The sequence below is a fragment of the Mesoplodon mirus genome, assembly GCF_964341445.2.
Source record: "Mesoplodon mirus genome assembly, chromosome: 1".
Lineage (NCBI taxonomy): Eukaryota > Metazoa > Chordata > Mammalia > Artiodactyla > Ziphiidae > Mesoplodon > Mesoplodon mirus.
Genome location: NC_138976.1, coordinates 227147806 through 227283064, shown reverse-complemented (window position 1 = coordinate 227283064; position 135259 = coordinate 227147806). Strand labels below are relative to the sequence as shown.

At 47.0% G+C, this 135259-nt stretch overlaps 1 protein-coding gene and 3 long non-coding RNA genes across 11 annotated transcripts; 2 read left to right on the top strand and 2 right to left on the bottom strand.

Moving 5' to 3' along the window:
- The first annotated feature begins 19198 nt into the window (after nt 1-19198).
- On the top strand, nt 19199-25565 carry LOC309805545. 4 transcript variants are annotated; one of them, XR_014294259.1, is made up of 3 exons: nt 19199-20363; nt 20431-20592; nt 20678-25565. It is a non-coding gene; the product is annotated as an uncharacterized lncRNA (long non-coding RNA). The 4 variants fall into 4 exon arrangements; XR_014294260.1 differs by having other exon boundaries at nt 19199-20592; nt 20678-21127; nt 21191-25565; XR_014294261.1 differs by having other exon boundaries at nt 19199-20592; nt 20678-21206; nt 21258-25565.
- A 199-nt stretch (nt 25566-25764) lies between these two features.
- On the bottom strand, nt 25765-91855 carry LOC309799531. 5 transcript variants are annotated; one of them, XR_014293296.1, is made up of 8 exons: nt 91574-91855; nt 91031-91209; nt 89447-89558; nt 79957-80024; nt 78617-78776; nt 64170-64354; nt 34811-34956; nt 25765-28813 (listed from the first exon to the last, which is right to left on the bottom strand). It is a non-coding gene; the product is annotated as an uncharacterized lncRNA (long non-coding RNA). The 5 variants fall into 5 exon arrangements; XR_014293297.1 differs by having other exon boundaries at nt 91046-91209; nt 91603-91850; XR_014293298.1 differs by having other exon boundaries at nt 91046-91209; nt 91574-91849.
- LOC309799539 lies at nt 28823-33650 on the top strand. The gene is made up of 2 exons (XR_014293302.1): nt 28823-31590; nt 31736-33650. It is a non-coding gene; the product is annotated as an uncharacterized lncRNA (long non-coding RNA).
- Nucleotides 91856-116429: 24574 nt separating the features above from the next.
- HAND2 (heart and neural crest derivatives expressed 2) lies at nt 116430-119152 on the bottom strand. Its single transcript, XM_082621134.1, has 2 exons — nt 118564-119152; nt 116430-117227 (listed from the first exon to the last, which is right to left on the bottom strand). Exons 1-2 carry the CDS (start codon nt 119116-119118, stop codon nt 117129-117131), a joined length of 654 nt encoding a protein of 217 aa, XP_082477260.1. The 5' UTR covers nt 119119-119152; the 3' UTR covers nt 116430-117128.
- Nucleotides 119153-135259: the final 16107 nt, after the last annotated feature.

The window sequence follows — 135259 nt, the reverse complement described above, 5'->3', positions numbered from 1 at the left end:
GATCTGGCAAATCTAAAGCATTATCAACAGCTGTGGTTTTCAAAATACTTTGTGAGACTGGAAAAATAAAGCACATGTGCGTTTAGAGTGGGCATTTACACTCCCATTAATTTTTTAAAATATAATTTGCGGTTACTGGTAGTTTCACATGGTTTTATAGTTACAGTCAAGTTCTGATTACATGTGATAATGGCCAGAAGGCAGAAATTGATTGAGTCCCTCATTAATTAATTAATTAAGGATTCATTGAGAGAAATCTCTGTTCACGGACATGTACTTGGTGCTAATTGTAGCAAATCACTTCCCACCCCTCCCCATCCATACTTTTGCCAGAATTGCCATGAGTATAAGTGTTCATTTGAATTTCATCCCATTCCATTTATCACCATCAAAGGACACATCTTTAGAAATAGAAAGGTCAAAAGGAAGGAGAATTGTCGTAGGGAAGGAAAACAGCAATTCTAAATTGTTAAACAGTTGACTTCTATATAGGAGGGTCTGTATTATGGTTCAAAGTATCTGATGTTGAAAACCATTTGAAAAGTGACAAGAAAATTGACATTTTGCTTTACCTAATGACTCGAACTGATAAGGTTTCATCATAAATATCACCGTATATGACACAGATCATTTATCAATATCTTGGCTTTTCATTTTCTATTTTGAAAGTTAAATCCATTGTCACAATTACAACTCTGTACAATCAATTAAAAATTACCTGTCAGAGATTATCTGAAGTCCAGATTATCTGTGTAGGGTCAGAATTTACCCTGTTTTATAAAGAGCAGGCTCAAAGGATCACATTTCACCTTTGTGCCAGTGTTGGTTTTAGCTGCCTTCAAGAAGCCCTGAGTGATCATGGTTTATTTTACTTCACAAAAAATTAAGGGGAAACTACCATGAACCTCATGACATTAGGTTGGTTGGAAAGAAAAAATCATCTGAGTTATTAAAGTACTAATTGTGCACTTTAAAATTGATTTCATTAATTTTAAATATTTTTGATAATATACTTGATAGTCACAAACTTGATTTACTCAACATTGTTGCCTGGTAAAAGTCCTATGAAGATGTAATACAAAGATAAGACTTGATCCAGAATTTGCAAATCTAAGTTCCTATCTGGTCTAGATGTCCAAATCATCATTTTCTTGGAGACCAGTAATCCATTTGGACCCATGCATATTTTTTAATTGAAATGAAATAAAATTCCCAAGAAGAGTTGCTTAACCGTTTCAGTTCCCTGATCAATTTAGCACATTAACTTGTATAGTTGATGAAAAAAATTTTGCTGAAAAAGTTAAATTTTAGGCAATCTGGGGAAATTATATAAATTTGAAATTTAATTCAAATTATTAACAAGAAAACCTTATATTTGTTTTCCCCTTTAATGTGAATAAATGCTTTCACATAGTATAATTCTCTTTATTTCTCTTTTGGTAATATTTTCCTTATAATATTTTGCTGTGGCTATAATCACGCTGATGGGAACTTCACACACAATTAGTTCAAATTAGGGGAGGCTTTAGGGTAAATTGAGCAGATCACCAAAACTTTAGGAATCGGAGGACACCGTGAACGGCTTATTTAGCTGTTCTTGGTGGTGTTTCATACTGTAATCATTTAGCTATTTGGTTGTATGTCTCATTTCTTAACAAGATAAAAATTGTATCTTTTTCTCAGGAAGGCAAAACAGTGATATAAAGAGTTTACAGGGTAACAGTTCCCTCTACTGCAAGTAGGTATCTCCATTTTGTGTCAGCATGTCTCTGAAAAACGACAAATATTCTCAGCTGCTTCTTCTACTAACCCACAGTCGCCTCCTTAAGTAACGTAAACTTGGGATATGTCAGGAGATCAGGAGGTACACGACGGGCACAGAGCGCCCTAAAGAGCAGCTGGTACGGAGCCAGGCTTCTGGACCATCAAACCCAAGGTCACTTTCTGTACACACTGAGCCTAAGAAATGTGTGCAGCTCCTCACTTTGATTTCACAAAGCAGACAAGCTGCTGTAGAAATTGTCAGTCATCATCTGTTTCTGCCCATTTTCCACATTCCTGTGCCAATCATCAGAAAGAAAATTACATATACACTTTATGACTTCTGAACTGACAAAAATTTGCTGCTGTGGAAATACTTGCATGGTTCTGTAACAATGAGTAAACCCAGAAGTAGAAGAATATTTTAAAGAAAAAGAAAAAAAAGGAGTTATCAGTGAGTTGCCAATTGCATGACCACCGCTTTGAGTTAACTTTTTTGGTCCTGGGGCATTCTTTCCATTTTCCAAAAGATTTCTCATTACTCTTTAGCAGGGTTTAGCCAGAAACTCAGAGGGCATAAGCTGTTCAAAAAGATCACAGTATGTTTTTCTTGAGTTTCATTCAGCAGCCAGGAATTTTCTCGTTGTTTTAATTGGTAGCTGGCTTCCCAGTAGTTTTCCAATGCAGTCATACTACTTCACTCCACTTAATTTAAAAGACATCCATTTCTGTGTCTCTCACGCATCTACTGAATCTCTCCTACTTCCCCTAAGGAGTAAGTATGGTGGCCGCCGTGTCTCCAGGCCTCCGTCCCTTGTGCTCTTAGCTCTCTGTGCTCTTTCGTTCCATCGGCCCAAGACCAATGAGATGCACAGAAAGGCTGGATCTGCGGCATTCATTCCTTGAACCAACATGTCTCACCCATCTTTTGTCTTCCTATGTTAGCCCTCCAGTGCCAGTCCACCCCTGGAATAATAAGAATATCTCTTCTCTTGTTGCCTTCTGCCTTCCCCTCCCCACCCCTGCATCTTCTCCTGAGACCGAATGGCTTTCCCAATGGCTATAATAACAATAGGCAGTATTTATTGAGCATTCTCAAGCATTTCCCAGACAATTCAAGAACGTCACACGCAGAGCAGGCCTAGGGATTGACACCTCTGCTGCCACTTCTGTGCCATCACTCCCATGCCATCGGGCTGAGACCCCAAACCAAAAGTTCTCCTGGGGAAGAACTTTTAATTGCCAGACTTAGCAAATAGAATTACAGAAATCCCAGTGAAACTTGAAGTTCAGATAAACAACGGGAAAAAATTTAGTGTCAGCAGGTCCCAAATATTGCATGAGTGGTACTTACACTTGACAGTGATGTATTGTCCATATGTCCTTGCCCATCCCAAACCAGGTCACTGGCTCCACCTCACTCTCGAGCTTTCTGTGATAACTCACGCACAAAAGATGGGGAAGTGAGTCTTCAAAAAGCTCTCCTCGGAATAAACAATATAAAAATTCCTTGATTGTACACTCTAGGTGTGTCCAGGAAGCCCATGTGCAAACATAGGTTTGGAGGCAGCATGTTATAGCAGCAAGCACGCGAGCTTTGGAACAAAACAGATCTGTGTTGCCTGACAGCCCTACCACTACTGCCTGTAGGACTCTGGGTAAAAGGGCTTTAATCCTCCTATGATGCAGTGTCCTCCTTTAGAGTAAAAAGAGAATAAGACTTAAATTGTAAGGTTGTGCATTAGTTTTCTAGGGCTGCTGTAACAAAGTACCACAAGCTGGGTGCCTTAAACAACAGAAATGAGTTGTCTCACAGTCTGGAGGCTGGAAGTTTGGAATCAAGGTGTTGGCAGGACTGCTTCCTCCTGAGGCTGTGAGGGAAGGGTTTGCTCCAGGTCTCTGTCCTCAGATAGTAGACAGCTGCCTTTATATTCACATGGCATTCTTCCTGTGTGTGTCTCTGTGTCCAAATTTCCCTTTTTTTCTAATAAGGATACCAGTCATCTTGGATGAGGGTCTTCCCTGATACATCACCTTGACCTAATTACCTTTGTAAAGACTTTATCTCCAAATAAGGTCCCACTTTGAGGTACTGTGAGTCTGGGCTCCAGTGTGTCTTTTGCGGGGAGCAAAATTCGACTCATAACAGGTTGTGAAAAGAATGGAGTATGGTAACTTACGTGAGGCACCTAACAGAAACTCTGGATTATAATACTTAAGAAATAGCAGCTTTTATCGTTATTATCAACAGTTCTGTGTTCTGTTGTTTTGTAATGATCTTATGAATACACAGTTACTCTCTGGGATTAATGGACACATATATAGAAGGCCTAGGTGGGGAAAATGTGTAAGTATCTGGTAAATGTTAGACATAAAAATCAAATATTGAGGACTTCCCTGGTAGTGCAGTGGTTAAGAATCCGCCTGCCAATGCAGGAGACACAGGTTCAAGCCCTGGTCCGGGAAGATCCCACATACCATGGAGCAACTAAGCTTGTGAGCCACAGCTACTGAGCCTGTGCTCTAAAGCCTGCGAACCACAACTACTGAACCCACGCACATAGAGCCCGTGCTCCGCAACAAGAGAAGCCTCTGCAATGAGAAGACCATGCACAGCAACGAAGAGTAGCCCCTGCTCGCCACAGCTAGAGAAAGCCTGCACGCAGCAACAAAGACCCAACGCGGCCAAAAATAAATAAATTTATTTTAAAAAAAGAATCAAATATTGAGAATAAAGGGCTTTATGTTTCTGTATGTATTTGGGGTAGAGGGGAGAGAAAGAGCAGGGACATAAGATAGATGGTGAATAGAGGTGGTAGGATTTAACTATCTAGACTGACGCATGTTGAATTAACACTCCATTTTACTTCACTTTGAAAACAGAGTCAGAGAGAGACAGAATCAAAGTTTACCCTTGAACAATACGATCTGCCAGAAACAGTCAGAATCATTGTGGTTTTTAGAGCAAAAAAAAAAAGTCATCAGAGAACCAGTCACTCGATTCTGATGACAGAAAAAGTCAGACTGTAATTATTCTACAAACAGCATTACTTGGAAAATGTTTACTAAAGCAACAGTTTCAAGCCTCTGTGGGATTTAAAAGTGGTGCATTTTCTGTGGCACCTTTCATTTCAATGTATTACTTGAAGAGAGATTCTCACTGCTAATAAAACTAGAAAGGAGAAAATTGCATTTGTTAGTTCGTGAAGAGAGACACCCTGTTTGATCTTGGACATTTCCCTCCAGCATACCCTCTGTGCGGCTGGGTTACTCAGACAATGCAGTGGAATGTGTGGCAGGGAGGTTGGGTCTTCAGTACCATGAAGAAGGGTGATTATTTAAGGAGTCTGGCCTCCATTAAGAATAGAACAAGAGGGGGCTTCCCTGGTGGCACAGTGGTTAAGAATCCGCCTGCCAATTCAGGGGACACGGGTTCAAGCCCTGGGCCGGGAAGATCCCAAATGCCGTGGAGCAGCTAAGCCCGTGCATCACAACTACTGAGACTACACTCTAGACCCTGCGAGCCACAACTGCTGAGCCCACGTGCCACAACTACTGAAGCCTGTGCTCCACAACAAGAGAAACCACTGCAATGAGAAACCCGCGCACCGCAACGAAGAGTAGCCCCTGCTCGCCACAACTAGAGAAAGCCCATGTGCAGCAACGAAGACCCAATGCAGCCAAAAATAAATAAATAAATTTTTTAAAAAAGAAAAAGAATAGAACAAGAGGAAATATGTTTGATTTGCAGAAGAAAGGATTTAGGCTGGATCCATATACTCTCTGTATTGGTAAACAGTAAAATAGATGCTCAAGAGAGGCTAAGTAATACCACTCCTAAGAAGATCTATAAAATTATGATAGAAATTGCATTGTTAATAGTATTTGAAAATCATAAGGCCTTATGAATCTTCAATCCAGCATATGAGATTTGCATAGGGTAATGCAGCCTGAGGCTCTCATGTGTTTGCAGATTCTCAGGGTTTTACTTCCCATCTCCTTTCCCCCATAGGTCAGGCTAAACAGAAGAGTTTCCTTTAAGTCTCGCTTTGGGAGGGGATAAATGTTTTCAGTTCTCCCCTTTCACAGATGTATAGTAATTCAAGGGTTCTTTATTTGAGGGTGCTAGGTCCAAATTTCTGCCCCTCGTGGACCCCAAAATTTGCCTCCTGTACTTTAATAGACATTAAAACTCAAACCCATTTTTAAGCCCAGAACAGTCAAAATATCAGTTTCTGGAGTATTATTTCCCGTACTTTCCTATTAGCACTTAAAAGCATACTTGTTATCTTTTTGTCCAGCGCATCTCAGTGATTTGTAGTCAGAGGGTTTTCAGATGATCTAATCAGCACTGTTCCTAGCAGTGACAGCCCTGGGTTGTCTTTCATGTATTTATACTTTGAACATTGCGTTCTTATGGTTTGTCAAGAGTCCTTCGTGTATGTAGTCACTTCTGAATATGAACTTGCTTGATAACCCCTTCGGATCCTATATAGACTTGCACTGAAAATACCTTATTAGGCAAAGTGAAAAGAAGATTTGTGCAAGGTCAGCTTCAGGTTGCCCTCCCTCGGGTTTAAGGTTTGAATTTGGACTGTCTGGAGGGCCTAGATTCCCTAACAAAATAGTTTGAAATGCAGTCTCAGGCAGATAACAATCCTGGAGTCTTCAATAAAAGTTATTAAAAGCCTTCTCTAGAAAGGTGTATTTTCAGCCCTACACAGAATTCCTATAGATAGTCTCACCAAAATGAACTTGCAATTCTAAATTACAAAATACATGAAAGAAACAATCCAGAATCATCAGCAATAACAACCTGTATAATTAGACCTTAAGAACTTCAGGAAAAATATTTTAAGTACATTTAAAATTGTTAAAGAGAAAAAGCAAACGTTGCTGAAATATTTACAAGGAGTAGTTTTTCAAGCCTACAAAGGGGTTAACTTGTAGTCTCTCCCATAGGTCATTTTACTTATGAAGTAACTCAGGGCCAGAGTTCCGCTTATGGGCAGGAGGGCACTCGGTTATTTTCAGGCCACCCTCTGCACGTGCTAGGGTTCAGTGAGCAGAACTAAACTTGGGAAAGGGAGCCACTGCTGGCCTTCAAGTCATGGGCCACTGAGCAAAGGGAAATTTAAATCTGTATTCCAGCTGACGTCAAGTTTGGAAAGCAAACGGATTAATTCCAAAAGGGTAGAAAGAATGAGAATCAAGCGAACGAGAAGCAGGACAAAAGCCAGTGAATTTAGGAGGTGGACAAGGTGCTGTTCCTTCAGGCAAAAGCAGACAAGTGGGAGCAACCTTCATAGGTCACCTTCCCGGGAGGCTATGGTTGGGAACTAGCATGGGGGATGTTCAAAAGTGTTGTTTTGACGGTGAAGTGAGGCCAGACATGCTGAAAGAAGTCTAATTGCAGAAAGGGGCTGTGTCTGCTAGGGTGTTAATAGGAGATTCTAATCCCTGGGACTATACATATTTACTTGGGCTTGGTTTCTCCTGCCTCTGCCCCAGGAACTTCTGTCCTTTGTTATGTGGGTGTTGGACACAAAGCTACCAGAGACTGTCTCAACTGATCAGCTTCCAGATGAATGGGACAGAAATGTTTCTCAGAACTAGAATTGGGCCAGAATGTTTTAATATGAATCTAGTGCCACGTCAGGTCTGTAGATAGCAAGTCATGATGAAAAGAAATAGGCTGGGGCTTCCCTGGTGGCGCAGTGGTTGAGAGTCCACCTGCCGATGCAGGGGACATGGGTTCGTGCCCCGGTCCGGGAAGATCCCACATGCCGCGGAGCGGCTGGGCCCGTGAGCCATGGCTGCTGAGCCTGTGCGTCCGGAGCCTGTGCTCCGCAACGGGAGAGGCCACAACAGTGAGAGGCCTGCGTACCGCAAAAAAAAAAAAAGAAAGAAAGAAAGAAAGAAATAGGCTGAAGTCATGTGATAGCTATTTGCCTCCACATTTAAGTGTTTGGAATTTTTGGTACCTGTTTTTAGGGCACAGAATGGAATAAATAGGATACAGTTAAATAAGTAAAATCAATTCAAACTGCTTTTGCCTAAGAAGTTTCCAGAGAGGAAAGAGCTGTCTTCATGAATGAAATCCAGCTCAAAGGTAAAAGCCAGATTAGCATCACTTAATGTGTGTGGGATATGTCTATGAGTTGGAAACGTTCTAGTTGAACAGGGGTAATTTAGAGCCAGTTTCCAGGGCGTCTAGAAGATCACCAAGCAGCTGTTTTTTCTTCCTTCCTTCCACCCTCCTCCCCTCCCCCTCCTCCCCTCTCCCCGCTCTCCGTTTTCACCGTCTCCTCCCCCCCTCTCCGTCCTGGTTGCTCCTTTTCTCTCAGCATCTGCCTCTGCAGACAACCTCTCAACCCCGACGTCTGCATCTGCCACAGAGAGTTTTGCTGCCCTGCTCCCTCTGTTTCCGGGTCAGCCTGTGTCGGGGGTCAAATCAGATGCCTCTTCCAGCCTGAGGCAGGGGTGGAGGAGGTCGAAATGATCGGAGTCCTAAAAGTGATGGAAAGGTAGAGAGTGGAGCTGCCTTTTACGGCCTTGAATGAAAGTGGGGCTGCCCTTAGCCCCATGGGGTAACTGTCAGGCCACTCTGCGTGTTTAAGGGCAGGGGGCACCCAGGCCTCTCTGTGATGCTCTGTGCAGCTCCATGGAGCACTTCCCCGTTTCTCTCAGATTATGTCGAGGCTGGTGGTCTTTGGTTAGTGGTGCTCACGGTTAGTGATTCTTCTGGAGGTGGAGTGAGGAATTCTCTTCCTCACAGTATGGTGAAGGGCGGGGGGGATGTCCCCTCTACAGATAAGAGGGACCGTGGAAGTGAAATAGACTCAGTACTTTGCAGGTAGGATTCTGTTTTTCTTCCTATTTCACTTCTATATGTTATTTTTTTCCAGCTCCAGAAGCTAACAGATAAAAAAGCAGTTTGGGCTGAGGTAGTGCCTTTTTTAGAATGGCATTTACAACACAGTTTGCGTGCTCTGAGGAATATTATATCCAAGAAAATAAGGAATTCATACTAAATAAATTTGAGAAATAATTAACAAAGTAAAGCAGGATCCTTTACTGTAGGACTTCTCAGATCCTTCAATATGCTAATGGCGTTGGTTTTCCCAAATTTATTTGACCATCAGAAAAGCAGCCTCAGGGACTTCACTGGTGGTCTGGTGGTTAAGACTCCATGCTTCCAGTGCAGGGGGCGCGGGTTCAATCCCTGGTCAGGGCGCTAAGAGCCCACATGCTGTAGTTTGCGGCCAAAAAAAAGTAAAAAAAAAAGCAGCCGCAGAAACAAAAGCTTTTAACCTTGTTTCTGCCAATGCAATTTTCCCTACTCTCTTGACCCAAAGGTTCATCTGATGCTGTGCTTGACCAAGACACTGCCCCCCACCCCCTGCTCCAGACCTTCCCTTCTCTACTCTGTTTTGTGACACAGGGGCCAAGACTCTGGAGACCATCCTTTGTGCTGGTCAGCTGGCTTCCTACTGATGCACCCAAGAGGGAGACTGGGCAGCGGAAGGGAGCGGGGTTTTCCTTCTTCCCTTTTGTTTGCTGTTTCTGGGTGTCAGCCTGTCAATGGCTCTTCACCAGGCAGCAGTGGCTGGTTGCTGTCTTCAGCCTCTCTCCATGGTCCCAGAACCTCACTGCAATCCATCTGAGGTAGCAGTGGTCCCAGGGAGTCGGAGCCCCAGATCCAAGAGGCCTCTCCTCCCACCTCCTGAGGTACCAGTGTTACTGAACTCAGGTTCGGCTGCTCACTGCTCAAAAGCCAATCATTGGAGAGGCGAGTGTCCGTAGAGGGGAAAGGTGCTTTAATCAGAAAAGCTGGCAATCTGGGGAGAAGGTGTACTCGTGTCCAGAGACCAGCTCTGAAGATTCTGCTCAGCCATGACAGTCTTTAAAGGGAAACGTGTGGGGAGGAGGAGAATCTCAGGGAATCATCAAGGCAGGAGGTTGGGTTCTGCATCTCCATTGCGTGCAGACTGGCTGACTCTCTCTTCAGATGTCATCTTGCCTGCGTGATCTGCCAGCAGGATTGCTAAGGGGGCTACTGGGGGTAGAGAGCTAGTCTTTAACTACTTCAGTCTTCCTTCTTCTTTTTATCTAGGGAAAGAATCAACAGGTCAGGCAAATCATGGTGTGCATTCAGGAGAGCATAAGTCAGGGTGTAGTTTCTATTGGTTAGTGACCTCATTCCTATAATTCGGTTTTTAAGGTTAAAGAGGGACAGAAATGAGTAAACAGGAAAGGGGCAAAAGAGCTGCTTTCAGTCCCCCACGGTTAAACATCATCCCATTTCTGTGAGATTAGGGGCGAATGTCCATCTTCTGTAACTGCTTCATGCTGACATTGGGCGCCTTCTCAGAGTGGAACTTGTCAACATGGGTCTGTAGCATCTCTTTGCTGACAATTCTAGTTGTCATGTAGGGGCAGAGCAAGCTATAATTATTTTGATGTCACAAAGGTACAGATTATTATGAGCAATAATATTAATCCCATTCTCTTGAGGCCAGTTCTTGGAATTGTGCTAGCCATGGAGTCAGTGCTGCTCAGGATGGAGCAGCTTGTGTCGTGCCCTCTGGTGGCTGTTACAGTATCTGTAAAACAGCTCAGGAATGCCCATCAGACACTGAGTCTGTGACTCTGTTGTCCTAATCATTAACTACTTGAGCCTACGCTTTTGTGACTCAGGAAGGCCTGGGAGACGAGCTTTTCCACAAACAAGAGGCAGGGGACATGGGGGGCGTTTGTACTTGTGGGGACGGGGCTGCGGGGTTCGCTGCATTCCACCAGCAGTGGCTCAGCCGGGCCCTACCCTGAGACCTGGGTCCCAGCCCTGTGTGGCCCTCAATCAACTTCCAGGTCTGGTGATTCCAACTCTTCCCCAAGAATGGAAGCTGCTTCCTACCTATCTCTGTATCCTAGCGTCCTGTTTTGCCTTTTTCGTCTTCTAACGTCTGTAACAGACTTCCTGTATCAAATCCCCTCTGTTGCAATACCTAGTGTGGTGTCTGTCTGCCTGATTGGACCTCGATGGAAAAAGAATGCACATGAGACCTTCCCCTGCAGAGGAGTGTCTTTGGAGATGGAAGGAGGGTGGGAGGGTGGGTAGAGGGGGCGGGGGGAAACTCCTGGAATTCTTCCCTTGAATGTAAAGCAGTGTTCTCCAAACCTTACAGGTGTAAGTGAACTCAAATGAATTTAATCTAGGAAATTTCACAGCATGCCTTGAGATAGTAGGAGACATTCTGGGGTGCTATTAAAATAGAATTATGAATTGGTTTCTCATCTCTTAGGTTACTCAGCAATTTTAGTAAAAGTGGAATGAAATGTCTCTTTCTGCACGACTGTATCTGCCACACCTATAAACCGCGGATTAGTTATTCCAAGACAGTGGAAGAAGACACTTAGTAGAGGGTTGGAAATGGGAGTAAAACACAAGCAGTACCTTCCAAATGGAACCTCCAAAGATACATTTTTAAATATTTGGTTTTTAAAAATAACTAAACTAGGGCTTCTCTGGTTGCGCAGTGGTTAAGAATCCGCCTGCCAATGCAGGGGACACAGGTTCAATCCCTGGTCCGGGAAGATCCCACATGCCGCGGAGCAACTAAGCCCGTGGGCCACAACAACTGAGCCTGTGCTCTAGAGCCCACGAGCCACAACTACTGAAGCCCACATGCCTAGAGCCCATGCTCTGCAACAAGAGAAGCCACCGCAATGAGAAGCATGCACACCGCAAACGAAGAGTAACCCCCGCTCGCCACAACTAGAGAAAGCCAGCATGCAGCAACGAAGACCCAACGCAGCCAAAAGTAAATAAATAAAAAACAAAACAAAACAAAAAACACTAAACTAAGTTCTAGTTCTCAAATATGGATGATCATTAGAATCATCTGGGGGAGAATTAAAAATACAGAGTGCAGAAACTGACCCCATGACCAGGATTCAGACTCTCCCAGTTTGGGGCCCCAGAACTGGTATTTTTTGAAACCTCATGTGAACAAGGGGTTCTGATAATCAACAGGTTTAGGATGCATTATTATATAGAATTTTAAATTTTCTATTTTTTTTTCTAACACTTAGATTCAGAATTCAGTCTTTTGGGTTTTTTTCCACTAAGGTCTGAGTGAGGAGCCGAGCTGACGTTCTCTGTCCTGGCGGGGCAGCTGGAGGGGACAAAAGGCAGCGGAGCGCCGCTCTGAGACTGGCTTTTGAAGGGCTTCTGATCACCTCCACCCCCTGCCAGAGCCAATCTCGGATGTCAGAGCCCAGGCAGCTGTGGCAGCTCAGTTTCCATGGCAACACCGCCTCTGTCAGGAAGCTGGGCTTCCCTGATCCCTGGGCCTTTCCCGCATCAGCGCTGAGCTTTTCCCAGCTGTGGGATCCTAAGGATGACCAGGCATCTGGCTCCTTCAAGAAACAGCCCCAAATGTCCATAGATCCTGCCAGGAGCTTATCAAGTCCCTGGAAAAGGAAGTAAAGGAAAGAACGTAGCCAGGGTCAGCGGCGAGAAGGAGTCTCATTTAGCTGTAGCCGGGTCAGTTTTCTTTTTTTTTTTTTTTTTTTTTTTTTTGCGGTACGCGGGCCTCTCACTGTTGTGGCCTCTCCCGTTGCGGAGCACAGGCTCCGGATGCGCAGGCTCAGCGGCCATGGCTCACGGGCCCAGCCGCTCCGCGGCATATGGGATCCTCCCAGACCGGGGCACGAACCCGTATCCCCTGCATCGGCAGGCGGACTCTCAACCACTGCGCCACCAGGGAGGCCCCCGGGTCAGTTTTCTTGCTTGGTGACTTTGAAATGAAATACAGAGCAGAGGAGAGCCTCAGTATGAAAAACAAACCCACAAGCAAACGAACAACCACCGTTTATGAAAAGAGTGCAAAGGGTGTCCCCTCCTCCTGCTGCCCCCTGGCCACCTGTCACAGCTTTGAGGAAGTCAGGAACTTTCTGCTCACAGCCAGAGGAAAGGGCACCAGGTCTGTTAAGATCAAGAAAAATAAGGATCGCGTGAAGGTGGGAGTTGGGTGCAGCGGTGCCCTTTACACACACCGTGGGTGTCACGGACCGAAGGAAGGCAGAGAAAAGAGGCAGCCCTGACCTGGGGTTGCAGCTGAAGCCACCAGTCCTGCTGATTTAAGTATGTTAGAATTTCAAAAATTCAAACAAACTAATTTTTTAAAGGGATGAAGAGGCTGCTTGTCTTCCAGCTGAGCCGGCCGGTCACCTGTGCCGCCCAGCGTGGCTGATGCTGGTGGGGACTTAGCGTGGAAGAGCGGGTCCTGGATGTGATCTGGAAACTCACCAGGCATGTGGCTTCGCAGTAGTGGAATCTGTCGACATGAACAATCCTCAGCACATTGGATGATTCGAGAGCACTTTCGTGATTCTCTCTCATTTTACCCCCTTGCTATTTCCACACGCCACAGGAATCCCGCACTCCCCTCTGAATTATGTGCCGCTGGAGACGGATGCTCGGACCTCCCACTCAGGCGGGGCAGTCCCAGCGCCGCCAACTCACAGGACCTATTGTTCGTCCATTCCTTACCCAGTGCTGTCACTGCAGCCCGGCGCTGCAGCCCAGCCGGGAGGGCGGGAAACCAGTCCCCCCGACAGCCATCCATCACGCTCGTAAACGCTCTGTATTTTACTAAGTTCTATCAAAGTTCACGTACACACCGAAGCAAAACCATCCTCCTCTATGCATTCTTTTTTCTCAACCTATATGCAGCCCACAGACGCGCGTGAAACATTCACGGGTGTGTGCTGGGAGCGCTTGAAGCCCCGCGCGCATCTGTGCAGTGGTGCGTGTGCGCACCAGGCCGCGTGCCAGGGCGCACAGGACACCTGGTGCCGGGCGGGACCGCCTCCTTCGCAGGCTGCACATGGAGGCCGAGCTGCTCCTAGGCTTGGATCCTCATGAATCACTCTTTGGCAGTTTCCTCCCCAGCGTGCCATGTGTTGGTTTTTTGTTTGTCTTTTTCCTTTTAATAACCATTCCTTTAAAACGGAAGTGTAGTTAATTTACAATGTTGTGTTAGTTTCAGGTGTACAGCAAAATGGTTCAGTGATACATATGTATGTATAATAATATAAATATATTACATATATATAATTTTTCAGATTCTTTTCCATTATAGCTTATTGCAAGATACTGACTGTACTTCCCTGTGCTATACAGTGGGTCCTTGTTGGTTATCTGTTCTGTATATAGTAGCGGGCGCATCCCATGTGTTGGTTTTAACTGCCTCACTCATCTTAGCATCTCCAAAGACTGTGTGATGAGTTGGTGTCCCAGCCTGCTGCCGGCTCTCTCCTCCCCTTCTTCTGCTCCCACACCCAGATTCGCCGGGAATGTTTATCGCTCAGTAAACGATAAGGGATTCCTTCCGCGAGTCCAGGAAGACACGAGAGGCAGCTGTCTTTTGTGTTAGCATCAACTCCGGCTCTCCTCCCCGTCTTCTTTCTACTTGTAGGCCCTCCGCCCACTTACTTTAGAAAAGAAGCAAACGTTACCTGAGCTCCCCAGACCACGCAGTCCTGTTCTTGAACAACCTTCCAATGGTTTACTATGTAAGATACCCGGAGCAACACACACACACACACACACACACACACACACACTCTCAAAACCAAACCCGGAGCAACACACACACACACACACACACACACACACACTCTCTCTCTCAAAACCAAACCCGGAGCAACACACACACACACACACACACTCTCTCTCTCTCTCTCTCTCTCTCAAAACCAAACATGTTTTTAATCAACGGCTGCTTCCCATCTAGTTTTCACCTTGTGAAACTCATGAGAAATCTGAAGTCATCACCTCAGCTTCAGACTGAGTGTTCTGAGGAGTCCTAGAGGGCAGATGGGACAGGAATTTGAAGGCTGTTTCTCCATATTCTTGGATCCTTTCAATATGCATCTTTTAGCCCGATGCTTGGTGCATTACAGTGCACATCTGAAGTATCAGGTTGGGAAAGTACCAAGAGTGGTAGTTTTGAAGCTAACGAGAAGTAGCTGCAGATTCCTTTCTCGTTCAGCTCTAGGATTTTCTAATCTCTTTCAGTGTAAATCCTCTTGACTGGAGTGAGGCTTCTAATATTACCTCTTACGATGAGTGCTTTTCAGACCCCTTAGAAGGCATCCTAATAGTCGAGAACAAGAAAGAATTACCACAGAACAGGAGGGAAATGATATAGGACTTGTATCAACAGGGTTGGACAACAATGATGAAATTCCACATTTTTATCTAGAATCATCCTGGAATGATTAAGGCTGAGAAGACATGAGGAAGGCCAGGGGACCGTCCCGTTACAGCCTGTGGTGCCAGTGTCCAGACCAGCCTGCATGTGCTGGTCACCTGTCTTTGTAGAGTGAGCCCCCAGATGCAGGGAGGCTGGAGAGAGCAATGTCTGTGTCTCGTCTCCAGACATCTAGGGGAGAATTCGTGTCCTGGGGTGATGCTTTTGCCTTGCCTTTATTGATGACTTTCTCCTCTGAATTCTCACATTACTTTTTTTTTTAAAGTAATTTTTATTGGAGTATAGTTGCTTTACAATGTTGTGTTAGTTTCTGCTGTACAGCAAAGTGAATGAGCTATATAGTATACATATATCCCCTCCTTTTTAGATTTCCTTCCCATGTAGGTCACCACGGAGCATTGAGTAGAGTTCCCTGTGCTCTACAGCAGGTCCTCATTAGTTATCTGTTTTATACACAGTAGTGTATATATGTCATTCCCAATCTCCCAATTCATTCCCACCTCCCCTTCCCCCTTGGTGTCCACACATTTGTTCTCTACGTCTGTGTCTCTGTTTCTGCTTTAATCTTCATGCATAGTTTATATGATGCGTGCAGTGTGATGATAACGCCGTTAGCTTTCTCTCTGCATTTCAAGGACAGAGTTTGTTTTTAGGGCCACACTGACTTGCAACAGTCATTGTGGGTGATCTGTCTCCATCTGTCCCGCCCTAAGCATCCTCTACATGAGAGGCCAGCAAATATTTTCTGTAAAAGGCCAGTGTGTTTGGTTTGAATGTTTGTGTCTCCCCAAAATTCAGATGTTGAAACTTGATGTCCAAGTGGTGGTGTGTGGAGATGAGAACTCTGGGAGGTGACTGGTCGTGAGGGCAGAGCCCTCAGAAGGGGCGTTGGGGCCCCCTCAGAGGGCTCCCTTGCCCCTGCTCCACGTGACACACAGCCAAAAGGTGGCCGTCTCTGAACCAGGATATGGGCTCTCTCCAGACACTGAATCTGCCAGCGCCTTGACCTCAGACTCCGCAGCCTCTAGAACCGTGAGAAAGAGATATCTGTTGTTTACAAGCCTCCCAGTTTATGGTATCTTATTAAAACAGCCCAGGGACTTCCCTGGTGGCGCAGTGGTTAAGAATCCGCCTGCCAATGCAGGGCACACGGGTACGATCCCTGGTCTGGGAAGATCCCACATGCCACGGAGCAACCAAGCCCGTGCACCACAACTACTGAGCCTGCGTGCAGCAACTACTGAGCCTGCGTGCCACAACTACTGAAGCCCGCACGCCTAGAGCCCGTGCTCTACAACAAGAGAAGCCACCACAATGAGAAGCCCACGCACCACAACAAAGTGTAGCCCCCGCTCGCCACAACTAGAGAAAGCCTGCGTGCAGCAACAAAGACCCAATGCAGCCAAAAATAAATTAAAAAAAAAAAAAAAGAAAAAAGAAACAGCCCAAACAAACTAAGACGGCCAGACAGGACACATTTAGGCTTTGTGAACCACATGGTCTCTGTTGTAACAGCTCTGCTCTGCGAGAAAGCAGCCAGACACAATCATATGTAAATGAGCAAGGCTGTGTTACAATAAAACTTTATTGACAAAACAGGCTGAGGGCCAGAAGCGGTCCTTGGCAATAGTTTGATGATTGCTGGTCTAAGTCAATGCCAGTCATCCCATTTCCCTTGTTAGTGATCAGACCAGGCAGGCATGTGTGTGTGTGACCTTATCCTGGTCAGGAAACAGGAGGGGACATCTGGTGCGGGCCTCTGGAAAAGGCTTCCTTGATTCTAAGACCTTGTCCCTTATTCCCTCTGGACCTTGCTGTGTTGGGAGCAGCCATCATACTCCCTGGCTGAGGAAGGCCCAACACTGGAAGGAGGACAAGGCTGAGAGGAACACAAAGAGGAGAGAGACCCTGAGGCCCTGACATTCTCACCCAAGCCTGCTCTGGTCTCCAAACTATGCAGATTCATCGATGTCCTTCTTGGGTAGGCCAGTTAGCCTTTTTGTTTGCAAGAAAGCATAGTAGTTGATACAGCTCTACCCCTGAAATGTTTAAAATGATGTTAAATTGATGTAAATCGAATCTGGCTTCTCCTTGGGGAAAAATTTTATACTTCATACTACATTTCTGATAAAGAGCCCAGTGTCCAACTTTTTACAAAAATGATAAAAAATGCCATGTTGAGTCAAACATACATGGCGTGTTTCTAGAAAGTTGTTTTTACAGTGCTTATAACTGATGACTAGGACAGAAGACAGTGAGTCGCTTCAAATTCAAATGCGCATGAGTGTGTATCACCTGAAGAAGTTCTCGTCTTATTACATCTTCATAATTCCTATGTCTTAGTGCAGGAAATACAGTAAACACTCAGGTCACAGAATCGACTGGGATTTTTAGGGAACATTTCACAAGACTCTTTGAGGAAAATTTTAAGGATATTTGGGTCCACATGATAAATTTAAAGAGTGTAAAGGGATCCAGAACCACTGACTTGGAAGTATACTTCATGAAACATGAAAATATGGGAAATACGATGTCAGGGGGTAAAAAGCAGAACACTGAAGTGGACACGCAGGGATTCCAACTATGTAAAAAAATATATGTGCGCAGAAAAGGAATACGATGAAACTATAAAATAATAATAATTTAGGTAATTCAAGTTTTATTTTCATAAAATTTCCAAGTTTTCTACAATAAAAAAGTTTTGCTTCTATAATCAGGAAGAATAAAATTTCAGTACCAGCCACAGAGCACACGTTTGCCTTATGACAGCGGCTGCCACCAAAAGAACATCATTCCTTTTATAAGTTGTGTATAAAGATTTAATAGGCCTGACTATAAGACAGTGAGATTTTTAAATAAAGAAACTCCAAAATCAAATGGATGTATTCCTTCCTGGTAGTTCCTTTAGGAGATGATATGCTTATTCAAATGACGTTTTCTGGAGCTCCTATGGAAGAACTGCCTGTGAAGAGTCAGCCATGGAAGAAATGGATCTCCTGTCTCTATGGAGGCACAGCGTTCTCTCTCCTCCCTCCTCAGCCAGCTTCAGCTAATGGTTTGTGTGCTTGTTGACACCTTCGGTGCCATTGGGAAGGGCTGTGGGGTCATGTGCAGGGGTGGAGCCCAGAAGCGCCCTCAGTCTCCATGTAAGAGCAGGTCTCTGTGGATTCCAAGATCCTTTAGGAGTTAGCATAGGTTTACTTGGCTGTACCCTGTAAAGGTGAATTAAAAGAAAGTGAGGAATTACTTGCGCTTTCCTTTTTATTTTTATTTATTTATTTTTAATTTTAATTTTTTAAACATATTTAATGGAGTATAATTGCTTTATAATGGTGTGTTAGTTTCTGCTTTATAACAAAGTGAATCAGTTATACATATACATATGTTCCCATATCTCTTCCCTCTTGCATCTCCCTCCCTCCCACCCTCCCTATCCCACCCCTCTAGGTGGTCACAAAGCACTGAGCTGATCTCCCTGTGCTATGAGGCTGCTTCCCTCTAGCTGTCTATTTTGGTAGTGTATATATGTCCATGCCACTCTCTCACTTCGTCCCAGCTCACCCTTCCCCCTCCCCGTGTCCTCAAGTCCATTCTCTACATCTGTGTCTTTATTCCTGTCCTGCCCCTAAGTTCTTCAGAACCATTTTTTTCCTTTAGATTCCATATATATGTGTTAGCATATGGTATTTGTTTTTCTCTTTCTGACTTACTTCACTCTGTATGACTCTAGGACCATCCACCTCACTACAAATAACTCAATTTTGTTTCTTTTTATGGCTGAGTAATATTCCATTGTATATATGTGCCACATCTTCTTTATCCATTCATCTGTCGATGGACACTTAGGTTGCTTCCATGTCCTGGCTATTGTAAATAGAGCTGCAATGAACATTGTGGTACATGACTCTTTTTGAATTATGGTTTTCTCAGGGTATATGCCCAGTAGTGGGATTGCTGGGTCATATGGTAGTTCTATTCTTACTTTTTTAAGGAACCTCCACACTGTTCTCCATAGTGGCTGTATCAGTTTACATCCCCACCAACAGTGCAAGAGGGTTCCCTTTTCTCCAACCCTCTCCAGCATTTATTGTTTGTAGACTTTTTGATGATGGCCATTCTGACTGGTGTTAGGTGATACCTCACTGTAGTTTTGACTTGCATTTCTCTAATGATTAGTGATGTTGAGCATCCTTTCATGTGTTTGTTGGCAATCTGTATATCTTCTTTGGAGAAATGTCTGTTTAGGTCTTCTGCCCAGCTTTGGATTGGGTTGTTTGTTTTTTTGATATTGAGCTGCATGAGCTGCTTGTATATTTTGGAGATTAGTCCTTTGTCAGTTTCTTCATTTGCAAATATTTTCTCCCATTCTGAAGGTTGTCTTTTCGTCTTGTTTATGGTTTTCTTTGCTGTGCAAAAGCTTTTAAGTTTCACTAGGTCCCATTTTTTTATTTTTGTTTTTATTTCCATTTCTCTAGGAGGTGGGTCAGAAAGGATCTTGCTGTGATTTATGTCATACAGTGTTCTGCCTATGTTTTCCTCTAAGAGTTTTATAGTGTCTGGCCTTACATTTAGGTCTTTAATCCATTTTGAGTTTATTTTTGTGTATGGTGGTAGGGAGTGTTCTAATTTCATTCTTTGCACTTGCCTTTTTATCCCTACTCAGTACACAGCGCCATGCTGAGCGCAAAGCAAAGGCTCAATTAATTGATGTTAATTGGGACATCTGTGACACTCTACGGAGTCACTCTAGCTGGGGACTGGATTGTCTGTGTTGACATCACTCAGCTAAAGAGAAGCTGAGAGTTATCAGCTTGTTTAGACCCATAGATGCTTCAGTTTTCCCAAATAGCCTAAAACTCAGTCTCTTACTGGGGTGACAAACTCTGCCCAGTTTGCCAAGGATATTTCTCACTTTAGCACCAAAACTCATGCATCTCAGGACCCCCCTCGGATGCAGGCTGACTGAGGTGGTTGGTCACTCTATCCACTAGTGACCCAACTTTATAATGATGCACCTTCCCTTCGTTTTAGCCTGACCTGGCTTCTCCAGCCAAGCCATTCACCCAAGGCTGGATGGAGGCATCCAGTGGCCCAGCCATCCGACCTCTGCTGTGTGTTTTTGTCCTGGAGATGAACAAGCCAGAACAAAGGGATGAACTGCACAGAGACAGGGCCCGACACATATAACCTGGTTATAATTTTCCTGGGAGAGTTTGGGTTCCTGGCTATCCATCCATTCCTTAGTTATGTATGTATGTATGTATGTGTATATTTGTGGCTGCGTTGGGTTCCTGGCTTATCCGTCCATTCCTTAGTTATGTATGTATGTATGTATGTATATATTTATGGCTGTGTTGGGTTCCTGGCTTATCCATCCATTCCTTAGTTATGTATGTATGTATGTATGTATGTATATATTTATGGCTGCGTTGGATTCCTGGCTTATCCATCCATTCCTTAGTTATGTATGTATGTATGTATGTATGTATATATTTATGGCTGCGTTGGATTCCTGGCTTATCCATCCATTCCTTAGTTATGTATGTATGTATGTATGTATGTATGTATGTATGTATGTATGTATATATATTTATGGCTGCATTGGGTTCCTGGCTTATCCATCCATTCCTTAGTTATGTATGTATGTATGTATGTATATATTTATGGCTGCTTTGGATTCCTGGCTTATCCATCCATTCCTTAGTTATGTATGTATGTATGTATATATGTATATATTTATGGCTGTGTTAGGTTCCTGGCTTATCCATCCATTCCTTAGTTATGTATGTATGTATGTATGTATGTATGTATGTATATATTTATGGCTGCGTTGGGTTCCTGGCTTATCCATCCATTCCTTAGTTATGTATGTATGTATGTATATATTTATGGCTGTGTTGGATTCCTGGCTTATCCATCCATTCCTTAGTTATGTATGTATGTATGTATATATGTATATATTTATGGCTGTGTTGGGTTCCTGGCTTATCCATCCATTCCTTAGTTATGTATGTATGTATGTATATATTTATGGCTGTGTTGGATTCCTGGCTTATCCATCCATTCCTTAGTTATGTATGTATGTATGTATATATGTATATATTTATGGCTGTGTTGGGTTCCTGGCTTATCCATCCATTCCTTAGTTATGTATATATGTATGTATATATTTATGGCTGCGTTGGGTTCCTGGCTTATCCATCCATTCCTTAGTTATGTATGTATGTATGTATATATTTATGGCTGCGTTGGATTCCTGGCTTATCCATCCATTCCTTAGTTATGTATGTATGTATGTATATATTTATGGCTGCGTTGGGTTCCTGGCTTATCCGTCCACTCCTTATTTATTCATTTATTTGTTTATTTATTTATTTATTTATTTGTCTTTGGCTGCCTTGGGTCTTCGTTGCTGTGTGTGGGCTTTCTCTAGCTGTGGCGAGCGGGGGCTCCTCATCGTTGCAGTGCGCAGGCTTCTCATTGCGGTGGCTTCTCTTGTTGTGGAGCATGGGCTCTAGGCACGCGGGCTTCAGTAGCTGTGGCACACGGGCTCAGTAGTTGTGGCTTGTGGGCTCTATAGCGCAGGATCCGTAGTTGTGGCGCACGGGCTTAGTTGCTCCACAGCGTGTGGGATCTTCCCCAACCGGGGCTCGAACCCATGTCCCTGGCATTGGCAGGTGGATTCTCAACCACTGCGCCACCAGGGAAGCCCCCGTCCACTCCTTGTAAAGAACAACTGCCTCTCAGGTTGGCTCATCACTTCTGTTTTGCCTGCGACATACAGAAAGGCAAACTGACCAGCCCAACATGACCCTGCTCAGAACAAGGTTTTCTGCCAGGTTTTCACATGCTAGAAAACTTGTGTCCCTTGGAAAGAAACCCCAGCAAAATGAAGCCTAATTTTTATTTATTTTTGCATTCAGAGAGGAATGGCGATGTCTTCCATGTCCTAGACACATCTTAATTTGTGGAGTTTTTTCTTATTTGACTCTCTTAATAGGAGGAAAGTATGCCAGGGCTGATTTATGGGTCTCCAGTGGTGCCAGGCATCATTTCGCATGTGCACAGCTGCTCCACGGTAGTTTAACTTGGCGGATAGTACTAAACCCTGGAATCGTGTCATCTATTCGTACATGTGCACAATAGTCTCCTTGTGCAGGTTCTTCAAGGATCCTCGCAGGCATGGCTGAGACTGGGCGTTCACGGAGTCTCACAGTGATTTATTCTGTTGGAAGGCTTTCAGAGTTTCCAGAATGAAGGATGAGATAGCATTTTGTGCCACCGATTAAGTTCCCCGGGGAATTAGAGTTGGGCTAATGTAGAGAGGCCTCAAGCCCACGGTGGGAACTCCCGTTTCAGTGGTTGTCCAGGCGATGTGGGACATGTGACTGCTGACAGCAGGCTGGCTTTCATTCTGACGTGTAGCAGGGAAGCAGCTAAAAGTGGGGGGCGGGGTGATCTAATGCAAGTCGCCGCGGGCGTAAATAACTTGAGAAACTCTGTTGACAGCAGAAAGTCCGCCCTCCGCAGTAGTTAACAAGGCTATCTTCAAATTCAAAGGGCCCTGACATTTGTCACAGTTGTCCTTTGTAGTCGAGGGTGCTACTGCGGACACTGTGTTTATCCCTGCAGCCGAGTGTGGCTGAAAATACCCGTGTGTGACAGATGATAAGGCCTTTCTGTGGAAGGGGACAGGGCGGACGTGAGAGCCTGGCTGGGGTTTGTGTGCAGGCCTCCCAGCACACAGCTTGGCGTGTCACAGAGCATCTTGTCTCCATCTGCAGCGACCTGGCTGCTCTGGCCTCGGCCCCTCGGCTCCAGTGGCCCGCAAGTGTCTCCATTCTTGAGCGACTTTCCCTGGGTCTTGCTTGCTGTCTCCCCTGCCCGCACAGGGCAGGTAGGCTGGTGCCAGACTCCCTCCTACACCCCGGCTCGGGGGAGAAGGCCTTTGAGGTGGGCTGGGTCCCTCGACACTTTTGTCGATGGGTGATTTTATTTTGCTACTTCAGCACTGAGTGTTTTCAACTGGAAAGACCTTGGAGGCTGAAAGGACTTCTTCCCCCCTTTCTCGGTGTCACCCGTCTTAGGACAGGGAAAGGCAGAGGCAGTGCTTTGGGTTCAGGGTGCCTCTCCGTCGGTGGACTAGGTGGACACTTACACAGTTTGTTGCCTTAAAAAATGGTACCTCACCAGCCTATTCTCAAAATCCTTTTTTAAGGCTAGAAATTCCTAAAGGCTCATCTTGGAAGTCTAATAATGGGTTCACAAGCCAGCGACAGGGCTCAGAAAGCCTTTCTGCTCGGGTGTCTTGCTGGGGGCAGCAGTGAAGGTCAGGCCTGGGCGGCGCTGGTGGCCTCAGCCCATGGCCAGCACTGCGTGACTGCTTATTACTTCGCCTCTTTGGCAAATAAAAATCTTTTTACCCGTGGGTTCAAGATGGGGCTTAGGAAAGAGAATAAAAGGGCTTCTTGGTGATACCTTAGCCTTAAAATCTCCTATGGGAGGAACTGCTAATTGTCTTGAACAGGGAAACCCCAAGAATCTTACGAGCTCCTTAACCACTGAGGGAATCACCTTATCAGGCCTTCTTTTAGAAGAGTCTGGTGCATAAGGAAGTTGTGATGAGGATGACTGAGAGATGAGAGTGTGGTGCCTGAGACCCACCCTGGGCACTGGACTTCCCCGGGAGGGAAAGACGACCTGAGCCTCCATGAGCAGCTAAGGGACATCTGGTGTCCAAGAACGGACATCTTCTCAGGAGGGAGAGGGGGTCTGGAATTGGGAGGCAGGGGAACTGAGCACAGACTTTGTCTCCTTCACAATTCTGCCCCTTTGGTGTGAGGTCATCCAATAGAGTTCCATCCCACACAAGTCTTGAAGTTGTTTCTCCAAGGAACATCTCTGAATCAGCTTTCATCTCTTCTTGACCCTCTAAGGACGCTGGGAGGGAGGCCCAGAGTCCCCAAGGCTCCGGCACATGTAGCAACGGTCTCTGATCCTGTAGATATTGTTTTGTTGTTTATTTGTTTGTTTGTTTTTTGAGAAACTAGGAGGAATGGGATTGAAAGTAACAAGCATCTAGTATGTTCTGTCATTCCCATTTTATAGATGAGGAAACTGAAGTTCAGTTATGGGACCAGGATTATGTGAAAGCAAATAGCAAAGCTGGGATCTAAACATAGGCCACCTACCAGGGGTGGGCAGGTTGACAAGTTAGCCCAACTCAGAGAGCCCCCTGCATCTGACTTCTGTGACCTTCACCAGGAAGACAGCAGGTTCTCCTCATGGTGTTTGAGAAACCGCTGACTGAAGAATGAGCCTCGCCTGTATCCCTGGTGACCTTTTGAAATAGTGAATAGTAGGACTGCGATAATGGTGAGCCTTGAAATGCCACCACCTGCCCTTGGTCTTTCGGAAGGTACCAGGCAAATCTTGCTGCTCTGAGACCGATATCTAAAGTCTTTTAATTAACTCATTTATTGACCAGGGGATTGTTTCAGAATCTAACGCCCGTGGCTGGTGATTTGTTATGTAAATCAGTATTGAAACATCTCTGGTCAATAACGTTTGGGTAACAAAAGACGTATTAATAAGTCTCTGGTCAATATTAAAAAACCTTATGTGGTTTGATGAGTTAAAGCAATACCCTTAGCCTCCACTGTGTATGTTGGACAAGAGGTCAGAAGGAAACAGTTCCTCCGAGATAACTCCCCAAAGAAGATCCTAATAGGTTTGGGTTGATAGACATCCAAGAAGTTACAGATGATAGGGGTTGGCACCCTTCCAAAATTAATATATGCCCAGTAGGCTACGTCCGTGGTTTCCTTCCTTTTCTATTGGATTTCTAAATGCCAGAAGGCCCCCTCTTCATGGTCTGTGACGTGATGGGGCCCTTCTAGTTACAGAGCTCTTCCTCGTGAATTGCTCTGTGAAACCTCAGAGGCTGTGCTTCACTCCTTTGCTGTCAGGTGAGGACACGGAGACAGAACGCCCGTGCATTCCTGACGGCAGCATAACTGGTGCACCACGGAGCTGGGGCTAGAATCTAGGACGTGAGTGCCTTCACCATTGCCCCGCCAGGCTCCCTCTCCACATTCCACAGAAGGGTTTCTTAAGGATCCCATTTTGCATAAGGCAGCCGATGGTAGCAATGGTCACCTGAAGCCAAGGTCCCAGGCTGCGGAGCTGGTAGGGCTGGGGCATCTCTTGCCTTGGCTTGGGGCTGGCCCAAGGGATTAAAATCACTGGGGTACAAGAGGAAGGATGCCAAGGTTGGAAGCTGGGCCCAGCCTGAATTGGGCTGTGCTGGCGGCATGCGAAGTTATGAAGCATTTTCAAAGTACCTGTGACCTTTTTCTTTTAGGTAATAAAATCTTTACGTTCCAACTGTTAGAAAATATTTGAAACAAGCCATTCCTACATATGTTTATGTAAGTATTCCTAAGACACACTACACACGTGTGAGTCAGACTAAGTTCTTCATAAAATAGAATTGAATTCAGTTGTTTAAAGTGGGTTTGCTGGGCTTCCCTGGTGGCGCAGTGGTTGGGAGTCCGCCTGCCGATGCAGGGGACACGGGTTCGTGCCCCGGTCCACGAGGATCCCACGTGCCGCGGAGCGGCTGGGCCCGTGAGCCATGGCCGCTGAGCCTGCGCGTCCGGAGCCTGTGCTCCGCAACGGGAGAGGCCACAACAGTGAGAGGCCCGCGTACCGCAAAAAAAAGAAAATGGGTTTGCTGTTGGGTTGCATGGAGACATGTATGTGGTTTGATCCTAGCCCTCACTTTTCAATGTTTTGAGTGTCAAAAGGACATAGGATGGCACCTTTCTTAGGAAGTGTGATTTATAATATACTCTACACTCAGTGAAAATTGAGTTTGTCTAGTAGTTAGGATTAGGTTGCTAGAAGATCCAAAATAACAGTAGTTTAAAGAAAATAGAAGTTTCTTTTTCTCTCATGAAACGAAGTCAGGAGTCAGTTCACAGATGGTTTGGTGGCTTTGTGGTATCAGGGGCTCATGCTCCTCCTATCTTGTTACTCACTATGCATGAATTCTATTTCCAAATTCACCTCATGAGCCAACATGGCTGCTGGAGTGCCAACAATTATATCTGCAATCCAGGCAGTAGGAAGAAAAAAGGAGTGAAAATGAGGGAACGCTCTCTTCCACTTCCAGTATGTCTCCTCAGCTAGAACTCTGTGATACGCCAGATCTGGCTACAAAGCAGACTGAGAAACGTATGATTTTTAGCTAGCCATGATGTTCTCAGCTAAAACAATAATCAGGATTATTTTTACAAGGAAAAAAAAGGGAGAATGAATATTGAGTGGCAGTTAGGAATCTCTGCCACAGCTTGGTTATGGAACCTGTTCCTTGCATTTTGCTTGTTCCCTAGGTTCCCTACACTTGCTCCTTGCCCATCCCCTCTTGCACACATGCAATGAAAAAAAAAGACCCTATCGCTTGAGAGACCCAGAGCCATGCAAACAGAAGAGATCATTATGGGTGGAAACTGAGTCAAACTAGGGAGCTTCTTGCTATGATTATTTGCCTTTATTATCAATGTCATTTATTTCATCATCAAAAAGCCTTACTGTGTACTAGAATGTGTAGGGGAAACATCAGAGGTGTTAGGAAATATAATACAGGATTCCTGTCTCTACCCTTGACTTTCTCATTTGGGGGAGACGAGACTCCCAGAGTAAGGTCCTGTCAAGAGCTGTGGAAGGGCCGAGATTTTCCCCCACTTGTTGAGTGAGGAGCTAGCCCGCCCGTGTCCTGGGTGCTGGCAGGAGACGCAGGACCCTGGGTCAGAGATAAAGGACTTAATTATAGCAGTAGTCTGGGGGCCAGTCTTTTCTGGTGCTAGTTCCCCAGTTCCCGCAGGGTGACTCAGGTGGCCACATGGCGACTGAACGGCAGCGGGTGGCATTACAGGAGAGGAACCTGGAGACCAAGGCAGGCAAGGCTTGTAAGATGGGAAGTAAGGCTGCCGCCCGTTCTCCAGAGGGAACCTCCATCTCCGAGGTTCCAGGCTGTCCACCGTGTAGCATCCTTGTAAAGACGGTCCATCCAGAACAGAGGTGTCAGCGTCTCCGCCTGCAAGATGTCAGACACAGGAGAGGCCCTTGGAGAACCGTCTCCCGCCCGACGAGGCACAGCGCACGCCAAGCGTGGCACCAGGACAGAAGCACCCCGGTCCCCTGTGAGTGAGCAGAGTGCGCTGGGGGCCACGCAATCGGGGGCCTGGAAGGGAGGGCGAGGCTGGACCAAGAGCGGGGAGAGGGCTCCACCCCCCGTGCTGGTGCGCAGACGTGGTACGAGGCGTTCGCAGACCTACCGAAGAGCACTTTGGTGGAAGGGAGGGTGTTACAGGAAAGCCGTGGGGTCTGGACGTCCCGGGAGGGCCTGGGATGCCTGAGGGACTTCCCACAGTGAGGAGGAGGGTCGGTAATGGGGCCGCCGGTGACACGGCTCGGGATGGCTGGAGCGGAGGAGACGGGAGGCGAGGCAGGGACCGGTCTGGGCAAGGGCTGGGTACGCGAGCGCTTCCCGCAGGGCAGGGCAGCGCACCCGTATTTATTGTTTCGCTTCCTTTACTGTGGAGCAGGCAGGCAGGCTTGCAGGGAACGTCGTGCCTGTAAGGATGAAGGCGGAGCACCACTGATAGACCCGTCACCTCAAGCGGCACTTCCCGAATTTCTCACGAGGGCATCACCCGGGTGTTCGGTGCTGGACCCTCTTGTGTATTTTAGGATCAGGCCCCTCCCTGCAGGTATCAGTGTCAGGTTCTAAAGGACCCCGGCGGCCCTTCCTGCCCAGGATACGGGAGGGCTTTGGTGTGGGGCGGATGGATAGAAATACCTGTGTCGTACCTGGGTGACCAGTCACGACAGCAGCTCTGAAAGTGAGAGAACTAGTGTAAAGGACACACCCCCAGGGAAGCCCGGATACTAACAGGCAAACGGCTTCAACAGAGGAGCCCCTGACAAAGACGATGCTGGACATCCCTGTCCGTAACCCTCAGACTGGAGACGGAAATTCGGTGTGTCCTCGAGTGGCTTCCTACTCTTCTCACAGCACAGTCTTGGCTCCTCGACCTGGTGTGAGAAGCAGCAGCATGTGCCCCGGCCCCGCACGTCCACAGTGAGTGAAGTGCCCCCGACTCGGCGTGGCTGCTGCCATCCGTCATGGAAGGCTTGGCAGACCGCTGTGGAAACCAGCTCCTAAGTATTTTAAACAGAGACCATGGCTGACAGGAGTCAAACTTTCTGTATTCAGGGAGGATCAAAACCTCAGCGATTTCCAGTAATTTATTATATGCACCCGCTCATCATAAGCACACTGCACTGGTCATGGAATGCACACGTGTAGCAGGCCGTCCAGAGACGGATGAAGAACACTTCCAGGGCACCCAGGTTCCAGCATGGAAGCAGAGTCACAGTTGTTTGTTGTTCGTATGTGTGCGTATCAGTATGCACTGGTCAGTGGAAACGTCTTCGGTAACAGGGTATCCTTCCCTACTGTGTTGGGTTTCGCCTGGGGTCGAGCATTGGTTGGGATTTTCCTTTTGCAGTGAATGGGTAGCTCCCTTTCTGGCGCAAGGGAACTGTGATCCTGAAAGACCATTTTGCATTGCATTTGTTTGCTTTATTAATATTAGATAACACCGGCCATGAATGAATAAGTATGGATAATCAGAGCTCTGTTCCATCTTATAGTCCCCCTAGCATGTATTTTGCAAAACTGGGAGATCTTCAGTATGCTCCTAGAAAGAGAGAGAAAGAAGATATTTTTTTAACACCTCACCACCACTACATTCTCTAGACTCTGGACTAAATTAAGATGAAACTCTCTTAAAATTCCAAAACTGGTTCTTTTTGCATATGCAGTTAAGAGAAAGCTGGCTTGATAAAGTACCTTTTTTTCAGAATTCTGACCCCAAGAGAACGAAAATATTCTGAGGAGCAAGCTTGAAGGTAGCTAAGTAAATTCAATCTATTCCAACTGTTATTTTTGCTTTGCATTTGCCAGGTGAACTGCCATGACACGTGTGGTAATGATTCCTTATCTTTACATTTGTATGTTGTTTGTTGTTAAAACGTAGGATCCTTGTTTGAAAAAGTTGAGGAAATTGTTGGACTTCACCCTTTTGTTTTTGTTCTGCAGGAATTAGATTTTGTTCTTTGTGTGTTTACATTTGTCTTGCATATAAGTATGCTGGCTATGAGATCTCTGCCTATCTGAATGTATGTACGTTTCATTATGATTAGGTGTCTTTGTCTTTGGATAGTATTGCTGAGGTTAACTTGTAAATGAGCTCTATTTAATAGACTTAAAAGTAAATGCTTACAAATTAAATACTACTATTTAGAAAACAGGCCAAAATGAATTTCAGCTCCTCATGATCTGGGAAATATTCAGTATGGAATTGATATCTGGTATTGAAGCTAGCTTAAGCTTGTTGGTTTGACTAATACAGACATGTCTTTTAGAAAATTCAAACTATTTAGGATAAACCTTATAACCAGCTATAGAAATTTCTAGTAAGCGTTTCTGAAAAATAAGTATAAATTGTGAGAGATACCTTTAACATTATTACTTAGGATGCTTTTAAATGCTTGTAATAGAAAACACAACTAAAAGTATCTTAAACAATTACGACTAATTCCTAATGGTTCCAGCATAGACTCAATCGGTGAATCAGCGACATCAAGGATCCAGGTTCTTGCCATATTTTCCTCTGACATTCTTACATGTCAGTTTTGTCCTCGGATTTGTTCCCTCATGATCTTAAGACAGCTTCTACGGCACCAGTCCTCAGCCAACAATGACCAGATTCAGGAAAGTATGAACCTTTTGTCCCTTTTAAGAGCAAAGGAAACCCAAAAGTTCCCTTATTTGCCTTCACAGTTCTTAAGCAAGGTTGCACCTGTATTAAATCAAATATTGCCAAGAGAAAAGGAATTACACCAGGATTGCCTTAACCTAATCCTCGTTCACCCACTGGGGCTAAGGAGGGAACAATGAAAATCATGGGCCTAATAACTGAACAGTATTGGGGTTCTCTTGGCAAGGAAGTATGAAGGGAATTGTTGGTGTGCTCAATACAGACATGTCTTTTATTGTGCCTGGGTTTACTGAGGGTGAATGGGTTTATGTTGTTTCTGTTGCACAGTTTGTCAACAGAGAAAAAAATTAGCTTGGTATGATGAAATTCTTAAAGTAAATTAGATGCAAATAGGATGAGAGCTTTTGGGTGACCTCTTTAGAAATGGCTCTGATTTGGGAATGTCTACTTAAGGGTGGTCCCTCCAGATATTTGGTATTAAATTTTAGAGTTGTGCTAGTTTGGGTTGGATGGTGGGGCATTACTGAATAGCTAGGTCGTTCCCAGGCAGGGTGCTGAAACATTAAGTACTGAATATAGAAGCTAAAGGTGTCTGGGACTGTTTGGTGCCACACTGAGATATTTTCTATAAAAAGCAGATGTTCTGAAAAATTATTATAGTTGTTTGCCAACCTACAGAATGCTAAAGGACAGTTAATACTTGATTGCTTCTTGGTTTTCACTAGAAATTAAGGGGTTTTTTTAGAGCTTCGGATTCAAATTTAAATATGTAATTAAAGCTACTAAAATAATAAAGGAAACATTTTAGTATACAGCAGGAAAGTAGGATATATGTTTTTTTAAAAGGGAGTTTTACACACGGTTGGGCTGAGATTAGGTTAAACTTAAGTAAATGGATTTTGTTATTAAAAATAGGCTGGTGCAAGCCTAGATTTGGTCCCTCTCTACTAAGGGAACAAGTTTACTTAGAATGCTGCTTTTGATAACAGATTATGTGAACTCCCCTGCCTTTAAGTGATCTATATTTGCTTCTGAGACCTCTTCTCACTTTGATTAAGAAACAAGTATTGTCTTACAGTGACCTGTGATCTTTTTTGACGAACTTCCCAAATATCAAATCTTAGTTAAAATTCTTTTGCCCTCCAGCTAACTTTGGGATGCTTTAGAGGGCCCTTGACACATCTTAGAAGTATTTAACAACTCGTATTATTTGGTATGTTGAATTACATGGGAAGCATTGTCAAGTGGGTGATAAGCCTCCTCAGATTATACAGTACAGATGTTATTAATATAGATATTCTAGAAATTATGTAAAGTTTCTGAAATGTAAATATGTCCTGGTATAATGCTATCAGTCATAATTCTGGTTATCTTAAAATGTTGTATATCGCAGCAACTTGACTAAGCTTTTTTGTTAACACACTGTAATCAAATCTTTAACCTTGCCTTTTTAAGTCTTTAATAGTTAAGCTGATGCTTTGCAAAACTGCTTCATCTTCAAGAAGATTCATAGGAAGAACTAATACATTTTAGATTATGCACCTTTTTTTTTTTTTTGCTGCACGACATGGCAAAATTAAGTCACGATCTTAATTCCCCGACCGGGGATTGAACCCGTGCCCCCTGCAGTGGAAGTGCAGAGTCTTAACCACTGGACCGCCAGGGAAGGCCCTCAGATTATACTGCTGAACTGGGTAAGAAATTAAAAACCCTAATGGAAATCCTGATGGCTTCATAAAAAGTTAACAAAAGGATTGGCTACTAAGTGAACTGGTGAACATGGTTATATGTTTGTGGGTTTTGTCTGGAATATTACTGATTTTGATTTGTGTTTTCCAGATATAGGGAAGCACTTCCCCTGAAGTTACTCATGACATACAGCAATTTGGTAAATTATACCTTGTTGAGTAAAGCTGAAATATTTTTCTTTTCTCTCTGGCTGGTCCCTCCAGAAACTAGAGATCCTTGGGTTCTGAGCAGCCTTATCAGGTGAATGGGAAAGACTGTCTCCTGGCATGTACAGGAATCTTGATATTTTGGGGACCAAGAATGCCATCGAGGCAGAATCTGATGGCAGGCCTTTGGCATGGATTTCCTGGCCTTGAGAGGCCTTTGGGAATTCAGTCTAAGACTCCTGAGGGGTTCTACCACAGCCAGTTTGGGAAAGCCTATGTAGTCAATGGACCAGACTTAATTTACATGTTTGTGGAGAACACTGCCTGCTTTAAGTCTACTGCGAAGCACATGTACAATGCTTGTGTGGCAATTGGGTATAAGTGATAAAAAAATGTATGGCCTATAAAGTGTATACCCATTAACATACCTCTGAGCCTGTTTACAATATTTGATCAGTTTTCCCCCATCATGAGTACCTAGGCAAATATAAAGGAGGCCTAGCACCAAGGGACATGATCTACACCTGGGGCAAGAAGCTAAATCAATCACCCTGGCATCAAGGGACATGTTTTGGTCTGTTAAAGAATTTGCAATTAACAAGGGAGATGATGGGAAATCTGTACATATTTTGAGGTCTGGGGAAGTCATTCTAGCTGATACATGATTTAACTTAAACTTTACTGACCAGAGCAGCCTGTTTTGTGGCCTTTCGGACATGCATTGCACATCTGCCTTGGCCATTGAGGAGTGGAATACGTTTGAAAGTCAAAACTGGAGTAGATGTGGTTCAGATGTTCAAGGTAAAAAACTAGGTGGCCATTGTGCATGTGATTTCAGGCACATTCCTATATTGCTGAAAACTTGAATTTTCTGAGCTCTGTCATACTTAGGAGGCCACCAGCCATTCTCAAGCAGTGTCTGCTGGCAGATGGCAGCTGTAACCATATGACCTCAAGATCTCCTCTTGTAACTATTAAATTTTTAGACAATAAAATTGTTTTAGTCAGATGTCAGCAGAAAAAGGAGACGTGGTCAATTGCCCCTGTTATATATACGTTAATACCACATCAGAAGTTAAAACCTACTTAGATAAAAGTACACAACTGGCTACCTGGCTACAAGTCTCCCCCAAAGTGCCAGGTCCAGACTGGTTTTCAGGCTTAGTCTCCTGAATTCCTCAGGGAATGAGATTTTTATTATACAAGACTCAGATCCAGGACTTGGAACCCGAGAATATTTCCAGCTCTGTGTCCATTCCCCAAATCCAGGTAGGACTATGTCCCATTTCAGCAGAAAGTAGCCAGAGTGGTAATCACCCCATTCCCTGAAAGAACTGGGGAAGGATGAAACGGGAGTGGAGTTTGAAACCAAATCACTGTGAGATGGAGTTCCTCTGCTGAGTTTATGATTCCCCTCTCCATCCAAAACACCATTCCCCTCTTGTGGTCCAACACCTTCTCCTCAAGATTGAGGAATATCAAAGAAAAGGGAAGAACTGTAATACGCAGGAACAAATCTGACTCCGTATTAGATCTGCTCCTTTCACTTTAACCTTTGTGTTCTATTGCCTGTGCTTAAAGAATGCTGCCTATAGCCTGAAATATACAGGAGAGCCTACAGGACATCCTAACCTTGACCTGACCTGAACAGAGAATAACAGGAACATCAGGACCTGACTGAGCTGGCCTACATAGACAGCTACATCCAACACAAAGAAGTGTGCAACAACTAACCACGCCCCTCCCTCATGTTGCCTTTAAAGGGCTTTGCTAAAAGCCTTTGGGGAGTTACGGCTTTTTAAGGCATGAGCCACCCGTCTCCTTGCCTGGCCCTGCAATAAACATTTCTCTGCTCCAAACTCCGATGTTTCAGTATTGTTTGGCCTCACTGTGCATCGAGCACACAGTGTGTGTGTGCTGCAGGTTGTTACGTGTAGACTGTGTGTGGTATGCATGATGTGGTGTTTGTGTGGTTTGGGTCTGTGTGGTGTGTGTCTGTGGTCTGTGTGGTGTGTGTGTGATAGGTGTGCATTGTATATGTGTGTGTGTGGTCTGTGTGTATAAGTATGTGTGGTCTGCATGTGTGTGTGTGGTATGTGTGTCTGTGGTGTGTGTCTGGTGTGTGGTGTATGTCGTGTTTGGCGTATGTGTGATATATGTATGTGTGGTGTTTGTGATGTGTGTGGTTCGTGTGTCTGTGATCTGTGTTGGGAATCTGGGGTGTGGGGTGTGGGGTGTGTGGTGTGTCTGATGTATGTGTATGTGCGCGGGTGTGGCGTATGTGGTGTATGTGTGTAGTGTATCTGGTGTGTCTGGTCTGTGTGGGTTTTGTGGTGTCTGTGGTGTATGTGCTGTGTGTGTGAGGTCTGTGTCTGTGGTATGTGTGTGTGGTGTGTGGTGTGTGTGTGGTGTTTGGGTGAGGCATGTGGTATATGTGTGGTGTGTGTCTGTGGACATGTTGTGTGGTATTTGTGTGTATTTGTGTGTGTGGTCTGTGGTGTGTGTGGTGTGTTTGTGGCGTGTGTGGTGTGTGTGTGCTTTGCATGGTGTGTGTGGTGTGTGATGTCTGCGTGGTGGGTGTGTGTGGTGTGTGTAGTGTGTGTGGTCTGTGGTGTGTGTGGTGTGTGTGCTTTGCATGGTGTGTGTGGTGTGTGTGTGGCGTGTGTGGTGGGTGTGTGTTTCTGTGGCTTGTGTATGTGTGTGTGTGGTCTCTGTGGTATGTTGTGTGTGGTGTGTGTGGTGGGTGTGTGGCGTGTGTGGTGGGTGTGTGTTTCTGTGGTTTGTGTGTGTGTGTGGTCTCTGTGGTATGTTGTGTGTGGTGTGTGTGGTGTGTGTGTCTGTGAACATGTGTGGTATTTGTGTGTATTTGTGTGTGTGTTTCTGTGGTTTGTGTGTGGTGTGTGTGTGTGTGATGTCTGTGCGTGGTGGGTGTGTGTGGTGTCAGTGGTGCCTGTACGCAGACAGTACACGTAACGTCCTGACACTGTCCTCTGAGTACGGGATGAGGGTTCCGTCTTACCAGCCGTGACAGGGGTGTCCTTTTCTTTTCCTCACGCCTTCCTTTACACACACAGGAAAACCAACGACAGGGGAGACTTGGCAGTAGCTTAGAGCCAGGCCCACTTCCGGTGAGTTTAAAGAACATTTATGGATGAAACGGCCAATCTGAAGTAAAAAAAAACAAAAAGAGGTTGTGGGGAGGGAGACAGGTTAAACAGAGAAGAGGAAGCAGCAGCAGGAGGAGGAGGAGAAAAGCCTGTGAGCTTCAGTGCACTACACTTGTGGTCTCACACAACAAATTCCTTTTTACTCGGTACATAAACTGGTCCTAAGCAATGTGCTCGAAGGGAAAATTCCCAAGCTGCAGTGCTAGGTTCGGAGTCATTTATCAAGTTAATCATGATCTATTTTCTTGCCCTGAATAGCGTCAGCTGGAATGTGTTACATTCCATCTCAGGAAGGGAATCCAAGGGAACAATTCCCAGCAAGCAACTGTTCAGTCTGCAGAGTGAAAACCTCCAAGTCCTTTCATTACTGTTGACAATATTTTTCCATCATCTTCCAACTGGGGAGATATAGTCAAATGGGAAAATAAGGATTGGAACATACATTATACAGTTTGGGAACCAACACGGTGTTGGTGTCAGGAGAGACCAAGATTCCAATCAGAAGGCAAGGCGAGGTTTGGTACAAGATACTGACGGAGGGTGGAAAAAATAATAAGGTGGGCCTGGTACATACTTGGCACAAACTTGTAAGAGTACAAATGCTTAACTCAGTTCCTTTCACAAGTACCTGAAATAAATGGTTGGCCTAATGATATTTTAGCATTCAGCTATGTAATATTTGACAGAATAACAGAATATGCAAAACTATAAAAATGTAGTGAATTGTACACTGTGAATTGTAAAAATGAATATCAATTTGAGGGATACAACAGATTTAAAATGTAAATTTTTATAATTCTGAAGTGTTATTATGTTCATTTACTTCATTTGAGATAAAAAATGCCAATATTCTATTTGACTCACAGACCTGATGTAGCCACCTTAACCATGAATGTCCACAGGAAAAAAAATGAATTGGGCTATGAACTAGTTTCTCTAGTTTATGAATTATTGTCAGCCATGAGTTCTCTCCCTCTTCCAAATTTCGGCCTGATATTAATACTACAAGGGACATATGTATCTATATATGAAAAGGAGGAAGCTGGGAATTTTCTGGATCACGTGGGCTAACAAAATATTTCTCATGGAATACACAGTGAATTGAAGCAACATTTTTAAAGAAAATTTACTTAATTATAATTTATCAAGTTAATTTCTTCTATTCTTCCTTATTTGGATGTGAGTAAATAGTCTACCGACAAAAGATATTTTCCTGTTGTACTAAAGAATCACATTATCCAGCTTTTGGCATTGGTCTAGAGTCTAGATATTTTTATATCAATATTATGCAAAGAAATCACTAGAATTTAACCTAATTGACTACTTAAGGCACTAGATTAGAAGTCGGTGAATCCACCCAGAAGACAAGCGAGCACAGGTGCACAGCAGTTGACCCCTGGCATTTGCCAGCTGTTGCCTTCTGGGTTCGTGTGAATGTGGGGAGGGAGGAAAAGAGCGAATCTGTTGACAAAATTTGCTCGTCACCCAAGACCAGATTGTTTGCCTTGGCTTGCTTTGGGAGAACCCTGCCAACATTTAGGAAAGATGATAACTTGGACATTTGCCTATAATTCTTGTAACCCCTCCCAGCTGGAGCTAAGTATTAGCATTAAAACACTCATGTTAAAATGGTCCTCCAAGGTTCAGCATCTCTAGGCTGCCTTAATCTGCTCCCCGTTCCATTTCACCTCAATTCTGAAAGCTCCACGTGTTCTTCTTCTATCCCAGTGATGCTGAGTTGCATCAAGTTGGCCGAGCCAGCAAGCTTTGGGAGTTGGTGGAGGAGAACATTTTGAAATCATCTAAAAAGAACATGCTTTTTAATTACAAGAGGGTGGGGAGTGAGGAGACTTCTCCCCAGATAACTGGACCCAAATGGAAATAAGGCTTTGCAAAAATAGAATTATTGAAAAACATCAGTAACAGTGATGTCTAGATGGTAAGTCAAACAGGGGCTCCCTACAAAATCCACCGATGTATCCATTCCCTGATGAAGGCCTTTACTCAGTGTTTCCTCTGAGAAACACTGCCAAGCACATGGGTGGGTGTTAGACAACACTCGTGTAAGGGAGATGGCCCTGCTCGGAGAGCCATTCTCAGAGCTCCAAACGGACAAGGACACCTGCCTGATGCCCGTAGTCTCTCTACCACTGACATTTCCTCACATAACCCAAAAGGAGGAGTCTGTGACTCAAAAGGTCCTTAAAGTATTTCATGGCTCCACCCTTTTCAACTGACAGGCATCAGAGAAAGATCCTGACAAGGATCCTGACAAGGATAGCCGAGCACACTAATGACACAAAGCATGGCTTAAGTGAACTCATCCCTGTTTTGAAACCCACTGATACACACAAACTTTTTGCAGATAAAACAAGAGGCAGAGAACAGAAGGTGGTTGCCAGGGGTCAGTGGGGGAGGAGGGAGCTGACCACCAAGGGCAGCAGAGGGAGCTTTCTGTGGGAGGGAGTGGTTGGTTCTGTGTCCTGATTGTGGTACATCTATGACTGTGCATTTCTCAAAGTTTACAGAAATGTACATACACAAAAAGTGAATGGTACTGTATGCCCATTCACAGTAAACTTAAAGAAAAGGGGACCCTCATGCACTGTTGGTGGGAATGTAAATTGGTGCAGCCACTATGGAAAATAGTATGGAGGTTCCTTAGAAAACTCAAAATAGAGCTACCATACGATCCAGCAATCCCACTCCTGGGCATATATCAGGAGAAAATGTATATTTGAAAAGATACATGCACCCCAATGTTCACAGCAGCACTATTTACACAAGCCAAGACACGGAAGCAACCTAATGTCCATCAACAGAGAAAGGAATAAAGGAGATATGGTATATATACACAATGGAATATTACTCAGCCATAAAAAGGAATGAAATAATGCCATTTGCAGCAACATGGATGAACCCAGAGATGATCATACTAAGTGCAGTAAGCCAGACAAATACCATATGATATCACTTATATGTATAATCTAAAATATGACACAATTGAACTTATTTACAAAACAGAAATAGACTCAGACATAGAAAACAAACATAATTGTCAAAGGGAAAAGGGGGTGGGGAGGGATAAATTAGGGGTTTGGGATTAGCAGATACACACTGCTATATATAAAATAGATAAACAACAAGGTCCCACTGTATAGCACAGGGAACTATATTTAATATCTTGTAGTAAACCATAATGGAAAAGGATGTGAAAAAGAATATAAACATGCACACACATATCTGAATCACTATGCTGTACAACAGAAAGTAATACAACATTGTAAGTCAACTACACTTGAATAAAAAGTTATTTTAAAAGTGAACTCAAAAATTATATACATAACACTATCTTTAGTCAAGTGTGGAAGCAGAAACCATAAAATAACCCATTGGAAATATACAGCACTTTCCAGGTTAAAACTCCTCAATGTAATTTAAACTGTATACTCCCATTTGTCTTGACTTTAAAAGATTAGGAGACATGCTGGTATGAAGATAAATGTTTAATAGATGTATTGGACAAGAATAAAACTGTCTCCTAACAAACAGCCAGGGCAAGAACTTTTTGCCCCCAGAGACAGAGTGTGCAGTGACGGCACAGTCCAAGACACCATTCCAACCATGTCCGTCAAATTGGGCACTCAGCCTGGTCCGCCTTTGTATTGTCAGCACTGCTTTGCGAAGAGCAGGTGCTCGAAAAATCTTGTTTTACCTAAAGTGAAGGGAGGAGAAGGCTTCTGGCTGGTACATACAGAGCAGAAGCTCGAAGTATCCCCCGTGTGGGATCCATGTAACTTCAAGTTAATTCTGCCACCGTGTGTAAACCAAGACTGCCCAAGGTATTTTCATTTCATTTAGTTTGGAAGTCACTCAAGGTGGAGTTCAGAATTAAGAAATTGGATGCTATCTTGGATATTGGTGATGGGCCATGAAAAATAAATTAGGTCCTTTAAATAGTAAGTACTGTATAAAACAACCCAGGAGTTAGCCAGAGAAAAAAATGGCAAGGCCAATTTTTAAATAAACTTTTCTGTAATCAATCAAATCTTTCTAGAATTCAGATAATATAACAGACTCAGAATTTGGTCATAAAAAGAAAGCTGCCAAAATAACAACATAAAATAAATGTACAACACTTCATTTTTACGAATTTGTTTTTGCAAAAGAAAACAGAGATGCTGCCAATTTATCCCTCAGCAACCTTCCAACTGGGTAAAGCACTAATACATGCTATTTAAAAATTATAAGGAATCCATTAAATTGCCAAGATCTCAGATTTCATGTATTGAGGATTTTGCTTTGATGGGAAGCAAATGCTATACATTCCCTATTGGAATTAGGTATTTCTGGATGTGAGCAGCAGTTTTCTTCGGACTGGAAGGAGAATGCTGTATAAATGAGAGTGAATAATAAAGACTTGCCTGTGGAGTCCTCTCTCAGCGTCAGACACCAACAAAGCAGCCTGCAGGAAGGAGGAAGAAGCTGGCCTGGGCTCGTGGATCCCCCCTTCCAGGTTTAGACAGGGAACAGTTGACCTACAGCTCCTTCGGAGTTCCTGCTGCCTTATTGTCTACACGAGGCCACTGACTCTGTTAGAGGCCTATGTTGTTGCTCATCCTGCTTTGTAGCTACCCAGGCTCTGTGCCTGTGTGCCCGACTCTCTAGTACACCAATGACAGCCTTTCCAGGGGTCTGACCTTCGCTGGGAGGCCAAACATCTGGCCCACCCCAGGCAGAGAACCCAGACAGAGTTAGGAACAAGGGTTACGGTTCTGGCCCTTTCCTATCTCTTTTTTCCCCTTCCCTCTCTCTCTCTCACCCGTTTATCATTGATACGCACCATAATGTGTTTACCAGGTGGTATAAGCTGTTACAGCAGAAGGTAACAAGGCTTTTAATTGGTGCAGAAGCCTGCATTGGGCATCTCTTATAAGCATTCCACCAAGCCAGGCACAGGGAGATGAGAGAGGAGTGGGACCCACCCCCCCTCTCCCTATTGGCATTCACAGTCTAAATGACTGAGATCAACTCACAGGCGTATTGATTTGTCAGGTAGACCCTGGCTGCTGAGCAAGTGGTCATAAAGACTGTACGAAAAAAGAAACAAACAAAACCAACAAAAAACCAAATTGCCTTTCCTCCAAAGCAAATTAAATAACAGAGATCCAAATTGGATCACTTAACATTTTCTGTTTTAAATGTACTTAAGAACATTTGCTTACTAAGACAAGTTTTTGTTTTATACAACCTTAGAGAAGCCCTATGACTTTTTATTTCCTTTTAATACAGTTCATTGAAATTATCTGGATTTGGTACCTTGATTTGTTGCTTTTTAGCATTATGTGAACTTTTAGAAACAATCATCCTAATAGCCATGTAATATAAGTTTTATTTAATAGTTTTTAAAAGTGAGATATGTTCATAGTTTAGTACCAAAAAGTGACTAAAATGAACAAATCTCATGAAATTATCAGTGGACTCTAGGAAACAAAGCATTAAAAGAAACCTCTGTGAGCAACAGACTTTAAACATATTTTCCCCCAAATATCAAAGGGTAAGATTAAAATGTCAAAAGTGTGATGATTTTTAACCTTTGAAGGTTAGGTATTTATAAAGAAATAAAAGCTGAAAATATTACATATATTTTGAAAATTAAAAGAAAAACAGCAGCTCAGTTCATGTGATGAAATAATATTGACTATGCACCAAGATTTTAAAGTCCACTAGTTCTGGATACTGAGATTAGAAATGCAGTATAGACCGAGTTAGGATAAAATCATCTGATTGACTTATGGGAATAAATTCCAGGTTTATTTGAAGGCAAAGAATTAAAATCACCCTCTACAATGTCCAACACATACTCAGTTCTTAATAAATACTGGGTGCACGGGGGGAAAACAATGCATTTTTGGCTTGGAGGTTTAAAAAAGGCTTTGACTCTTCTTGGTTTCTTGACTGTGGTTCAGCACGCTGACCTGGATTCTGTATGAGAATCTCCCTATCCACGGGGCAGCTCAGCAGGAAAACCGAGACAGTCTCCTCTTAAGCTTCTACCAATCCTCACACCCCACGCACACTGTTTTATACTCAAATGAGTATTTAATTCAATTAAAAAATTTTAATGGCCATTTCAGAGTTTAAAAAATCAGGCAAAACAGTTTTTGGAATGGACTGCCTGGTCAATATAGTGCAATGGTCACCCTGGTAGCCTGTGCAGCCCCGACACATGAGAGGTACTAACTTCTGGGGGAGTCAGGGAGGGGAATGACCTTAAAGTGAGAATCATACTGACTCCTTTCTACCTCTGCTTCTTCCTTTGCTTACCTGTTTCTCCCTTAATTTCAGAAAGAGGTTTCATTTGTTATATGGTAAATTTACCATGAAAGAGTCTTTTAAGGAGGAAAATAAAATTCAATGTCTAACACTTGGCTAGCTAATAAGAGACATGTTCACAGATATTTTATCTTTATCATGTATGATTTCCTCTACAAGTTACAGCTCCAGTATGTCAGCTTTAGAAGTGTTATTTTTATGTGAAGCTTTGTGATACTTCATGGCTGAACCTGACAAAATTAGATTTCCTTTTGCCAGGTGTACTAGTCAGGGTTCTCTAGAGAAACAGAACCAGTAGGGTGTGTGTGTGTGTGCGCGCGCGTGCACGTGTATACATGAGTTTATTGCAAAGAACTGGTTCAGGTGATTATGGAGGCTGAGACTACAAGATCTGTAGTCAGCAAGCTGGAGATGCAGGGGAACTGATGTAGCTCCAGACTGAATCTGAAGGCCTGAGAACCAGAAGAACTGATGGTAGGATTTTAGTCTGAAAACCAGCAGTTCTGACACCCAAGAAGAGCTGATGTTTCAGTTTTAGTCCAAAGGCAAGAAAAAACTGATGTCTCAGCTCAGGGGCAGTCAGGCAGGAAGAGTTCCCTCTCAGACAGGAAAGTCAGCCTTTTTTGTTCCATTCAGACCTTCAGTTGGTTGGATGAGGCCCATCCACATTAGGGAGGGCCACCCCCTTTACTCAGTCTACTGATTCAAACACGAATCTCATTCACAACCCCCCTCACAGACACATACACCCAGAATTATGTTTGACCAAATGTCAGAGCACCCCTTGGGCCAGTAAAGTTAACACATAAAAATTAACCATCACACCAGGTGAGACTCAATTGTACGATTAAACAAGTGCTGATAAATTTACATGCCAAAAATTATGCTTATATCATAAGTTCAAGCTTTTGGTTACAGAACATTGAAGACTTAATGAACCATTTTAAGGGGAAATTAGTTAGCCTTTGCAGTGTTACCAGGAAAACGATTGTTTAACCAAAAACAATTCTAAAAATATTAGCCACTATTTAATTAGTTCATTAATTCATCTATCAATCATGCATGTGTTCAGCAGACCTCAGTTGAGTATGTATTTTGTGCCAGGCACTGTGCCAGACACAGGGTGTTCAGATGCCAAAGGAGAGAAACCCATTCCTGTCAGCCAGGAACTTACTGTCTAGTAGGTGAGACAGCCAAATAAATTAGGAAGTAAAGTGGGTTACTGAATATGTTTTTTTGAGATATAACTGACATATAACATTATATTAGTTTCAGATTGGAGGTGGAGACAAGATAGTGGAGTGGAAGGACTTGACCTCACCTCCTTTCATGAAAACACCAAAACCACAACTAACTGCTCACAACCAGTGGTAACAAAGACTGCAACCCACCCCAAAAGATATTCTACACCTAAAGACAAAGAAGAAGCCACAAGATGGTAGGAGGGGCACTTTCACGATATAATCAAATCCCATACCCACCAGGTGGGCAACTTACAAACTGGAAAATAATTATATTGCAGAGGTTCTCCCACAGGAGTGAGAGTTCTGAGCCCCAAGTCAGGCTCCCCAGCCTGGGAGGAGCCCCTAGAGCATTTGGCTTTGAAGGCCAACAGGGCTTGAGTGCAGGAGCTCCACAGGACTGGGGGAAACAGAGACTCCACTCTTGGAGGGCACACGCAAGGTTTCACGTGCACGGGGACCCAGGGCAAAGCAGTGACTCCACAGGAGCCTGGGCCAGAACTACCTGTGGGTCCTGGAGGCAGGGACTGGCCGTGGCTCACTGCGGGGGGAAGGACACTGGTGGTGGAGGCCCCAGAGAATATTCATAGGCGTGAGCTCTCCTGGAGGTCACCATTTTTGCACCGAGACCTGGCCCCACCCAACAGCCTGCAGGCTCCAGTGCTGGGATGCCTCAGGCCAGACAACCAACAGGGGTGGGGGGACACAGCCCCACCCATCAACAGACATGATGCCTAAAGTCATGTCCTGAGCCCACAGCCACCCCTAAACACACCCTTGACATGGCCCTGCCCACCAGAGGGACAAGACCTAGCTCTACCCACTAGTGGGCAGGCATCAGTCCCTCACACCAGGAAGCCTACAAAAGCCCCTGGACCAACCTCACCCACCAGGGCACATACACCAGAAGCAAGAGGAACTACAATCCTGAAACCTGCAGACCGGAGACCACAAACACAGAAAGTTAGACAAAATGAGATGGCAGAGAAATATGTTCCACATGAAGGAACAAGATAAAATGCCAGAAGAACAATGAAGTGAAGTGGAGACAGGCAATCTGTCTGAAAAAGAATTCAGAATAATGATGGTAAAGGTGATCCAAGATCTCGAAAAAAGAATGGAGGCACAGACCAAGAAGATACAAGAAATGTTGAACAAAGAGCAAGAAGATTTAAAGAACAAACAGAGATGAACAATACGATAACTGAAATGAAAAATATACCAGAAGGAATCAATAGCAGCATTAATGAGGCAGCGGAATGAAGAGCTGAGCTGGAAGACAGATGGGTGGGAATCCCTACCGTGGAACAGAATAAAGAAAAAAGGATGAAAAGAAATGGGGACAGCCTAAGAGACCTCTGGGACAACATTAAATGCACCAACATTTGCATTATAGGGGTCCCAGAAGGAGGAAAGAGAGAGAAAGGGCATGAGAAAATATTTGAAGAGATTATAGCCAAAAACTTCCCTAATATGAGAAAGGAAACACTCAAGTCCAGGAAGCACAGAGAGTCCCATACAGGATAAACCCGAGCAGGAACATGCCGACACGCATATTAACCAAAAATAACAAAATAAACAACAAAGAGAAAATATTAAAATCAACAAGGGAAAAGCAACAAATAACATACAAGGGAATCCCCATAAGGTTATCAGCTGACTTTTCAGCAGAAACTCTGCAGGCCAGAAGGGAGTGGCAGGATGTATTTATAGTGATGAAAGAGAAAAACCTACAACCAAGAATATTCAGCAAGGCTCTCGTTCAGATTCAATGGAGAAATCAAAAGCTTTACAGAAAAGCAAAAGCTAAGAGAATTCAGCACCACCAAACCAGCTTTACAACAAATGCTAAAGGAACTTCTCTAGGTGGAAAAGAAAAGGCTACAAGTAGAAACAAGAAAATTACGAATGGGAAAGCTCACCAGTAAAGGCAAACACACCGTAAAGGTAGGAAATCATCCACAAACAAATATGATCTCAAAAGCAGCAATCGTGAGGGCAGTACAAACACATTTGAAATTAAGAGACCAGTAACTTAAAACAATCTTGTATATATAAAGACGGCTATATCAAACCTCATGGTAACTGCAAACCAAAAATCTACAATAGATACCCACACAAAAAAGAAAAAGCGATCCAAACACTAAATAGTCATCAAATCACAAGTGAAGAGAAGAAAAGAGGAAGGGAAGAAAAGAGACCTACAAAACAAATCTAAAACAATTAACAGAATGGCGATAAGAACATACATATCGGTAATTATCTTAAATGTAAACAGATTAAATGCTCCAACTAAAAAACACAGACTGGCTGAATGGATACAAAAACAAGACCCATATATATATGCTGTCTACAAGAGACCCACTTCAGATCTAGGGACACATACACAGTGAAAGTGAAAGGATGGAACAGCTATTCCATGCAAATGGAAATCAAAAGAAATCTGGGATAGCAATATTCATATAAGACAATATATACTTTTAAATAAAGACTGTTACAAGACACAAAGAAGGATACTTCATAATGATCAAAGGATCAATCCAAGAAGATATAACAATTGTTAATATATATGCATCCAACATAGGAGCACCTCAATATATAAGGCAAATATTAACAGCCATAAAAGGAGAAATTGACAGTAACACAATAATACTGGGGGACGTTAACAGCCCACTTACATCAATGGACAGATCATCCAGACAGAAAATCAATAAGGAAACACAGGCCTTAAATGACACATTAGACCAGATGGACTTAATTATGGAGCATTCCATTCGAAAGCAGCAGAATACACATTCTTCTCAAGTGCACATGGAACATTCTCCAGAATAGATCACATGCTGGGCCACAAAGCAAGCCTCAGTAAATTTAAGAAAACTGAAATCATATCAAGCATCTTTTCCAACCACAACACTATGAGATTCGAAATCAACTACAAGAATAAAACTGTAAAAAACCACAAACCCGTGGAGGCTAAACAATATGTTACTAAACAACAAATGGATCACTGAAGAAATCAAAGAGGAAATCAAACAATATCTAGAGACAAATGAAAATGCAAAAAAAGATGATCTAAAACCTATGGTGTGCAGCAAAAGCTGTTCTAAGAGGGAAGTTTATAGCAATCTAACCTTAAAGCCACTAGAGAAAAAAGAACAAACAAAGCCCAAAGTTAGTAGAAGGAAAGAAATAAAGATCAGAGCAGAAATAAATGAAATCGAGACAAAATAGAAAAGATCAATGAAACTAAAAGCTGGTTCTTTGAAAAGATAAACAAAATGATAAACCTTCAGCCAGACCCATCAAGAAAAAGAGGGAGAGGGCTCAAATCAATAAAATTAGAACTGAAAAAGAACTTACAACAGACACTACAGCAATACAAAGGATCATAAGAGACTACTACAAGCACCTATACTCCAATAAAATGGACAACCTAGAAGGACAAATTCTTAGAAAGGTACAACCTTCTAAGACTGAACCAGGAAGAAGTGGAATATATGAACAGACCAATCACAAGTACTGAAGTTGAAACTGTGATTAGAAACTCCCAACAAATGAAAGTCCAGGACCAGAGGGCTTCACAGGTGAATTCTATCAAACACTTAGAGAAGAGTTAACACCTACCCTTCCAAAACTCTTCCAAAAAATCGAAGAGGAAGGAACACTCCCAAGCTCATTCTACGAGGACACCATTACCCTGATACCAAAACCAGACAAAGAAACCACAAAAAAAGAAAATTACAGGCCAATATCACTGATGAACATAGACGCAAAAATCCTCAACAAAATACTAGCAAACCGAATCCAAAAATGCATTAAAAGGATCATACACCATGATCAAGTGGGATTTATCTCAGGGATGCAAGGATTCTTCAATATCTGCAAATCAGTGTGATACACCACACTAACAAAATGAAGAATAAAAAACTTATGATCATCTCAGTAGATGCAGAAAAAGCTTTTGACAAAATTCAACACCATTTATGATAAAAACTCTCCAGAAAGTGGGCAGAGAGGAAACATGCCTCAACATAATAAAGGCCATATATGACAAACCCACAGCTAACATCATACTCAACAATGAAAAGCTGAAAGCATTTCCTCTAAGATCAGGAACAAGATAAGGATGTCCACTCTCACCACTTTTATTCAACACAGTTTTGGAAGTCCTAGCCACGGCAATCAGAGAAGAAAAAAGAAATAAAAGAATCTAAACTGGAAAGTAAGAAGTAAAACTGTCAGTTTGCAGATGACATGATACTATACATAGAAAATCTTAATGATGCCACCATAAAACTACTAGAGCTCAGCAATGAATTCAGTTAAGTCGCAGGATAGAAAATTAATACACAGAAATCTCTTGCATTTCTATACACGAACAATAAGAGATCAGAAAGAGAAATTAAGGAAACAATGCCATTTACCATCGTATCAAACAGCAAAAAATACCTAGGAACAAACATACCTAAGGAGGCAACAGACCTGTACACGGAAAACTGTAAGACACTGATGAAAGAAATTGAAGATGACATAAACAGATGGAAAGATATACCACATGCTGTGATTGAAAGAATACTGTCAAAATGAATATACTACCCAAGGCAATCTAGAGATTCAACGCAATCCCTATCAAACTACCAATGACAACTTTCACAGAACTAGAATAAAAACTTTTAATATGGGTATAGAAACAGAAAAGACCCCAAATAGCCAAAGCAATCCTGACAGAGAAAAATGGAGCTGAAGGAATCCAACTCCCAGACTTCAGACTATACTACAAAGCTACAGTAATCAAAACAGTATAGTACTGGCACCAAAACAGAAATGTACATCAATGGGACAAGACAGTAAGCCCAGAAATAAACCCACGCACCTATCGTCAATTAATCTATGACAAAGGAGACAAGAATGTACAATGGAGGTAAGACAGTCTCTCTTTAGTAAGTGCTGCTGAGAAAACTGGACAGCCACATGTAAAAGAATGAAATTAGAACACTCTCTTACCAGCATAAACACACAAAAAAACCTCAAAATGGATTAAAGACCTAAATGTAAGACCAGATACTATAAAACTCTTAGAGGAAAACATAGGCAGAACACCCTAGTACATAAGTTGCAGCAGTATCTTTTTTGGTCCACCTCCTACAGTAATGAAAATGAAAACAAAAATAAATGGGACCTAATTAAACTTAAAAGCTTTTGCACAGCAAAAGAAACCATAAACAAAATGAAAAGTCAACCCAAAGAATGGGAGAAAATATTGCCAATGAAGTGACCGAAAAGGGATTAATCTCCAAAATACACAAAGAGCTCATACAGCTCAATGTCAAAAAAACAAACAACCCAATCAAAAAATGGACAGAAGATCTAAATAGACATTTCTCCAAAGACGACAAACAGATGGGCCAAAAGCACATGAAAAGATGCTTAACATCACTAATACAATGAGGTATCACCTCATACGAGTTAGAATAGCCATCATTAAAAATTCTACAGAGAGTGGAGTCAAGGTGGCGGACAAGGAGGATGCAGAATTCACGTCTCCTCACAACTAGGGCACCTACCAGGCACCAGTGGGGGACCACAGATACCTAAGGGGACAGGAGGAACCCCCAGCGACCGGGTAGGACATGGGGTGTGGGGGGAGTGTAAGGGGAGAAGTGGGGTGGGACGGGACTGGTGCCCCTGAGGGGAGGCTGGGGAGGGGAAGGTATCCATGCTGAAGTGGGAAACTGGGGGACCATTGGGAGGACAGAGGATCAAAAGGGAGCATGGCCAGGCTTCCCCTGCCCACTTGGGCCCCTGAAAGCCTGCTGAGATTCTGGCCTGATCCTCTGCCCACCAAAGCCCCCTCTAGCCACACAGGCCCTGAGGGAGTGGGAAGGAGGGAAGGGGGAGCAAAAGTAAAGGTCGGACCTCTGGGACCGGCACCCCTGAGGGGGGTGGCTGGGGGAGGGGAAGACTTCCTACACCCAGCAGGACCCACCCATGGGTTAGAGGTCCAGCAGCAATGGGGGAGACCCTGGGGGTGATGGGGGAGGGGCACAGAGGAACAGAAGGGAACGTGGCCAATGCCTCCCCTGTCCACTTAAGCAACGGGGAGCTTGCTGGGCCCCCAGGCCTAATCCTCTGCCCTCGGAGCCTCCCTCCTGCTGCGCAGAGCCCAAGCCCTGCCCATACACCCTCACCCAGGGCCCCACCTCTACATTCGGAGACCCCCTCTGAGACCCCCTCCAACGTGCTGGGCCTAAACCCCACCCACACACCCTCACCCAGGGCCCTACCTCCAAACTCCGGAACTCCACACTCCAGAGGCTCTCCTTCTGCGCACAGGTCCTAAGCAGAGGCCCCGCCCCACGCATGAAAGTCGCCCCCCCACCAACCTAGGTCCTGTCCCACCTTAAACCCCGCCCCTGCCTAAGTTCCAACCCCGCCTAAACTCCACCCCCACAGGCAAGGTTTTTTTTCTTCTTTTTTCCTCTTTTACATTGGGGCTCTGTTTTACCCTGTTGATACATTGCTGTTCATTCATTTATATTTTTATTTTTCCTAATCTTTTATTTTTCTAATTTAATTTTATTCTTTATACTTTGTTACTGTTCTCTCCTTCTGGCTTGTTCCCCCCACACACCCACCCACACCTTTTTTTTTTCTATTGTGGGTTTATTTTACCCTGTTGCAGTGGTTTCAATTATATTTTTATTTTTCCTAATATATTTTTTACCTTTCTAATTTTATTTTGTTTTTATTCCTTGATATTGTACTGCTCCTTTTTTTCTTTTCTTTTTTTTTTGGCCACGCCACGCAGCTTGCAGGATCTTGGTTCCCAGGCTGGAGGTTGGACCTGAGCTCCTGTGGTGGGAGCTCTGAGTCCAAACAGCTGGGCTAACAGAGAACCTCAGACCATAGGGGATATTAATCAGAGTGAGATCTCCCAGAGGTCCTAATCTCAGCACCAAGACCTGGTTCTATCCAACTGCCTGCAAACTCCAGTGCTGGACGCCTCAGGCCAAACAACCAGTAAGACAGGAATACAGCCCCATCCATCAAAAAAAAAAAAAAAAAAAAAGAAACGACAAAAAAATATGTTACAGACAAAGAAGCAAGGTAAAAACCTACAAAGCCAAAGAAATGTAGACAAAATAGGCAACCTACCTAAAAAAAGAATTCAAAGTAATGATAGTAAAGATGATCCAAAATCTCAGAAACAGGATGGAGGAAATACAAGAAATATTTAACAAGGATCTAGAAGAACTGAAGGGCAAACAAACAGTGATGAACAATACAATAACTGAAATTAAAAATACTCTAGAAGGAATCAATAGCAGAATAACTGAGGCAGAAGAACGGATGAGTGACCTGGAAGAAAAAATGGTGGAAAAAACTGCCAGGGAGCAGAATAAAGAAAAAATAATGAAAATAATTGAGGAGAGTCTCAGAGACCTCTGGGACAACATTAAAGGCACCAACATTCGAATTATAGGGGTCCCAGAAGAAGAAGAGAAAAAGAAGGGTCTGAGAAAATATTTGAAGAGATTATAGTCAAAAACTTCCCTTGGGGCTTCCCTGGTGGCGCAGTGGTTTAGAGTCTGCCTGCCGATGCAGGGGACATGGGTTCGTATCCCGGTCTGGGAAGATCCCACATGCCGCGGAGCGGCTGAGCCCGTGAGCTATGGCCACTGAGCCTGCGTGTCCAGAGCCTGTGCTCCGCAACGGGAGAGGCCAAAACAGTGAGAGGCCCGCATACCGCAAAAACAAAAAAACAAAAAAACAAAAAAACTTCCCTAACATGGGAAAGGAAATAGTCAATCAAGTCCAGGAAGCGCAGAGACTCCCATACAGGATAAACCCAAAGAGAAACATGCCAAGACACATAGTAATCAAAGTATCAAAAATTAAATACAAAGAAAAAATATTAAAAGCAGCAAGGGAAAAGCAACAAAAACATACAAGGGAATCCCATTAAGGTTAACAGCTGATCTTTCAGCAGAAACTCTACAAGCCAGAAGGGACTGGCAGGACATATTTTAAAGTGATGAAAGGGAAAAACCTACAACCAAGATTACTCTAACCAGCAAAGATCTCATTCAGATTTGATGGAGAAATTAAAACATTTACACACAAGCAAAAGCTAAGAGGATTCAGCACCACCACACCAGCTTTACAACAAATGCTAAAGGAACTTCTTTAGGCAGGAAACACAAGAGAAGGAAAAGACCTACAAAAACAAACCCAAAACAATTTAAAAAATGGTAATAGGAACACACATATCGATAACTACCTTAAATGTAAATGGATTAAATGCTCCAAGCAAAAGGCATAGACTGGCTGAATGGATACAAAAAAAAGACATGTATATACATGCTGTCTACAAAAGACCCACTTCAGACCTAGGGACACACACAGAATGAAAGTGAGGGGATGGAAAAAGATATTCCATGCAAATGGAGATCAAAAGAAAGCTGGAGAAGCAATTCTTGTATCAGACAAAATAGACTTTAAAATAAAGACTATTACAAGAGACAAAGAAGGACACTACATAATGATCAAGGGATTGATCCAAGAAGATATAACAAGTGTAAATATTTATGCCCCCAACACAGGAGCACCTCAACACATAAGGCAAATGCTAACTGCCATAAAAGGGGAAATCAACAGTAACACAACCATAGTAGGGGACTTTAACACCCACCTTCACCAATGGACAGATCATCCAAAATGAAAATAAATAAGGAAACACAAGCTTTAAATGACATATCAGACAAGATGGACTTGACTGATATTTATAGGACCTTCCATCCAAAAACAACAGAATACACTTTCTTCTCAAGTGCTCACAGAACACTCTCCAGGATAGACCATATCTTGGGTCATAAATCAAGCCTAGATAAATTTAAGAAAACTGAAATCATATCAAGTATCTTTTCCAACCACAACACTATGAGACTAGATAACAATTACAGGAAAAAAAACTGTAAAAAATACAAACACACAGAGGCTAAACAATACACTACTAAATAACCAAGAGATCACTGAAGAAATCAAAGAGGAAATCAAAAAATACCTAGAAACAGGGCTTCCCTGGTGGCGCAGTGGTTGAGAGTCCGCCTGCTGATGCAGGGGACGCAGGTTCGTGCCCCAGTCCAGGAAGATCCCACATGCTGTGGAGCGGCTGAGCCCGTGAACCATGGCCACTGAGCCTGCACGTCCAGAGCCCGTGCTCTGCAACAGGAGAGGCCACAACAATGAGAGGCCTGCATACCACACACACACACACACACACACACACACACACACACACACACACACGAAACAAATGACAATGAAAACACGATGACCCAAAACCTATGGGATGCGGCAAAAGCAGTTCTAAGAGGGAAGTTTATAGCAATACAATCCTACCTCAAGAAACAAGAAAAATCTCAAACAACCTAACTTTATACCTAAAGCAATTAGGAAAGAAATCATAAAGATCAGATCAGAAATAAATGAAAAAGAAAGGGAGGAAACAACAGCGAAGATCAATAAAACTAAAAGTTGGTTCCTTGAGAAGATAAACAAAATCCATAAAGCATTAGCTACACTCATCAAGAAAAAAAGGGAGAAGACTCATATCAACAGAATTAGAAATGAAAAAGAAGTAACAACTGACACTGCAGAAATACAAAGGATCATGAGAGATTACTACAAGCAACTATATGCCAATAAAATGGACAACCTGGAAGAAATGGACTAATTCTTAGAAAAGTACAACCTTCCAGGACTGAACCAGGAAGAAATAAAAAATATAAACACACCAATCACAAGCACTGAAACTGAAACTGTGATTTAAAATCTTCCAACAAACAAAAGCCCAGGACTAGATGGCTTCACAGGTGAATTCTATCAAACATTTAGAGAACACCTATCCTTCCCAAACTCTTCCAAAATACAGCAGAGGGAGGAACACTCCCAAACTCATTCTATGAGGCCACCATCACCCTGATAACAAAACCAGACAAAGATGTCACAAAGAAAGAAAACTACAGGCCAGTATCACTGATGAACATAGATGCAAAAATCCTCAACAAAATACTAGCAAACAGAATCCAACAGCACATTAAAAGGATCATACCCGATGATCAAGTGAGGTACAGCCCAGGAATGCAAGGATTCTTCAGTATGTTCAAATCAATCAATGTGATATACCATATTCACAAATTGAAGGAGAAAAAATATATGATCATCTCAACAGATGCAGAAAAAGCTTTCGACAAAATTCAACACCCATTTATGATAAAAAACCCTCCGGAAAGTAGACAAAGAGGGAAGCTACCTCAACACAGTAAGGCCATATGTGACAAACATTGTTCTCAATGGTGAAAAAACGAACCATTTCCTCTAAGATCAGGAATAACACAAGGCTTCCCACTCTCACCACTATTATTCAACACAGTTTTGAAGTTTTAGCCACAGCAATCAGAGACGAAAAAGAAATAAAAGGAATCCAAATAGGAAAAGAAGTAAAACTGTCACTGTTTGCAGATGACATGACACTATACACAGAGAATCCTAAAGATGCTACCAGAAAACTACTAGAGCTAATCAATGAATTTGGTAAAGTAGCTGGATACAAAATTAATGCACAGAAATCTCTTGCACTCCTATACACTAATGATGAAAAATCTGAAAGAGAAATTAAGGAAACACCTGCATTTACCAGTGCAACAAAAATAATCAAATACCTAGGAATAAACCTACCTAAGGAGACAAAAGACCTATATGCAGAAAATTATAATACACTGATGAAAGAAATTAAAGATGATACAAACAGATGGAGAGATACACCATGTCCTTGGACTGGAAGAATCAACCCTGTGAAAATGACTCTACTACCCAAAGCAATCTACAGATTCAATGCAATCCCCTATCAAACTACCACTGGCATTTTTCAGACAACTAGAACAAAAAATTTCAAAATTTCTATGGAAACACAGAAGAACCCGAATAGCCAAAGCAATTTTGAGAAAGAAACATGGAGCTGGAGGAATCAGGCTCCCTGACTTCAGACTATACTACAAAGCTACAGTAATCAACACAGTATGGTACTAGCACAAAAACAGAAATATAGATCAATGGAACAGGATAGAAAGCCCAGAGATAAACCCATGCACATATGGTCACCGTACGTTTGATAAAGGAGGCAGGAATGTACAGTGGAGAAAGGACAGCCTCTTCAGTAAGTGGTGCCGGGAAAACTGGACAAGTACATGTAAAAGTATGAGATTAGATCATTCCCTAACACCATAAACAAAAATAAGCTCAAAATGGGTTAAAGACCTAAATATAAGGCCAGAAACCATCAAACTCTTAGAGGAAAACACAGGCAGAACAGTCTATGACATACATCACAGCAAGATCCTTTTTGACCCACCTCCTAGAAAAATGGAAATAAAAACAAAAATAAACAAATGGGACCTAATGAAACTTAAAACCTTTTGCACAGCAAAGGAACCATAAAGAAGACCAAAATACAACCCTCAGAATGGGAGAAAATATTTGCAAATGAAGCAACTGACAAAGGATTAATATCCAAAATTTACAAGCAGCTCATGCAGCTCAATAACAAAAAAACAAACAACCCAATTCAAAAATGGGCAGAAGACCTAAATGGACATTTCTCCAAAGAAGATATACAGACTGCCAACAAACACATGAAAGAATGCTCAACATCACTAATCATTAGAGAAATGCAAATCAAAACTACAATGAGTTATCACCTCACAGCAGTCAGAATGGCCATCATCAATAAATCTACAAACAGTAAATGCTGGAGAGGGTGTGGAGAAAAGGGAACACTCTCGCACTGTTGGTGGGAATGTAAACTGATACAGCCACTATGGAGAACAGTATGGAGGTTCCTTAAAAAACTAAAAATAGAACTACCATATGACCCAGCAATCCCACTACTGGGCATATACCTTGAGAAAACCATAATTCAGAAAGAGTCATGTACCACCATGTTCACTGCAGCTCTATTTACAACAGCCAGGAGATGGAAGCAACCTAAGTGTCCATCGACATATGAATGGATAAAGAAGATGTGGCACATATATACAATGGAATATTACTCAGCCATAAAAAGAAATGAAATTGAGTTATTTGTAGTGAGGTGGATGGACCTAGAGTCTGTCATACAGAGTGAAGTCAGTCAGAAAGAGAAGAACAAACACCATATGCTAACACATATATATGTAATCTAAAGAAAAATGGTTCTGAAGAACCTAGGGGCAAGACAGGAATAAAGACGCAGACACAGAGAATGGACTTGAGGACTCGAGGAGGGGGAAGGGTACGCTGGGACGGAGTGAGAGAGCAGCATGGCCATATACACACTACCAGATGTAAAACAGATAGCTAGTGGGAAGCAGCTGAGTAGCACAGGGAGATCAGCTCGGTGCTTTGTAACCACCTAGAGGGGTGGGATAGGGAGGGTGGGAGAGAGATGAAAGAGGGAGGAGATATGGGAATGTAAGTATATGTATAGCTGATTCAGTTTGTTATACAGCAGAAACTAACACACCATTGTAAAGCAATTATAGTCCAATAAAGATGTTAAAAAAAAAAGTCTACAAACAATAAATGCCAGAGAGGGTGTGGAGAAAAGGCAACCCTCTTGCACTGTTGGTGGGAATGTAAACTGGTACAACCACTATGGAGAACAGTATGGAGGTTCCTTAAAAAACTACCATATGATCCAGCAATCCCACTCCTGGGCATATACCTGGCAAAACCTAGAATTTGAAAGGATACATGCACCCCAATGTTCACAGCAGGTCTATTTACAACAGCCAAGACATGGAAGCAACCTAAATGTCCATCAACAGAGGAATGGATAAAGAAGATGTGGTACATATATACAATGGAATATTAGCCATAAAAAAAGAATGAAAAAATGCCATTTGCAGAGCTTTCCTGGTGGCACAGTGGTTGAGAGTCCGCCTGCCGATGCAGGGGACGCGGGTTCATGCCCCGGTCCGGGAGGATCCCACATGCTGCGGAGCGGCTGGGCCCGTGAGCCATGGACGCTGGGCCTGCACCCGTGAGCCATGGCCGCTGGGCCTGCGCGTCCAGAGCCTGTGCTCCGCAACGGGAGAGACCACGGCGGTGAGAGGCCCACGTACCCCCCCCCCACACACACACACACAATGCCATTTGTAGCAACATGGATGGACCTAGAGATTGTCACACTAAGTGAAGTCAGACAAATATGGTATCACTTATATATGAAATCTAAAAAAAATAATACAAATGAGCTTATTTACAAAACAGAAATGGACTCACAAACTTCGAAAACAAAACTTATGTTTACCAAAGGGGAAAGGCTGGGGGTGGGGAGGGATGAATTAGGATTTTAGGATTAACATATACACACTACTATATATAAAACAGATAATCAACAAGGACCTACTGTATAGCATAGGGAACTCTACTCAATATTCTATAATAACCTATATGGGAAAAGAATCTGAAAAAGAATGGATATATGTATAACTGAGTCACTTTGCTGTACACCTGAAACTAACACAACATTGTAAATCAACTATACTCCAATATAAAATAAAAATTAAATTTAAAAAACACTGTACTAGTTTCAGGTGTGCAACATAATGATTCAATACACGCATGCATGAAATAGTGGCTAATGGTAAGATGACCACACATGCTACTAGCCTAGAGCAGACCCCTGTACACCTGTAGTCCCAATGAACTAATTAAAAGCTCCCTATCGTTTGCAAAAGTGTCCTTATTCGGGCAATAAATTTTGCAGCCACCTAGCTAGAAGAGATGAGAGAGAAGTTTCTATAAGATACAGGAGGGGTGCCCATGAGGAAGAGGCTGAGCTACCTGCAGGCAGGGACAGGAGAGCTCTCAACAGATCCTGGGACTGATCCTGAGAATGAGGCAGTGTTTACTGGGCAGAGAGAGAGAGGGAAAGGGCGCTCTGTGCGTGATGGCCAAGGGGCAGGGATCAGCTGTGGCACCGGAACACGGAAGATTCTGATATGTCTGGGCAGCAGGGGAGGGGGGAGGGTTGGAGGAGGCAGTCGGGGGTTCCTGACTGAATCAGGGGGGTTCATGGTAGCTGAATCCTAAAGGCTTCTTTCTGTGTGTTGGGCTGGGGAGTCTGAACACATCCTGCTGGTAATGACGACGTCACAGCACATAGTTTAGGTGAGATTTGTGATTTAGAAAAACAAACATGTCTGTTAAAACTTGAATTTCTGAGTATTTACCGATTTGAACCAACTTTTAAAAAATTACATCAGTGTTAGAATTATTGGCACCATTATCTTCATCATCACAATTTTAGAGCTTTTTATTGGATGGTTATTTAGTTCTAGGCATTAGGCAAGGCAGGTTACATACACCGCCTCAATTAATCCTCACAACAGCCTTTTGAAGTTAGCCTTAGATCTGATTCCCATGCACGTGAAATTTTGAGTGGGGGAATCACCAAGAAATGTTCAACCTTTGAAAATAAATAAGCAGTGATTTCAAGTTAGCACATTTAATAACGTTTGCAGAAATGTTTTGATTTTCTCGCTGGTCCTTCTGAAGCCCTGCCAGGAGTCAGGGTTTTCTCAGACGGTTGCCACCTGTCTGTTGACACCAAGGTTATCCTGATAGCCTGCGAGTAGGCTCTATGGATTCCTGTGCTTCCTCAGGAACTACTTATTCTGTAATTTTAGATGAAACCAGGAGTAACAAACATTGTTGAATAACTCAGGATCCCACAGATAAAGTGAAAGTTTATGCAAAGAATAAAGGAGCCAAATGGAGGTTCAGTTGGACAGGGATGCCCAGCTCCTCTCTCAGTAACTGCCTGTAAACAATACAGAGCAAGGCCCCCAAGTTAAAGAATGTCTTGGTGCAGGGACTTTGCAGGCAAGGACTCTTGTAAGGAAGCTCTAGAATAATGGGGCTGGGCTAACGTCACCTGTGACTCCACCTGGCATTGTTAGTGACTTCAAAATTTTTTATTTTATAAATTTAAAAAAACTTATAAACTCAACTGTTACGTATTTTCACTTAAACTGTTGCCTAACTGTTCATGTTCATGTAATACACCAAGGTAAGGAGGCATACCTAACATTTTTCCTCTCGACTGGAATGCATCTTTTGCTTTGTCTTTTTTCCTTAGAAAATTAATTTAATCTAATCATTATTTAATTACATTCGGATGGCCAATAGACACATGAAAGGATGCTCAACATCACTAATTATTAGAGAAATGCAAATCAAAACTACAATGAGGTATCACCTTACACTGGTCAGGATGGCCATTATTAAAAAGTCTACAAATAATAAATGCTGGAGAGGGTGTGGAGAAAAGGGAACCCTCCTGCACTGTTGGTGGGAATGTAAATTGATACAGCCACTATGGAGAACAGTATGGAGGTTCCTTAAAAAAGTAAGAATAGAACTACCATATGACCCAGCAATCCCACTCCTGGGCATATATCCAGACAAAGCTATAACTCAAAAAGATACATGCACCCTAGGGTTCACAGCAGCACTATTCACAATAGCCAAGACATGGAAATGATCTAAATGTCCATCAACACATGAATGGATAAAGAAGATGTGGTGCATATATACAATGGAATACTACTCAACCATAAAAAAAGAATGAAATAATGCCATTTGCAGCAACACAGATGGACCGAGAGATTATACTAAGTGAAGTTAGACAAAGACAAATACCATATGGTATCATTTATATGTGGAATCTAAAATATGACACAAATGAACTTATCTATGAAACAGAAACAGACTCAAAGACATAGAGAACAGACTTGTGGCTGCCAAGGGGAAGGGAGGGTGATGGAGGGATGCAGTGGGAGTTTGGGGTTGGTAGATGTAAACTAGTAGATACAGGATGGATAAACAATGAGGTCCTACTGTATAGCACAGGGAACTATATTCAACAGACAAACCATAACAGAAAAGAGAAGAAAAATAAAGAGTATTTGATTTTACCTCACATAATTCCTTATTTAATGTTCTTCCTTTCTTTATATAAATCTAAGTTGTACCTTATCATATTCCTTCTCCCAGAAGAACTTCTTTTAACATTTCTTGCAGAGTCAGCTGTTTTTGTTTGTCTGATAAAATATTTCTCCTATACTTTTGAGGTATAATTTTTGCTGGATATAGAATTCTACACATTACTCTATATAAAATACATAAACAACAAGGATATACTCTATAGCACAGGGAGCTATATTCAATATCTTGTAATAACCTATAATGGAAAAGAATCTGAAGCTGTATACCTGAAACTAACACAACATTGTAAATCAACTATAGTTAAATATAAAAAAATTTGTAACTATGTATGGTGGTGATGAATGTTAACTAAACTTATTGTGGTGATCATTTTGCAATATATACAAATATTGAATCACTATATGAAACTAATATAATGCTATACATAAATTATACCTCAATTTAAAAAATAAAGGACAAATTTTTTTTTAAATTAAAAAAAAACGGGGCTTCCCTGGTGGTGCAGTGGTTGAGAGTCCGCCTGCCGATGCAGGGGACGTGGGTTTGTGCCCCGGTGCGCGAGGATCCCACATACCACGGAGCGGCTGGGCCCGTGAGCCATGGCTGCTGAGCCTGTGCATCCGGAGCCTGTGCTCCGCAACGGGAGAGGCCACAACAGTGAGAGGCCTGTGTACAGCAAAAAAACCCAAAAAACCAAAAAACAAACATTACCAGTTTTAAGGAACTGAATCACTGCGTAAATCCAGAGATTTGTGGATGAGGAGGCAGACTCAGAGAGTAAATCCCTTGGTCTGAAAGCAGCCAGGTCTCTGACTTCAAAGCCCTTAACCACTTAAGGAAGCAGGTCACTTGAACGTTAGAAAGTAGGAAAATAAAAACGTAAAGTTTAAGATAAAAACAAAGTTTAAATCAAGAGGAACAAGTCAGAAATTCTTTACATTTTAGAATATCTAGTAGCGCCTCCATATGATGATATGTGAATTCTTATGATTATTTACTGGTCACGGTCTACAATCACACTGTTTTTAAGGGATGACACTTAATGATCATTTAATTCAAAGTCTCTGGAGTTACCTGTGGTCATGAGATGTCAGCAGACTTGACAGGTCACAGCTGCCTGCAGATCACTCGTCTGTGGGTAAGCTACAGCTAGAGACGAGTCACTAAACCAGTATCACGTCCCAGGAAAGAGCGGTGTGATATTGTGATTTATAATAAGAGGGGCAGGGGGTCGAATCAATCACCAGCAGTCTGTGATTTAATCAATTCTGCCTATGTGGTGGGGCCTCCAAAAAACCCCAAGGATGGTGTTGGGAGAGCTGCAGAGTTGAGGGACACGTGGACGTGCTGGGAGAGGGGTCACTCTGAGAGGGACGGAAGCTCCTTGCCCTCCCCAGGCCTTGCCCTATACACCTCTTCCATCTGGCTGCTCCTGAGTTATATCATTTTATGCTAGATTACCAAATCCAGTTAAGTAAAATCCTTCTCTGAGTCCTGTGAGCCACTGCAGCAAATTAATTGAACTCAAGGAGGGGGTCGTGGGCACCTCTGATTTATGGCTGGTTTGTCAAAAGCACAGGTGACAACCTGCACTTATGACTGGCATCTGAAGTGGAGCAGGCAGTCTTGCAGGACCCAGCCCTTAACCTGTGCGACCTGATGCTCTCTCCAGCTAGGCAGTTATCAGAATTGAGTTAGAGTGCAGGAACCCAGCTGGTGCTGCAGAATTGCTTGATGGGTGGAAAACCCACCTGCCTGGTGTCAAAGTGAAGTAGTATAACAGAGCATGTTAAAGTAAGAAGACACACAGGAGTGATACTTATCACTGCATTCATTGCATTAATACAGTTCACATGCTTTTTTGAAGGACGTGTTGTATGCCAAGTCTAGGGCCTTTTGGAAAATCTAAATTGGCTAGACAAGAAAATAAAGATCACAAACATTTGTAGTTATTCAAGAGAAGAAAGGAAACAAGATGAGGAATCCTTGTGTAGTGAGTCAGTATTTTGAAATAGTAATCTCTTTCCTCCCTCCTCCTCCTCTCCCTTCCTTTCAATTAAATTACCTCATTCTTTACTAATTGAATCAAGGAAGGGATGTGACAGCAAGACAGAGAAAAAAGAGCCTCTTCCAGGTTTCTGAGTTTCCAGGGACAAAGCTTTCAGGCATCGCACCAGGGGTTCTAACTATGCGGCTTCTTCTCAACCCTTAGGGGATATTTGAAAGGCGTTGTATGCTAGTTGGGGGGTAGATGTTTTTCACAACAACCGGGGACATTATTCCATCATCTGAAAATAGTGGGTGAGGCCAGGGATGCTAAAAAGTGGGGAAAATCCTGCAGGACAAGGAAGGGCTGACCCCAAGTGCCAAGAGCACCTCTGTTAGAACTCATTGACAGGCAAGGATATGGAGAAAATGGAACCCTGTGCATTCAGCCACTCTGGAAAACAATACAGCAGTTCCTCAAAAATTAAATTTAGAATTACCACATGACCCAGCAATTCTACCTCTGGGTATAGACCCCTCTGAAAATTGAAAGCAGGGACCCAAACAGATACTTGTACAACAGTGTTCATAGCAGAACTATTCATGATAGCCAAAAGGCGGAAACAACCAAAATGTCCATCGTCGCGCAAATGTGGTCCATCCATACAATGGAATATTATTCAGCCTTAAAAAGGAAGGACATTCTGACACAGGATACGACACGGATGAACACTGAAGACATTATGCTGAGTGAAATAAGCCAGACACAAAAGGACATATATTGTATAGTTCCACTTGTATGATGTACTTAGTCAAATTCATAGCGACAGGAAGCAGAATGGCTATTCCTAGGGGCTGGGGGTGCGGAATGGGGAGTTAGTGTTTAACGGGGACAGTTTCAGTTTGGGAAGATGAAGAAGTTCTAGAAATGGAGAGCAGTGATGGTCACACAACCATCAGAATGTACTTAATGCCACTTAAAATTGGTTAAAATGATAAATTTTATGTTATGTGTATTTTACCACAATTAAAATAAAACAAAACTCACTCAGTGGCAGAGGAGACCTTGAAAACAAGTCTTTTCTGCCCTGAGGCCCATAAAAAGACTCCTAGGCTGGGAGAAGCAACAAGGCAGGCCAGCAGGAGAGGCAGGCAGTGATGGGCTTCTGAGAAAGGCCCTGCTCGCTGTTCTGGGGGAATGGTCAAAACCTTCACAGATCTCAGAAGGGGAAACTTGGACCACACTTCCTGGTACAGCCGTGAGAATGGCAAGAATTTGGAAGAGGGACAAATATGGCTCTGTGCCGTGTCTTGGCCACCCCAGGTCTTAGCCTCACAAAATCCCCAGGCCCTAGTGAGTGTACGAGCAGAACAATTACTGAGTGCCCAAGAGTGGTGGGGAAGTGGAAGAAAGAGGCACAGGAGCTGAGGGCAGGCAGAGGGAGCTGAAGGGACCTCCCAGGATTGAATTTATGACCAGGGACAGCCCCGGCTGATGGGCAGCTCAGTGTCCCCCGAGCACACAGACACTGTGGAGGATCAGATGAGTCCTGTGTAAGCCTCCCCGGAATCTGCGTGTGACGCCAGAAATCGAGAAAGGTCTTGAAGTGACTTAATGAGGGTCTGAAACAGAACCGTAGCTGCACCACAAGGTTACATTTATTGCAGCTGAACCTCCAGCCCTACATGCAAAGCCATCCTCACTCCCTCCAGCTCTCTAAAGGTTACGGAGCCACTGGGGGCCTTCAGCAGAACATCCTGTCTCATTTTCCACTCGTATGAGGACCTCCACCATTAGTGAGTTCAATCGCTATCACTGTGCTTTTCCTCTGTTCACAAAATGTTTCTGCACTGTGTCGGGTGGACGTGCTTCAGCAGAGCACACCCCTGCCTACGGAATGCTGCACCCCCACCCCTCGTCCAAGGCAGCACAGCCTGCCCGGAAGCAGTTTTCCACTGTAGGTGCCTATTTTCTATTTGGGCATGGAGCAAGGAAGTGAGCTGAATGAATATGATTAAGCTCCTGGCCTGCGATGCTCCCCACATGGTCTTTTTTCTTTAAAGGAATGATGCTAAACCCTATGGCTCCCCCAAACACCTGGATTTTAGTATCTGAAAATTTAAGATAATTAGCAAAACATAATTCCTACTTAATATAGCTTTCATCTGCTCGTATCAATTTAATATGATTATTCCCAATGTTAATTTCAAGTTCTAAATACAGTCTCCTCTAACAGGCAGCTCACATAGAATCCCATCTCTTCATTTCACTAATTCTACTGCAGATAAGTGTTCCCTTGGCTATTCAGGCAAATCCTTGTAATCCTGGGAATGTGGTCGTTAAGTAACTAATCTCTGGTTGGAAAAAACAAATACCAGTCCTGGTCTTCATCACATTTTGATCCTCTATGGAGCCCAGGTTTGGGCAGTTTCCAGTTTTCTTGTGTCTCGAGACTTCAGTTGCCTGTAAGGCTTCTGAATTCTGTCTTCCCGGCATGTCGGCTGTGGGGCGTCTCACAGCGCTAGCTCAGCCCACCCCGGCACACTCTCGGGCTTGCTCCCTCTCCCTCTCCCACTCCCTCTCACCCTGGGAATTAAAGGTATGTGCCCTGCAGTCTCAGTAACCTGGCTTTTAAGTGAGACCACAGTACAAAATAATAAATGAGATTTTAAACAATGTTTGAAGTGGGTGCAAGCCACGCTGTAGGTTTCCAGACGGATATTCTTGCAGAAGCCATTGTGGAAGATGACGAAAGGCAAATGAATCACAGATGAGGGTGAAATAAAAACAAATGAAGTAAGGAAAATGCACAGACACAGATTTTAGAAGTGATTTTCTATTCCTAATTAGGCTCGATACCACCATGCTTGGTTACTAGTATGCCTTCATTCACGTCTTTCGACCTTCTTAAAAAAAGAAACAAAGAAGTCACTTCAAGGGACCCCCCGTTTCAGTTCCAGTGTGTGGCTCAATACATGTACGGCCAGAGTCCAGCAGCCATCACACACCTGCGGTAATGCCCGCCTTCTTGGTCACGGGGTGCTGCCTGGATCTCATTTCATTACTCAGGACAATACGACATTCATGTCCACAGCACTCTATGTTTCTCCAGGTCTGAACATGGGCATGGAGTAACCATAAAATAAAAGGAGTGTATAAGGGGACTACAACACATAGCTCTGGGAACCCACTGATAGCCAATTTACTAGCCCAGGTAGGCGCGACCACTGTAAGCTAGAATAGTACCCAAATGACAAAGACAGGAGCAAGAGAATGAATAATTACCTAATAGCTGACTGCAGACGCTGATTTCTTTTCATAATTTTAGGTTGAATATACCAGCTTGATGCAAGCTTTGAAAAACCGAGTACAATTCATTAAAAGAAAAAGCACAGTGAGTGATGCTTTTAAAAAAGACTAACTTTAGGGAACTAGATATTTTCATGGCTCTACTGATGACTTGCTAATTGACAAAGGGAAAATGCATCTTGCGAGTTCAGAAAGCTGGGGCTGCAACTAGTCTACTTATTTTGACCAGTCTACTTTCCTATCTGGATGTATGTGTAGAATATGCAAATCAAATAAAATACTTACATTTTACTGTATACATATGAGTCAAACTGTTGTCCAGATTTGGTTGTCAAAAGTTGACTTTGGGAGCTGAGGCTCGGGATTCGGTTGGATTGCAGGGAGAGGACTGGGGTTGGCAGCGTGAACACAGCCTGAAGGGGTTAGTGCACCACGGCTGGCTGGGAGGGAGTCCGGGAAAAATTCTGGAGCTGCAGAAGAGACAAGAGACTTTTTCTTCCCTCTCTGTTTCCTGGCGTGTGAGGAGAGGGGATTAAGAGCGCTGCTTAAAGGAGCTCCAGAGACGGGCGCAAGCCGCGGCTATCAGCGCGGACCCCAGAGACGGGCGTGGGACGCTAGGGCTGCTGCTGCGGCCACCAAGAAGCCTGTGTGTGAGCACAGGTCACTCTCCACACCTCCCCTCCCGGGAGCCTGTGCTGCCCGCCACTGCCACGGTCCCGGGCTCCACAGACAACATCCCCGGGAGAACGTACGGGCGCGCCTTGTGCTGACACAACGTCACGCCGGCCTCCGCCGCCGCACGCTCGCCCCGCCTCCGTGCCCCTCCCTCCCCCGCGGCCTGAGGGAGCCAGAGCCCCCGAATCAGCGGCTCCTTTAACCCCGTCCTGTCTGAGCGAAGAACAGACGTCCTCCGGCGACCTACACGCAGAGGCGGGGCCGAATCCAAAGCTGAGCCCCGGGAGCTGTGCGAACAAAGAAGAGAAAGGGGAATCTCTCCCAGCAGCCTCAGGAGCAGCGGATTAAATCTCCACATCAACTTGATGTACCCTGCATGTCAATCAACTTGATGTACCCTGCATCTGTGGAATACCTGAAGAGACAATGAATCATCCCAAATTGAGGAGGTGGACTTTGAGAGCAAGATTTATTATTTTTTCCCCTTCTCCTCTTTTTGTGAGTATGTATGTGTATGCTTCTGTGTGAGATTTTGTCTGTATAGCTTTGCTTTCACCATTTGTCCTAGGGTTCTATCCATCCGTTTTTTTTTTTTTAACTTAAAAAAATTTTTTTTCTTAATAATAATTTTTTTATTTTAATAACTTTATTTTATTTTACCTTATTTTCTTTTCTTTTACTTTCTTTCTTTCTATTTTTTCTCCCTTTTATTCTGAGCCGTGTGGATGAAAGGCTCTTGGTGCTCCAGCCAGGAGTCAGTGCTGTGCCTCTGAGGTGGGAGAGCCAACTTCAGGACACTGGTCCACAAGAGACCTCCCAGCTCCATGTAACATCAAACAGCGAAAATCTCCCAGAGATCTCCATCTCAACACCAAGACCCAGGTTCACTCAACGACCAGCAAGCTACAGTGCTGGACATCCTATGCCAAACAACTAGCAAGACGGGAACACAACCCCACCCATTAGCAGAGAGGCTGCCTAAAATCATAATAAGTCCACAGACACACCGAAACACACCACCAGACGTGGACCTGCCCACCAGAAAGACAAGATCCAGCCTCATTCACTAGAACACAGGCACTAGTACCCTCCATCAGGAAGCCTACACAACCCACTGAACCAACTTTAGCCACTGGGGACAGACACCAAAAACAACGGGAACTATGAACCTGCAGCCCGCAAAAAGGAGATCCCAAACACAGTAAGATAAGCAAAATGAGAAGACAGAAAAACACACAGCAGATGAAGGAGCAAGATAAAAACTCACCAGACCTAACAAATGAAGAGGAAATAGGCAGTCTACCTGAAAAAGAATTCAGAATAATGATAGTAAAGATGATCCAAAATCCTGTAAATAGAATAGAGAAAATGCAAGAAACATTTAACAAGGACCTAGAAGAACGAAAGATGAAACAAACAATGATGAACAACACAATAAATGAAATTAAAAATACTCTAGAAGGGATCAGTAGCAGAATAACTGAGGCAGAAGAACGGATAAGTGACCTGGAATATAAAACAGTGGAAATAACTACTGCAGAGCAGAATAAAGAAAAAAGAATGACAATAACTGTGAGGACACTCTCAGAGACCTCTGGGACAACATTAAACGCACCAACATTCGAATTATAGGGGTTCCAGAAGAAGAAGAGAAAAACAAACGGACTGAGAAAATATTTGAAGAGATTATAGTTGAAAACTTCCCTAATATGGGAAAGGAAATAGTTAATCAAGTCCAGGAAGCACAGAGAGTCCCATACAGGATAAATCCAAGGAGAAACACGCCAAGACACATGTTAATCAAACTGTCAAAAATTAAATACAAGGAAAACATATTAAAAGCAGCAAGGGAAAAACAACAAATAACATACAAGGGAATCCCCATAAGGTTAACAGCTGATCTTTCAGCAGAAACTCTGCAAGCCAGAAGGGAGTGGCAGTACACATTTAAAGTGATGAAGGAGAAAAACCTGCAACCAAGATTACTCTACCCAGCAAGGATCTCATTCAGATTTGATGGAGAAATTAAAACCTTTACAGACAAGCAAAAGCTGAGAGAGTTCAGCACCACCCAACCAGCTTTACAACAAATGCTAAAGGAACTTCTCTGGGCAAGAAACACAACAGAAGGAAAAGACCTACAATAACGAACCCAAAACAATTAAGAAAATGGGAATAGGAACATACATATCGATAATCACCTTAAATGTAAAAGGATTAAATGCTCCCACCAAAAGACACAGACTGGCTGAATGGATATAAAAACAAGACCCATATATATGCTGTCTACAAGAGACCCACTTCAGACCTAGGGACACATACAGACTGAAAGTGAGGGGATGGAAAAAGATATTCCATGCAAATGGAAACCAAAAGAAAGCTGGAGTAGCAATTCTCATATCAGACAAAATAGACTTTAAAATAAAGACTATTAGAAGAGACAAAGAAGGACACTACACAATGATCAAGGGATCGATCCAAGAAGAAGATATAACAATTGTAAATATTTATGCACCAAACATAGGAGCACCTCAATACATAAGGCAAATACTAACAGCCATAAAAGGAGAAATCGACAGTAACACAATCATAGTAGGGGACTTTAACACCCCACTTTCACCAATGGACAGATCATCCAAAATGAAAATAAATAAGGAAACACAAGCTTTAAATGATACATTAAACAAGATGGACTTAATTGATATTTATAGGACATTCCATCCAAAAACAACAGAATACACATTTTTCTCAAGTGCTCATGGAACATTCTCCAGGATAGATCATATCTTGGGTCACAAATCAAGCCTTGGTAAATTTAAGAAAACTGAAATTGTATCAAGTATCTTTTCCAACCACAATGCTATGAGACTAGATATCAATTACAGGGAAAGATCTGTGAAAAATACAAACACATGGAGGCTAAACAATACACTACTTAATAACTAAGTGACCACTGAAGAAATCAAAGAGGAAATCAAAAAATACCTAAAAACAAATGACAATGGAGACACGACGACCCAAAACCTATGGGATGCAGCAAAAGCAGTTCTAAGAGGGGAGTTTATAGCAATACAATCCTACCTTAAGAAACAGGAATCATCTCAAATAAACAACCTAAACTTGCACCTAAAGCAACTAGAGAAAGAAGAACAAAAAAAACCCCCAAAGTTAGCAGAAGGAAAGAAATCATAAAGATCAGATCAGAAATAAATGAAAAAGAAATGAAGGAAACGATAGCAAAGATCAATAAAACTAAAAGCTGGTTCTTTGAGAAGATAAACTAAATTGATAAACCATTACCCAGACTCATCAAGAAAAAAAGGGAGAAGACTCAAATCAATAGAATTAGAAATGAAAAAGGAGAAATAACAACTGACACTGCAGAAAATACAAAAGATCATGAGAGATTACTACAAGCAACTCTACGCCAATAAAATGGACAACCTGGAAGAAATGGACAAATTCTTAGAAATGCACAACCTGCCAAGACTGAATCAGGAAGAAATAGAAAATACAAACAGACCAATCACAAGCACTGGAATGGAAACTGTAAGGCCAACTGGCCCGAGGCAGGGGAATGCAATCAGATTCACAGGTTGCATCAGACCGAAACTCTCAGGTCCACCCAGTTCCAGAAACTGACCTGGGGACTTTCCACCCGGCCCAGCCTTCCCGCCTTTTGAGGGGCAGGACTAGCTGTCCCAAGACTGATGTAACTGGCACCAGATAGTGCCACGATACCCGAAGAGACCACCAGATAAGGAATACCCTGCGCCCTCCCAGATTCACCACACCCCTTTCCCTTCTTCCCCTATAAAATCTTGCCCAACCCTCGCCCGGGTACGACTTCTCTGGCCCCTTTCTCTTGGACCAGTGAACCTCACCCGGGAGCGCCCCCTAATAAAGCTCACTTGAAGCTTTCCTGTTTCGCGATGCCGTTTGTTAAGATCCGACCTTACATTTGGTGCTGAAACCCGGGAGGGGTACCAAGCCCCGCGGGCCGCTCCTCCCTTCCCCAAGGAGACAACCAGGGAACCTCTACTCATCCACCCGATCTGGCAGAAAACGGGGTAAGTCCTCCTCCCTTGTTCCCTCCGAACCCCAGAGTCCCTACCCACCGGACTCCCTGTCCGTAATCGCGGCCGCGTCAGGGACTCCTCCGTCCTCTCTCCAGGCTTCGGGCAACTGTGGAGACGTCCCAATTGCCTGACCGCTCTCTGACCCGCCAGGCCTCGGGTGATTGTGGAGACGTCCCAATCACCTGACCGCCCTCCGACCTGCCGTGAATTGGAGACTGAGACCAGGGACGTCTCTCTCCCTCTCCATTCACTCAGGGACAGACTGGGGGTCACGGGAACCTCACAATCGAAACCAGATTCTAAGACGCCCCTGAGGTGTCTCTTAGCCAATTTTAAAGCCCTCGGTTTCTCCCAAGATCTCCGTGCCAAAGGTTTATTTTTTCCACTGTGGCCTGGCCACAATATCCTCTAGACAATCAATCCAAAATTGGCCTCCTGAAGGGACTTTCGATTTTAACATCCTCCGTGATCTAGATAATTACTGCCGCAGGACGGGCAAATGGTCCGAGGTCCCCTAGGTTCAGGCCTTCTGGTATTTACGCTCCCGGCCCTCCCTCTGCGTCGATTGTTCCACTTCCCAGATCCTTCTTGCCAGACAGACATCTCCTACATCCAAGCCCCTAATTTCATTTAACGATGACCCCTCTCCACTAGCCGACACACCCGAATCTCTCGCCTCTCCCCCCTCCAGAGCTCCTCTCCAACCTCCACCCTACCCTGAAGCGGTCCCTCTTCCTCCCGAACCCACTCCGGCCCATCCAACCGCTCCCCCGCCTCCCTCAATGCTTTCTCCTCCCACGCCCCTTGCCTCGCCAATTAGTGCACATACACGCTCTCACGACTCCCAAGATCCAAATCTCCTCTGCCCTCTGAGGGAGGTAGAAGGAGCGGAAGGATTAGTTAGAGTTCATGGTCCCTTTTCCCTCCAAGATCTCTCTCAAACAGAAAAGCGATTAGGCTCCTTTTCTGCCAACTCTTCCCGCTACATCAAAGAATTTCGCTACCTCTCTCAAGCTTACGATCTAACCTGGCAGGATATCTTTGTGATCCTATCTTCTACTCTGACCCGTGACGAGAGGGAAAGAATTCAAACTGCTGCCCGAAACCACGCAGATCAGGTTCACCTTACCGACAACTCCATGCCTGTCGGAGCGACTGCCGTACCTGGCACCGATCCAGGCTGGACTTATCAGGATGGCCAAGATGGCCGTCATAAACGCGACCTCATGATCCAATGCCTCCTGGCTGGCGTGCAGGCTTGCCGCTCATAAGGTAGTCAATTTTGAAAAACTAAAAGAGATAACCCAAGAACCTAACGAAAATCCAGCTATCTTTCTCAGTCGCCTTCCAGAGGCCTTAACTCTCTACACCCGGCTGGATCCCGACACCCTGGCAGGGGCAGCGGTCCTAGCCACCCATTTTATCACCCAATCAGCCCCGGACATCCGAAAGAAATTAAAATGGGCAGAAGACGGCCCTCAAACCCCTATTCGAGATCTGGTAAAGATGGCCTTTAAAGTCTACAATGGCCGTGAGGATTTGGCAGAATCCAGCCAACAGGCTCGGATGCACCAGAAGGTGGCCCTCCAAACCCAAGCTCTTGTAAGCCGCCCTAAGGCCGGCTATCTCCCATGGATCACAGCATCCACGGGGTCCGCAAAAGGCAACCCCACCGGGGGCCTGCTTCAAATGTGGAAAAGAAGTCCACTGGGCTCGCCAGTGTCCCAATCCCCGACCTCCTTCTAAGCCCTGGCCCAGCTGCGGGCTAACGGGCCACTGGAAGAGGGACTGCCCTACGAATGGCCCTCCCTCAGCATCTCCATGCAGGGGGGCAGGCCGACCCAATGGCATTACCACTTGAACTGCTGGGATTGACTCACGACTGACGGCGCCCGGACTTGAAGACCCCCATCACCCTCGCCGAGCCCAGGGTAACGCTACAGGTAGTGGGTAAGTCCATCTCATTTCTGGTGGACACGGGGGCTACCTATTCGGTCCTGCCTACTTATTCCGGGCCAGTTTCTCCTTCCCAGATCTCAGTTATGGGTACTGATGGCAAACCATCCTTCCCACTCCAGACCGGTCCACTCCCAAGTCATATCGAAGGCCTCCCTTTTACTCATTCCTTCTTAGTCATACCATCCTGCCCAGTTCCCTTGCTAGGCCGAGGTGTCCTTTTCCACTTAGGGGCCTCCCTCCAACTGGTTAGACTTGACCCTAAGGTCCCCTCCTCCCAACTCCTGCTTCCTCTTCTAGGCCTCTCTAGAACCCTCCCCCTCCTATCCCCCTCTTCCAATCACACCGAACCCAATCAATCCCCAAGTCTGGGATACTTCTAAGCCCATAATAGCAACACACCATTCCCCCGTCCTCATCCGCCTAAAGGACCCCTCCAAATTTCCATCAAGGCCCCAATTTCCCATCTCTGAGACTCACCTTAGGGGCCTACAACCTATTATCACCAAACTCCTAAACCAGGGACTCCTTATCCCCACTGACTCTCCCTGCAACACCCCCATCCTGCCTGTCCGCAAGGCCTCTGGGGATGATCGCCTGGTCCAGGACCTCTAACTAATCAATGAGGCCATAATTCCTCTCCACCCAGTAGTACCAAACCCATACACCTTGCTCTCCCATATCCCCCCATCCACAACCCACTTTACGGTTCTGGATCTCAAAGATGCCTTTTTCACTATCCCCCTACATCCCGACTCCTATATTTCCTCTTTGCCCTTACCTGGACAGATCCGGATACTCATACTTCCAGTCAGCTCACCTGGACAGTTCTTCCCCAGGACTTCCGCGACAGTCCTCACCTCTTCGGTCAGGCGCTGGCACGGGACCTCACTTCCTGCTCCCTTACCCCCAGCACACTCCTTCAATATGTACATGACCTCCTCCTTTGTAGCCCATCTCTCAGCCTCTCAAGACAACATACTGCAGATCTCCTCAATTACCTTGGCTCTCGCGGTTATCGGGTCTCCCCAGCCAAGGCTCAGTTATCTGTATCTTCTGTAACCTACCTGGGGCTCCAGCTTACCCCTACCACAAAAGGTCTAACAGCCGATCACACCCGGATTATCCATGAACTCCAGCCTCCAGAAACAGCAGAACAAATTCTCTCCTTTTTGGGCCTTATAGGATTTTTCCGACACTGGATCCCTAACTTTGCTCTCCTCGCTAAACCCTTATATCTAGCCGCTAAAGAAACCCCTCAAGGACCCCTCACCTCTCCTTCCGCCGTTCGACAGGCCTTTCTCACCCTCCGTAACGCTCTGGTATCTTCTCCTCCCCTTTCTCTGCCCAACCCAAACCGACCTTTTCACCTTTTTGTGGATGAATGGGCCGGAATAGCCACTGGACTCCTTGCCCAGTCTGTAGGGCCTTCCTACCGCCCCGTGGCTTACCTCTCCAAACAGCTAGACCCAACCATTCGGGGATGGCAACCATGCCTTCGGGCCCTAGCAGCAGCAGCCGAACTGACCAAACAAACACTACAGATACTCAACCACACAGGAATAGGTAACATCTCCGACTGCTTTCTATGTGCCTCGCTTGGCCGGCCACCCTTGGCTGCTGTCCCACTTGACCAGCCCTTCAATTCTACTTCCTACACCTCCCAAAACCCACCTTTTTTCCCATTAAAAGTCCCCATATTCCTTGATTCAAAAAATCTCACCATCTGTTACGGCAGCCGCCCAAATCTAGCTGATACTGGGTTTCTTTGCAACTCATCCCTCACGGTAAACACATCAATTGAAGCACCACCAGGCATGGTTTTGTGGTGCAATGGTTCCCTCACAAAAGAGATCAATTCTTCCTCCCCCTTCCCATGTATCCCCGTTACTCTCGTCCCACAACTCACACCGTATAGTCAAGCCGAATTTTCCTCGTTAATCACGCCGCCCTTTACCCCACGGAAAAGAGCTATCTTTCTTCCTCTGGTCGCAGGCATCTCTCTCACCTCCTCCCTGGTCGCTGCAGGCCTCGGCGGTAGGGGAGCTCTAACACATAGTGTTTCAACATCCCGCGACTTAGAACATAAACTCCAGCTAGCCATTGAAGCCTCCGCCGCCTCCATCTCCTCTCTCCAGTGCCAAATCACCTCCATAGCCCGAGTCACTCTCCAAAATCGACGAGCCCTGGATCTCCTGATGGCTGACAAAGGAGGTACCTGCCTCTTCCTACAGGAGGAATGCTGCTGTAAATGCCCTCCATCGCTTAAGAGAAGAACTCCAATGCAAACACCAACAGTCCGCCTCCCCAATTCCCGATTGGTGGCGATCCACCCTCTATACCTGGCTAACACCAATCTGAGGCCCCTTAATTCTCATCTGTATCTTGCTCATGTTTGCCCCGTTTTCTTAGGTTCCTTCACAGGCGCATGGAGGAAGTCCCTTGGGTGGCCACAAACCAAATGCTCCTTGGTCCTTACACCTTGCTTCCTACAGAACCCCCCACTGGTCTCCCCTAAGCCTCGGACCTCTGGTCGCCCAACTCCCCTTTCGACACCCCCATTCAGCATGAAGTAGCCAGAGATCAGAACACCGCCCCATTACACCAAAGATGTCGGGATGTAAGGCCAACTGGCCCGAGGCAGGGGAACATGATCAGATTCACAGGTTGCATCAGACCGAAACTCTCCGGACCACCCAGTTCCAGAAACTGACCTGGAGACATTCCGGACCAGCCAGTTCCAGGAACTGACCTGGGAGCTTTCCACCCGGCGCAGCCTTCCCGCCTTTCGAGGGACGGGACTAGCGGTCCCAAGACTGATGTAACCGGCACCAGATAGTGCCACGACACCCAAAGAGACCACCAGATAAGGAATTCCCTGCGCCCTCCCAGATTCACCACACCTCTTTCCCTTCTTCCCCTATAAAATCTTGCCCAGCCCTCGCCCGGGGGCGACTTCTCTGGCCCCTTTCTCTCGGACCAGTGAACCTCGCCCGGGAGCGCCCCCTAATAAAGCTCACTTGAAGCTTTCCTCTGTTTTGCAATGCCGTTTGTTAAGATCTGACCTTACAGAAACTGTGATTAAAAATCTTCCAACAAACAAAAGCCCAGGACTAGGTGGCTTCACAGGTGAATTCTATTAAACATTTAGAGAAGAGCTAACACCTATCCTTCTCAAACTCTTCCAAAATATAGCAGAGGGAGGAACACTCCCAAACTCATTCTACGAGGCCACCATCATCCGGATACCAAAACCAGACAAGGATGTCACAAAGAAAGAAAACTATAGCCCAATATCACTGATGAACATAGATGCAAAAATCCTGAACAAAATACTAGCAAACAGAATCCAGCAGCACATTAAAAGGATCATACACTATGATCAAGTGGGGTTTATTCCAGGAATGCAAGGATTCTTCAATATATGCAAATCAATCAACGTGATACACCATATTAACAAACTGAAGGAGAAAAACCATATGGTCATCTCAACAGATGCATAGAAAGCTTTTGACAAAATTCAACACCCATTTATGATAAAAACCCTCCAGAGTAGGCACAGAGGGAACTTACCTCAACATAATAAAGGCCATATATGACAAACCCACAGCCAACATCGTCCTCAATGGTGAAAAACTGAAACCATTTCCACTAAGATCAGGAACAAGACAAGGTTGCCCGCTCTCACCACTCTTATTCAACATAGTTTTGGAAGTTTTAGCAACAGCAATCAGAGAAGAAAAGGCAATAAAAGGAATCCAGGGGCTTTCCTGGTGGCGCAGTGGTTGAGAGTCCGCCTGCCGATGGAGGGGACATGGGTTCATGCCCCGGTCCGGGAAGATCCCACATGCCGTGGAGAGGCTGGGCCCTGAGCCGTGGATGTTGAGCCTGCGCGTCCGGAGCCTGTGCTCCGCAACGGGAGAGGCCACAACAGTGAGAGGCCCACATACAGCAAAAAAAAAAAAAAAAAAAAAAAAAAAAAAAGAACCCAAATTGGAAAAGAAGAAGTAAAGCTGTCACTGTTTGCAAATAACATGATACTATACATAGAGAATCCTAAAGATGCTACCAGAAAACTACTAGAGCTAATCAATGAATTTGGTAAAGTAGCTGGATACAAAATTAATGCACAGAAATCTCTGGCATTCCTATACACTAATGATGAAAAATCTGAAAGTGAAATCAAGAAAACACTCCCATTTACCACTGCAGCAAAAAGAATAAAATATCTAGGAATAAACCTACCTAAGGAGACAAAAGACCTGTATGCAGAAAATTATAAGACACTGATGAAAGAAATTAAAGATGATACAAGTAGATGGAGAGATATACCATGTTCTTGGATTAGAAGAATCAACATTGTGAAAATGGCTCTACTACCCAAAGCAATCTACAGATTCAATGCAATCCCTATCAAACTACCACTGGCATTTTTCACAGAACTAGAACAAAAAATTTCACAATTTGTATAGAAACACAAAAGACCCCGAATAGCCAAAGCAATTTTGAGAACGAAAAACGGAGCTGGAGGAATCAGGCTCCCTGACTTCAGACTATACTACAAAGCTACAGTAATCAACACAGTATGGTACTAGCACAAAAACAGAAATATAGATCAATGGAACAGGATAGAAAGCCCAGAGATAAACCCATGCACATATGGTCACCGTACGTTTGATAAAGGAGGCAGGAATGTACAGTGGAGAAAGGACAGCCTCTTCAGTAAGTGGTGCCGGGAAAACTGGACAAGTACATGTAAAAGTATGAGATTAGATCATTCCCTAACACCATAAACAAAAATAAGCTCAAAATGGGTTAAAGACCTAAATATAAGGCCAGAAACCATCAAACTCTTAGAGGAAAACACAGGCAGAACAGTCTATGACATACATCACAGCAAGATCCTTTTTGACCCACCTCCTAGAAAAATGGAAATAAAAACAAAAATAAACAAATGGGACCTAATGAAACTTAAAACCTTTTGCACAGCAAAGGAACCATAAAGAAGACTAAAATACAACCCTCAGAATGGGAGAAAATATTTGCAAATGAAGCAACTGACAAAGGATTAATATCCAAAATTTACAAGCAGCTCATGCAGCTCAATAACAAAAAAACAAACAACCCAATTCAAAAATGGGCAGAAGACCTAAATGGACATTTCTCCAAAGAAGATATACAGACTGCCAACAAACACATGAAAGAATGCTCAACATCATTAATCATTAGAGAAATGCAAATCAAAACTACAATGAGGTATCATCTCACACCAGTCAGAATAGTCATCATCAAAAAATCTAGAAACAATAAATGCTGGAGAGGGTGTGGAGAAAAGGGAACACTCTTGCACTGCTGGTGGGAATGTGAACTGGTACAGCCACTATGGAGAACAGTATGGAGGTTCCTTAAAAAACTACAAATAGAACTACCATATGACCCAGCAATCCCACTACTGGGCATATACCGTGAGAAAAGCATAATTCAAAAAGAGTCAAGTACCAAAATGTTCATTGCAGCTCTATTTACAATAACCAGGAGATGGAAACAACCTAAGTGTCCATCATCGGATGAATGGATAAAGAAGACATGGCACATATATACAATGGAATATTACTCAGCCATAAAAAGAAATGAAATTGAGCTATTTGTAATGAGGTGGATGGACCTAGAGTCTGTCATACAGAGTGAAGTAAGTCAGAAAGAGAAAAACAAATACCGTATGCTAACACATATATATGGAATCTAAAAAAAAATGGCTCTGATGAACCTAGGGGCAGGAAAGGAATAAAGATGCAGATGTAGAGAATGGACTTGAGGACAAGGGGAGGCGGAAGGGTAAGCTGGGACGAAGTGAGAGAGTGGCATGGACATATATACACTACCAAACGTAAAACAGATAGCTAGTGGGAAGCAGCCGCATAGCACAGGGAGATCAGCTCGGTGCTTTGTGGCCACCTAGAGGAGTGGGATAGGGAGGGTGGGAGGGAGGGAGACGCAAGAGGGAAGAGATATGGGAACATATGTATAACTGATTCACTTTGTTATAAAGCAGAAACTACCATACCATTGTAAAGCAATTATACTCCAATAAAGATGTAAAAAAAAAAAAAGTTGACTTTGGAAATTGCTAAAATCCACTTCCGATAATAATGAGGTGATTATCAACTGGGCATGAGGAAAACAGCACAGGATTGGGAGCTGTAACACCTATGTGACAGCCCACTCTCCTATGCTTGTATACTTAATAGTCCTTAGTGTTTTTGGACCTCAATTTCCTTGCTTAAATATGCCAATGGTTAGAATAAAGACTCTTAACTTGGGTTGAAAGGGTCCATGAATCCCCTGAAATTAAACTATTTCATGTGTATTAGTATAGAGGCCTTTCTCTGAGGAGAGGTGTGGTAGATTAGACACACAAGCAGCAACAACTCTCATCTAAAGGTATTATGCGATCCCCTGTCCCTGGGTATGGGGTGGCCTTGCAACTTGCCCTGACCAACAGGATGAGGCAGAAGTGATGTTATGTGACTTCTAAACCTTGACCTTGCTGCTGCTGCCCTCGTTCTCCTGGAAGGCTGCCCACCATGTAAACAAGCCCTGGCACCCCTGGTGGAGAGCTGCGGCTCAGCTGGCAGCCAGCAACAACCGTTGGGCATGTGGCTGAGGCTGTCCTGGACCATCCAGTCTCAGTTAAGCTAAGGATGACTGAAGCTGCCTGAGGGATCCCAGATGAAACCAGCCAGCTGGGCCCAGGAAAACAGCAGAATTGTGAGCAAATTAATAGTAGCTGCTTTAAGCCACAAAGTTCTGGAGTGGTCAGTTACACTGCATTATTTAACTATTCCAAGAGTGTATTAAGCTTTTATCGAATTCTCAAGGGTTATGACTTTCTGAATTTGAATTAGATTATTTCAAAGGTTATGCTTCCTTGTCTCTGCTCTCTGTTAACTATGTCATAGGTATAATTTAACGTGGCAGTCTTGCATTCAAACTGCATTTTAAAGTAAATTCTAGAATTTTTGAACTGAAGAATCAGCAGGTTGTTGAGTCTGTAGTTCAAAGACATTTTCTACTTTCCTCTTAAAAAAAATGTGGAACAGTCCTCAGGCACATCTTACAATCTTCATATTTTTAATGATTAGAGCAATTTCATCTGAAAATTCTATTAATATTTTGGTTTGTTATTTCCAGACCAATGTTTGAACTTATTTAGAACAGCGAGCATTGCTCCTAAGTGATCTTATCCTTCAATCCCTCTTCCCAAACTCTGGCCCATCCTTTCTAGCCTAAAGTGTAACACAGAGTCTGAGGGGGTGGTCACCCTGTATCTTTACTGCTGACATAACATGGATGAAACGCCATCCCAGCCGTGCATGGATTCTACACTTGCTTTTGTTTCAAACAGCCCTCTTCATCATTGGGAATGTTAGGCTCCTTCTGGATTTAGTCTTTCTGACTCTTTTCTCACATGTGCTTGGCAGTTTTTTTGTATCCATGCTTGTTTTTCCAGATCATCTTTCACACTTTACATACACCATTTAAAAATATACCTGATCTAGGGCTTCCCTGGTGGCGCAGTGGTTGAGAGCCCGCCTGCCAATGCAGGGGACACGGGTTCGTGCCCAGTCCGGGAAGATCCCACATGCCGTGGAGCGGCTGGGCCCGTGAGCCATGGCCGTTGAGCCTGCGCGTCCAGAGCCTGTGCTCCGCAACGGGAGAGGCCACAACAGCGCGAGGCCCACATACAGCAAAAAAAAATATATATATATATACATATATATATATATACACCTGCTTGCAACCAACAGCTTCCTGCGCAAAGAGAGTAAATCTTCTTGGCTACCTCCTTCCCTTTTCTTCTCCTCCTCTCCACCCCCACCCGCCCTCGCTTTGGACCGTTTACAACTGTAACATCAGAAGTTCATTTTGAGGACTCTCCCCTGCTTCTTTTTGGAATCTCAGACCAGGGTGTCAAAGTCAAGCTTTTATAATTTCCTGAGATATTTTAAAACTCAAACTAACCGACTGTAGGTCTGGCAGTGACCACATCCCTCTGGAATTTTCCGATGGCCAGGTGGCCCTCTTCCAGGATTCCTGTCACTTCTGAATTTCCGTGCAGAGCCTCTGAGTTGGCCAGAATTAGAAGCAGGGTGTTAATCCTCTTCATCACTTCCTCTCCCTTCTGAAAGATGAAATTATCATGTGGGTTATCGATTCTCAACCTGGCTGCACGCTGGAATCACTAGGGGGTGGGGGCACTTAAAAACAAACAAACCAATGTCTGAGGCCCTACCCTGAGAGATTCTGCTTCAATTAGAATGGGTGGAGCCTGCCTATCCATTTAAAAAAAAAAAAAGTCTGGGATTATTCTAATGTGCAGCCGGGGCTGAGAGCACTAATTGAGGTAAATCATGAGTTTATCAGAGGTTCTGAGTTTAGAAAATGAGACATCTGGCAGATGCCGGGGTAGCTGAAGCCCCCATCATTGAGAGTCCGAATGCTTCTCTTCCCTAATCCATTAATTTTTAACACAGGCAATCTAGTTCTAGCATGTCTACACAGGACAATGACAACCAGACCATGATATTACTTTCTGATTGTTGATATTAATCTCAACACAGCTCTAACATCTTTAAACAAGATGAAGCTAGACAGCAAAAAGTCCTTTGAAAAGTTCAGAAAATAGTTGGGGACAGTAGCTTTTCTGAAATTCCACATAAAGATGAGCTACACTGCTGTGGATGGTTTTCCTTATTAGTTAAGAGAGTAGTCTGACAAAGGAAGTGTACTGCAAATGAAAAAGCAAAATTTTTGCTCCTTCTTTGATCAATTTTCAGGATGCTAATTCTGCCTTAGTCAAAAGGCAACTGAGATATCAAATACATTATATTTTTGAAAAATTCTCTCTCACCATACATCGCATACATTACACTTAGGCTTAAAAATTTTTTTAAATTCTAATTGTTAATTATTATCACCAAGTATGCAAATGCAACTTTTCATGAGGCTATTACTCTTTCACAATGGAAACAGCCTTGTTTCTAGTTAGTGGCAGAACTGATTTTGGTGTCATCCGCAGAAGTAGGCTAAGTGTCAGCCAAGCTGGGATGCTGAGGCATGAACAGCAAGTCAATTCTGAAGGAGCATCTTTTCAAAGGACCTACTGAGGACACAGCTGCATCTTGGCGACCACAGCACACGCTGGGATTGCACAAGCAAAGCATGATTACGCCAGGGAGGTGGTGTTAGACACTAGAGGCATGCAGGGGAATTCAGCCTCCTATGAACTAGAGATGCCCAGGGGAGAGGAGTTTTCCTGAATGCTTACTCCAGGAATAGAAGCTGCAGAGTCTAGCTCTAACCTGTTCTAAGTTAGCTGTGTAGAAACTGCTTTCTGCGGACAGAAGTCCAGAGGTATGCTCTGTAGAATCTAAAAACAGAAAGACAACAGAAAGGATGAGCAATATTCTCATGCTGAAATACTGCAACTGCTTTCAATCAAGCAGGCCCTTTTGGGATCACGTGCATTTTGTCACTAATTAAGTTTTGCAAACATTTTGCAATATGGTATCATCTGACAAACTCTCAATAATGTGTATTTCCACTTTCTAAAGAAAGCACATGTACAAAATGGTGTCAAATAACATGAAAGGGTGTGTTTTGAAACTGCGGACACTAAGAAAACTAGTGTTGCTTCTCTTTCCAACTCTAACTCATGCCACATTGAGCTAGGATTACAGGAGTTGAAAATAATGCATGAGAAGATTGTGGAATGAAAAAGAAATCTTGACAAAACAAGACAGAGCTCACAGCAGAGTGAAGGCAACTGCTACAGGGTTTCCTGAAATTGGTGCGTGTAACTCAGACCGAGAGTTAATGTAACATCTCTTTCATTTCACTTAGACACACCCAAATACACACTAATATTTCACCATCTACTGCCAAACATCAACCATGAAAACGATGTATACTTTTGTTCTGTATCAGGGCAAGAACTGCAGATACGTGTATAAGTGTTTACAGAAGTTTTAAAAAATCTTAAGTTATATTTCTCCTCCTACCGAAATTGTGCAGTCTTTCTAAACAACTCTGTTGACTTTCCTGGAGAAAAGAGAAGATTCCCACTGCTTCAAATTAAGGTCCACATACTAGCAGAGGAATTACTGGTTATGACCAATGGAAGACGGATTGGCTGTTCCTTCAATTAGAAGTATGTACATTCAGTTTATAAATAGTTTGCCGTTGGAAAGCAAGCACTTCACATCCCCGGTGTGCATCCGTGATTACTTTTTCCACCTCTTTCCTTAGTAGGACAGGAAAAAACATACTTAGTACCCTAATGTTTTGATTTTGCAAGCAATACAACCAACCTCCTGATTTCATGGTAAACCAGGAGGCCTTCCTACTTTGGCACAGTTCAGCTAGGACTGCACAAATGACTGGGATCAAAAGAAGACATTCTGCTTCTTCACTTGAACTGAGTCAGTGTGAACTAATTTAAAATGTCAAACTTGATTTCGATAAAAGAGACTTGAAAAACAATACTGTTTGGTTAAGAAAGAGGTTAATGAGGAAAATGTAATCCCCACTCAAATGCCATTGGAATGCAAAGCCACATTTACTTGCATGTGTGGTAGCTGTAAAAGGTCCAAGGAATTTTGTTTTCAGTGTTTTGAATTGTTTATAATGTATTCTCTTTTTATTCCATCTACTAACAATTCCCAGAAATGATGGAAATTAAAAGATGGAAAAACATAATGGCACTTGGGTTCTAAGAAAATTACCAGTTGCAACATCTGCTCTAGCCACAGTTCATGAAGCAGGTGATTATGGAGACAATGAAGAAAAATGTTATTATTAAGTCAGTAAAAATCCCTTGAACCTTGCCAATTCTGTGATAGCGCCTTGAAGCCTGACACTCCAAAACAGTCCATGAAAATTTTTGCAACAAAATTTTCACTACTAATGATGCTCGTTTGCAAGCACAGAGTTCAGATATTCCAGGCTGTGGGACATAAAACACTGTACAATTTCTTTGACCTTGTTACGTTTTATTAAAGCATTTACCAAAGTGTCAAATAAAACAAATCTATTATTTAAAAATCAACCCTGGAAAGGTCACTGGCTTTTCAACAGACGAGTTTTTCATCGCACTTTTAAGTATTTTTCCACACATTTCAGGGCCAGGAACTGCTTCATTAAGAGCACTGGGTTTCAAAACAACGCCGTTTCCCCAGGCTCGGCAGCCAGAGCAGAGCGCTGTGCTGGGAGCCCCGGCCATCAGTTAACAAGGAGCCAGGCCCTCGCAGTCTTGGCAGAAAGTCTGCCCTGTTAAGGTTCAGGCCACAGTTCACCTACTATGGAGCTGCTGCTCTATCGGTTAGGATTACCGTTGCTTAAAGTTTTATTTAATGCCTTAATCCATCACTTGAATGGCCTCCTTAGGCTTTCAAATATGCAAGAATGAAAATGAGACAAGAATTAACGTTTTTATGGCCTCTCCTAATATTTCTATTTCTGGCAAATTCTTTCAGATACAGAGAGTGATACAATTCTACAGTGATGAAATCCCTTCAGAAACCTCTATTTCTCTCCCCTGAAGTTTTCAGGGGACAGGACCGCCTGTGGAGTAACTCCCTGCACCCCTTCCTGACCCAGCCCATTGGTGCATCTGGAAGAACCACTGGCCTTTTTGGACTAAACCCTGGCTGGGGTGAGAGGTGCAATGTATTAGGCCTCTAAAGTCCCAACCACTTCACAGATATCAATAAATACAGAATTAATATTTTTTGAAAGTTTTAGCACCATGTCCCTCCTGGGTTCCTGCAGCCAGGCTCCACGCCGTCATCACTGCGGCGTTGCCTCTATCTGCATCATTGCTGGCGTGTAGCAAGAGGGACTAAAGACCAAGTGCAGACCAAGGGCAGTCATTTCCACTCCCACTTCACTGGCCAGAGCAAGTTCACAGGATCACACCCAAGTGCAGCAGACATCTCCTCCTGCAGGAAGGGGTACCGTGCCCGAGAGCACTGAGGCCATTCCCAGAGCAACCAAGTCCTTCTGGACAACAATCAGTAAGGGACATATATTCAATCTTGTCTCTGCTCAGGAAGAACTGCTGAGCCAGAGAATCAGCTCCGGAATAAGAGCTGCAGTTCAGGGCATTAAGGTGGGGCCAGGCAGCAAGGCAGATGGAGGAGATGGCCCCGGAGTCCGCCACTGTGGCCGGGATCGGCAGTGCCCGTCCAGCACTGCGGTCACACTGAGCCAGGCTGACTTGCTCAAGCCACTTGCTGTTCAGTCTTGGGCTGGAAACCGAAAACTCGCTCTCTTCCCTTAACTAGGGAAAAGGCTCACTGGGGAGTCAATGTCCAGAAATCAGAGCACAGGACAGGTCAATATTCCATCAAGTAACAAAATGGGCACAGCAGACGGTCATGGAGCCCTAGCGAAAACGTGTGCCTACACTCTCCAAAAAACTGCTCGTTTTCCTGCTTTGCTGCAAAATCCAAAGAGGGAAGCTGGAGAAGGGAGGCTTTGTGGTGAGAGAGGCAGAACAAGCTGCGGGTTTCAGGACAGCAGGCAAGCTCTCCTGGCCCTGGCTCATCACTCCCAAAGGTCCCCCCGCCCAGGACGGTCACCTCACCAGCTGCAAGGTCTATGCCACAATCTGTGCCCAGACCGTCCTCTCCCTGTGTCAGTCAGGGCTCAATACAGGAAACGGAAAACACTCCAGATCTTTCAAGCTCAGAGGGATTTAATACAAGCTATCACATGGAAGGGCTGGAGGAGCAGCCATGAGAGCCCCCATACCCTCTAAGCTGGGGACCAGGCAGCGGGCCACGGGATGCAGCCACTGCCCACACTCATGCCCTCCAGAGCCCTCTTGGGCACCTACACAGCTGAGGAAAGACAGCGTCCTCCTCTTTTCTGCCTTTCAAATCCTATGTGACTGCATTTCATTATCAGAACCTGCCCCGCATCCTGCCTCTGGCTGCAGAAGTGACTGGGAATTCTAGTTTGGGTACCCCAGGCCCCGCAGCACAAGGAGTTCCATCGGCAAGAGCGTGGCTCTCCTCCAGGGACAGGCAACCACAGTCCTCAGTGGCTGCCGAGACTAAGGTGCCCTGGACCCCTCTTCTCCTGAGTCCCCTCAAGATGGAGTCCCCAAACTAACCAGTCAGAGCCGCTGTTACTGAGTCACCCTCCTCCAGATGTGATCCCCTGGCAGCCTTGAGTGTCAGGGGACTGGCTTGGGGGCAGGGGCGGGCAGTGTTCATGGAATTAAGGTGGCGTTAAGGCCAAGATCTCAGGAGGGCTCTCCTCTTGCCCTGCCAGTCACCTTCTCCCCCAACACCCTTCTCAAAACAGACCGCTGGTTCTCAAGGTCTGGTCCTGGGCCAGCAGCATCGGCATCACTTGGGAATGTGTTAGAAACGCACCCCAGCCTGGGTGCATCAAAGCTGGCGGGTGGTGGAGCCAAGCCATCTGTAGCTTAACAAGCCCTCCGGCTGATCCTGCTGCACCCCGCAGTTTGAGAACCCCTGCAGTTGGGAATTAGACATTTCTGGAACGAGAGAAAGTGGAAACAATGCCCACCTGATTACTAGGGGGGAACATGGCATACATCTCAGCAGAGGTCTGGTCAGGCTAAGATGGAGCCTGGGCTAGGTCCATTGCCCCAAAGTCCAAATCTACGTCTCCTTTCCCTCTGGTTGACCACGTGGGACAGGGTCAAAGTCATGACCAGCATGTTTGCAGGGGAAGAGAGAGAAGGGAGGCCATACCCAATCTGGATCTGGCTCAGGTAACCAATCCCAGTATCTGGAGTGGAAAAGACAGGCCTGGTTGACATTCCTGAGGACACGCTCCTATACCAGGAAATTGGAGAAAAAGCCAAATGGAGCCATTGACTCTTAAAACAAAAAACCTGCCCCTCTAGTAAACACGATTTAATCTAAGTCTTGCAGTATCTGCTCCCCTTAGACACTGGGGCGGAGAGGAAGATGAGGGACAGAAGCATTCCTCACGCCCCGTGTCAATCCCTGAGCTCCTGAATTGATCTAAGACTATTCTACCTGCCCCTGCTAAGATAAGCTAAGACAAAGACTCCCCGTTCCAAAACTTCTGACTCCAGCTGCCCCTCCCCCTCCACACCCAGGTTGAATAAGCAGAATTCTGCTTTGGACTTTGCTGCAGAGGTCTTGCTCCCATCTTCCTGTTGCCACCTTCCTCGCTGAGGCCTGGGGCTCCATCTCATTCTTCCATGCCCATCTTTTTTCCCAGGGTCTGAGGCCTGATGTGATCTCTTATCAAGCATTACTTTTGCAACCAGGAAAGAACCCACTGTGCTGAGATTTTAAAAACTGAACACCCACCTCCCGATCTCATTTCCCTGAGGGTCATGCTCAGTGTCAGGTCTACAAGGGGGCATATACCCTCTAGTTCACTCCAGAGCACCAGGAGGTGGCAAGAGCCCCAACCCTGCACGCCAAACCTCAAGAGCGTAACATGCACGGGGACCTTGTTGGATTTTTCTACAACCATAGCTTTCAAACTTCTTTTTACTGTAATCCATGATAAGAAATACATTTTGCACTGTGACTCAGTACACACGTATATACACGAGAAAAAAGGCTCATGAAAGAATATCCTTAACATCCTTCTAATATTTTCTATTCTATTCTATTCCACTTTAAAAACGCTAGTCAAATCCCACATTACTGAGTTACTAATGGTTGGCAACCTGTGGTATGAAAAACACTGAAGTCCACACTGGAATAAACACACCACCGGCACCCCAGGGAGGGCAGCATTCATAGCACACTCCCCTCGTGACCAGCACTGCTGAGAGCTCTATGTGAGTGTGTGCGTGTTACTATCGTTTCAATTAAAATCCTAAAATTGCTACAGGCCGTAATTCCAACTCTATGCTCCTAGTATTCCAACAAATACAAAAAAATTACTTCTACTGGATTCATCTTAACTTCAAATTTGGTGATGATTTGAAACAGCAGCACGTGTGGATGGCTAAATTCTCATTACCAGATAAGCAGTTATTTTCTAAGTTTCAACAAACATTTTGTAGTTTGGTTTAAATCAAGTAAATGGATATAATCGCATAATCGAGTTTCTCTCTTCTCCCTGTTAAATAAAAGCAGTTCAAAGACTGGAAACGTTTCAAGGATAAAAAATGGGGTTTGAAAGCTGAAACGTGTGCCTTTTCCTAATAGATTCAGACCCTCAGCTGTCACATGAGGGCAGCTGGAAGCCCTCCTTTCACAGCTAGGCCGGTTCTGCCTCTTTGGGACCTGCACCGACTCTGTCCCTCATCTCAGGTAGGCCCAGCACACGACACCAGGGACTCTCCTGTCCCCGCAGTGCGGGCCCGTGCGTCATCTGCAGCGCAGACAGGCAGACACAGGATGCTGGCAGACTGGAACGGGCTTGCCCCGCTCCACGCCCTCCTTCCCCAAATCAAAACCCACCGAAAACACCACAAAGAGCCAGGAAACCTCATGGCGTTAATTGCTTCCATTCCCCAAGCTGCATGTGGCACACAGGACACCTCGTATCCCTCCAGGGGTGCGCAGGGGAGGGCGGAGGGTGCAGGGAGGGAGCGCCAGCCCGGCCCACCCTTCCTCCCCGCTCTGCGCCCTGGGCTTGGGCCTGGCTTGAGAGTTGGCGCCACCTGGCTTTTTCGAGCAGGAGAGGCGGGAGGTCTAGGATGTGGGCGAGGGGCTGCGGGCACTGCAGAGGGAAGGCGCCCCAGAGCGCCCCCCCTTCAAAGCCCTGGGGCGGCCGGGCAGCTGGCAACAGCGCACTGCGGAAGGACAGGTAACTACCCTCCAGGGAACCGAAAACCCAGGAATTTCCCTCGCTACTGATGTTAGAAGAGCGGATTCCACATTTAGGGCAGGCCCAAAGCGCAGAAATAACTGTGGCAACTCAAAGCATTATGAATCAGCACTGGTCAGTTTACGCCTTGATGGGCTCTGGCTAGTTTTACCGATCAGCTATTCTGCGCAAACTTCCTACACCGACCTGTGGGAAAAGAAAGGAGCCAGGAGAACGGGCTCTGATCTCCACGCAGTTGCAGCACTGGAAAGGGGGCACCTTGTTAAAGGAACCCCGTTCCTGGGTTTGTTCACATGCAAAATGGGGAAAACCACATGTTCAGTAACTGCTACAAGTGACCTATGTGAAAATAAAACAAAAGCCCACCAGGAAGTGTTTTCGACGTTACCGCTTTAGTAGAACAGTACAATCATGGTCGTAATAAAAACGGTAATGGACTCTAGTACCCATTCAGTGCTCTATAAGTCTGCACTGTTTGTGTGCATGGGTGTGACGAACTCACAGAAGGACAATGGAGAACACTACTACTAAACCCGGACTAGTTATCTAAAGTACTTACCTATCCACCTATTTCAGCTGGCCTTTTAAAGGGGGGAGGATCTAGAGAAAGGTATGTTTGGAAGCTGCTTTTCCATGTAACCATGAAGGTGCACCAACAGACACATGGATGCATGTAACAGGCACACATTACGTCCATGAATGGAAATGTGTACATGCACGGGAAGTGTGGGTTTGCATTTATTATAATAATGACTCAGGTACAGTGGAGACTCTGGCATTCACTTTTCATTTAACCCTCACAACATTAGGGGGCATCATTAATCCCCACTTTACAGGTGAAAAAACTGCAGCTCAGAAAAAAATAACTTGCCCCAAATCTTGATGATGAGAAGCTATAAAACCAAAGATATTTATTCTAATTCTGGGCCATTCTCATATTCAGCAAACACGTGATGGACACCCACTGTATGCCACTAAAGCATTGTGGCCACAAAGATTAAAGACTATTCTACTGCCCTCGGGAGCTCACACCTAGTGGAAAAGAGAGAAATGACATTCCTGTAGAATATAAACTCTGTAGTCAGCCTGAGGCTTAGTGAAGGCTTCCAAAAAGAGCAGACACCCAGGTGGAATCTTGAAGGACAAGGAGAATGACATCCTTCTACCTTATGGAAAAGGAGGGAGGTGTGCAGCATGTAGAGGGACAACACGTGCAGAGACATGAAGGCAAAAGAAACTGGGCTGTTCAACACAGTTCAGCAGAGCCAGGGCTCAGCGTGTGTGAAGGCAAAGTGGTGAGAAAGGAGAGGTTATGTGAGGAGCATCACATGCTCGCACTTGGGTTTTCCTGAAGTCTACGCAGAGTGAATGAAAGATTTAGAGTAGGGGCATGACGTGATCAAATTGCATTATATAAAGATGACACCAGCTGCTGTGAGCACACACTGGAGAGCACACTGGCAGTAGGAGAATTAATGGAATGACGCAAACTCAGTACCTGTCATCACTGAGGCAGGAGGTAGAGAGGGTGGATTTGAAAGATAATTGGAGGACCTGGGGGCAGCTGCCAGGTTACGGCCTAGCTCCTGACTGATGGTGGTGCCATTCAGAGCCTAGGAGAACAGACTACGAGTGTGCAACAGGGACTAGAAACACATTCCGTTCTGAGCGTGACGAGTTTTAAAAATCTAAGTACATCTACTTAGGACGTGAAAATGTCCTCCAGCAGGGGGTGGGATATTTGGGTCTAGCACTCCTAGAAGAGGTCTGAATTGTAGAAAAATATGCCATCAACGTCATGTGAAACCACAGAATGGCTAATAAAAACAATAACGATAATAATAATAATCATTGCTAACATGCATCTAGTACTTACTACATACGTAGGTAGCACTGTGAAAAGCACTTTTAGTAGATTTTCTCATTTAATCCTCAAAACCGTCTTAGGAAGTATTTAGATTGACTATAGCCCAGGGAGAGGTTTTCATGTAGGAAGAGAAAAGGTCCGGAACAGGACCCTGAGGATGAGGTTTAGGAGGAACGGGCCGAGAGCTCTTTGTACTCTACTGCACAGCTAGAGTGGCAACGAACACCTTACATCATGGCCCAGATTCAAAGGTGGAAGGTGGGTACCCTTGCTCCGGTCCTACCTAGGACAACAGCCTGGAGTGGCTGTCTGGGCTGGGTAGCCCATTGCCACAGGCCTAAGGTCCCTGCTGAGGGAGACCCCCTCAGCCCTGGTGCTATGTGGGGGCCTTTCAGCCTCCAAGTTGTCAAGGTCCCCCAGCTCAGAGAAACTGCCTGTTGTGCTACACACGCATGGGAAACACAGTACAACTGTTCCCCTGAAACACTCTGGATTCCAGCCAGGCAGCATCCACAGGCTCCTCAAGGTCACCCAAGGCAGGAGAAAGCGCCCACACTTAATTTCCAACATGGCAGACAGTTCCCCACATCCTTATCTCACATCGAGAAGGTGCTTCCCCAAAGCAAGCAAGAGCAGCTTTACCATCTTACTATTAATGCTGGCCAATTCCTTTGTTAGCTCTTCCACCTGCTCCCAATGTTGATAATTTGGGAGTGTGTTGTGTGAGGGAAAAGGATCAGTGAAATATTAGTCTGAACATTGGCTTTACTTTATAAATTTGTTAATTATTGTTTTGCCTCTTTATTAAGTCTGATCATGGATTTCTACCTCTAAAGAGACTCTAAAGACATGTGAGACCTGTGGCTGTATCCTCATTACAGGACTTATAACCTTGCCCCAAAGCTCCTTGTGGGCTCACAGTCCACACAATAGAGCAGGAATGTTTAAAGAAGGGCAGCCCAAGTGCCACGGTGCTGACTTCGAGTTTTGCTTTAAATTTGTACTCCTGAACCCAAGACTATTATGTTCTGGTCTGGGTATCACTGTTGTGAATGAGAAAGTGGCGTGAGGAGTGTGGATGGCTGGGTGGTAGAAGGAAATATCCTAGAGACTTGACCCATACTCACCTGGCCCATCTCTCCAGTAACTTTCACGGAGTATGGCACTGAGCAAGAAGCCATCCTGGGCTCTCTAGCTGTGCGACCGGGGGAAATCAGCTCTCTGGGCTCATGTGTTCATCTGCAAGAAAAAGGAGCAGAAGCAGCTCTATAAAGAACTATGCAGGTTTACGGGCCTTCCCTGGTGGCGCAGTGGTTGAGAGTCCGCCTGCCGATGCAGGGGACGCGGGTTCGTGCCCCGGTCCGGGAAGATCCCACATGCCGCGGAGCGGCTGGGCCTGTAAGCCATGGCCGCTGAGCCTGTGCGTCCGGAGCCTGCGCTCCGCAACGGGAGAGGCCACAACAGTGAGAGGCCCGCGTACCGCAAAAAAAAAAAAAAAGAACTATGCAGGTTTAACATTCACTGATGAACTTATTAACTTAATACAAGAATAAGCAGGGTGTGGGTGTTGGCTGTGTTGCTTCTTCACCTGGTAGGGGTAAGGGACTCACTGTATGTTGATACGTACAACAGCATCAGAGAATATAAAAACAGAAATTGGGTTTGTGAACCAACAGATTACCAAGATTACAAATTACTAACATAAGTACATGCATATGCATACACAGAAATATATGATACACACATATAATAAAAATTAAAAACATGTATATATAGAGAGAAATAAATCCAGAGAAATTTACTGGTCAGGACATGCAGCAGGTTGATGGCAAAGTCAGGTGTAAAGTCCAGATTTTCTAACTGCTTGTCAGGTAATTTGCCCACCGGTCTGGGTATATAAGCCACATAAGTCACCAGACACTGCAAGATTTGATGAGATTCATGTTTAACCAGCTCCAGGTGCGGCGGTGTGCTTCCTTCCCCCACTATCATCAGTAGCGCATTAGAAAAAGCTGCATGTTCTGGCGACGGCATGGATCTTCTGTTAAATGGGAGCCCCCAAGAATTTACCCCTACCTTTGATACTAACCCTACGTGCAAATGTGCTGAAGGAGAATAGCCTAAGATCATTTTTCAGAGGCGACAGCAATCCATTTAACAGAAGCAGCCAGAAGAGACGAAATGATCCAGCTTGTCCTGCCACTGAGGGCGGTGAGGGGCAGTGAGCTCTCGGGCATCAGCCTGGGAGAGAGCGCACTTCCCCAGCTCCACCCTAGCCTATGCCCTGGGCTAGTAACTACCTAGTTAGGGCCCAGCTCACCTTCCGGGAAGTTCAGAAGTTGAAACTAGACCACTTTCAAGACCCCTCACATTCTGAGATTTCACCTTGAGAAATTCCTGAAGCAAACCGCCTGAACTTTGAGCCAACTGTCCCTTGCCTCTCTGCTAGGTTATTTAAAGAACTGCGATACTGGCCTCCTGTTGTTCAGCAGTAATAATAATTTTAACATAGCTGTTAAGGAGGAAGAGAAGCTTTGCACCTAAACCTTGTTTAGACTGAAGTAAAAAGTAAACTGAAGCCAGGTTTGCAGGCTTTTGCCTTCCCTTCACTTCAACATTCATTAACTACTGAAGAGCCCCGACCTAAGGAGAGCAAGGCGCTGAGGCCTGAGGACTCAGCTGGTGTAACGTGACAGTAAGGGCGCGCTTACCAGCAGGAAACTTACCTGCTTTTGCAGGTAAAATGCCAGAAGCGACCTGGCGCCTCTGCTCTGGGTCCCGGGCGAGTCACGGCTCTGCAGTCCCCATAGCCCCTTCCCGGGCGAGCATCACATCCCGAAAGGCCGAGGAACGCCTCGCAGCCTCCTCGCGAGCCCGTGGCTCCCTCCCACTGGGGAAGAAAACAAGAAAAACCTGGGGTGAGGGCGGAGCGGGGATGGACAAAAAGGGAAGGAGAAAATCCTGCGAAACGCGTTTTGGCAGGTCCGGCATTCGGAGACCGCCATGTGCGCTCCATATTGCGCAGCCCCGGTCTTTGATGTTTTTCCTGAAAGTAGAGACATTATTCTTTCTCCAACCGCGCCTGAGCCCCACAGACAGGAAAACAGCGAGGCCAGGGCGCGGGCCCCCGGTAGGCCGGCCACGTGGACCGAGGCGCTGCCCCGACGCCCGCGGCCCCGGGCTCTCCCGTCGCGGACACCGGCCCGGCTGGCCCCCAGGCGTCCTGCCCACGGCGGTTAGGAGTTAGGAGTCACCTCAGGACCCTCGTCTCTCTGGAGTTTACCGAATGGCCCCCCACGGGCCCACTGTCAAGTCCTCCTTCTCTTTGCCTCCCTCTACCCGTGGCCGGACGGCACGGCGGACTTCCGAGGACTCTAAATCCGCTCGCGCTCCTACCGGGGACGGGGAGGAGACGGCCGCCACCAGCCGGGACCCTGAGGCGGGAAAGTCCCCGCTGCCGGGCGGGAGGGCGGCGCGTACGCCGTACGCGGTCGCAGGTCTCGCGCGACGCGAGGCTTCGACAACCCCGGCGCCTCGCAAGTGGGCGGGGCGGGAAGGACGCGCCCGCGAGAGCAGGGACGTTGGAGCTCCCGCCGCTTCCGGGTCTCCACGAGCTCTTCCGGGGTGCGCGCCACGCGGACGGAGTCGGCGCCTGTGGATAGCTATAAATGCGTAGGGGAAGGTTAGCGCCGAAAGAGAGCTGTAACAACGTTAGCCGACGGTAACGTCCGGGTGGCCGGCAGCAGGGCCCCTCCAGTTAGTCACGATCAAGCTCCAGTGCTCAAGCAAGTCAGCGTCTGCTCTCCGCCCGCCCAGAGAAGCGGGAAGCGGGGGACCAGGGGGCGACCTCAGCATCCCCGCCCCCACCCGTGGTCGCGAGTACTCGGGCACGGCCCGGGCGCCCCATTAGCTAGCGTAAATTCACTGGGCGCAGAAGACACGGCTTTTCTGCACTCTCGCCTCCGGGAAGGTCTCTGCTCCTGGTTGTCTGGAGTGAGTCTGGCCTGAGTGTGAATTCGGTCGGGCTGGCTCAGCTCACCTCGAGCCTCGAGGGTCAGGAGAGGAACACTGTCGGCAGAAGTCATAATGATGCCCTGTCCGTTCAATGGGTCAGCTGAAGCGGGCTCCCTCTTGTTTGGACGCTGTGTTGAAAGTAGGAGCAGATCCTCCTGAGGTGATCTCCTTTGTGAGCCTGAAATTAACTGGACACACCTGGCGCCTTTACGTATAGTTGCTCTCAAACAATTGCTCCTTTTCCTTCAGAGCATCCGTCTGTCAACCAGGATCAATTGTCTCAGGGCCTACTGTGTGCTCAGATCTTTACCAGCCCCTTCTGGGGATACCAGGCCACAGAAGGCCAGGTTCCTGACCGTGAACCTGGCTCAGGACTTGGGAATTAGCGCGTTAGTGGAAGAAAGGGAGGGGGCACATTAAAATTACTTATTCTGCTGCACTTTTTTTCTGGAATGACTCAAAGTCACCTGAAGAAAAATATAATATTGCACGCCTGGCCTTGGGCTCGGCTTCCTTTTTCTGACCCTTCCTCAACCCGGCTTTCCCTCCTCAGGAGATTTGGAATTCCCCCTACGGAGGGTGGGTGGGGAAGGAGCCAGCCCAGGTAAGTATGGGAACCACATGGTGTCGGGAATGGACAAAAGGAAATCATCGCCAAATGCAGCCAGGCAGGTGGGGGTAGATTGAAGCAGAAAGGGAATAGGAAATGTGAATAACCCCCAAGGCAGCAGACTCCGGTGGTGAGGTGTGAGGAACAGTCAACATTTGGAGCTCTGGAGTCAGAAGATTTTTGGCAGCTGTTAGATAACTTCCTGATCTGCAGTAAAGTTCACGTGATCCAGAGGATGTTTCCGCAATTCCGTTGCCTGGCTACCTTTCTCCCTTTCCAAGTCTGCAAGCTTAAGAGATTTTACTGGGTCCCAGTTGAATGGTGGTGCTGGCCAAATACGGGCCCAGGAAGGAGTCCTGACCTCCTACAGGGGCAGCCCCAATCTCACTCACCTGTTGCCTACCCAGCTCTCAACTGCAAGGTGACATAGAAGCACCCGTTTCCAGCCGCCAACCTGTCGGTTCCGGACACTCCACAAACGGTCCAAACTGAACATTTTTTTTCTATTTATGTTTAGTTCCGAGCGTCTTCCACTGCCCCAGCACCCTCCTGCCCCATCAGCAGGAGGAACGCGATTTCCCATAATTAGGGCCTGACCAGTATGGAAATATATGCAAGGTGTTTAACTTTCCTTAGTGAAAAAAATTTTAAAGGATCCTGGCCCGCAATGCAGGATTCCCTGGGAAGCAGCGCTCAGTTAGCGGGGCGCAGCACCCGCCAATCCTGAACCCTTCTCTGCGCGGGCGAAGGCGGAGGAGGGGCTGAAGAGCCCAGGCCCACGCGGCTCCCTACGGCCCAAATCCCTGGGTTCTTCCAGGGCCAGTGCAGTTGTCGCCTCTTGGTCCCTGCGGCCAGCTGGCCCTCGCATCGTTCCCACTCCCAGGCCCCCTAGTCACGCACGTGGGGCCTGGCCCGCCCGGCAGGTGGGTAGGAGCTCTTGCTCCACGGGCATCGCGAGTCCGGGTTTTTGCGCAGGTTCCTGCCGGCTCGGAGGGATCATCCTCCGGGGCGGTCTAATGTGGGCTTTCCAGACGTGCGGCGAGAGGGTTATAGAACAGGCTGGAGAGTAGTCGCAAGAAAGCAAGGATCAGACCTCGCCCGCCGGTCGGAGAATGTAAATTACGGGGCAAGGCGCTTGTGAGACCCAAGGGAAGGACCTGGAGACCCCAGAGTCGCGGGTCGGGGGAGGGAGACCGTCGCTTAGGAAGCCACACCTCGCGGTGGGAAGAGGGGATGGCAGTTCCGTCACGTTTCCCGCGTTTCTAGGAAGAAAGTGCGGTGATTTCCCCGAAGATGAATAAATACGCAGCGATGAGGCTCACCAGGGCTAGGAGCTAGGAGCTTTCAAACCCTTAGTGGGCATATGTCCCCATTTTTCAAACGCGGAAACAAACCCGGCGAGGCCAAGATGCTGGCTCAAGATCGTAAAGCCAGTAAGTCCAGGAGCCAGGACCCAGCCCAGGTGCACCTGGCCCCGAAATGCATTAAGGCACCTGCCACTCAGCCTCTGGCAAGGGGCTCAATCTGGATCGTCGCTACATTCCTAATTCTACAAGAGTCGCAGATCTTTCCGAACTCTTGAATGCTTTTGGGGGCGGGGGGCGGGGGGCGGTGTCATCCTTAGCAAAGAAGAGATTTACTTTAAACCTGCCTCTCGGAGGAAGGGGGGTGGGTAGTAAGTCTTAAGTATGCCAAGGATGTCTTCTATTTCCGCCGACCATAAGCACGGTGTGGTCGAACTGTTTCACGTAACTGCCTTCCAGCCCCGCACCACTGCTCACTCAGCAGCTCACAGCCCGCCGCCGTCGTGCGCCTCTCCGCCGGCACGGAGTGATGCCGAAGCAGCCGCTGGGGACGTTGTCGCTGGTGCCAGCCCCACTCACAGCCACCGCGCAGAGCGCAGCTGCACTGGCGTGCTCACTTGGAGCCATTTCTTTTTGGTCTTGGCTTAAGAAATCATCCCGATCATGAATAACTGTAATAAGATCACTCTGGCCCCAGCTGTCCGGAACGGTGAGCAACCCAGAGGCTGTCCTGGGACGGCCGGCGCGGCACCCCTCCGGTACCTGGTCGGGGAGGGCCTCGCCCGGACCTGCCCGCACCCCCCGGGGCTTCCCCCACCACCAGGCCGCGCCCGCAGCTTTCCTACCACCGCCCGTGGGCAGAGCCCTCCAGGAGGCCAGCCCCGCTGGAAAGCGCCCTTCCCACGCAAAGAACCCCAGAGATACTGAGCAAGGGAACTGCGCGCTAGAAACCGCGTGGAGAAACCCAGCGAAGTGGAGACAAACAAGCTTTAACTCGGGTTGTTGGAAACGCGGGCAGAATTCCGAAAGCCCTTCGATTTTTGTGCACAATTGTTTTCCTTTTGCTTTCCCTCTCTTACTACAGTTTCTGGTTCTTTTCATCTCCTTCTTGAATTTCTTGATTTTTAGAGTTTCCAGACTGCCAGAATCCCTGACAGGCGAGGAGATATCACTTCCGGGTCGCGGCATCCTGCTTGGAGGCGGGAAGACCAAGTTCAACTCAAATTGGCAAGCTAGTCCCAGTCTCTGCTCAGCCTCTTGGACTTGGGGTTCCTAAAGTTGAGTGTGGCCCACCAGCCACAAGTAGGGGCAGAAACTATAGCAGAGGATGATAGAGGAGAAATACTGCAGCTTTCTAACTTGGTTTGTACTTGTCTATCAGCCTTGTTTGTCACCAGAGTCAGATCATCAATCATTGTTTATTAAACAAAACGGTGGGATAGAGGGGCTACTTACTACTTGGCGTTTAGGAAATCATCATAGTCACTCCCTCTCCCCCACTCCCCCCATGACTGTAAAATGAATTAATATACCCTGCAGGGTTAAAAAATAAGGACCACTCATTTAGCTGCCTCCAAGCTTGGAACAGTGCTCCAGGGGAAATGAGGGTCCAGAGCTCCTAGATTAACCAGAAATTCAGGAACTGCCCCAGAACTTCCCCACCATGCCCAAAGGGAAGAGAGGGCTCAACAGGGATGAGCACGGCTGCAGGGGCTCTTTAAAACAACTTGTCCTCAGTGTCCACCTGGAGTCGCTACTGTGTGCGGCAGACTGCCCCGAAGAGAAGGATGTGGGTTCCTGCTCCATAATTCTTCCTGCCCAGGCTCAGCATCAGGAGAGTAAAGAAAGAGGGAAAGGAGGAAGTAACTAGGGGGTGGAGAGGATCTGGGCTGGGACTGTCTTTGTAGGAGAGGAGCAAACAGAAAGAAACGCTTCCCTAAGCAACTCCCAATCCACAGCTGCCTCCTGCCACAGGCCCGCACGCTCTCCTTCCTTGCCTTCTGGCTTTGCCCGTTCTCTCTCACTCTCTCATCCTACCTTCTGCACAAATGCCTCAAATCCAAACTCTAGGCATTTTCTCAAGCAGTCACCAGACCGCCTCTCTGGAGACGGAAGGGGGGGGTCCAGGACACCATGAGGCGACCGCTGAACGAGTGCTGGGAGGGGGAGGGAGGCAAATAACAATGTTGGGGAGCTGGAGCTCCTGGGGTTTCGCTGCCAAAAGTTGAAACGTGGGTTTCCAGAGCCCCACACTCAGTCCTCCCCCCAGCTTAGGGGTGGGTGGTCCCTTTTGCTCGCTGGACAGACTCTAACCTCTGGCCCTGACAAGTGGAGAAAGGGCAGAGGTGGCCCTTGGAAGTTAGGAACCGCGTTAATCCCTTCCCAGGCCTCCCCAGGCTGACGGGGAGAGCTGTGGATTCAGCTGAGATATTAGCGGTAGAGCAGAAACAAGTCCAGTGAATGTGAGTTTAAATCTTCTCAATGCCGGTGTGGTGGGGCAAGAAAAGTGACACTGAGGGGACACGTGTGGTGGACTCTGGGCTCCCCTGGCTGAGTAAGAAAGTCTGGTAACTTTGGCTCTCATGGGTATTTTGGAGGAATAGGGATAAAGGCAGTACAGCTTGTACAGTGCCCAAAGCTTCGAGTCCCTGCTCCCGAAGTTCCCATGGCCTCAATCACCCTCTAGGAGTGCACGGTAGAGGCTCATGGAAGGCAGCTCAACTCCCTCTCAAGGTCCCCGGGAGACCTGGCCCAGGCTGCAGGACCCCTCAGTGTGTCATCAGCTCCCAGGACATTGCTAGAAGCACAGAAGGGTAGTGAGGGGGCCTGGAGTTTGTTTGCAGGCACAGATCTGTGGCTCCGGCCAGGTCCCTCCTCTCTGCACCTCAGCTTCCTTGCAGTCACACAGGGTTTGGAAATACTCCTCTTACACTTCGTGAAGATTAAACAATATGCAGCCTGCAAAACGCTCCACACATAACAGGCTCCCCTTAGAAGTTAGTTCCTCCCCTCACCCCACCCACCCCATCTCCCCAGGTAGAGGGCAGGCGGATTTCATTACCCCCCTTGATGGAAGAACTGAGGTGGGGTCCTGGAGGAGCGGCAGAGAATCACTCTTACCTTCCCCTAACTTTTCAGGTTGAAGCCCCAGGGCCACTGGCCTCAGTCCTGCTCAGGTGGCAAACCCGGGCCCCTCCCGGCCCCGCAGCGCCCTCAAGGAACGCAGGCTCAGGAGAGGGCGGGGACCACGGTCTCCACCGCGCCAATCAGGGTCCAGGGCACTGTACCTGGACTCTGAGACCCCTGCAGCCCTCTGTCTGGGAGCGAGTGCCACTCCACAGAACGCACTCAACAGCCAAAGCGCTAGCGACTCTTGGTGCGGGGAGCTGTGGCTTCCACGCCAGCCTGACTTGCTTTCTCCTCTCTCTCCTGCCTGGGCGCTTGGCTCTAACTCCTCTACCCCGGGCCCCTCAGTGCCCAGATGCTACGCCTTGGGCCCGGTGCTCCTGAAGGGAAGGCGGGACTTACGATGCAGGCCAGGTCCTACTTCTTGTGTTGCTGGAGGCCCGGAGCGAGGCCTTGTTCATTGAAAAATCGCCCGTCTAGTCGCCCATAATTTACCAAAAGTCGGGACAGTCCCCGCAGCCTTTTTGTTCCCACAATCGCTCCCTCCACCCTGCTTGAAGGCCAGGGTTAAGACCTCCTCCACACCTGTGCGCCCCTACCCAGGGGCCACCACCGGCACCGCCTTCCTGGGGTCTGGAGATAGATCCCAGGAGAGGAGAGAAGAAGGAAGCCAACGAGGCCTCACGCTGAGAGAGCCGGCACCGTTCCCATCACCAGGAGGAGGCCGGTGAAGGCCGTGGTCCTGGGAGGGCTGGCTTGGTGCATGGAAGTATTTAGCAGGTCCAGGGCTATCACTGCCTAACAGGGTGTGAAAAGTAATATGAATGTGAAATACTGTGGGAAAACGGAGAGTTTCCAAAGCAGGCAGCGAGGCCCCTCTGCGGCCTAGCCTGCAAGGCCCAGACCCTCCGCTGCAACACACGTGGCGCCAGGAGACACTGCTTCGGGCAGGGACCGCAAAGGGTACTTGGGGGGAGGGAGGAAGGACCGGAGCGGGGGTGGGGTGCGCATCGAGACGTCGGGAGGGGCCGGGGGAGGGCAAGCTGACAGCACCCCAGGGAACCTGGGTAAAGCACCCACTCGTGACTGCCCAGGTTGACACAGGACAGCTTCACTACCTCCGCCCTAAATGTACAGAGGAAGACCTGGAGTTTTAAAATAGATAACCATAGGTTAGGTTAGTAAACAAGATTTTACTGATTTTATGAGACAACCTATCCACCCACTGGATAGAGATGACAGGAGGTATGCGGGTGCTTTCTGTAGGAGGTGGATGGAGGTGAAAAGGCGAGGTCTTACTCGATGCAAATTTCTCCAATCGATTCCAGATCAAGAGCACATAAACATGACCAGCGTTCCCACACGGTGCCCTGCAGACAAGGACCCGTCCTCGTGGTCTGACTATAACCCCTACGCCCGACCCAAAGAGGCCTTCGGACTCTCCCAGCTCCCAGGCCTCCCCAATCCCTAACTGTCTGACGCCCGAACCACGGGCCGGCCTCACCGGGAGCCAGGCCACGGGCCGAGCCCCCGCGCAGCGTCGGCGCCCAGGCACCTTCCCCTCGGGCGAGGGCAGGGCCCTCCAGCAAGGCCTGGAGAAAGCCCGGGGCCGGGGTCTGCCCGCAGGGCCTAGAGCTACATCCCCTGCCCCCGCCACCACCACCACACACCCCGCCCTGCCCCGAGCCGGGTTCCGGACCGACGCAACGCGACCGGTCTGGCTGGAGCAGCATCGCGGCCCGGGAGGCCGAGGTGCGAAGGCTCCCTTTGGCCAGGTGCCCCTGCGTCGTCTGGCGCCTCGTCAGTTTGGAAACGCTCGTACCGCTCGCTCCCGTTTTTTGCTTTCGGGGCCTCGTGCCGGGCGAGACAGCCAGCCTCGCTCTGTCAACCTTTCCCAGACAGGACTGCAGCGGAGCCGCGGGGTGACGGCGCGGCCGGTGGCAGACGGTACAGGTTTGGAGACAGACTCGCATCTCACTACTCTGAAGCACGAGGACTGAGCGTATTCACGAGGGGGTGGCCGCGGTCGCCCTGGTTAGCTCCTGCAAACAGCTCCACATTCGGAGGGTAAACCCGAGCTCCAGGACCCGGCGTTCGCAGGGGCGCGGACGCAGGCGCAGGGGAGGTGGGCGCGGGCGCGCGCTGGAGGGCCTGGGGCGCGCTCACGCGGCGGGAGGGTGGGGCAGCTGGGCCGGGGCCGCGCCCCCGGGAACCCGGAGCTCACCGGGCCCCAGCCTCCGGGTTCTGTCCTGGAAGCCCGAGACTCGCGAGTCCTCCACCCCGCGCGCTCCCTCCCGCGGCCGAGAGCGAGTCGAGTCCCACGGCCCCGGCCTCCTCTGCGGTCTCCCCCACCCCGGTCTCCCCAAGCCTCCCGGCGCCGCGCCGCGAGCCTGCCTCCCCCGTGAGCTCACTTCCTCCCCGGCGGCCCCCGGAACCGCTCCCGGCCGGCGCGCGGGCCTGGGGCGCTGGGCCTGCTCCGAGCTCCTGAGCTCTGCTCGGGCAGAAGTCCGCGAGCTGCGAGGGGGTCGGCCGGGAGGAGAGAAGTCGAAACTTCTGGAAAGAGAGGAAACGGCTTCATTCGTGGCCCAACTCAGAGCGCGGGCCGAGGCCGCCCGCTGCCCCTGACTCGGCCCGGAGGCCTGCGTCTCTCTCCGTCCTTCTTTCTTTTTATTCTTTTCTTCTTTCTCCTCCGCCCCTGGTCCCCTAGTTTCTCCTTTAGTTTTCACCTGTGTTTTAAAAACTCATGCAGGCACGTTAAAAAAAGTAATTTCGCGTGTAAAGTCGGCAGCGGCGGAGGGAGAATTAGATAGGCTTGGATTTAATTAGCTGGTAATTCTCCTCTCCTGCCCCCTTAAACGGAGATTCTAGTGGTGCTTCAGGGCCCACAAGTGACTATGACAAGCATATTTTACCTTGACATTAAAATGCTGCCCCCGGGGCGTAATCCAAGACCGGGCGCCATTTATTCGGATTTCGAACTTGAGCTCTGAGGCCTGAACACTGCTCCCCAGCCCTGGAAGGATGGCTTGTGGGCGCTGTTTAAAAATCCCTGCTGATTTTTCATTTTGTCCGGTTCTGTTTCTGAGGCTTCAGGAAGGACCGCCCATGGCTCCCAAGGACCCTCAGTATCCGACCGGACCGCCTCCAGCCTCAGACCCCACCGAGACCCACGCCCAGAGAATGAAAGAATATTTTTAAAAGCGTGAATGTGGGCAGAACCAAGAGCCACCTCTTGGTTCCGCCACGCAGAGAGGAGCCCGAACAGAATCTTCAGCCGGGACAGCTGACCGCATCTGGTGGCGGTGCGGGTGGACTGTTTCCCTGTAGAATCCAGCAGCCCGGTTTCGTGACCGCGCCATATCTCTCCTCCCGCTCTCTCCTCTCCCCCATCTCGCCTTTCTCTGTCGCAGTAATCGACCAGCCTCCCTTCCTCTGCGATTCCCTGCGAATCCTTACTAGTCCCCTGGCCCGACCACAGCCCCTCTCCGGCCCAGGGATGCAGCCGCCCGGAACCGGGTACCCGCTTGACAACTTCCAGGCTCTAAGGGAATCGCGTGTCCGTGTTGTCACCAGATCCACCAGCGCTTTTGATGAGAGCTGCTTCGCTTTTGGAAACATCACTCCCTCTTTTTTCCCAAGACAGAAGAATTTCTTCTCCTGGACGGGCTTAAACACAGACACACACAGACACAGACACACACACACACACACACACACACGACAAAGTATCTGTGTTGTGAAAACATCAGCCCCTAACAGCTGTCTTGGAGTCCAGTAAAGACTTTCAAGAAATATGAAGACAGGCCTCCAGTAACCCACCCCCAGATTATCATTTCTCTGGCAACCTTTCTTCCCACCTGGTCCTCTACATCGTTTTTTTTTTCAAAACTTTTCCTACCGCCACCTCCTCCTTATTTATACCTTCATCTTTCTTAAAGGAGAGATCCCTGGAAATAACTATCTAAGGAGAGCAGAGGAAGCCACCACCCCCAGTTTCACTCATTAGTGGCACATGCTGGCCAGGAACCAGCAGCATCTTTGAGTCTTCTCATCTGTAAAGAAGGGGCTAGAACTCCCAAGACCCATTTCCACTCTTAAATGCTCTACTGTTAAGGCAAAACTTTTCTTCTGTATTTCTGAACGATTGAAGATTATATATATATATATATATATATATATATATATATATATATATATATATATATATATAAAATACAAACACACATATTCCAATAATGTCCTGTGTCAAGAAGAGGAGGACATTTTAAACTTCTGCCAGTGCTCTCTTTAGCCCTCCCAGACCAGCCTTCCCTGCAGGCATGAAAAGACCCTCAGGGTGGAGAACACCGGGGGTAAGTCTCCTGATCACAGCCACCATCCAAGACCACTTATGGTCACATGACTCATTAGGACCCTTAATCCTCATCTGACCTGCCGATTCAAGCACCGCCAGTGAAACCTCGTAAAACTGGTCAAGAGGCTGGCCAACATATGCACACGTTAATTAGAGTTATGTGAGCCTTAGGATTCCAGGCTGATGAACAGCTCCAGAGCTGTAGAGGGCAGGGGTTTGGGGTCCTTTTCGCCTACCAATGCCCTTTGGTCTTACCAGGACATCATTTGAACTCAGTGGGTGATCTGGAAGCTACCCCCCTTCAGAAGGTGGCTTAGCCACAGTAACTAAGGCTGAGACCTGGCAGTGGGTCCCTAAGAGGGACAGGCAGGAATCTGTTCAGAGGAGGAAAAGGGAATCAGCAGTGGGCTTTTATTGTTATTGCATCTAGTGTTACTATGAGAGAGAGGCAGGGAGAATCCCAACGTGAAAGAAGAGATTTGGGGCATTAATGGAAGGAGTGGATATTGAGCAATCCTGTCCCTGAACACACACACACTCTCACAGTAATAGATGCTTTCAATCCCACTGACAAGGATAAGGGAAGGCATGGTGAGGAGGAGTGTGGGCTTCAGCCAATTTAGCAACTGCAATTCTGGCCAGGTACCAAGAAGTCACAGAACACCCTAGATAGCAGAACTGGCCCCATCTCTGGCAGGGGCCCCTGTGCATGACACTTTTCCTACAAGGCATGTCTTCTTCTCCATCTGCATCTGACTCCTAGATAGACGATGGTCAGGGTCAGTCACTGTTGGACAGCAAGACCACTTGGCCTCTCTGAGAACTGCGCTGATAAAACTGATGTAACTGGAGGTGCCCTCTGCTCTGTATAGGGAGCAATTAACCCTGGCTTTATTTTTGTCTCGTTGAGTTGTAAAGGACAAAACGCCTGAGGTCTATCAAGTCTACATATACTAACTTATTACACTGCAGGATTTATCTCAGCTGTTATAAAATACAGGTGCATTTCCCAATCACTCCCCCGCCACCCTCCACTGCATTTATAACCCATACAAAATACCTACAGGCTAGAACATGGCAAAACCTCTCTGAAAGTAGGAGGAAGTTTATTTGTGATTTCCTTGGTGCACGACAATTTAGTCCTTTTAAATTTGACTGGGGGTGTGTGTGTCAAATTTGGGGACACACCAAAAAAGGAGAAGCCACATTCCTACAGCTCTAAATTTGATAACGTCACTCTTTCTACTTGCTTTTCTTCCTTTCCTTCTTCCCCTTTGCCTTAATCTTTGGATTCAGCAACAGAGAAAAGAAAATCGAGTTTGGAGCCTTAAGGATCATTTGTTCTGCATGTGCCCTGTCTTCCCTTTCCCAGATTTTTTTTTTTTTTTTTTTTTTTTTGCGGTACGCGGGCCTCTCACTGTTGTGGCCTCTCCCGTTGCGGAGCACAGGCTCTGGACACGCAGGCCCAGCGGCCATGGCTCACGGGTCCAGCCGCTCCGCGGCATGTGGGATCTTCCCGGACCGGGGCACGAACCCGTGTCCCCTGCATCGGCAGGCGGACTCTCAACCACTGCGCCACCAGGGAAGCCTCCCAGATATTTTTAAGTTGCAAATGGGAGGCATCTCACACTCTAACCAGATTTAAGCCTCTTCAAGTTCTTCAAAGCTTCCAGGGATCTGCCCCCATCCCCCAATCCCTCCTGATCAGCAGAACAGATACAAATGGAGTAACTTGCAGCCTTCCAGATCCATAGCAGTTCTATTCCTATTTGCTTTCTATGCATTAGGAAGCTCTGGAGGAACATGCAAGAAATTAATAACAATGAGAAAGAAACTGGACAGATAAAGAAAGGCTATTCACACAGACCTTTTGTATATTTTTGAACCATGAGAATGTACTGCGAATTCACGAGAAGTTAACTGATCAGGGCATATATGAGAGACATTAGGTGTTGAGTACACTTAGACATGATATCACATCTTGAGGAGGATCTAGAGGCCATCTACGGAGAATATGGGATTGAAAAACATATAATAAAACTTTCTGTTTTGCTCAATGGGTCATAAGTTGGAAATCTGACTAGAAAATAATATTTTAATGCAGAAGTATAAAACTTTAGGTGAGGCAGAATGTACACTACTCCTCTCCTGTTCTCAGATGGGAATATTTGCCAATTGAAAGCCATTTGCCCCACCAGTTAAGCCAGGTTACTAGAAACACTGACTTGCAGGACTGGCCAAACCCTCAATCCTAAGTGGAAAGACTGAGCTAGAACACAACTGAAGAAGAAAGATTGATGCTTCCTAATAGATGCTTGAAAATGGACAATTTCTTGTAAAGGAGGACAAGACCCTTCCTTAGAAATGGCTGCCTGTCAGCCTACTCCTGCCTTACCCCTCTCAGGGTGGGCTGAACACTTCACCCTAGGACAGCTGTCCATTTCCCTAGGCTTTAACCAGCTGCAAAAGTTCTTGTTAGTCAAATTCTACTCAGGAAGCCTAAATCAAAAAGAGAGTAAAAATTCCCTTAGTGATGTTAACTCAGAAACTAACGGATCAACTAAGCAGTGAGTTGAACAATCAACCCACTCCACCCCCAGATCATTAAACGGTCCCTGGATGCCAAAAAAACCTTTAAGTTAGACTGCCTTGCTCTTTAAAAAATATGCAAATACGGATAAACAACAAGATCCTACTGTATAGCACAGGGAATGCTTTTCAATATCCTGTGATAAACCATAATGGAAAAGAATATGAAAAAGAATATATATGTATAACTGACTCACTTTGCTGTACAGCAGAAATTAACACAACATTGTAAATCAACTCTACTTCAATAAAAATTTTAAATATGCAAATAACTCCACGCCCACTGGGGACCCATCCCATCAACTCACACTAGAGTTTACACACCACCTGCAGTTTTTCTGGTGGCATTAGCTCCTGCTAGTAAACAACTTAAACCATTCCTGTGGCAAAGGTCAACTGCAAAATGAAAGGGACTTTAGAAAACTTTTATGTAAAGGTATGGTATACGGAAAATCACAAGAGGGGTTATCTTCGTTCTATCCACTCGTGTTAATAAACAATCCTCCCCCAAACACAAAATCGGACCCTCTTTTCCCCACGAAAACGTGATTTCCAAGGAGGAAGTCGGTTATATCGAAAAATGGGAGAGATTTCTGAAGAGGGACTGGGAGAAAGAGCAGGGCAATGTTTCTGAGACCCCCAAAGGTGGTATTTGGGGGAAACGGTAGGGCAGGAGGGAAAGGGAGGGAGTTGAAAGAGTCTTTGGTTTCCCCAGCTGTTTGCGGCCGTTGGAATATATGGAGCCGGGGTTTTCCAAAGATGACAAGGGATAGAAAGTACAAGTCTCCCCCCTCCCCCCTCCCAGGCAGGCCTTCCCCCAAATGAAGATATATCTTCAGGCTGGAGACTTTTCCTCCTTCCACAGGGAATGAGCCGAGGTCACTTGGAACAAAGTCTCAACATTTAGTTAAAAATAGCAGAGTGATGATGGAAGCAACAAAAGGAGTCAAGGTATTTGTGCTAAAAAAACCCTTCAATCTCAGGTCTGGCCGGCAGTGGGAATATCCAAACGGGTTCTTTATATTTCACGTTTTATAGACAGTCTTTTCCCTAAAGGATATACTTTCATTAGGTCATAAATGCACCAGCAGATGGGAGAGAGGCAGGAGGTGTGCACGCGCGCGCGCGGATCAGCGGGGTCTTGGTGGGAGGCGGCGTCCCGGCGTGGGGCTCCGTGCCACCCACTCCTGTGGGCGGAGGTCGGGGACCGCGAGTGGAAGCAGCCGTTGGAGACGCTTCCTCTCTGCTGCTTCGCTTTCTTAGTTCTTACGTTTCCGGTGGGTCCACCGAATCTTCCAACTGCCCAAGGTCCAAGCATTTACTCACCACAGGCCACAGAGGGGTGGGGGAAATGACGTGCCTTTTCAAGAGAGTTTAAAATTTTCACTCGATGAAGTTTACTTGTTGGGGCCTCAGGGCCAGAGCCTAGGAGGGAGGAAAAGGGGTTTTCTGGCGACTTTCACTTCCCACTGGACCGGGTTGGAGAGGTTTACCTCCCCCAGCACCCAAGGACTGCGACTAGGTGCCCTGCTCCAGACAGGAGAGGGCTCTGCAGACGGGAATCGCCCGTCGCCGACAGCCACTTTGGCTTCTTTCAGCCTATTTCTCCAAGTGAGTCGGAGTTATACGCAACCAGCATCAGTTCACCGCCTATATCGAGTCCCGGAAACTTGAATCCGCAGCACTGATCTCACACTTAGAAGTTGGTACCAGTTTTGAAATTATTGTAAAATGCCACCTGGATGATATATCGTCTGTCTAGGCCAGATTAGCAAGCCACGAGCGCATACTCTATGTTTAAATCACACCCCGAAACGCGGAGAAAATGTTTCAATAGGGATCTACACGCAACAGAGGGAAACTGGAGCAATAATTATTTCCCTCTTTTTTGATTTCCTGTTTCTAAAGAAAGCATTGTTATCAAGGACGAGTTAGGTAATGTGAACTAAAAGGCTAGCGGGTCGCTGTCGTTTAAGCCCAATCACAGTTCGTAGTTCAAGGAAAACTGCCTTTAATTGACACCGTGTATATATTCCTCTGCTACTCTCGGGCTCCCCAGGCAGGGACGCCCCCAAGAGTATTTATTTCTAGGGCTGGAAACAAAACAACTAACCCGGTCTGCTGCGTAAGAGAGCGTTCCAAGATGTACTGCCGGAGAAAGGCTTTTTGACCCCTGTGGAAATTAGTCATATTGACAGACGCCCGGGGAAGGTAAATTACCCCGCGCGCTGACGTTACGCAGAAGCGCGCCCGGTTGCGCCTCCGCCGCGGCGCCCGCCGGGCCAGAGGCTCTCAGTTGGTTTCTCCAGATTCAGACAAAGCCCCGCTCTGCTTCTCTGGGCCTGGGATTTCAACGTGAAGGCGATGGAGAGAGCGGTAAAAAAGATGCTAGAGAGGGCAAGAGAAAACCAAAAAAGTGGAGGGGAAGAGAAAATGCTGTGCGCCCGTGGCACGGGCGAGCTGGATGGAGACCCGGAGAAAAGGAGCAGTGTCCGCAGGGGAGGGAGGGAGGAGGAGGCGGGAGGGAGAGGGCCGCGCGGCTCCCGGCTCCCAGGTCCGCCACTTGGGAGGTCCCGGCCCCAGCGCAGGCCCGGCCAAACGTCCCCCCCGGGAGGCTCGCGGATCGGGCGGGGTCGCAATTACACCTCGGCTCCAGGCGAGGACTTAAAAACCAAGTGGCTGGGGCTGCAGTCTGGAAGCAAGGCCCTGCGGTCATGGGTGGGGGGGCGGGGGGCGGGCCCGTGCACTGAAAACTTTTACAGGGCATGTGGGTACAAGAAAAAAAAAAAAAAACCCAAATAAACCACTTTCATCCAGCGTGGGCCGTGAAAATAAAAGCTGCTTTCTGAAGGGGGCGAGCGGGAGTTTTGAAATTCAGTGTGTGTTTTGCTCTTGTATAAAGAGTTTTGTGATTTTACCTGATAACCAGGGGGAATGGTAGGGGAAATAACTGAGATTTTTTTTTTCCGGGAGAGGGCTGTAATAGGGGTTCACAGGTTTCTCCCAAATCATCTTGTGTCCCCGGACTGCAAACAACTGCATACATCCATATGGATCATTATACACAGTGTGGCGGGACCCTGCGAGACCGGGTTATTGTTGACATAAAATAGGATCTAGTGGTCCTACCTCTTTGCTTTCTCATATTGAGTCTGCAAAGAGGGCAGAATGGAGAGCGTGAAAAGCGTGGCATCTGATTTTACCAGGGATTGGACCTGAAGGCTTGGCTACAGAAGGCCCGGGTCAGGGCGCAAAGACAAGGCGAAAGTCGCCCAGAGGCTGCCGGGCGGGCGCCCAGCTAAGCCCGAGCCGGGCCCTCGAGGTGCAGAAGGCGGTCCCTCCAGGGCAGGCCGGGGCTGGGGGTGGCCGCCAGCTCTCCCCCACCCCCAGCACCTTGGGCCTCGCGTCTGCGGTATTTTTAGCGCCTCTCTCGGTTCCATAGAGACTCTTTTGAAAGCCAAACTGAGCCTCTCCAAGCTGGGAGGGGTGGTGTGGGAGTACGTGGAGGCGGCTGCATGGGTATTTTGATGGAAAGAGCAGTGTCTTATCTTTAAATTAAAGGAAAACTCGCTCTCTCCAGGTCTCTTCCTTCCTTCTCTCTCTTTCGCCCCCGGCTCAGGCCCGTGGGAACACGCCGAGTGCCCCAGTTAAGAGGATCGTGGGGTAGGGATGGGCGGGGTCTAGAAATCTGAGCAGAATCGGGGTGCCGCGCGCGCTCCGCTCCGCCGTTCACCCCCTTTTCCAGGCCTAGGCACCGTCGGGAGGGGCCGGCACCGGGCTAGGAATCTCCATCGCCTTCGAGGAGGTAGCGACGGGGCTGTTTAATTTTTAAATAAAGGTTGAACATAAGTCCAAATGTTTCTGCAACGGAGTTTCCAACCCGATGTGTGTCCAGGAATGAGAAACTTGGGGCCCGGACCTGCAGCCGGCCGCTCTCAAGTGGGCGCATGTAGATTGCGCGGAAAGCTGGGACGCGCTGCGCCCCCTCTCACCTGGGAGATGCCCCGGTCCAGCTTCCGCCGCCGCATCTCCCCACACCGGCTCACGCGGAGCCCCGGAGGCTCGCGAGGCGGCCTGCACGCCCTTCCCGGTCCCGGAGGCAGCCCCCGCCCCCTTCCCGGGCTTGGCGCGGCCCCTGAAATTGCCGGGGCTGGCGGGACGGCGCTCCGCCGGGGAAAACGGGCAAGGGAAGCAGGAGGCCAGGCCGGGTGCTCTCCGCTTCCTCCTAAGGTTCAGTCCTCGCGGCCCCCGCCCCCCAGCTTTCCCCGTGCCGTCCCCCCCGGCTGCCTGGGGCGCTCCGAGTTGCCCCCAAGTTTCAGACGCCGCGCCCCTACCCACCGGATTGCCTTCGGGACCCCTTGGTGCTGAGTCGACGGCGCGGCGGCGCTGGGCCGGGCGAACGGGAACCACCAGGCCCACCAGGTCTGCGCTCTTAGCAGCCGGGTAGCCCTTCGGGTCGAAGATGCTCAGAGGAGAAGGAAGTGCAGAGGAAAAAGAAAGGCGGGGGGAGCCTAACCTACAGGCACGCACGCGAAACCGACTTTGGGGTTGGACTTTTTCAGTTTCACACGAAGCGACCTGGAGTATCTGGAGAAGGTTTTTGAAGACGTTTAGCAGGGAGGGTGAGTTTTCTGCTGAGAAACTCAATCTGCCATACAGTAGCGGCCCCATCTGGGATCTGTCACTGCTGACAGCACCACAGGGCACAGCCGTGATCTTCTGCACAGCCTGCACTCCCCGAAATACCCTCCTTAATCAAAGGATGTCTGCGCGCCGGGGCTCAGCTGACCGCGCCGGGAGCAGAGCGGCCGGCGAATTCCACCCCCCTCCCCCCGCCCGTCCCCTCCCCACGGACAGAGCCCCGGCCCCTCTGTCTTCCCAGCACATTAATTAAAAGCGGAAAATAGACAGAGGCTGATGTCATTGCTCTCAGAAGATCATAAACGTAAAAGAGTCATCCTGTGAGAATCCCTGAAAATGACTTTAATGAATAATTTCAGAGACAGTTATGGCTTTGGGTGATTACTGAGGGAGAATATGAAAACCAGATTTGCAAAGGGAGGGCGATGGTCAGGCGGCTTGGCGAACACTTTCTCCCAGTAAAACCGCACCAGTTTTCCTTCGTCGCCAAGTTCTACTTATAGACTTAGCCTGCGTTTTCTTCTTCAAAAATAAAAGCAACAAACACACGGTTTTTGTTTCCTGCGTTTCTGCCTTATCCTAAAGACAAAACGTCAGCTCAAGGCAACAACAACTCACTTTAAGTAGAAGGCAGTCATGCACTGGCCTAGTGGTCACTGGCTTCCATCTCTCCAGAAGGAGGTATTTACTGCCATCTTAATTTAGAATGATACCTTTTTTGGCCTCTTCTCTAGGCAATGTACTTAAGGAAGGTTGAAAACTCTCTCTGCCCGAGTAAGTGCACTGTTTGTTCTGAGTTCTTTCAGCGGGGGGAGCCAGCAAACAAGCAAGCAGCAAATGACCCCACGTCCTACAGAAAAATCTGCAGGTCTCCCCGACTCTTTAGCCCTTGCTCACCATTGAACTGAAAGATGATTTGGTGCTACAAGGAATGACATTTTGAAACCCTCCATCTGCTCACAGGGAAATATCAGGTTGAATCTGGTTGTTCAGGATTAGTTGTGCATTAAATATACTATTTGAGAAAACGGGGTTGTAAGTTAGGGTGGGGGGGTCTGGTGAGTACCCTATGATCCTTCATATAAATGATTTAGCTGCCTGCAAGCCTGCCTCCTTTGCTTAGAAATATACACAGGAATTCTCTGGGCCTGTGGACCACATCGATTCATTCCATTTAACTCCAGTAAAAGTTCATTTATGCTAAGTGCAAGTGCATGGGAAGAAGCAATGTGGTTTTCTTGTTGTTGCTGTTGTTAGTTTTGTTTGTTTGTGAGTGGTCTGAATGACTCAGAAAACTGCCTATTTGCCTGAGTGGACTCCACCATTAAGGCAGAACCTGGAGAAGCCACTTACCAGCGCTGTGGGAAACTACTTCTTGCAGCGATCCTGCTCCTCCCCCCCTCTAGGAGCTCAGATAGGCCCCTCCTCCTCCAGTTATTATGGATTCAGTCTCTAAAAGCCTCATTCTCTATCCCCACCCCGCCCCCATATTTCCTCTCCCCTCTGCTGGGGATAGGGGTGTGTGGGAGGGGATAGGGGGCACTAAACTCTCTCAGTGTGACTTAGGAGGAGATGGTTCTCTTCCCTTCTAGATTACAAGAAGACACTTTGGAGGTTGCCGTATTGAGTGGCCTCAAAGAATCGAGGAGGGGTGAACATTTGGGACATTTTCTCGACTGGATCCCCTGTTTATTTTAGATACTCTTGGCTACCCAAATAGATCTTCTCATCACTACACTCAAATCATGGGCTATGACTTCTTTTCCCTCTAGCTAAATTATCTGTAGCTTCTGAGTAAACCATCAGCTCAGCCTTTGCAGCCTGTGCCGAAATAAACAGCAGCTTCTGGCTTTGCTTTGAATCCATGCCGTTGTCCAGTTAAATCAAGGTGTGGGACTGATCCATGATATGGCCAATTCTCTCCCAGTAGAGATTATAAATAATGCAGGCCTCACCCTCCCCGGAGAAAGCCATCTCCATGCGGACCCATCCATTGTTCCACATGGGCCTTTGAGAGAGTGCCAAGGTCGAGGGGCTGGCTGCAGTGGGTGTGTGTGGCCTCAGGAAGTGGTTCCGGAATCCCCTAGGGGAGTTTTGAAAACTGCAGACTTCAGGTCTCACTCCTGACTGGCTGAATCAGAATTTCTGGTAGAGGTAGGGGCTGAATTTATATCTTTATCAGGTTCTTCGGGGATTTTGGATCACTAGGTAAGTGTGGGAAGCTCCAACCTAAACTGTTCTGGAGCCGGATTCATCCCAAAGACCAGGCCAGTGCCCCAGGGCACCAGGGTCGGAGGTCAGGGGTGTCATCCTCCCGCCCAGGAATTGTACAAATATACCCAGCCTCTGCTCTGGGCACTGAGACATAGTAGGGGACAAAGCTGCTGCCCGGCAAACTTGCCCTTGCAAGATGTCAGGGTTTGTGTCAAGGACAACTCCTGAGGGGGAGGGGGAGGCAGGAGAGGGTCCAGAGCCTCTGCTTCTCAGATTCTTCGGGCTGTAATAGCAGGTGCAAAGACGGAGGCGTGGAGAGACATCCTGCTCCATAACCAGCGTCTGCCCGGCCGCCCTGCTAGGCAGAAACTCACTATTTTGGCTCGAGGGCTGTAGGGGCCAAGCGGGTGCCAGTACCAGGAGAGCGGCCCTAAGAGCCCCCTGGACCCCTAATAGCCACCTCCTCCTGGCAGCCCGGCCTGCATGGGCATGGCTGCAGGGGCCGCAGCTGTTGGTGTAGGAGAGCAGCACCCCGGCCCAGGGATAGCAGAGGACCGCTGGCGGTCAGGGCCAGACACGGGAGCCTTTTCCAGGCCGGATTCACCAGATGCAGTGAGTTGGAAAACTTAAAGTGGGGAGGGGGCCCGTAGAGACGTTCCCCGTCCACACCTCACCTCCAACAAGGAAAACAAAACGTCTTCTGGACTAAAAATACATATTGAGAAAGTCCCCGCGCGCAGGCGGGCGGCGCGTTCCAGCTGCCGGCCTGGCCCGGGAGGACTTGGCCGCGCGGTCGCCGATTACACCCAGCTCGGCTGGGATGGCTCCGAGCCGTCTGCCCTGACGTCAGCCAGGCTCCGGCCCCGCCGCGGCGAGATAGGCAGCGCGGCCGGGCGCGGGCGCGGCGCTAATCACTCCCAGATGGCCCTAATAGCGGAGATAAAGACGGACGGAGCGGCCGGGAATAAATTTGTAATCAGGGCTCTACCATCTGATCATCAAAGCGGCCCAACTGCCGGGAGAATTGGAAGGGAATGCGTGTGTAGGGGGGTCGGTTCTGGGGAGAGGCGGGGGGCGCGCTCCAGCAGGGAGCTGGCTTGGGCAGGGTGGCGGGGACAGGAGAGGAGGCTCGTCGGTGCGCCTGTGAGTCAGTGCCCCGCGCCCCTGGACGGCCACCAGCCGACCGGCCGCCGCCGGGGAGCTGAGTCTGGCCGGGCGGCACCCGCGGACCCGCTGCGGGCAGTGCCTGCTTCCAGCCGTCCGCCCCCAAACGTGGGACGGGTTCCTCTCCTGGAGTTGCCCCTCTCCCCTCCTCTCTTGCCAAACCGTTAAACAACACTTGGTCCCCCGTGCCCCCGTGGACGTAAACCCGACAGCACAACTGGGCTTCCGGGGAAGAGGGCCGCCGGGGCCTCGGGGCCGCTCCAGGATCTCTGACTCCGAGGGATGCGCGGGCTCCCACAGGCCCGAGGAGTCAGGCCCGGTCGAACGAAAGGGTCCCCTCAGGTCAACAGATCTGAAAGAGACAGGCGGCGCCTAGGGTCCAGATGCAGCCCTCCCCGGGGCACACGCCCCAAGCCTCCTTTCCTCATCGTCTCCGCTTGGCACCGACCACCAGTCTGGTTTCCAAATCCAGGCGCGTGGGTGGGACTCGCGGGCAGGGAGCACGCAGGGCAGCCGTGAGGGAGAAAACCGCCGGCCACACGCGCAGCGGGAGACGCGCGGTTTCCTTAAAGCTACAGGAAGAGCTGAGCCGTTTCCTGCGCTCTGTGGAGCCTCTGTACAAATGCGGTTCCGGCTGTTGTGGCATCCTGTGCCCAGTTTACGGCCCCCCCCCGCCCCGCACACACACCTGAGGCCCTCGCAGCCGGCTCGGGCTCTCGCTGCAAAACTAGTCTCGGAAGCGGCTCGCAGGCCTCCTCCGGCTGCCTGTGGCTTTGCCTCGGGATCACTCTCACCCGCGGCCCCCCTTCCTGCGAAATCCGCGTGCGCGCAACTCACCCCTCTTGCCACCTTAACAACGCGGTGTGGGATACCAGCCCCGGACAGCGGCCAGCAGCGGCCCAGGCGAGGGGGCAGGGATGCAGCCGCCCTCCTGTCCCGACTCTTGCACACTTGGTTTCCAAAGGGCCCGAAGGTTGTCGTCCCTGGCTCCACTGCTGCACTCACCTCACCGCAGAGACGACCAGGACGCCTGGTCCTGCCGCCCCTGAGGAGGGCAGCCTAGGTGAGAGGCCCACCTTTCCTAGATGCCCGCACCTACTGGCTAACCGACTGGGAGGATGGAGCTTCCCACCGTGCCCCCAGAGTGTGGCCCCGGGATTTAGAAGGCGAGAAGAACTCCAAGTGATCTCGCTGTCATCTCCTTGGCATGTCGACCTGAAAAAAAAAAAGAAAAAAGAAAAAAGGAAAAAAACCCCAAACAACTCTGAAAGCCACAGTAAGTGTCCTGCCTGGGGGGCGAAAAGTCCTGGAAAATTGGGGTTGGGAGCAGGGGGTGCTCTGGTCTCCCTCTGTCGAGTTTCCCAAGAAGGTGAGAATGGGTCTATTGGAAAACACACACACACACACACACACGCACACGCGCGCACACACACACACACACACACACACACACACACACACACACACACACACGGCGAGCCCTCGCCCCGCCGGTGCTCCAGGGTTATCAGGCTCTCGGCCCGCGCGGCGGTCTGGGGCCGGGCCCTGACAACCAGATCCACCATCAATTTACCTTCCGCCGCCCCAGCTTCCCATTTAGCTTTTAACGTCAAATCCTGCATTTTTGTCGGCTCCGGCCTGTCTAGAGAGCTTGTGATTTCGCTGCAGGAGTGATTGCTTTTAACAAAATGGCAGCAACCACATTATCCGAGCAATTAAAACAGAGGCCTTTTAGCCAGTCCCACAAGGCAGGAGCTTGGAAACTTTTTTTTTTTTAAGCAAAGAAGAAAAGGAGTTAAAAGAGAAAGAAACGTGTAGAAGAGAAAAGCATGGAAGCGTGGAAGAAACGCCTGCCTCGCCCACCACTCAGTGCCCTGGGACTTGACGACGTGGGGCGGGAGGTGGGGTGGCACTGCGCACTGGGAGGGTGGGGACGTGCGGCTGCGGGAGTGACCGACAATCTGAGGTGTCTTGCTGTTGAAGCGTTCGGCCGGGTAGTGCGCTCGCCCGGTTAGGGGGTTCGGCCCCCTGGCGTGTCGGGTCTGCCAGATGCCTGGCCCGTTGAGGTGGCCGCTGGGTTGGAACGTCCAGGTGGTGGAAGTGTCGGGGCCGGGTGCTGCGGAGCCCGAGGAAGCGGCGCGGCGGGCGGGCAGGAGAGCGGGCGGGCAGCGCCGGGCCCAGGCCAGACAAAGACGCCAGACCCGCGTTTCTGGAGCGCGGGTTTAAAAGCATGTGCAGCAGCCGGCGGCCTCATAGCGACGGTGCTGCCAGGGTCTTCTGGCTCCCTTCTGCTGGTGTTTAACAAACCAGAAAAAGTGTTAAGGCGGCAGCAATGCGTTAAGGCCCAGGTGGCGAGGAAGACCACAGCCAAGCCAGGCCCGCACCAGCCAGCACAGGCACGTGAAGATAACTGCTCTGGGGTTCCTGTTTTGAAAACCTCACCGCCTCCACCACCGTGCACGCCACTACCTCGGTAAACTCTATCCCTCCGCCCCTAGGATCTGGCATCTTTCTCTCGAACGGATTAAAGTAAAAGGCGGCTGGAGGCGGGAGAGGGAGGGAGCCCCTCGGTCAAACGGACAGGGATCCCGAGAGTAACAGAAAATCAGGGCGCGCCTCCCTCCGCCCCCCAGCGTTATAAACAAAGGCAAGTGTCTGTAAACACAGCCCCGCGCCCACCATGTCGGCCCAGCGCCGGCTGACCCGAGGGGAGAAAGTTCAGATCGCTTTGGCCGAGTTGTTCTAACCCCGCGCCCTCGAGTCGGCGGCCGCCCGCAGCAGAACCCCGCAGCGCCGCTCGCCCGCCTCCCGCCCGGCGCTAGCGAATTCACCGGCTGCCGGCGGTGGGCTCAGAGACGGCACCCGCCAGAGTGGGACCCCTGGGGTGGCGGGGGAGGGTCCGTGCCCGAGGCCGAGGTGAGAACATCACCCCGAGGATGGGTTCCAAGGTGGGAACCCTCTGGCCAGCCTCCCTAGCCCCAGATCTGTACACGCGGCGTTTCCTGAAGCAAACCGCTTTTTAATAAGTTTCGCCCTTCTCCCTCCCCCCTCCGCACCCCCCATCCCTCCCTTCGCTCCCCCTCCCCGGCCTGCCGAGCCCTTTCCGGCACTCCAGCTTCTCCGACTCTTACAGCAGAGATTCCGCTCTGGCCAAGCCCACGGGCAAAGGAAGCCTCGGGAACTTCCTTCCGGGATGTGCCTGGGCTCCCGGAGCCCGAACCTCCGACGGGGGTGGGGGTGGGGGGAGTCCTGGCGGCTGAGAGCTGGGGACGGAGCCCCGGGCTGGCCTGGCCTGCGGCCGGGAGGACTTCAGACACCGCACAGTTAATACTGAGTTCCCTATAGCTCCTTGTAAATCTAGCGCCCGCTCCACCCCTCCCTCCCCCTTTAAATCCTCGGTCGCGTTCGCGATTTCTTACTTGATGTAGAATTCCTGGTTACCTAATCACGGATTTTTTTCCCCCGAAGGGCCTCCCCCTCCCCCGGCCTGCTCAGACCAGTCCCCCTTCTCCCCACCTACCCCCCCATCGAGACGACCAGCCAAAACCTCCTTTCTCCTGGTCTTTTCTCCCCTTTCTTGGATGAAAGCCCTATATTTTGAATTAAAAACTCTAGACTAGTTCCTGCGGCTGCAATAACGCGTGGGTTTGTCCCCAAAACGCCTTCAACCGAAAATGGCCCCTCAAACAAAACCCGAAGCCCCCCCCCCCACCAATGGCATCTGGTTGATTTCAGGAAAAGAAGGACACCTTTCCACCTCCTGAGCAAACCGCCCAGGCCCCTCTCCGGCCAGACCCTCCTTCCACAGCCCACTCAGTGCTCTCCTGGGGGCCAGGGACAGAGGGAAGGGAGGCAGGACTCGATGGCGCCCAGGCCCTTTGGCAGGATTTTCACCAAGGACACTTCTCTTTAAAGGGCCTCCTCGCCAGCCCTGCGAGGCCAGGAGCTCAAGTTGATGACTGGTCTGAACCACTGACTCTATCAAACAAAGTTAGAGGCAATCATGATAATTTAGTTTACTTCTGAATATTTTAAATATAATGAAAACAAGTATAACAGTTTTGTTTTCAAAACTCTTTTGAGGTATCCACCATTAAAAGATTGGGGTTTTGTAAAAAAAAAAACACACAGTGGTTTATTGAATACTTACAACGTTTACACCTTCAATATTAATTAAATTCCACTTAGTTTTAGAGGACGGAAGTGCACAAAACAAGTAGCTGTTGGAAACATCTTCACATAGGGAACCACCACAGATGAAATGGCAGCACTAGATACCGACCCCAACGGAAATGTTAGCGGCCCCGTTTTCTGCTTTGAAATAAAACTTTATAATCCCCAGGAATATTTATATCCAAAGGCCAAGTATTAAAGGTACACTTCACATACACACTATTGTCCGCTGTCTTTATCTGGAGGGGGTTGGGGAGAGGGCACCGCTGGTGTCTACACAGCCAGGAGGAAACATTCACAAACAGAGAATCTACGAGACGCCGGGATCCCTTACCACGCGGGAGTGTCCTCTTCATATTAAAATATGGAATGCTTTTCTTCAAATATCCACTTTGTTTTTGGAGGGGAAGGTGGGGAGCTGATGCCTCGAAGGGGGGCAAAGAGAGGGAGGCACATTGCACATAAATAAACCGGATGATCCAAATGCAGGAAGTCCTCAGAGCGGAGCGCACGGAGCTTGCCCGGAGTCCTGGGTCTGCATCCGGCTCCTGGGCCCGGCTCGCGCTCTCCTCCACCTCTTCTCCTTCTTCTTCTCCTCCTCCTCTTCCTCTCCCTCCTCCTCACTGCTTGAGCTCGAGGGCCCAGACGTGCTGCGGCCAGCCCGTCCGGCCTTTGGTTTTCTTGTCGTTGCTGCTTACTGTGCTTTTCAAGATTTCGTTCTGGGCAGAGGGGAGGCGAGGGGGAGAAAAGGAGAAAGAGAGAATCAGAGAGGAGACCCGGTTCCACGCCACCCCCGCGCTTTTCCCGGCCAGAGGAGAGAGTAAGAGAGCCAGCCAGGGATGACGTGTGGGATGCTTTCAAGTCCCAGCCCTGGCAGAAGAGCTACGGAGGCTGGCCGCTGCCATAGCTCCCGCCCGAGCTTCCAGACGCCGGCCGCGCTCAACTCCCGATCGGCAGGTTTATAAACAACCACCCGTTCTCATGTCGTTTATGGAGGAACCGGGGGCCTTCTCTCTAACTCTAGATGTAGGGGCGCGAGCGGGGGTCATCGCAGCCCCAGCGCCGCGCTCTAGGGAAGATGGGGTGAGGTGCCCCCGCCTTGGCCTGGGCCTGTCGGCATGCAGCTCGGCCTCCGGCTCGGTTCGGCAGTGCCTCTCCTTCCAAGGCCTCTGAAATCCCCCGTTACTCGGGATCTCTCGACTGTGTAGCGACTAAAGCGCCATAGGCCCCAAAGAAGAAAACCTCGACAAATGGGATAATTTTCCAGGCCCTTCGTGGCCATAGCCCTGCTCTGAACACCACTACCCTCTGGGCACCTGGTAGGAACTTGAGAAAACTAATTTTCAGTTATAATTTCCTGTTACTGTTAACAACAATTCCAGTGACCAAGGTAATATTTACTATTTGTCTTAAAATGTACAGGCTCATGCAAACAAAACAAGAAATACCGTGAAGTATACTCAGCTGGGAAGTCACATTTTAGTCTCACTGCCAAAGAGAAGCTGCATTTTGAAGTTAAAAGTACTTATTTTATGTTTACCTTGACGTCTTCCCGGCACAGAAATCAGAACAAGGATCAAATTCTTAGGATCAGTGGCTGCCTCATTCTCAAGAGGGGGAAATGCGATCACTAGCGAAATAATTGGGATCAAGCGCTTCTGAGCAACTTATTTTAGAAATATCTGAAAGCAAGATCGCATTGCAGGCCAGATGAAGGCTCTACAGGACAGGGAATGAGGGGTCCGGGCCAGTGCGATCGGGAGATCAAGCCGGACCCTGAGTCCGCGAGGCCCGCCCTGAGTGCCGGGGGGAGCGGCGATAACCCGGGGGTAAGATCACCAGCGCGAAGCATCGCTCTTAACCTCCTCCGCGTGCTGACACCCTCCCCCACCCCCTCCGCTTCTGCGGTAAACCAACCCGACCAGAACCTGGTGCAAGCAACCTTGGCTCAAGACGCAGCCAAAGAACGCGGAGAGCCATTCCTCAGCCCAACTGGAAAGAGACCGGAATTCCCGGTCCCTCGTACCCCACTGCCCGCTGCCCCCTGGTACTGACCAGTTCCTTCTTCCTCTTCTCTTCTTTCACATCTGTCTTCTTGATCTCCGCCTTGAAGGCCTCCGCCTCGCCGTTCTGGTCGTCCTTGGCCAGCAGGTCCATGAGGTAGGCGATGTAGCTGGTGGCCAGGCGCAGCGTCTTGATCTTGGAGAGTTTGGTGTCGGCGGGCACGTTGGGGATGCACTCGCGCAGTTCAGCGAAGGCGCTGTTGATGCTCTGAGTCCTGCGCCGCTCCTTGCGGTTGGCGGTGCCCCGGCGCTTCACCGGGCGCGGCCCCCCCAGGCCCGGGGGCCCGGCGCCCGGCGGCACCCCCCCGTAATGGGAGTGGTCCAGGCCGGCGGCGCCGCTGGCGTACTCGGGGCTGTAGGACAGGGCCATGCTGTAGTCGGGGGGCGACATCTCGGGGTGGCCGATGAGCCAGCCATGGAAGTAGGGGTTCTCCTCGTGGCTGCAGCGGCTGGCGGCTGCGGCGGCGGCTGCGGCGGCGGCGGCGGCGAACGGATAGCCCTCATGGTGCACCACCGGGTGGTGGGGGAAGCCCCCCACCAGACTCATCTCGCCCTCCGCGCCCCTCCACGCGCCCCAGCGTGCGCACAGTCCCGCCGCGCCCTCGGCCCGGGCCCCCGCTCCGGCGCTCGGCGGCCTCCCCCACCCCCCAGCCCCCAGCCCCCGGGCGCCCCGGCCGGCCCGGCAGCCGCAGAGGGGGCTGCTGCAGCCCGGGCCCCGGCCCCCCGCCTGGCCCGCGGGGCCCGCCTCAGCAGCGCCGCGGCCGCCGGCTCCCCATAGGGCGCGGCGAGGTGGTCCCGGCACCGTGCGCCCCTGGCCGCCGCCGCCGCCGCCGGCTCCCGCCTCGCTCCACGGCCCGCTCGCAGGCTTCTGCTTCCCGGGCGTCTGCGGGCAGGCACAGTCCTCTCGTGCTCATACAAAGGTGCCCGGGCTCCGGCGGGGCTGCTCGGCGGAGTCGCCGGCTCCGCGCCCCGGCCGCGCGCCCGGCGCCGCTGCTACTCGGAGTCCCGGGGCGAGTCCAAGCCGCGGCTGGAGGAGCCGGCGGGGTCGACTGCTCACTGTGAAGCTACCTCCATGCGACCCTCCCCTTCCCGCCCTTTCCCCTCCCCCCACCAGCCTGATCTGTGTTCTTGGGCGCTTATTGTTTTAATGAAATTTTTGGTTGTTGTTGTTTTGGTCCTTGAATGTGATTTTAGCTGCGAGTAACGTGTCCCGCGCTCCTCTCGGGCTCCCTCGGAGGGTTTTCAGAGAGGTCTCAGTGCATCCATTTTCTCAGATCCTCTCCTTCTTTCGGGGGGAAGGATCTGGGCCCTGCAGGCGCCCTGGAGCGCGAAGGCGGCGGCTGGGGCTCGGAGGGGTCTGCGCGGCGGCCTTGGGAGCTCCCGGGCGGCGGCGGCGGCGGTTCTCCGGGACTGGACACCGTGAGGGGAGCAAGAGGATTTTCCCAGCAAGATCTCCATGTACAGCTACATCTTTAGGGCCGCTCGGGTTAATATATGTCGTCAGAGGCTCCTCACGCCAATCCCGGGGCGGCGGGGGCGGCGCCTCGCGCTCTCTGCAATAAAACTTTTTGATGTTCTCCTTGCTAATTGCCGAGGTCCTCATCCAGGATTGGCTGCCCCTTCATAACCAGAAGATAATTAAAACGAGGGGGGGAGGGTTAAAAAAACTTTTTTATCAGCCGGAGGTTAATGCAAGTGTTTAACAGATGCTTCACTATTAAAATATTTTACCCCCAAGTCTCAAATATCGAAGAATCTTAAACCAGGTACGGTATCACTCCGCTTTCTTTTCTGGTTAAAAAAAAAAAAAAAAGGAAGCAGATATTGCTTTTCGAAGTGTTTTGTAGGTAACCGAGGCAAGAAAACCAGAAGGCAGCGGGCGCAGTTCCGTGCGGGGCCGGGAGCAGAGGCGGCGGGCGGTCCCCACGGAGGCGCGTCTCCAGCCCAGGCGGGCGCGGGGCCCGGGGCGCGGGGCGCGGGGCGCGGCGGGGCACGGCTGCGGCTTTGACCTGGGCACGGGCTGGAAACGCCCGCCTCAGCGTCGCTGGACTTACCCGCCATCACGTTACCCAGGCCAGGGCCGTCTTGGGTAGCTCATGTTATTGTGGCTGCTTTTGGAGATCATGGTGGAGACCCCGGGACCGGTGGCCAAGCCGATTATAAATACTCTTACTTCCATGTTCTTCAGGGACACCAGCCCCAGCGAAGGAAGACCTTGAGCGATTTCAAAGCGCAGGCACCTCGATTCCCCGAATTTGTTGTGTGGCTGGTATCGGTGTTCCCCTGGTTTAACTAGCCTGTCTGGTAAGTAACTGAATATTTTTTACAGCGTGTTCTGAGCTTATTTTCCAGTTTTTATGAACAAACATATAAATACATCTCGGCATTCCTGCCTCTCCCATAAAAGCGGGCATCTGTGGAAAGCAGGTTTAGTTATCGGAGGGGAACCATTAAACACCAGTTTAAGAGGCAGGCCGGGAGGACGGCTTGTGGATGTTTAGACTGCTGGCCTTGGTGATCTTGAACGCATTATAACGGAAAATGGATCTCCACTTGTGAGTCACCCGGCCGCAGGGCACCGGGCCCACGGTGCCCCGAGCGGCGTGAGCGTCTCCAGAAAGCTCGCAGGAGGTTGGGGGTGGTGGTGGACGGTGGCAGGAGCTGAAATGATCCCCGGGGCTTGGCCGGGAGCCGCAAGGGGAGGCTGATGTGTAGCTGAGGATTCCGCCCAAAGGGTCGGTGTGGAAAAGGGTGTCTACAGAAGCCCGCGGGCCGTAAATTAGAGGGAGCCCACGCGGAGTGTGCAGGAGCCCGCGCTGAGCCCGGGACTGGCCACTGGGCCTGGCGAGGGTCACCCAGGGGAGACCAACTACACTACCTTGGGCGTCGTCTCTGGCAGGCAGGCAGGCAGGCCCCAGGCCGCAAAGGGAGTCGCAGCCAAAGGACTCAGCGAGCACAGTCCTTTTCTTGCCTGCTGCGTGCGTTTTGCGGGGTACACTGGTTGGGGATGGAAGGCCAGGTCAGCACGAATAGAGGTCGGGGTTGAGGGGTACCCAACTCCTGAGCTGCCAGGGATTGGGGCAGCCGCCAGCCACTAACCCCAGAGCCCTGGGCAACAGCTTTGGGAAACATGTTTTAGCTTTTAGGTGGCCGGGCTACAGGAGAGGGAAAGGAACCCAGAGAGGGTCGTAGAAATCCAGTCTGGGAGTCCTCATGTTGACCCATTCAGTCCCTTCAGCAAGGGGTCAGTTTCCCTGGATGCCCCCAGCAGAGGTGTTAAGGCAGAGGACAGGAGTTGGGGAGTAGCTGAAACCAGACTGGTTGGTAAGTGCCCTTTGGGCTCAGAACAAAATAGCCACCTAGAGCTTCGAACCCTCACCCTGGGTAGGTCTGCAGTTTTGAGCACAAGGAGAGTCTTTTAAAGACCTTGTTCTTCAAGGAAAGAATATAGGTAGTGTGGTCAGGGTTCTGTTTACATTTTCACGGGGGAGGCCAACCCTGAATGTGTAAATACTGGTAGTTCAGTCCTCTGACATTTGATACATTTTTTAAAAGTCTGTTTATAAAAACACATCTAGGCCTTGGGAGCAGGTAGACAAAGTACGATGATTGCACCCTGGCTGGGAACGGGTAAAAATGCAGGGAAAGTAGATGCAAGCTGCTTTCAGGCCAGGGGGAGTTTGGGGAATTGAAAGGAGGAGGAAGAGGCCAGGCAGAGGGCTGAGCAGGGGACTGGGATGCAGTGTCCACCAGAGGCGAGGGGCCTCCATGGGAAAGGCATCAGAACTTGCCACTTTCAGCCTTTCCCATGCTGTTTTCATTGAAACAAAAAATGGACGAACCCCTTCATGGTCCCAGAGAGCCTGGCAAGTGATAGAAGAGATGGACAACATGGGACAGAAAGAAGTCATAAAAGATGCTAATCTGAACATCCGTCCTCGTTGCAGTGTCATTATCAGTTAATTAATGTGATCCGAGGGTCCAGGGCTTCATGAATCTCCAAAAGCCAAAATGCAGAGGCTACAGCCCTAGAAAGGGGGCTTGGAGGCAGGGGACAAATGAGAGAATTCTAGGGTCCCTAACTGGCTGAGTTCCACTGTGAATGCACAACCGAGTCCACTTTTTTGTGTTAGTACTCTCTTTGGGACATTTTGCTCCGGGTCTAGTGGGATGCTGGATTAGTCTGCTGCTTTGGAAAGCTGTGAGGCAAAGATGCCGTCTCAGGTTTGCCCCCAGTTTAGGTGGCCTGTGCCTTCTGGGGGGCTACTGATGGAGCTGGTGGTAGTGGTGGTGATGGAGGGGAAAGTGGGAAAAGAAAAGGAGGAGGGGGAAGTTCCTGGCTTAGTTATCAGCCCAGGGACCCCATCATGGTCTGTACTACTGTGGCCTCTGGTGTGCTGCTCCCCAAAGGGCATGCATTCCGAGTACTCCAGGGGAGGTGAGACGATGCAGGCTGAGGACCACTGAGCAGCTGAGAAGATGCGGGCTGGGGGCCGCCTGGGGTGCCTGCAGGAGGAATCCTGCAAGGGTGAGGACGTGCTAACATCTTCCCCTTTTCTGAGGCCCTGAGCTGAGCTGCAACCAGTCTTACCTAGGCGGGGAGACTGCTTCACAGGAGGGGGGCTGGGGATGATGTTTGCGATCCTTGTAGCTGAAGATGTACCCACTGTGCTGCACATTACATCTGCCTTCTTCAGCTAAGCAGCCAGAACTGGGGTCCAACATTTATTCTGGGCCCGTGTCTCCTGTCTCTTTTCCCTCACTCCTACCCTTTCCCCTGAAAGGGAGTCAAAGGGCACGGGAATGGCTGCACACTCCCTTGCAAACGTTCTGGTCTTGTGAGATGTTACTTTTAAAATAAATCTGGTTTAAACTAAATATTTTCTTAAAAACTTCAGTCTGTTTTTAGGGAAAATACAGATCTTTTTGAGGTATTTATTATTTCAAAGGCGAGGGCAGTTTGTATCTTGTGTTTTGCTCATGAGAACTCAAAATAAACTGGACCTGAAAATAACCAGGCCAGAGGGCCATAAACACACATTTTATGTTTACGGGAATTATGGCTCAATTCCCTTCAGCGTCTTTCAAATCTCGTTTTCCCTTATTTTCTTAACCAACCTAGTAGAAGTGACTCTGGGCATCCCTTTAAATATCTATAATGCTCTTCTGTGAGGTGAACCCCAGAACGTGCTAAGAAGCCCAGAAAGAACATCAAACCCAGAAAGTGGCAGCAAAAGCAGTGTGTTCTTGAAGATGTCACCCCAGCCTCACCTGCTCCAAGGAGGTGCTTCTTGTGACACCCTAATTGCTCTGCATTTCTGCCTGTCCAAGGGTGGGGTTGAGTCATTGTACCTGCTGGCCACTCAGCCCCAGAACCTCTAGGACAATCTAGAACCAGGCATATTGTCTGAGGGGCAACAAGAGTTTCCCTCTAACTGGGGTTTTGTAGTCCCTCCCTTTCTTGTGTATCTTTTGGCGAGTGACAGTGGCCCCAGAAACGTGGTGGTGCTCCAAGTACACATCTACAAAGCAGAATCAAGTTTGATCGGACTCACGTCTGTTTCAGAAACGAAGGACAGGAAGAGCTGCCCTTGGCTCTCCGGAGGTTTCATTTCTCGTGAGCATTTTCTTGTTGGATTTTGGGGTGGGCCTGGGGTATCTGGTGAGTGAGCCCTCGTCCCTCCTCTTTCCCATCCGTACAGATCTGTGGCAACAGGGTGGGGAGGGGCTGATCCAGTTGCAGTGATGACTCTGGAGGGGCTGATTGCTCCGTGTTGATCAGGAAACAGTTAAGTCAGTGGAGAAAATTGGAACTTGCTGGGCGCTTGTAACCCCCCCTGCATTAGCCCTTCTCTCTCTCTTTCTCTCTTCTCTCCTCCCTTTCTACCTTCCTTTCCCTCTCTACCTCCTTCCTCCTTCTCTCTTTCCCTTGCTTCTAATTTGCCTTCCAGCAATGTTTGGATTTACAGGGTTTTTGGTGTCATAGAACCTGAAAGTGGTGAAGAATAAGACCCTGGCTCATCCTTAAATAAAGTCCTTTAGAAAAATATTTTTAAAAATTGAAATATGACAGACATATAACATTGTGTACAATAATTAAGGTGTACACCGTACAAGAAACATCTTAATGTCCCCTATGAAGGGTGGTGGGAATTTGCATTTTCTCCAAATAATCAATGACTAGATCTTCATATTAACTGGCAAATGTGCTGCTGCTCTGGAGGGTCCTTATTGATAAGGGGGAACCTTTGCCAGGTATCCACATGTGTCTGTAAAGCTAAAATCCTTACTCAGACCGAAGGGAACAAAAGATAATGCACATGAAGGGTCCTCACTCCGGGCGGCATGCTGTATATATACATGGGAAGTGTTACTAATGTAATCATGGTGGTCCTAAGAGGTATGATAAATCTGATCTTTGCTACTTTGTAGTAAAATATAGATGGAGTTTAGAGCAGAAGTGGTGTAAGAAAATACACCTCACAGGATTTATGTCAACTACTCAGTCACATTCTTGTTTCAATCAAATCACCTACACACACAAGTAATATTTTCTTCCAAGCCGGGAGGAAAGCCTTCAACATGCAGAAGAGGAAGTAATTGTAATTTTGCATACATGCTCTAAGGAAATGGTAAGGAAGAGACTTCAACTAGTCTGCAATACAGTCTGCGGTTCAGAATAAAATATGAAAGCAAATGGCAGCTTAAAATGCAGGGCTTTGGACAAACCACTCAAGTGACGGAAGGGTCTGTTTGTGTCTGGAAGCCCCGGTGCCTTCCCAGTTCTAACTGCAGTGTGGCTCACATTCCTGTTCTGAAGCCTCCTTTGCAAATTCACAGAGATAGATTTCTCTAGCCAGGGCAGTTGCTTCCAAACCCTTGCTAGTTTCTTCCGGGGCCTTTGCTTCTAGACGAGGGCTCGCCACGATGGCTAGGTTTCAGGTTAACAAAAAGAAACCGTTTTATTGTCGATATTAATGGCAAACCTCGATGTTTACAAGGCTTGGGTTCAGCAGATCAAAAGCAGCTTGGCTTGACTTCTCAATATTCTCTGGAGCTTAGACAATTAACTGCAATTTTGCTCCTAACGAAACAACACAGAGAAGTTCGTTCCAGAAGCGCTGAAGGTAGCCTTTCAGCAGAGATTTTTTTTTTAACCTGTGTACAACCTGCCAGAATCTAAAACATTTGTCCACTGAAGCTGAGCTGAGTTTTGAAGGAAACCTCCTTAAGAAAATGTGTTGGCAAAGTGTCTTCGTTTGCAACGCCACGAGCCTGTTCAGCCCTGCATTCCTTGCTTGCCTTTCTGGATCCCGCAGACTGAGGTCTCCCTGGTAATTTGGGTACACCGAGTCTCCAGTTAATGACAGATAATCAGCCTTTGGGTCATTCGGTCATTCTCTTATTACAAACCCCTCCTGCTCTCTCTGATCTCCTTTCAAACTATATTTCACACAAACAAATAAAGCAAGACAGGGACAAGTTCTTAAAAGAGAGAGAGAGAGAGAGAAATATTAGAAACTCCCGATACAGAACGCTACACAAGGAAAGGCAAGCTAAAAGAGGATAGGAAAGGACATCTTATCCCAATGAACATGTTGTGTACAAAACATTAAAGGAGAAGGCTCTGGATTCTGTTAAAGTGACAGAAAATTAAAATAAAAATAATTGCAGGCAGAAAAGTTATAACATAAACAGAGAAGGCAGGATGCTTGCTGGAAATGCGCAGCACCAGCAGGCGAATTTGTTGTTACAGATTATATATCTGCAGTGTGATTGGAGAGGCGAGACTTTGTTTCATTTTCCAGGACAGAATGGATTTCTTTTTAATACTTGTGTGAGTGCCCACTTAAGTTAACACAGGCCAAAACCTCGAGGAACAAAAAAATGGAATTGCATTCTGCTTCTTGCAAAGCATCCAACTTCAAACGAAGGAATTGGTTGCATACAGAAAAAGCAGAATTCCATTCAAAACACATTGAGAGACTCCACTAGACACGGATGACTGATGCTTTTTTTTGTTTTGCTGACAGTAGGCACAGATCACTCTTGGGGAAGTACCACCGAAGCCAGTTCTCCCTGCCCCCCCACCCCACCCCCGGGGTCTCCATTTGCCCAGTCTACCTTTGGCTGTGACTCCAGAAAGACAAACTTCTGATTGGCCAAGGTACATCTCTGACCACATCCCTCTGGGAGAAGCCTGGGAACGTGTAGCTCTAATAAGAGCCCTGGGGAGAGTGCCCCAGTGCCATTTTCTTGGCCCTGCCTGCCCTTAACAGTCCCCTTTGGCCCAAGTCCAGGGCTCCTGAAAGGTCAAAGTCTAGCCGCTGGTGCCATCTGCAAGCCCTAGGTTTTCAGTCCTAAGAGAGACTGGAACTTATTGCTCAGGACTCGATCAACTCAAGTTCTCCAAGTCAGAGGGGCAGCTGGGGGATCAGCAGGTGACGAAAGTGTGACCCCTACATTGTCCTCAGCTGTGTGTCTGGCACCCCTCGACTTGCCAGCGGAGCTGGCAAAAAACCCATGTCTCTCCTATGTTAAAGAATCCACACTTCTTGGTTTCTTCTAGGCCCAGAGTAAATGCCACCTCCTCCAGGAAGCCTTTCCAGGTACGGCTTTCCTTCTCTCTGCTCCGGCAAATCAGGTCTCCCTTCTTCTGAACTCCGTTCTGATGCCCCCCCCAACCCCCATCTTCTCTCCGGTAGATCTCTGGGCACACATCTTTCCCCTCCTGTGACTGTGGGTTCCCTGAGAGCCCAGTCGAGGCACTGTACCCAGTAAGTGCTTAAACAACTTGTGTAAAAGATGACGGAGAAGTCTGGTGAATTCCGCGTATCCCAGTTGCAATCGGATTGCAATTTTCTTTGTTTTGAAAGCGACCAAAGCTAGCGGCGGAGGCGGACGTCGTCCCGAAGGGCACAGACCTTCATCGCCAAGCCCTCGGGAGAAGCAGGGAAGGCTCCTCGGCTGGACCGCGCGTTCGAGGGCTCCGCATCGCCGGCGTGGGATGGAGAGCGGGGACCCAGCCCGGCCTGGTCTCCCCTGGCCCCTCCGCCTCCTGAGCTGCGGAGCCAGAGCTGGCCGGGCGGACGCCGCGGACTGGTCTCTCTAAGCCTTGGTTTCCGCATCTGAGCAATGGGGTAGCCACGCCGGCCGCGAGGATGCGCATGAGAGATGAATGAGATCAAGGCGCGCGCGGGGCTGGACGCCGGACGCACAGGCTGCGCGCAATAAACGTGTGTGTGTTTTCTCTTCCTTCCTCTTGCGTGTCTCGCCTTGACTTCTAGCCGCCGCGACCCCCAGCCCGACAACCAGGGCCGGGTCGCGCCGGAGGGCGCCACCGGGCCTCGGGGCCCCAACCGCGCGGGCCGCGGGCGCGGGGTGGGGGGAGATGCGAGCGCGGGCGGAGTTTAGGCCGCGGCCGGCGGGAGGTCACAGCGCGGGGCGGGACGGGACGGACCCCTGCTCCCCCTTCTACCCCCGCTCGGCTCTGGGGCTTTTCGCCCGAGGCGGGCAGGAAGGGGTTAACGGCGCCCCTCCCCCCCAGCTTCCCTCCCGAGGTCTCATTAGGGAACCCTCCCCGCTATTTTCAACATTTCCTCAATCAAGGGCCTTTAAATAGAGCTGCACAAACAAATTGGCGGCAAAAGCGTAGATCTTGTCACGATTGAGACCAATCCAATACTTCAGCCTTGTTTGCTTTGCAATTACGGGCAGGCTTGTGGCTTCGGTGCCACCGGGGCAAATCTGCCGCCGCCCGCTTTCTCTCCGCACCGGGCGGCGGAGGAAGGACCCGCGGAGCCGGCGCGGGGAGGGGCGGGGGGGGGCGCGGAGAGGAGGCGGGTAGGGGGCCGGGCCGGGGGCCTTTCCTGCACCCGGTGCGGAGGCGCGCGGAGCCGAGTTGAAGGGCTTCTCCTTCCCGGCCGAGCGGCTGGGGCGCACCTAGTGGTAACGCACCGTGCAGCGCGCACGTGGAGTCCAGGGTGTGCCCTTGCCCAGCTTCCTTTCTCCCCTCTTCCGTTCCCCTCTCGTCCATCCCATCCCATTTTCCCCCAGTACTTCAGGCGGTTCCTGGATTTCCCGCTCTCTCTCGCTGTTAAACCTACTAGCCGGCTCCGTGCCGTTTTCCATGGCTGCTTATTCTTGTTTGACGTTTTGTGCAAAGTCACTTTAACTCGCTTGCAGGAGGATAAAGCTCCAAGGCGTCCGGCCCGGCTCCCGCGGCCGCCCAGTCTTCCTTGAACCTGCTCGTTCGGCCACTGCGGTCTAGCCTACTTGGTCTCAGCAGAACAGTAGTTAACTCGAACCAGGTCCTAAGCCTTATATTTCACAGACAATTATATCTTGGCTGCTGTTTCACAAAATTTAATATTTGCTTTATACCGAGGAGCATTTTTAAAGTCAAAAACAAATACTACATTTCAAAAAGAAAATATGATAATAAATCTCTTTTTATGGATTTTCTCTGTATACGTGGAAACCACATGATTTAACTCCTCGACCCCCGCCCCTTCAGGCGGAGCTGAAGTTATACAGATACCGGCTTTTAATACACAGTCTCTGTGTCTGCGGGGAGGCACCTGCATTTGTCACGTTCAGTATAGTTTCCAAGATTTCCCACCCTACCCTGACCCGTGTAGCTGAGTGCAACAAGGATTATAATATAATTAGGTCTGAGATGTGAGGTCCATTTTCACATGAATTCAAGAAAGATGGGCAAAACGGGTAATTAATCCACAGTTTCATGTTATTTTCTAAATGACTACCCATTTTCCTCTCCTGTCCAGATGGGAAAGTTGAGGCAAAGAGATATTTTTATGAGTCTCTGGGGTGCATATTAAAATATGCTTCTAATGTGTTAAGGACCTACATTTCTTTGCTGGTGGTTATAAAAGAAATCCATAGCTGTTCTTGCCAATTGGCAATCTCTTTTAGGCTGTTTTTTTTTCTTTTTAATAATCCCACCTTCATTCTTCTAGATTGTCATGTTTTGGTTCTCAATTTTATTTAAAGCAAACTTCAGAAATGATGGTTTCATGAAATTGTGCGATGACAAAGACACAGAATAAATTTCAAGTCCGTGAGTCATGCACACCTATGTGTATCTCTCATGCAGTTTTCTAGCTGATTGCTTTGGTATGTCTATAAGAAATACAAAGCAGTAGCTAGAAAGAATTCTCTCTTCACCAAAAGAATTGGCTTGACATATTATTCAGTGCACAAATTATATTACTTTCATGTGTGTTAATCTGTTTGGTATTAAAACTGCTAGAGTGTTTTAACCATTAACATGTTTTACCACGCCACTTTCAAATTCATGATCTCAAATAATTATAAAGGTTTTGATGTTAATCCCACGTTAAGTGAACAACTATGAAAATACCCTGAAAGCATTATTATGCTTATATAAATGCCAACAAACACAAATGTACGGGGAACACGATTACTTTTTATCTGACATTATCGTATAGGGATATACATTCATTTCTTTTTAAATCAGAGCAGTTTTCAATTACTTTTTAACAGATTTTTTTTTCAACACAGCATTTTGCAATGCCTACAAACCACAGCAACTTTGTCCTGACAGATACATATTTTTCCTTCATTGTTATTCATTAGCTTCTTTGCAAACTCACTCTAATAGAATAATATAAAAATATCAAAATATAGAAAACAATTATTAGACTCTACATATTTATTTCAGTAAGCTAATGATATTAAAATTAAAAACATGTGCCTGGCATATAAATGTTTCTCTAAGAATTCTTTTTTGGATGCATAGTTATTATTTTTTAAACCAACTCAGATTTTCAAGTACTGATTTTTTCCCTCTAAACAGGCATTGCATTGTTTTAAACAGTAGCTCCTGGAACAGTACCACCCTTAGTATTTTAGACTTTCAAACGACAATTGGAATTGGATAAATACTTTCAGCTGGCAGCACTTTCCTAATACCTTTGTAGGTAATAGGAGTCCCTACTTGTGCTGGGTGACAAACAGACAGTGCACTGGACATTCAGATTCTACCCTTTGTACAACCTACCAGAAAATGGAGTTTTCCTATAAGATTGCTGTGGTCCATCTAAAAAAAATTCTGCGAAGATGTAAAATCAGAGAAAATGAGTGAGTGCTAACTGTCTCATGACAGTTATGAAATGATGGCTTAAAGAGGGATGCAAAATATGACACAGGAGGAATGCAGAAACATAAAATCTAAAAAAGAAAGTTTCCTTAGGCAGCATCTGGCTCTTTGTGTATAACAGGAGAGGCATGGGTTGGATCTGCAAAACCAAGTAGATTGAGTTTGTTTGTTTCAATTCAGTGATTTTTAAAATAGATTTTTCACTGCGTGAAGAAGACCCATCAAGGAAATATATACAAATTCTTGCATATAGAAAATACTAGCTACCTTGATTTTTCATACTGGGTTAAAATATAAGGACCTTTAACCTACTATATATACCACTGTTCTTTCTAAATGAATGCATGTTGTCATAACTGGTGTCAAAAAGCATTGATTTTTTTCACGTTGGTGTTAAACTGGAGTAATAAAGTATATCCATGAGAGGATTTCCATAAACTCCAACTTGTGGAGAAAACGGTGAAAAAACTTTTTCAGGAAGCAACCAGGCAACTTTAACTGTTATTAATCTGGGATAAATAAAGTGAGAAACTGCCTCCTTACATTCCTAGTAATTCTTTCTGCTTTTCCAAACATTGTTCAGTTCTCTGAATCTTGCGCTAGCCAAGTCAAGAAGATGTTAGCAATAAAATTACATAATCTAATCAAGTGGCTATTTTTGCTTTATTACAAATATGAATTATATGTGGGCTGTTGAAGTGCTTTTTCTTTGAAAGCTGAATTTTTCCTTTTTCAGATACAGCGATGTTTAATGAAGTGTTCCTAAGGATAAATATGATGGCTCATCAAGGTTAAAAAAGCTATGTCAAAAAAGTGGCATTTGAGTCCACTTGGTGTGGGCTGTGCTTTGTAAATTAAATTTGTAAATTTTAAAATCACAACCTAGGTATTTGTAATGAAAACATCTGAGAAGAGAACTCAGGTGTCCTCAGTGTACACAGGGAAGAACATCTGAATGTGAGGAAATAACCAGAGCACACGCTGAATTTTTCTCGTTGCCTTGGATGCCAGGAGTTTTAAATGATAACCTCAGATACATCTGAACAAGTAGTAAGCCAGATACATTTTATTGTATTATTGTTTATACCCTGCTTCATGTTAGAAATAATTTACAGCAGTTGTTTTTCAAGAATTGGTAAGATACATTTTTCAAAATCTGTAAGAATAATTCCTGTAAATATAATTGTAATTTATTTTGTTGATTACAAGGTCAGTGATGTGCTCTGGTAAATATTTGATCCCAAGATGAAGCAACATCACATTTGGAATGAGACAAATTTGAGAAATTAATTTTGAGTACATTGTAAGGAAATCTTAGTACATACAAATAAAGCTTTTATTACGCGTGGAGAGTAGCATAACAGTGATTAAGAGCAAGTCTCTGGAGTCGGAGGCACGATTTTGAATCTTGACTAGAGCAGCTATCAACATGTGATCTTGGGAAAATTACTTAACCATGCTTAGCTTCAGTTACACTTCTGTACAAGGTGTATAATAATCATCTATCACAATGTCATGATGAACATGTGGTGAGATGATTCACATGAGGCTCTTAATTGAGGGTCTGGCATACAGTAAGTGCTTAATAAACACTAGCTCTTCTCTTTGGCATAGCTGTCCAATGTTAAAGACTGGCATGCCAGGTACATTCCTGAAAGCTGCGGAACGTGGGGATGTTGACAGCCCATGGACTTCATAGAGATTTGTATGAGGAGATTGACTTCCAGACCTCAAGGTTGACAGGGTGAAGAAAAAGTCTTCTGTCTGTCTTTAGAGGCTCTAGAAAGGTATGGGGAGGTGGTCTTAGTGAGAGCAACCTGCTAAACTGGCAGAGGAAATCTACCTGCCTGCCATCTTGGCCATGTGTGGTGGTTTGTTGGTGTCTAACACAAAGGTCTAAACTAGGAGAAATGACATCTGAAAGAAATAGGATACCCTAGGTCAATGGTCTCCTCATTGTTTTAATTGTGCACCCCAAGAGTAAAACAGTTAAAGTATATTTATTGGCAAATTATATATCTGCACTACTTTACTGATATATTATATACATTATATACCTATGCAAAAGTGAAACTACAAAAGGGCAAGATAAAGAAAAATTAAATAATAGGTTTAAATATTTAAAGGTGAGATACAGCCTTAAATATTTAAAGGTGAGATTCAGCCTTATTAGTTGTGGATGCAAATCCACACTTTAAATAGCCTCAGTCACTTAAAAATACTTTAGTTGACTTACTGTTGGATTCATGTTGTCTGTGTTTCTGCCTTGTTTCATGGCTTTAGGACTAAAGTGCTTAACGTGGAGCAAGAACAGTATCAATTCTGTCATTTTCTTTTTGATGGTTTCTGCCTGTATTCTTTCAATTATCTTCAATATAAGGTTCTTTGCAGGAATCTTTTAAAGCCCTTTGTCCATTTGGTGAAGGTTAGTTTAGTTGCAACTGGATTATATAATCTGCTTCCACCTAACTGAGCCAGATAAACCATAACACATCTCAGTCAAGCTCATCTCTGTGAGCTTGTGGTGATGTTACTGAGTCTAAGCGGATATTGCTCACTGCACAACAGGCCGATAAATCAAGAGACGACGTGTTGGGGCAAAGAATAGTGACTTTATTTGGAAAGCCAGCAGCCCAAGAAGATGGTGGACTAGTGTCCCAAAGAGCCATCTTACCCGAGTTAGATTTCAGACTTCTTTTACTAAAAGGGAAGGGGGGTGTGGTTGGTTGTTGCAGACTTCTTGGTGCCTGAATCCTTTGTTCTTACAGCTGTCCAGTTAGGTCTGGTCACAATGTTCCAATAAACCTCCAACAAGACAAATGGTATTCTCTGTTCTGCAAATTTTTATCTCTATATGAATAGGAAAATGTTATGCCTTTAAAGGTCAGAGCCTCGAGAATGGGCTATCCAGTATATTTCAGGCAACAGGCAACATTCTTTTGTGATTAACTTGTAGCAAAAGCAACAGAATACAAAGGTTAAAGTAAAAGAAACAGATCCAGTATGGAGTCAGATTTGTTCTTCCCTATTACAGTTGGGGGCACTGTTAGCCCCTCTGCCCTTCAGATCTCCCCCACCCCTGGGTTCCTGGGGCAACTGTTGATGAAGACCAAGTAAGGGTGTTGATGAACTCATTTCTAATTGTTTATATAAAAACAAAAGAGAATTTGTACTCTGGTCTTCTTGCACCCCATTCTCTGGGGCGTCACCATCCTAGGCTCAGAAGTCATTGTGGTTGCTGCCATTTTTCTACCTTGACATTCTATGGCAGAATGAATGAGACCCTTTGGTGCCCTGGACTTTGTTTTCTATGACTTGCCTTATTCTGCTAGCCATGTAGTTGTGTAGCTCTTCACTGTTTACAAGTTGCTTTCACATAGTTCTTTCATTTGAACTCAGCACCTCTGGAGGGCAGGTAAAGCAGGTCTGATTCTGTCCATTCTAAAGATGAAGAGATAAGCCATCAGTGGTGTTGACTGGAGATGTGAAATAATGGCCCAAGTTCACACAGTCAGTCGGCGGTTGATCTGGGTTTGAACTTGTTTCCTGAACGCAGTATCATGCCGTTTCTGTTGCATCATCTTAACTGAGTTTTAAACTCTTTTCATATTCGTCTGAATTGAGGTGAGACAGAGCTATACAACTGAACAGAAGCAGTGGTTCTAAGTGGTTCTGGGAACGGATTGAGAGGAAGCATGTAGGTTAGAATATAGGAGGATCAAGCGGAGTGATGTAGAAGAAAGGAATTAGCATTCATCGAACACTTATTTTATCCTATGCTCTATATACACATTATTACTTTAATATAGTTCTTTACCTGGAAGGAGTAGCTTTTACATATCAGGAAATTGAGGTTCAGAGATGTTAAGTAATTTGTCTAAAGTGCAGAGCTTTTAAGTTGTAGAGTTAATTTTTTTTATTTTTATTTTTTTTATTAGTTTCTGCTTTATAACAAAGTGAATCAGTCATACATATACATCTGTTCCCACATCCCTTCCCTCTTGCGTCTCCCTCCCTCCCACCCTCCCTATCCCACCCCTCCAGGCGGTCACAAAGCACCGAGCTGATCTCCCTGTGCTATGTGGCTGCTTCCCACTATCTATCTACCTTACCTTTGGTACTGTATATATGTCCATGCCTCTCTTTCACTTTGTCACAGCTTACCCTTCCCCCTCCCCATATCCTCAAGTCCATTCTCAAGTAGGTCTGTGTCTTTATTCCTGTTTTCCTAAGTTGTAGAGTTTAAACCAAAGCAAGCTAATGTTTACATATATATAAATTATATACATATTTAATCGCTGTGCAGTGTTAAAAATACCAAAATATGTTAAATTTGGAAGCCTTGCTAGCAGTTTTTGTCCTAAGCTGGATTTCTGGCTTTGGCTAAAAATAAACCATGACAACACCACATGCTAATGAGGATGCAGAAAAAAATGGATCACTCATACACTGCTGGTGGGGAGAAAAATTGGACAGCCAGTCTGGAAGACAGTTGGGCAATTTCTTAAAAAGTAAACCTGTAACTACCGTATGACTCAGCAGCTGC

Coding starts and splice junctions, on each gene's coding strand:
- HAND2 (XM_082621134.1), bottom strand. CDS start 119,118: ATGAGTCTGGTGGGGGGCTTCCCCCACCACCCGGTGGTGCACCATGAG. Junction 117,228..118,563: donor AGAAGAGGAAGAAGGAACTG/GTCAGTACCAGG, acceptor CCCTCTGCCCAG/AACGAAATCTTGAAAAGCAC.